General features: G+C 41.6%; 5 protein-coding genes and 1 pseudogene across 7 annotated transcripts; 3 read left to right on the forward strand and 3 right to left on the reverse strand.

The window, feature by feature from the left end:
• Window positions 1–4,311: 4,311 nt before the first annotated feature.
• nvl (nuclear VCP like) lies at window positions 4,312–21,736 on the forward strand. 2 transcript variants are annotated; one of them, XM_079473840.1, is made up of 23 exons: window positions 4,312–4,451; window positions 6,190–6,260; window positions 6,336–6,388; window positions 6,459–6,546; window positions 8,302–8,362; window positions 8,456–8,629; window positions 8,708–8,810; window positions 8,987–9,063; window positions 9,134–9,268; window positions 9,680–9,781; window positions 9,884–10,001; window positions 10,083–10,227; window positions 11,223–11,406; window positions 15,061–15,285; window positions 15,380–15,484; window positions 15,621–15,683; window positions 15,874–15,993; window positions 16,068–16,167; window positions 16,238–16,344; window positions 16,423–16,499; window positions 16,585–16,664; window positions 16,748–16,821; window positions 20,543–21,736. In XM_079473840.1, the coding sequence occupies exons 1-23, from the start codon at window positions 4,395–4,397 to the stop codon at window positions 20,585–20,587; spliced, it is 2,364 nt and encodes a 787-aa protein (XP_079329966.1). In that variant the 5' UTR covers window positions 4,312–4,394; the 3' UTR covers window positions 20,588–21,736. The 2 variants fall into 2 exon arrangements, with proteins under 2 accessions (XP_079329966.1, XP_079329967.1); XM_079473841.1 differs by having other exon boundaries at window positions 15,064–15,285.
• A 9,443-nt stretch (window positions 21,737–31,179) lies between these two features.
• degs1 (delta(4)-desaturase, sphingolipid 1) lies at window positions 31,180–42,267 on the reverse strand. Its single transcript, XM_079472896.1, has 3 exons — window positions 42,046–42,267; window positions 36,299–37,041; window positions 31,180–32,086 (listed from the first exon to the last, which is right to left on the reverse strand). The coding sequence occupies exons 1-3, from the start codon at window positions 42,125–42,127 to the stop codon at window positions 31,940–31,942; spliced, it is 972 nt and encodes a 323-aa protein (XP_079329022.1). The 5' UTR covers window positions 42,128–42,267; the 3' UTR covers window positions 31,180–31,939.
• An 8,056-nt stretch (window positions 42,268–50,323) lies between these two features.
• Window positions 50,324–59,769, reverse strand: fbxo28 (F-box protein 28). Its single transcript, XM_079472897.1, has 5 exons — window positions 59,339–59,769; window positions 55,929–56,038; window positions 55,649–55,787; window positions 54,997–55,192; window positions 50,324–51,680 (listed from the first exon to the last, which is right to left on the reverse strand). Exons 1-5 carry the CDS (start codon window positions 59,525–59,527, stop codon window positions 51,277–51,279), a joined length of 1,038 nt encoding a protein of 345 aa, XP_079329023.1. The 5' UTR covers window positions 59,528–59,769; the 3' UTR covers window positions 50,324–51,276.
• Window positions 59,770–60,767: 998 nt separating this feature from the next.
• heatr5b (HEAT repeat containing 5B) lies at window positions 60,768–105,970 on the forward strand. Its single transcript, XM_079472698.1, has 36 exons — window positions 60,768–60,903; window positions 61,957–62,084; window positions 63,368–63,579; window positions 68,231–68,339; window positions 69,444–69,593; window positions 70,210–70,381; window positions 70,600–70,754; window positions 71,014–71,263; window positions 71,449–71,604; window positions 71,722–71,972; window positions 73,653–73,764; window positions 74,673–74,825; window positions 74,916–75,015; window positions 75,134–75,243; window positions 75,784–75,947; window positions 76,026–76,201; window positions 87,152–87,257; window positions 88,210–88,400; window positions 89,177–89,336; window positions 89,436–89,625; window positions 89,786–89,955; window positions 90,053–90,200; window positions 90,290–90,469; window positions 90,739–90,999; window positions 91,973–92,154; window positions 92,315–92,383; window positions 93,005–93,184; window positions 93,254–93,497; window positions 93,607–93,834; window positions 93,921–94,048; window positions 94,143–94,278; window positions 96,933–97,190; window positions 97,566–97,790; window positions 97,864–98,015; window positions 102,016–102,229; window positions 105,126–105,970. The coding sequence occupies exons 2-36, from the start codon at window positions 61,959–61,961 to the stop codon at window positions 105,431–105,433; spliced, it is 6,126 nt and encodes a 2,041-aa protein (XP_079328824.1). The 5' UTR covers window positions 60,768–60,903; window positions 61,957–61,958; the 3' UTR covers window positions 105,434–105,970.
• An 11,603-nt stretch (window positions 105,971–117,573) lies between these two features.
• On the reverse strand, window positions 117,574–118,569 carry LOC306904045 (trace amine-associated receptor 13c-like; the record flags this gene model as incomplete). Its single annotated transcript, XM_079473667.1, has 1 exon — window positions 117,574–118,569. One exon carries the CDS (start codon window positions 118,567–118,569, stop codon window positions 117,574–117,576), a length of 996 nt encoding a protein of 331 aa, XP_079329793.1.
• A 22,091-nt stretch (window positions 118,570–140,660) lies between these two features.
• Window positions 140,661–141,655, forward strand: LOC306904170 (trace amine-associated receptor 13c-like; annotated as a pseudogene). The gene has a single exon. The product of its transcript is annotated as a trace amine-associated receptor 13c-like (transcript).
• The last annotated feature ends 2,524 nt before the right edge of the window (window positions 141,656–144,179 follow it).

Genomic DNA, 144,179 nt, shown 5'->3' on the forward strand with positions numbered 1-144,179 from the left:
TCAGTGTTTTTCCCCCATCGTGGGTGTTTGCTTTGTGTTTATTATATTAAATTGTGTTAACCCCTTCATGGCTGCCTGCAATTGGGTTCTTCCTTCCACGTTCATGACAAAAATTGTTCTGTCCTCCACACCTTTTCGACACACCTCCACCAACATTCTTGCGCATGTTATCTGCTTTGTTACATAGATTTGAGTGAACTAACATGTGGCCAATCACAAGTGAGTGTTATGAGGCGAGTCGTCTTTCGTGTATCGGCGACTAAAAATGGGGGGGGATTAGCACTGATTATACAAAGGTAAAAGGTATACATGGCATGCGTCAGAAAATAAGCTGGTATAGTGCCGATAATGTATGCTAGTTCGTGAAGGTTAGGTCACTATTTTAGGTCCAAACCTGCGTTTTAAAGTGAAAGTGAGGAACTGTCATCACTAGCTATCAATTCATATGTGTTACAGTTACTTTCTAGTGGAGTAGGCCTACACGTTTATCGCAGTACTTATGTGATCGTTTAGGAGTCTGTAAGAAGAATATACACATACTGTGCCTAAAAATAGCGTTTAAATAACTGTATGTGCAACGAAACCCGTCTGTTTAGTGCGTCTCTCCAGCAGTTAAAATAGCAATAATAAAGTTTCATTTTATTATTATAAATAACCTTGCCATACATTGTAATCTGTTGAATGCCTCTCTGAGAATTAAGGTCCCAATGTCCTGAAAATCTGTACATTGTTCGATTGTCCCCCTAATGTGAATACATACATTTAAACTATACGCAGGTTTTAAATACACTATATATATATATATATATGTCCCTGTACCCCCGCCTTGTGGCACGCACAACATTTACACCTGTATATAATTTTCAAAACAAGAAATGTAACATACTATCCTCAGTTAAAGATTGGACTGTTTTCAATATGTAGCAATAAACAATGATGTGTCACGCAAATCGCAAGTCCAGTAAGGTGTACCACAGGGCTCAGTCTTAGGGCCTATGCTCTTCGCATTATACATGCTACCTCTAGGAGATATAATAAAGCAACACAGAGTAAGCTTTCACTGTTATGCTGATGATACGTGACTTTATATTTCCTCGAAGCCTCATGAAACACAGCTATTCAACCAAATAGTGGAATGCATAGTCGATATAAAAAAGTGGATGAGTAACAATTTCTTATTACTGAACTGAAAACCACCCTATGTAACAACCAAGAATACTGCTTAACTATTGATGGATGTTCCATAAAACTCGTCTTCAGCAAAGAATCTTGGCGTTTTATTTGATAGTACTCTGTCATTTGAGAACTAGGTCGCCAACACCTGTAAAATTGTGTTTTTCCATCTTAAAAATATATCTAAACTACGTCATATGCTGTCACCATCAGATGCAGAGAAGCTAATTCATGCCTTTATGACTGTTAAGGTTGTGTGGACAGAACCCAAGCGCAGGCAGCAGAGTTAAATAACAAAACTTTATTTAAACAAAGACCCTCGATGGGGAAAACATTAACTAAAACAAGACAAGAATGTAAACTAAAACTTCCCACAAGGGGGACAAAACAACAGGGTAATAAGAATAATAAATAAACTAGAAGTCCACAAACTTAGAACAGGAACAAGATAATCCACGAACAGGTACAATCCAACAAGGTGACTTCAACAGGGATGACGATAACATATAATGACAATGAACCGACAAGGGACAGAGGGAAACTGGGGCTTGATAAAGGGAAACACTAACAAGGACTGATGACACAGGGAGAGTGGCCACAGGTGACAAGGATGAAACACTAAGGGAAAGCTAACAGGAGGATTGCACGAGGCAGGTGAGGGGACTGAAACACTAAGGGAAAGATGGACCAGGGCTGGAGACAAGACTAACACTAATGGACCGCTAACCGGGGAAACAAGGGGGCGGGACTAAAGGACGTGACACCGGAGAGAGAGCATAGCTTCTTAAACCAAAACAATGCTCTTTCTCCACACAAAACACATGGGACTGACATGATCCTGCCACAAGACTCGAAAACCAAGACAAGGAGAGGCAGGATCATGACAATGACATGTATTTTTTGTTCCAAGGTTACCGGAGCGGGCAGGGCGCAATCCATACCCAGACCTGACAAATGCTTTGATGATAAAGCTGGACGAAGGACGTGGCGACTCTACAAAACTTTTGGATAGTTATTAGATTATTAATGATCATTTTAAATGTAATTTTATTTATTTGGCCTTGTTGTGTAAGCACTGTCGAGCTTGTGCAGAGGCTGCAGTTTTTGCCAGAGGGGAACTGGAATCCCCTGGTTAGGCCTGGTTTCCCTCTGAGGTTTTTTTCTCCTCCAATGGAGTTTTGGGTTCCTCGCCACCGTTTGCATACTGTTTGCCTGGCCGGGGGTGGCTGTTAGAACTTGATAGTCTTATTTAATTAACACTGCATATAGGAATTTATTGTGAGTCTGATATTTGACCTGTGTTTTGACTTTCATAACCTTTTATGGTTTACTTATAGTCATTTTTTCTTGTACAGCTGCTTTGTAACAATGAAAATTGTAAAAAGCGCTATATAAATAAAGCTGACTTGACTTGACTTAAACAAGGAAGCATTAGTCAGGGTTTTTTCGATGTTGACAAGGCATATGATATGATGTGGAAAGACAGACTTTTAATTAAACTAGAAAATATGGACATAAAAGGAAGAATGTATAACTGGATTAGGAATTCTTATTCTATAGAACCAGACAAGAAAGAGTGGGTACAGCATTTTCTCAGATATACTGTATACAGTAAAATTGAGAATTAAACACTTCAAGGTAGCGTAAGTAGTCCTATAATGTTATATCTAATGATTAATGACATTTTGACACTGGTTGATATAAGGTAATTGTATGCTGATGAAGGTGCATTGTGGAAAAGTAGGCGTAATAATGCATATGTAGAAAGAGGTTTGCAGAGTACAAAAGGACACTCGGACAGTCATCCAGTTAAAATGGTGTTGAAGGACTGTTGGGAATATGAGTATAAAAAGTTATCGTGCTTTGGTTGGAAATGCTCATAAGGAAGTGGGGCTTAAGTGGCATACATATTGCCGTCACTGTGGCTAAGTCTGCAATTCCTCCTTGGCTTTTACCAATCCAATGCCTTTAGGTGACACTCAGTTTCATAAAGTAAAACATAGTAATGACACATATGAGTTAGAAAGTTAAGGTATACAGCAATATATTGACCACACTTTTGATGGAGCAGTACAGATATGCATGGACGGCTCAAAGGATCCAAACTATGGGATAACTGCAGCAGAACTATATATACCCCTTTTTCAAATAAAAATATTGAAAAGAACAGCAGATCTTATTTCTGTATTTACTGCAGAATTAATAGCAATACTTCTAGCGCTTCAATGGATAAAATAAATAAAGTCCAATAAAGTCAGTAGGTCTATGCTCAGATTCCCTGTCAGCACTAAACAGTTTGTTAAGTGGAACATCTTTAGCACGACAAGACATCATTTATGAAGCAATGAGCAGTCTCTTCAGAATAAGAGATTATGGTATTTTGGTAAACTTCCTGTGGATTCTCACATGCGTCTGAAAGGAAACGAGGAGGCTAATCATCTGGCTGAATCACTCACAAATAGACATTGAAGTTGCATTAAGTAAATCAGAAATAAAAGCGTTGATAGCGAATGAAATAAAGTAATTATGGCTGAAGGAATGGGACGAAGGAAGAAAAGGTAGGCTTTTTCGATGCATGCATTTACATTTACATTAAGGCATTTGGCTTTTATCCAAAGCGATTTACAATGCATTATCCTATACATTTATACATATGTGCAATCCCCTGGGATCCAAAACACAACCTTGTGTTGATAACGCCATGCTCTTACCACTGAGATACAGGAAAGATAGCGGCAAGAAAGAAAAGATTGGTTCAGAGAGGAAATAATGTTTTAATCACAATAAAATTTCTGTTTATATAGAATAGGAAAACATGAAAATGGAAATTGTGGATTATAAGAAACAGTAGAGCATGTGCATTTAAAATGTGAAGCTATGAAAGAGCAAGGTTTCATTTTAGTCAAGCCTTAACATGTGTGTAAATAAATGAAGTGTTACTCGATATGCTGTTGGGAGATTATTTAAAAGAAACAGGTTGGATCATCATTAAGATTTAGAATATATATATATATACATTTACACTCTTTGTTCGTGAACAGCAGACGCTGCACACACACTCCATACCAGTAGGTGGCGGGAACGCCATTAAACCCTCAAAGATGAAGAATAAGACGCCTTCTTCTGACGCGAGTCTCCAGTGCGCTAGATGGCGCTCTTTTGCGCGTGCACATGTTTGAAAGCTCGTGAGTGTTGAATTCAGCGTCCATGTGCGATCAATCATGAAGAACCGCGCTGGATGTAATATCGATCAAAAACTCAAGCACAGAGTCCAGCAGGTAAATAACCTTACACGTGTTTAATCCAATGTATGGAACTATCAGCTGTAGTCATGTTATATAAGCTATACATGTCCTCAATGATCGTTGAATGTAAGTGTTTATTTTGTTATGATATGTGTGTTTATTACACTGGAACATGATCATATTATTACTGTGAACACTGCGAGCTTCCGCTGGTCTTCAGTCATACACACACACACACACTCTTGCAATGCGAATTCACACACTGAAACTTTTCATTTGTCATTTTATTCAGTTATAATGACATTATAGTTATATAATGGGTATGAAATCATGTGACACAGATATGAACTGTCACTCTGTCCTCTTTCCTAACAAAAAAAGCGCTAATTGTTCCACTGGCCTGCATTGACTTGATGGTTATTTTGACATGAAATATTAATTTTCACCACTTTAAATTGAATTAAATTAGCAGCTAGATAACAACCTCTCTTCTCTCTAAATTGAATGATTTTATAACATTGTCATAAACATAAACTGTAAATAGCAGGGCTGCACGATTATGAAAACAAATCGTCAATTAATGATTGTGAGTATTATTTTCCTTTAACTTATTTTATATAGAAGCTTTGAAGTGTTTTATAACCTTTTGTCATTCTTTAACCATCCAAAAGTAAATATAATGTAAAATAATAACTAGCTCCAGGAGTTTTGTTTGTAAAACACTTAAAGGGATAAATCGTGTCATCATTAACTCCTCCCTCAGATTGTTGACACAAATGTCTTTGATCTTCTAAACACAAAGGAAGATATTTGTAAGAATGTCAGTAACCGAGAAGCTCTCGTCCCTCATTGACTTCTGGAGTATTTCTTTTAAAAACAATGGCAGTAAATGGGGAAGAGATTTGTTTGGCGACAAATATCTTGCTTTGTGTTTAGAAGATTAAAGACATTTATACAGGTTTGGAACGATGTGAGGGGAGGAAATGATGACCGATCTTTATTAAAAGCCTCCGTTCCATCACTGTTCTTGATGCCGTACAGAAATGAAGGCAAATGGACCGCTGATACTGAGGCTTTTGGCGATTATGTTATTGTAAGCATGATTAGTTTTTTGATGATTTGTGCAGCCCCAGTAAATACTGTGGATTAAATCTTCTGAAGCATTCTTGTTAAATGGCCTAAACACACAGTAGGAGTTCAGTGTTTGACAAATCAGTTGTTTCAAGCTACGATGAATTGCCTTTAAGAAGAACATGTTCAAAACTGCTGTTAGGACACTGCAAAAGATAGAAGATAACACGGAAAACACCTCACGCTGGATAGGATTAGTTTACTTTATGTCAGTTGTGTTAGTGGAACCCTTTTAAACCTGTTTTTTTAAAACCGTTCATCCTGCGGTTTTTCAGGTAAATATTCATTGCGCAATAAATCACATTCAGTGGGCAAATAAAGCAAAAATTGGTGTTTGTGGCTGCCAAAAAAAAGAAATTTTTGTGTCAGGATGCTTCATAAGAGACATTTCTGCCTTCCTCACCATTAGAGAAACACAACATGGAGACAAAAACTGAGATAATGGAAACATTTTATTGCAAATGACAGCACCTTGTTATTACATTTTGCACAAAGAAAATCCAGGCCTGTTTTAAAATGAGCTTTGGCTATTAAACAAGCCTTCTTGCTCCTCAAAGTGGGCTTATTATTATAGTCTTGAAGACATCGGGATGAAATGAGTGCAGCTTGTTTGGATGACGTTTTCTGATCTCTCTTGCAGTATCTGAAAGAACACAATGACCCATATGTGGATCTGTCATCCATGGCCTTTGACCTTCAACAGCAGTTCAGGTAAGATGAGTTTGACCTTTTGCAGAAACACCAACAGAAGTGCTTGAGATTGATGTGTGTCTGTGATCTGAGCAGGATAGAGTATGGCAGGAGGAACCGGACGGCTTTCAGGATTCAAGTGGAGAAAGGTTGGTTTTACTCACTGTTTTTTGCTGTTTGTGTAGAGGCGATGTTTTTAAAACCTGTTCTTTAATGTAGTGCATGCAGCGATACCCAGCAGGTCTGACATCTCTGTCCTGGAAAACAAACATTTGGTGAAAAGAGCAAGACTTAGCCGAGAGGATGGGTAAGACACTTCTTCCATAGAGAGACAGAGAACCACGTATCATAATCTGATCCATCTTCAGATGTTGTTTACTAGCGATTGTTTTGTTTTACTACGGCTCTCAACTTGCTTTTGCGTACAGTGGTGTGAAGAGAATTGGAAGTGGTGGAAAATATGGATAAATCAAGTCAATCTGAACAACATTGAACTGAACCCACTAGCAGAAAAGAGCCGTTTCCACCTACAAATATGTCCGCGACACCCAGCATGCAACACAGCGTGACGTCAGCGTCACATTCTGTATTGGGGGAAGCTGTCTCCTTGTTATTTCTGTCTTGTAACAAAAACAGAACAATGTTTAAAAACTGCTAGTTGACAAGGTGTACAGTAAAACCCAGACATTTTCATAAGCTGTTGACCCCCAAAAATCAAATGTTTAATATATTGTCCTTTTTTAACTAAAACTATGGTGGAACAAGCTGTTGGAAAGCTATATTAGCACTCACCAGAGATGTTCACAAGTCTTTCAGCTAGAGTACGAGTCAAGTCTGAAGTCTTTCATGCCTTATTGAAAAAAGTCTCATACTTAAAAATCATATGAAGTTTGGTAACCCAGGGACGCTACTAAGATTCTAGCTGAACGTGTCTGCCTTTCACAGGTCTACATGTGAAGAAATATGAAAACATGATGTTAACTGTTAACAGAATAATAAAAGTTCAGAGGGTTTAGACATTGAGTAAAGGTCTCCTGAATAGTGACTACTGGAAAGCAGAATTGCACTTCAAAAATATCCAATGTCTTTCTTCTATCTAACTCACTAAGAAAAAGCCACATTCACATTCTACGAAAATATTGATTAAAACATTTTTATATCCTAAGTACCCTTGCCGTCACATTACAGTATAATAGCTTGCTATACGTGACTAACCTTTGTGTATGCATTCTTAGATGCCTAATAAAGTTTGACGTTGTCGTTCTGGTTTCTTAAATTATCTTCCCACATTCTTTGCATTGGGCCGATCTTCCCGAAGCTCCTGATTCTGACACATTAATAAAACCGAACGTGAGAACATATGGTTTACACGGAATACGCAGTGAAACGTTCATAATGCAATTCTATGATAAATGTTATATTTAACGCTATACACATTCTTTCCCTATGATATCAGTAAGTCAAGGATAAAATACTGTATTCAATATTCACAAGTCATTTCACGTCAAGTCTGAAGTCTTTTAAAATGCAGCTTGAGTGCGACTCAAGTCTGAGTCACTAACTCTGAGTGCCCATCTCTGGCACTCACAAACATAACTTTCTGCTTTATCCACATTAGTTGCGTACTGTCAAAATGCTACCGCTCCGAGCTTAGCTTACAAGCATACAATATAAACAATTAAAATAGTTAAAAAAGGATCTTTGACTTACCAGTGATGAAATGTTTTCTGCACAAGTAACGTGAGACACTGAGTGTGTAAGGATCCGGCATTGACCTATTCTTCCTGCTGATGCTTCACGTCTTATTGCACTGTATCCACGTCTCCTTAAAGTCTGGCTTTTAGAGTTCCCAGCTTATAAAAACGTAGTTCTGTGTCTTTCAGCCCGTTTACTGTACACCGTGTCAGAAATGACAAAAGAAAGGCCACAAAGAGGCTTGCATTGTTTTCCCCTCCGGTGTGGGTGTGACAATAACATTACAGACCATTACTGTTCCAGTTTCCTTATTATTGAAATGTATTCTCTGGTATTCTACCTGGTCTGTGATGAAATTGTGTTTTAGGGATGACAGTCACTTCACAGAAGATACCACCGACAGTGAGGAGGATATTTGCGAAAACGAAGTATTTCATCTTTCTCTTCCTGTTTGGTTACATAGTCAAGATGCATAGCAGTATGTTTTCAATGATCCCCTTTGTCTTTGACTCTTTCAACAGCAGACGAATCACATGAACAGCTCACTGGTGTCGCTCTATCAGAAAGGGAATCCAGCGAGCGGCTCGACCCCGCTCAAGAGTAACAGCGGTGGCTGGTTCATTGATAAGTCTGGAATCAGCGAGCCGGAGAACATCTTCATAGATCTGCGTGAGGAGGACTCCACCGGCACTGAGGTAAATATCAGCAGGTTCAACGGGTTATCGCCTTTTATGCTTACGTTTGGATGTCATCGCAATGTGGTGTGTTTACAGAAACCAATCGAAAAGAGATCAAAGAAAAGAGTGAAGAAGCCCAAACATGGGGAAATCCGTGAGGAAAACGCGGAAATGAACGCTGCCATACAGGCGAAAAAGAGTAAGTGAGGAGGTTCCACCAATGGGACTAAATGAATAGCATATAAGAAAAAAACACTCTCTACAGCACGCACTTGTTATCATGCCTCCATGTTTCATTACACCTGAACGGCTATCGTCTTTGTGAGAATTCAATTAGTCAGACATACTGAAATAAACGTGTCGACTTCATTGCAGGCAAAAAGAAGTTCACTGAACTTCAGTACTCCACGGTGAAGTTTGAGGATTTCGGTGGCAGCGAGCACACTTTAGCGGTACGAAGATAAACTACACATTTATTCCTTTATTCTGTCCACATATGAATGTGTCATTCTGCTTTTTTAGGAGGTGTGTAAACTGCTCATTCACATGAGACACCCAGAGGTGTACCAGCAGCTTGGAATCGTACCTCCGCGTGGATTCCTCCTACACGGTCCGCCTGGATGTGGGAAGACGCTGTTAGCTCAGGCTGTGGCTGGGGTGAGTTGAGTTGAGCCACGTGAATAACATTACTTATACATACGTACACTACCGGCAAAAAGGGTTCTGAACATTTCAAACAAAATCATGTATGCTTACATTTTCATAACAAAACTAATCTATTTACTATCAAATGTTTTTGAAATGGATGACTTTGCCTGAATAATGAAGAAAGAGTATCCAATAAAAGCGCAGAATAAAGGTTATTGTTTTAAAAGCATCTCGGGGTAAATCCACAAGAAGCTGCTTGATAAAATGACAAGAACACAAATTCTAATCATAACATTGCCTTTTTCTTATTTAAAAATGTGTAGAAAATATAAAGACATAGGTGAGTAAGTGTCCAAAAGCTTTTGACCGGTAGTGTATCATCTGTACACGGAGGATACTGATGAGCATGTGTGGCCGTAGGAAACGGGTCTGCCGTTGCTGAAGGTCTCTGCACCAGAGCTGGTGTCTGGAGTCTCTGGAGAATCAGAACAGAAAATGCGGGAGCTGTTTGAGCAGGCCATAGTGAGAAATACGCCACTTATTAAATGCATCCGATTATTCATTTTGTTATTTAAGATGGACGTCTCTGTGTGGCTCATGTGTGCTGTGTTGTTGTTCCACCAGAGCAGCGCTCCCTGTATCCTCTTCATGGATGAGATCGATGCCATCACTCCCAAAAGAGAGATGGCCTCAAAAGATATGGAGAGACGGATCGTTGCGCAGTTACTCACCTGCATGGATGGTGTGTGTTAATGGTTACATCAGTCACATCATCTTCATTACTTAGACTGTGTGTCGTTCATCATTATTGTATTTGTTTCAGACCTGAATTCATTACAGGAGCCCGCTCAGGTGTTGGTTATTGGAGCCACCAACCGTCCGGACTCTTTGGATCCAGCCCTGCGCAGAGCAGGCAGATTTGATCGAGAGATCTGTCTGGGGATTCCCGATGAGAACGCACGACTCATGTATGTTTTTTACCAGCTCATTATCTGATGTATAACAGGGTTGCATCAGGGTCTTAAAAAGTCTTCAATTACTAAATCCTAATTTTAAGCCTTGAAAAGTAGTGTGTTTTCACGCAGGCATCAAATTTAGGCTCTAGCCCGGCCGTTGTCTGACAGCTTATCAGAATTCTCAGCCCGAGTTTTTTATTGTACCTCCGCATCACACAGGTTGTTGCTGCCCTTAAAATAGTTTGTTTGTGGTTCAGCACAGATTTAAATGAATGATGTGAACGAGACTGTTAAAACTGTTGCAGCCATTAAAAAGTTTACTTTTGTTTGTAATGGTTCATTATAATTAGTTTCTTTAGAAAAAAGTCTAAGTATATATTGACACACTTTTTTTGTCTGTTTATTTGAGATTTTTGTTGTTGTTGCACAGACCTATTGGCTTGCACTGCGGGAGAAAATGCCTTCTGTTAATTGCTCATAAAGCATAATAAAACACAAACTTAAAATGATGCTTTACCTACTGTTTAATTGAAAACACTCGCATCATAACAATGAATGCATGCTCTAGTCTGGATAGTAAAGTGGGGGAGTTGAGCATGGCACCGTGAAAAATGCCCGATGCCCATCTCACGTTTTAACAAACTGTCCTGAAGCCCAGTCCTATTTGTCAGGCTCAGGCTGGAATCGACACGACATCTGTTTGTGGCGGCCAGCGTTGATATTGTGGTGGTCCGCAACAATCACCGACATTTATTCCCATCCAGAGTTGCATAGATTTTTCGCCAAGATCTTATATTGATGATGGGAGGGTCGGACCTGCTGCGTAAAGTCTTCTCCAGCACATCCCAAAGATTCTCAACAGGGTTCAGGTGTGGACTGTGTGGTGGCCTAACCATGTGTGAAAATGATGTCTCGGGCTCCCTGAACCACTCTTTCACAAATGAACCCGATGAATCCTGGCAATGTTATACTTGGAACATTTACCTTGAGTTTGTGCTTTATCTCAGGATTCTGAAGACGCTGTGTAGAAAAATCCAGCTGTCAGAGGATTTTGACTTCAGGCAGTTGGCGCGTCTCACGCCAGGTTACGTGGGTGCTGATTTAATGGCTCTGTGCCGAGAGGCGGCCATGTTGGCAGTCAACAGAATCCTGCTGGAGCAGAACGCCTGCAACATCGAGCATTCAGCACAGGTACATTCACCACACCTCTACACAAATACATCGCTGTAGCCTTCAGTCTACTTCTTTACATTAGTTTCACATTTTTTATAATATTTCTCTTTAGTTATTATTGTGTAATGAGCGTAAACAATGTCTGCAAAATTACTGACGTCATGAACCTTGAGAATTTGAATAATCTCCGCCTCCTTAAACATGCACAATGGGGTGAGGCCATGTTGAGCTGCTTTAGAGAAGACGACGAGCCGCTGCTGCACGCTTACTTTTCCTTTTATCACAGTCTGTCTTTACTGCTGTTAGCTCTGATGATAAACATTAAGTAGCTACACACTTCATACAAGATAAACAATACCGTAGTGTACTATCATATTTGCAATAGCGAATTGTAGTATTTTAGCAAATTGTAAGGGTTAAAAACACTGTAGTATTAGGAAATTTTCTGCTGTTTACTATAGTAAGTGCTATAGTAAACTACAATACTTGTATGTGGACAAAAATATTAACTTTACACCTCTAGCGCCAGTGCTATGTGCACAAAAAGTAAACATACATTCAATAGAGAATTTCCCATGGTAAACAGGGGTTTTCTGCGTTCAAAAATGGTCATCAACACTTAAATATACCGACCAACATACACGCAAAGAAACATTTTATTTGTCCTGTTATGTTGTTGTTTAGTTTTAAACCCCTTTCAAGTTTTATATTGGGTATGAAATTATCTCTCACAGATATTCCCTGTCATTCTCACTCTCCTTTCATTTGCCAGACCTGATCATTATTTTGATATAATCATAACATTTTTCTGACATTTAATGTGCTTCTTTTTAAGCCACTCGTTGGTTGTTTTGGGTCTTTGTCATGTTAAAGGTACATCCACGACCCATCTTCAGTGATCTAGTTAAGGGGAGGAGGTTCTTGCCCAATATGTTACGGTACATGGACCCGTCCCACAGCTCCTCAATGAGGTGAAGTCATCCTGTACCCTAGCAGAGAAAAAGCCCAGAAGCATAATGTTTCCAATACTGAGCTTCTCTGTAGAGATGCTGTTCTTCATAGTCAGCATTTCTCTCCCTCCAAAAACAGGAGTAAATTTTGGTCTCACAGCACTTTCTCCAAAGCCTTTTCTGAATCATTTGATGTTCATTGTCAAACTTCAGACGAGCCATGCGAGACTTCTTGAGCAGGAGGACCTTGTGGGTGCTTCAGGATTTCAGTCTATTCTGGCATAGCGTGTTCACGCGCCTCTTCGTTCTGTGTATGAATGTGACGAAATGACTGATAGACGAAAGACACCAAATAAGGATCTCTGGGAAAGACGACCCGACAGGGCAAAATACAAACCATTATTACAAGCCTTCCGTGGTGAATCCAGCAAGAGGACTGACACAGTTTTAAACACCGTTCTTTCATGTACTTGCTCAATAATTGGTTTTGGCTAATTTTTACTCAAAATAACTTTAAGACTGCTACATTAAATAACCGTTCTTATTTTTACCACATAAAATGTAATTAAAGGTCCAGTGTGTAAATGATCTATTGATGTAAATGCAATATTATATACTCCGGGATCGGTGCTTGGACCGCTGCTTTTTTCCATCTACATGACATCCTTAGGACCCATCATACAGGCACACAGCTTCTCGTATCACTGTTATGCTGATGACACCCAGATCTACATCTTGTTTCACCCAGACGATACCACTGTAGCAGCTCGCAAAACAGCCTGCATAGATGACATCTCAGCTTGGATGAAAGAGCATCACCTCCAGCTGAACCCGGCCAAGACAGAACTACTTGTGTTTCCAGCACACCCCACGGTCCAACACGATCTCAACATCTAGCTTGGCAATTCCACTATCACTCCCTCTGAATCAGCCAGGAACCTCTGAGTCATTTTCGATGAACAGCTGTCCTTAAAATGATCACATTGCAAAGACAACGTGATCATGCCGATATGCCTTATTTAACATTTGCGAGGTTAGACCCTATCTCACTGACCATGCATTACAACTCCTTGTCCAGGCCCTGGTCATTTCAAGGTTGGACTACTGCAATGTTCTCCTTGCTAGTCGTCCTGCAAAGGCTATCAAACCACTTCAGCTGGTTCAAAACGCAGCAGCACGCCTCGTCTTCCAACAGACCAAAAGAGCTCATGTGACACCCCTTTTCATCTCTCTCCACTGGCTACCGGTTGAAGCCCGGATCAGATTCAAGTCACTGATGTTTGCATACAGGACTATCACTGGATCTGCGCCGGGATACTTCGTCTGGCTTTTGTTGAAACTAGTAACTTTGTATTAGCACTTATTGTATTATTGCTCTTGTATGACATATCGCTTATTGCTCCCTGAACTCTCTGTGAGTCGCTTTGGATGAAAGCGTCTGCTAAATGACTAAATGTAAATATACATATGTAGAAAGAGCTTATACAGTGAAGCCTTATGTTTTTATTACTTTAGAATGAGATATTTCTGTCTACATACACCACAGGTCTCATTAAATAATTTGCCATGTTCTGTCAGCCGTCGTAGTGTTTCTAAAGGGATGGCGAGGGTGGAGTGAGCGGTTGGTTGGTTGGTTGGTTGCAATTCGAATGTTGCCGCTAGATATGACTGACCGGACCTTTAAATCAGCAGGTAACTAACAGCAACTTGTGACTTGTTGTGGTTTCAGAACTGGTTTCTGTTTATAGTAGTAATTTACTACACAATGTCATATAATTAGTTTTAGACTTAATTTGTCTTGTCAGAGAATAGGAAACCAGTTTTTAAGAGCGGTTCAACCAGCATTAATTCATTGCTTTTGATTAATACGCAGGAGAGAGACCGGTCAGAGACTAGCATGTTCAACTTCATTTGGCACTGCGCAAACCAATCAACTTTCTGCGAGTGTGTTTTTGAAAGCATATGGAACAGTCTGTTGCCACAGTACTTCACGCTATATGCAGATCGGTCTGCGCAACACAGAATGAAAATGTTTGCTCTTTCCAGCAGTCATCACAAGCGAGTCATATATCACTTCTAAATCCCATTCAATGATCAAATAAATCTTTTTTAAATTATTAATTTAGGAACAACCCTGGTAATAGATCAGACTTTGTAAAATAACTTGATTTCAGGATTGTCTCTAGATGCTATGGGTTTTCCTGTATCTCAGTGTTAAGAGCATTGCATTAACAACTCAAGGTTGTGTGCAGATACCTATGTGTAAATCTATAGGGTAATGCTATGTACGTCGCTTTGGGTAAAATTAGCGTCTGCCAAATGCATTAATGTAAATGTATGTACCAAATTGTGTTCAGAACGGAGATCTTTTTTTTTCAAAATGGCGGATAACATTTTTATGATGGAAAATGACATCATAAGGTGTTTCGCCTTGACCCAAGGATTGCTTTTTTTGGACAGTTGAGAAGTTATAAGCAAAATTGTATGTGTAACTTTGAACTGGTGGTGGCGCTAGAGGTTTTGCGTCAGCCTCCAAATTTGCCATGGTAACCCGAGACAAAAAATGCTGCTAAATTTCATAACTTTCCTATGTAGGGTTCTATGGGCTACAGATAAATTAGGGGCCTTCATACAGTCTAATGGTGGCACTGTCTCAAATGCATTCAGTATTGATGCTAAATAAATGAGGATTTTGTCGGTATAATTCAGTGTATTTCTTTAGCAGGAGAGCGAGCTGGAGCAGCTGTTATCTTTGTTAAAGAACACAGAGTCTCTGACTGAAGAGCAGCTAGCTAGACTTCGTGTCCTCATGTCAGACTTCAGGGCGGCATTAACAACAGTCCAGCCTTCTGCCAAACGTGAAGGCTTTGCCACTGTACCAGGCGTCACCTGGGATGATGTGGGAGCTCTGCTGGACATCCGCGAGGAGCTCAATATGGCCATCATGGTAAAACCTCAGCTTCTGAAATATCACTGTACAGTTGTTCTGTCACAGGTGATGGATAAGATCGTGTTTGACTCTTCTGTTGGATTCTTCCCAGGCCCCCATCCATAATCCTGAACATTTCCGAGCTCTGGGTCTCAACACCCCCGCTGGAGTTCTGCTCGCTGGGCCTCCAGGATGTGGCAAGACGCTGTTAGCAAAAGTAGGTTTGTGTTTTAAAGAGAATTCTCTCTTTAGATCCGAGTGATCTACAACGATGTTTAGCTTCATTCTGTTATTGTGGCATTTCTAGCTTTATTTCTGTGTTGACATCTGAAAGGATCTTTGTCTCTTTACAGGCTGTGGCCAATGAGTCTGGTTTAAACTTCATCTCGGTCAAGGGTCCAGAACTGTTAAATATGGTAAGTTTCTCCACATGAACCACCAAACCAATGTGAGGCCATGAAAGCAGAGTTTGTACACGGCATCAACGTCTTAATTCATGTGTACATGTGAAAGATTCAAACACGTCGTGTGCCCATGATGGCGAGCACCCTGTCCTTTCAGCTGAACTGCAGAAGGTCGATGATGCTGTTTGTGTATTTGTTGTAGTATGTGGGTGAGAGCGAGAGGGCTGTTCGTCAGGTCTTCCAGAGGGCTCGTAACTCTGCTCCATGTGTCATCTTTTTCGATGAGATCGATGCGCTTTGCCCTCGCCGCTCACAACACGAGGTGAGGGATGTGTTTAAATATCAAATGCAGTAATACTGTAACGCTGCGGGGAGATTTTGACATCTTTCTGTCAGTCTGGGGCCAGCGTTCGAGTGGTGAATCAACTGCTCACAGAGATGGACGGTCTGGAGAATCGCCAGCAGGTTTTCATCCTGGCCGCCACTAACAGACCAGGTGAGGAAAGAGTTTTCTTAATGTTTTGCCTCGGTTGTGTGTCTCTAAAGGACTTTCTTGGTGTCTTTAGATATAATTGACCCTGCTGTGCTCAGACCTGGACGCTTGGACAAAACTCTTTATGTGGGTTTACCACCCGCTGCAGACAGACATGCCATTTTAGTCACTATTACAAAGGTAACCGTCAAACCTTTTAGCAATGGTGTTATAGCAGGTGTCATTTGTTTAATATAAACTCTGATTCTTTTGTGTTAGGGTGGCACTAAACCCTGTCTGGACTCAGATGTCGATCTAGAGGAAATTGCTCATAACGCGCGATGTGACAGCTTCACGTAAGAATGCTTTATTGACAACAGTTGTGGTGTGTGTGATTTAAAAGAACTTGTTGATCTCACGAGGTTGAATTGTGTGTTTTAGAGGAGCAGATCTGTCGGCTTTGGTACGAGAAGCATGTGTTAATGCTCTAAGAGTTCATTTATCCTCTCAAACAGACACAGGTAAGCATGTGTTACCCATTACAATCAGAGCAACATTACAGCTGCAAAGTGCATTCAAGAAAACCATGTTTTGTTTGTTACAGCCTCACCTGTTAGGGTCAGCAAAGTTCACTTTGAAGACGCTTTCAAGAAGGTGCGACCATCAGTATCTAAGAAGGTCAGTGACAAGAAGAGAATCAGAACGTAGTAATCCTTCACCTTTAATGTCCACATACAAATAACCATAATCATGATTTCAGTCTAAATCTGTAGTTGAATTGTTTCCTCATAAGATATTTTCCGGTCAGTGATTTTAATGCCCATCTGAATCCAGAATGTGTTTTTGAAAAACTAAAATCCTAGCCAGTTTTGTTGACAAAGGCCAAGAGTATGTGGCAATTTAATTGCAGTCTATATTCACATCTGTGAGGTGTATCTGATACAGGTGATCTGTAAAAAATATGCTTGGTAAATCCGTTTTGAACCCTTAACATAGGGGTCAGCAACCTGTGTCTGTTCTGCCCCCTGCTGCGGCTCCCTGCAGTCTTTATAAGGCTCTCTTTAGGTCTGGTATTAAGATGAGTTTCGGTCGATCGGGTCACAAGTAGAAGAAAGACGCACATAACTGTTTACACCTGCTGCTGTAATCCGTCTATTTTGACCACTTGTGTCCTGATTTCTTCAAGAAATGTTTGAAAAAGCAAACACACATTTACCCAACCATACACCCTTGCTGGGTAAATGTATTTGCTTTTTCACATATTTCATTTGATTAGATGAAATAAGTGCATGCGATGTACATATGAGCACGACCGGAGATGAGCAGCGGTTTTATTTCTGCTTTGACAGACGTGAGACACGCCGAACACTGTATGCGTGTGTTAGAACTGGAAGGATGAGAAAACATTGTGCTTTGTATGTTTTTCGACTTCAAACTAAGTGTTTAGGTCATTAGCAGCATAGTTTAAATCCTGTCTGGCTAGCATGAGGTTGTATGTGGAGACTAGACGGTCTCTTGAGGCTGTTCATCAAACGCTGCAAAAACAAACGTTCACAGAAATAAGCTGAAGTCTAACTAAAGCAGCGCATGCAACCCTGCAACGCTACTCTTTTGTCTTGAAGGTTGCCGACCCACCTTAACAGCACCATACAGTTAGTTTTAAATTGAATAAATAAATATTTGTGCAAATAACAACATAAACTCCAGACCTGCCAACCTTGGAAAAGTGTCATGAGTACCATCAGAGTGTGACTGTTAACAGGCTTAACAAACAGATTCATGACGTCATTACGTTGTATTTTGTGTTGGCACTTGAAATCCATTTATTTGCGCTCTTCTGTATGTTACTGCTTATTGCCCATTAAAGCAGTTCACACGTTTCTATTTCTGATTTGTTGTCAGTCTTGGTTTTAACCACAAGAAGAATCACCATGCATATACCATATACTGTAAAGAGTGGTGATTTTCATATTTACAGATGAACTGTAAGAAGTGCAGCACACATTAGCGCAGTGTTTTTCAGACATGCTTTTTTTGGCGTTAAATACAGCCGCACATACCAGTACAATGACCAGCACAAAACCTACAGTCGCAATAACTATTTCACTGCGTGTGTTTAGTAAATACCCACAGTAGGTCTTTTACGCCCAGAGGCATTTGCGCTGCTGTAAGTAAATCTAAGCCTTTGTACTCTTTCCAAACATTTTTTACTTGCTGCATTTACTTCATTGCAGCATCGTTTAGAATATAAACAAATCCGATTGCAAGTGAGCTTTTTCCCATGACCAATGGACCACAACTCTACTTAAAAGTCATGTAATCATACTAAGAACCCCCAAAACACCCAAATATAGTATTGATGCTTGCTTGCAAATGTATTGTTTGGGGTCATGAGACGTGTAATAACCCTGAACATGTATACCTGGAGCTGCGTGGATTACTTTTATGACTGATATATGCGCTCTTTGCTGTGGGTCACTGGGTCTCTATTCACTTGCATTACAAAGCCTGATCTTGGTGCTCTTATCGCATACACATGTTTGCACCAGAGGTCTTGTTAACCAAAGATTCTCCATCATTGACAGATTTTTTTACCAGTTACTTCAAAATCTGAAGGACCTCCGTCATTTTGACAGATTACAGTGAGGGCAATTTGTAATTCCCCTTTACGTCACGTCAAGTTGGTAGCATCCAATAATTTCCTTTCATCAGACATGATTGATTGAAGTACGCATGTTTCCCATTTATTACTCATAAACGCCTTGACATGGCCTTGTTTCGCCATAGTTTCAAAACCACCTGAAAATCTTTTGACACTTTTCATAACAACACAGCGATAACGTTGTTTGAGGTGTTGTTTCTGAATCTGATTCTGCAATGCATGTATCTGTCACGTGATCAGACCCCCGGGGTCGCGTCCTCACATACACACAGGCGCACACAGACATTCATCAAATTAGTAAATGAACTTTTGCACACTCAACAGTTGATAAGGAACGGGCCAAAGCTTAGACATGGACCTGGTGGCCAAGATGCTATGTTGCAAACAGGGAATCTCAAACAATGTTGCCATGGTGATGTAGCAAGTTTATGGCCAAAAAGGAAGCAGGAGGTGTCTCGTATCTACAGCATACATGAGTGATTTGGATCAAACATGTGGATTGTTTTCTGAGAGCCACCTTGTAGCAATGGTGCGTTGGTGCTTGGGCAGTCATTGCTGCTTGCAGCTATAGTATCTCACAGAAGTGAGTACACCCATCACATTTTAGTAAACTTTTTATTAAATCTTTTCATGTGACGACACTCAAGATATGACACTACTTTAATGCTGTGTGCAGCGAATGGTCTGAGCACTGACAGGCAGAGCCCCCACCCCTTCAACCTGTGCATGGATGCTGGCAGCACTCATACGTCTATTTCCCAAAGACAAACTCTAGATATGACGCCGAGCATGTGTCCTCAACTTCTTTGGTAGCTCAGTTTCAGGGTCTTGGCAATCTTCTTACAGCCCATGCCATCTTTATGTAGAGCAACAATTCTTTATTTCAGATCCTCAGAGATCTCTTTGCCATGAGGTGCCATGTTGAACATCCCCTGACCAGTATGAGAGAGTGAGAGCGATTACACCATATTAAACACACCTGCTCCCCATTCACACCTGAGACCTTGTTACACTGATGAATCACATGACACCGGGAGGGGAAATGGCTTGTACTCACTTTTGTTCCCAGCGGTTTAGACATTAATGGCTGTGTGTTGAGGGAACAGCAAACTTACACAGTTACACAAGCTGTACACTCACTACTTTACACTGGAGTAAAGTGTCATTTCTTCAGTGTTGTCACATGAAAAGATATTTACAAACATGTGAGGGGTGTACTTACATTATATATAATCTGACTCACCTGGTCATGGTGAAGTGATGAAGGGAAGCTGTTAGCTCCAGACAGGAGAAGCATCAATGATAGAAGTGAAATGTGCAGAAAGTCTATAAGTACATTACTTGAGATTGTTTAGTGACCCTGTCAGCAACGGCTTTGAGGAGATATTATTAATGAATCCAGACCCTCCAGATAACCTGAAGAGATTTCGTCTGCTTACACTATTCTGTTGAATAATTCTTTCTAAATAAATATTGCATTTACCACTACACTGGTTTCCAGGGATTATAGTCCATAATACAGTCAAAACGCTCATATAATGAACTCTGTGTTGTGTTCAGTGTCAGTGCTTAACGGTTTGTTAAGTATCCATGTATGAAGCGAGTCATTATAACTAAAAATGAGAACCTTATAAAACACGTTTTATTACACTTGAATTTCCGTCCCTATGGATGGGACCGTTCTTTAAACCTGAAGATGAAGAGCCTGTACATAAATTGTGTATTTTTTCTTTGCAGGACCAGTTAATGTATGAAAAACTGAAAGAGTCCCTCACAAGATGATGACTGCTGATAAAACATCATATCCACTGTAGATATCGTTTTATTTTGACATCTTGATCTGTGCGGAGCATCATTGATAACATTGTGCTGTTTTTCTGCATTGCCCTGCACCGTGAGTTAGGATTTAAACTGGATTGGTAGTATATGCAATAAAACATCTGTAAGACTTCTGCACAAGAGATGATTGCTGGTTACTGTTATATAAACACATGACTTATAACACACTCGTGCTTTTAGAACTAAATGTTTTTACAGCCCATTCTCAGCAACTAGTTATTCAGTCATGAGTGATCTTAAATGATTCTGCAGTTAACACTGGTTGGTAAAGCAAGTGAACATTATTCAAATCAGTCTGTTTTATGACCATTTTCTGTTTGGACATTTTTGCTTTTGTTAAATTAGCACGATGCATCCTGATAAGAAATAAATGATAATGCAGAAATATTCCGCATAATGGGACCCATCCTGCCAACTACACCAGAAACTAGAAGCCTCTGCTATGAACACTAAATGGAAAAACGTATTCTCACTGCCCGTGAATATTTGGTGTGAACAAAAAGAATAGATTCTTATGAAGCCATCCACGTTCCACATTACATTAGACCTGACGAAGAAATGGGCCGACTAATTCCATTTGACATCACAAGCCACTGCTGTTACACAAACGGGCCATACGGTGATGCTGAAGCATGGAAAACCATCACAAACAATAAACACACAGAAGAGTCAGGACACAGACTCCGACCAGGGTTATATTACTATCAGGCCTAAATACTTATCTTTATTATTTGTTTCTTTTTCTTGATTATTGATTTAGAAGATTTGTCACATGTTTTGGTGTTGGTGTTGACCATATTTTCATATGCATCACAATGTAATGTTTTTATTTATTAATATTCATAAGGACTCTTGTTTGAATTCTTCCATGCGCTGCAGTATAAACCACAATAAATAGATGTTCAGTATATAAAATTCTAGTTTTTATTTTTTTACTGCGTACAATGGAACTTTTCTGATGAAATCCAGATCAGTTTCTCAAGTGCCAATGTTAAATGATGGCATTTGTAATAACTTAAGATCTACACATGTTTTCCTCAGTGTTCATTTAAATAAATCAAGTAAACTGCACTAAACTTTTGTGATAATGCGGCTCTGCAGACCAATTTTATTTATGTCCTCACCAATGTCAAAATCTAAATTTGGCCCTTACACCCCATCAAGAACCCTGCGTTCAGCTAACCAGCGGCGTCTTGTAATGTCTTCTCATAAGGGCATTAAATCCCTTTCCAGCTCATTCTCCTTCACAACTCTTCTTCTTCTTCTTAACTCGGTCCGGTCAACCACATCTCTCACAACCTTCAAAAAACGACTTAAAACTCATCTCTTCTGTGAATACTGGACAGATAAATGAGAAAGAAAAGTACACCGACCCTCTCTCTCTTCTCTCAGCAGGTAGTGGTCAAGCTTTTGTTGAAACTAGTATCTTTGTATTAGCACCTATTGTATTATTGCTCTTTTATGACATATCGCTTATTGCTCCCTGAGCTCTCCGTAAGTCACTTTGGATAAAAGCATCTGCTAAATGTGTGTCGTTCATATGCAGGCGAGTGTCAGTGGCCATGAATAATATAAATACTAACAATGCCAATGCATAACAAAAGACACCACTTTTCTTGTTAAGTCACACAGGCACATATATGCAGAGCTGAGTAGTAACACATCATTTACATTTATGCATTTAGCAGAGGCTTTTATCCAAAGCGACTTGCATTGCTTTATAACCTCTACATTTGTTTCTAAGTATGTGTAATCCTCTGGAATCAAACCCACGACCTTGGCATTGTTAACACCTGCTCTTACCACTGAGCTACAGGAAATCTTATACATTGATTATATGTAATGTGTATTACCAAATCAGACTCCAACAATCAATCAAGTACTTGTAAACTAGCATCTACATACTCGTTATCAGATTACAGTTACTTATTATGCATTACATGATTTTAAACTTCCCGAGTATCTGGGGTCTGATTCACAAAACATTCTTAAGAAGAATCTAAAGCTCTCGTAAATATCATTTTCAAATGAATGTAGCCTCACGCTTCAGAGCTCCAGACTTTGACTGAATATTCTAGGAGCACAAGCAGTAAATGTAGGGGCACATCTTAAATCAGCCTGCCATGCAATTATTGATTATTTTCCTCAAAAAGCTGTATTACTGACCAATACTTTGACTTAACTCACAGAAATTACAATGTGGAGTATTCATTTCAGAGGGATAATACATTACTTAATAGCAGGGACAGATGGAATCTAACATTTGTACAGAAATGGTAATAAGTGTAAATGTGCTAGAATAGTTTGTATTGTATATCACTGCAGGTGACGGTGGTTTGGTTCTGCTCATCATTTAAAAAGATGCGGAGCCTTAGGAGAAGCTTTAAAGGGCTCAGTAAAGAGACCGAACCAAACAAGAACTCAATTCATTTCAACCAACAGAAAATGTGCACGTCATTTGTATTAAATATTTTATTGTTTAAAGTGTTAAAGCAAAACAAAAAGGCTCATCTTAATTCGTTCTTCTCATGATTTTATTGTGTATTCCCACTGAGCAAAAGTACGTCGAAAGAGCCAGAATGAACGTCTTATTGACGTCTCTAGAAAGTTCAAATATAGTCGACATTATTTATACTGGCCAAATAAAGAGGCACACAAGTTGGCATTCAATTCAAACTTTATTAATTGTGAAGTCTCATGTGGTTGTGCTTGTGTTGCAAGACATGAAGGGTTGTGGATCTAAATGCAGCCAGACAGAATGAATGAAAACAAGGGGTTTAAATAGACCAGTAGTGCCCAATCCAATGCGTGTTTAATAATCAGTGTGTATTAATGTGTATTCATATGTAAAAGGTAACATTAAAAACAAAAAATAAAAATATATTAATATTTATTATGTGTCTCCCCTCCATTTCTTGTGCATGATGGTCTAAAGTATGTTTTCTTATCTCCTCTGTTGTATCTTTACTCCATTTCATTACTGCAGCTGTAAGATTGGAAAGACAAAAAAAAGAGTTTAACAATAGCATTATAAAATCATTTCTGATGCATCTTGGTTTCCAAATATTTTGTTAATATCTCTATATTTTAGTTTTTATTTACCAGCAATACTCTAAAATTACTAACCTTGAAACAAGAGACGTCAGGAAAAGAATTCTGGAGGCAGTGGCGAAAATCGAATAAATATAAAGAAAGAATATTAATGATTCTTACAATTGTTGACATTACACAATATTACAGTCCAGTCCTTACCAAATGTTGAGAATTATGTTAATATGAATATCTAAGATAAAACCGAGAATGTGCCTGGCAGCTAAAAAATGCAAATGGTCTGTTTGCAGACAGCTAAAGGGGTTAGATTTATTACATATGTGTTTATTGATATATATATTTGTGTGTGTGTGTGTGTGTTCAGAATAACTTTAACTAGAATAATTATTTATTCATCAGAGTTTCCAATTCCATAAGTAGACTGCTTCACACCACAGTCTAGTCTGAGAGTTTTCAAACCCCTTAACAACTTTTCTGTCTCTATTAGTGCATGGAAACAGGAAATTTCTAATCTAGGGCAAGATTAAAAGCTTTAAGATTAAGCAGTTAATGTATGACTACTTGGAAGACAAATAAAATAACTGTATTTTGAAGACTAATAAATCAACTGAATTTTATGACTAGTTCGAAGAGTAATAAAACTGTTTTATTCGAACACGATCAGCCCAAAGGAACTTCACTCCTGCACCGGCACACCCATGGAGAAAGCTGCAAGCCAGGACCGGTGCGATGACTCAACTGCCGCCACCGGTCTTGGAGATCCTGACCAGTAACTGCTTTGTCACCCTCTACGAGACAGAAAGCAACGCTGTGATCATCAGAGACTCAATTGTCCGGAACGTACGTGTTTCCTCCACTAAAGGTAAGGTGCGCACTCATTGTTTTCCTGGCGCTCGTGTTCTTGATGTGTCTGCGCAGGTACCTGCGATCCTGAAGGATGACGCTAACACCGGAGCTGTCGTGCTGCACGAGGGGCTGAATGACGTCAGGATGTGGCAGTTGGAGATCCTGAAGGATGACGCTAACACCGGAGCTGTCGTGCTGCACGAGGGGCTGAATGACGTCAGGATGTGGCAGTTGGAGATCCTGAAGGATGACGCTAACGTGGGAGCTGTCGTGCTGCACGAGGGGCTGAATGACGTCAGGATGTGGTAGTTGGAGATCCTGAAGGATGACGCTAACGTCGGAGCTGTCGTGCTGAACGAGGGGCTGAATGACGTCAGGTTGTGGCAGTTGGAGATCCTGAAGGATGACGCCAACGTCGGAGCTGTCGTGCTGCACGAGGGGCTGAATGACGTCAGGATGTGGCAGTTGGAGATCCTGAAGGATGACGCTAACGTCGGAGCTGTCGTGCTGCACGAGGGGCTGAATGACGTCAGGATGTGGCAGTTGGAGATCCTGAAGGATGACGCTAACGTCGGAGCTGTCGTGCTGCACGAGGGGCTGAATGACGTCAGGATGTGGCAGTTGGAGATCCTGAAGGATGACGCTAACACCGGAGCTGTCGTGCTGCACGAGGGGCTGAATGACGTCAGGATGTGGCAGTTGGAGATCCTGAAGGATGACGCTAACGTCGGAGCTGTCGTGCTGAACGAGGGGCTGAATGACGTCAGGTTGTGGCAGTTGGAGATCCTGAAGGATGACGCCAACGTCGGAGCTGTCGTGCTGCACGAGGGGCTGAATGACGTCAGGATGTGGCAGTTGGAGATCCTGAAGGATGACGCTAACGTCGGAGCTGTCGTGCTGCACGAGGGGCTGAATGACGTCAGGATGTGGCAGTTGGAGATCCTGAAGGATGACGCTAACGTCGGAGCTGTCGTGCTGCACGAGGGGCTGAATGACGTCAGGATGTGGCAGTTGGAGATCCTGAAGGATGACGCTAACGTGGGAGCTGTCGTGCTGCACGAGGGGCTGAATGACGTCAGGATGTGGCAGTTGGAGATCCTGAAGGATGACGCTAACGTCGGAGCTGTCGTGCTGCACGAGGGGCTGAATGACGTCAGGATGTGGCAGTTGGAGATCCTGAAGGATGACGCTAACGTCGGAGCTGTCGTGCTGCACGAGGGGCTGAATGACGTCAGGATGTGGCAGTTGGAGATCCTGAAGGATGACGCTAACGTCGGAGCTGTCGTGCTGCACGAGGGGCTGAATGACGTCAGGATGTGGCAGTTGGAGATCCTGAAGGATGACGCTAACGTCGGAGCTGTCGTGCTGCACGAGGGGCTGAATGACGTCAGGATGTGGCAGTTGGAGATCCTGAAGGATGACGCTAACGTGGGAGCTGTCGTGCTGCACGAGGGGCTGAATGACGTCAGGATGTGGCAGTTGGAGATCCCGAAGGATGACGCTAACGTCGGAGCTGTCGTGCTGCACGAGGGGCTGAATGACGTCATGATGTGGCAGTTGGAGATCCCCAAGGATGACGCTAACGTCAGAGCTGTCGTGCTGCACGAGGGGCTGATGACGTCAGGATGTGGCAGTTGGAGATCCTGAAGGATGACGCTAACGTCGGAGCTGTCGTGCTGCACGAGGGGCTGATGACGTCAGGATGTGGCAGTTGGAGATCCTGAAGAGAGACTTCAGGAGTCTGATTGAGACTGTACGCAACGCATCGCCCACAGCGAAGATCTTCGTATCAGGGCCGCTTCCTACCTACCGACGAGGAAAGAAAAGTTCAGTAGACTATTTTCGCTTTATCAATGGTTGATGTCATGGTGTATTGAACAGAAGCTGCTCTTTGTTAATAATTTTGATCTGTTCTGGGAGTGACCTAGGCTCTTCTGCCCCGAGCACCTGCACCCCAGCAGCATCGGAGCGGATCTCCTGTCTGACAAAATCTCAAAGGAGCTAAGCACCGCTTGACTACGCCTCCCACCGGTAAATCAAAACTAATGCTTACTAATGTAGATAATGCTAACAATGCACTGGCAGTGGCATTTACAGAACTACTACATTCTTTTGGAGTAACACAAATCATCAATGGACCCACTCAATCGATTGAATCATACACGAGACTTGATAATATCTCATGGAGCCGATCTAACCAATAGATATTTTACCTCAAAGTGACGATGTCACCGATCACTATATTGTAACTTGACAAAAGTTTGGGCACCCATTAGGAAAATCACTGCATCAGTTTGTCACTTGCTGAGCTTTTGAAGCCTCGACTTCATTTTAACATATGTTATACCTTATGGAAACAGAAACATCTCCATAGTGAAATCATTTTTATTGGTCCGACAGAAACATTTTTATAATCATAGGCATGTGCATTAATTTGGGCACCCCAAAGAAATAACTCCATTAATATTGAGTAGAGCCTCCTTTTGCTGCAATAACAGCCTGTAGACGCCTCCTATATCCACAGACAAGTCCCTGAAGTCTGGCAGGTGGTATTTTGGCAAATTCCTCCATTCAAATGCCTCCAGTTCAGTCAGGTTTCTTGGCTTCCGTGCGTAGACAGCCTGCTTCAAATCAATCCATACATTTTCAGTGAAGTTAAGGTCGGCGACTGGGATGGCCATTCCAGAACATTGTACTTGTGCTTCTGCATGAATTCCTTGGTGGATTTGGAACAGTGCTTAGGATCATTGTCCTGCTGAAAATCCAACCCCTGCATCAAGAATCTGCTGAAACTGAGAGGAATTCATGTGGCCCTCAACTTAGACAAGGTTTCCAGTACCTGTGCTAGCCATGCAGCCCCATAACATGATGGAGCCTCCACCAAATTTCACGGTGGGCAATAAGTTCTTCTCAGGGAATTGAGTGTGTTTTTTCGGCACACATACCTCCTCTTGTTCTGACCAAATAAATCTATCTTAGTCTCATCTGACCACAGTATTTTAGGTGGTCTGTGGCTTATCTGTGACCATTCTAACCATCCTTGGCCGTTGTTTTTCCTGAATTTTTTTCAGCCTACCACATCTTTCCTTCACAAGGACTGTTCTTGTGGCCTTCCATTTCTGCACTACATTTCTGACTGTGGAGACAGACAGTCCAAACCTTCCAGATAATTTCTTGTACCCTTCTCCTAATTCATAATAATTGATTTTAGTTTTCAGGTCAGTGGAGAGTTGTTTAGAGGCCCCACATGTTGCCACACTCTTAAGAAAGAACCGAGGACAAGCACAGCCTTTTTCATGATTGGTTCCACCTGTCAATTTTGTGCTGTAACCTGTCAGCTATAAATCCCTACAGGTATTTAAATGAATACGATTAAAAGGGTGCCCAAACTTTTCCACATCCCATTTTTTACATTTTATTTTATTATAATAAAACTATACAATGCTAATTTCGGTCTGGAAAACACTCAAATGTCTACCTCTCTGTAGGAAAACAAATCTTGTTGCTGTGATCTTCTCTTATAAAGGTAGAGCAAATTATCATGAAATCTCAGAGGTGCCCAAACTTTTGCATACAACTGTACACTGCAGAAATCAGCCGTTTAATTCGTTTTTGACAGGGTAGAACCATTACTACTAAAGATAGTTTAGCAAAGATCTTGCCAGATCTGACTCCGTTAATAACCATACTAATAAATACAGAATCACTCAATGACATGCCCAGCAAATTGGGCACAACTTACTTTAATGCATTAGAAGCTGTCGCACCTATGGCGCCCATAAAAGAGAAACACGCAAACGGAAACAAACCCAATTAGAGGTCTTTTAAACTGCGTGGAAAGAGACTGCAAACTGTTATAAAAAGGCACTTAAAGCAGCAAAGGCTGAGCACCTTCGTAACCTGATAGAAATGAACAAAAACAATCCAAGGTTTTTATTTAGTACACTTGCTAAATTAACAAATAAACAGACATCACCTGACCTGGTTTTTCCACCGCACCTCGGTAGCAATGAATTCATGACATTTTTTACAGAGAAAATCGAAAACACGAGACAAAATAGTAAAAACTCAACCTCCAAATCTGTCCTAAGAATTAGCACCAACCATCGCTCCAAAACAAAGGCTCCAGTGTTTTTCACCTATAAAACAGGAGGATCTAATTGAATCATCTAAACCTACAACTTGCTTATTAGACCCCATACCAAATAAATTATTAAAAGAGCTACTACCTGTTGTAATTGAGCCCATTTATAACATTATCAACTCATCAATTAATCTAGGCCATGTCCCAGGACCCTTTAAGATGGCCGTCATTAAGCCTCTAATCAAGAAACCTAACTTGGACCCAAACGAACTAGGAAACTATAGACCGATTTCAAATATCCCATACCTGTCTAAAATACTAGAAAAAGTAGTGTGTACTCAGTTATGCTCTTTCTTTCTTAATGACACACATGAGAAATTTCAGTCAGGCTTTAGATCGCATCATAGCACTGAAACCGCGCTCGTTAAAATTACAAACGACCTGATTATAGCATCAGATAAAGGTCACATCTCACTCCTGATCCTGCTTGACCTTAGTGCTGCGTTTGATACCGTAGACCATAACATACTTCTAGATCGCTTACACAATTATACCGGTATTGAGGGACAGGCACTACAGTGGTTCAGATCTTACTTGTCAGACAGACATCAATTTGTACATTTAAATGGAGAATCATCCAATCTAACGCAAGTAAACTATGGATTACCTCAGGGATCGGTTCTGGGACCCCTGCTGTTCTCCATATACATGCTGCTCCTGGGAAACATTATTAGAAAACATGGAATTAGCTTCCATTGCTATGCAGATGATACTCAGCTATATATCTAATCAAGACCAGATGATTCCTCCCAGCTATCCAAATTGGCAGAGTGCATTAAAGATATAAAACATTGGATGACCTGTAATTTCCTTCTTTTAAATTATAATAAAACAGAAATATTACTTATCGGACCAAAGACACGCAAACCAAATATTTTGGATTTTAATCTGCAAATTGAAGGCTGCACTGTTACTCCAACAAATACAGTAAAAGATCTAGACGTTATATTAGACAGAAACCTGTCATTTAGAAATCACATCTCAAATGGCACAGAAACAGCCTTTTTCTACCTAAGAAATGTTGCCAAGTTACGAAATATTCTGTGTGTTGCTGATGAGGAGAAGCTTATTCATGCATTTATAACCTCAAGACTTGACTACTGTAATGCGCTACTTAGTGGATATGGTTTAGCCCCTACCTACCTAACAGAGCTTCTATCACACTACAACCCATCACGCTCTCTAAGATCTCAAAACTAAGGACTTTTGATAACAGCTAGAATAACTAAATCCACTGACCATCCCAGCAATTCAACTTCCAGCCAATGGAATCCCCTGTTTTTTTTATTTAATCCTGTAAAGCTTTGCACAATGCACATTGTGAAAAGCGCTATATAAATAAAATTGGATTGAATGTTAAAGCCCCAAAAATCTGATATACTAATTTTTTTTTAAAGGATTTGTAACATAGCATAATACAATATAAAATATAGATTTTCATATTTACTGAGCTTGGGCACCCCTGTGCTACAGTGCGATAAGAAGCATGTGCTGTCTTCTTCTTCTTCTTAAAGTTTTGGCCTCTGCCCCTCAACATGTCTGTGCATGGCCCTGGACAGCTGTACTAACTTAATTGTCATGTGCAGATAAACAGATGTTGCCACTCGATGTGATTATCCAATGATGGCTTTTAAGATAAATACAATATATTTTCAAACTGTTGTTGTAACTTGTTATGACACATTTATTCAACAGAAATGTGTATTTTAGTTTTAAGTTAAATCATAAAGATGATCTTGCAATGTTACAAAGAAAATTTCTAAGTTTTCCTAACAATACAATGACATGTTTCCGTGGCTGCTGGCTTATCTGAATGGACAACGGCAAGAGGTTTTAAAACATTGCCATTATGGATTTCAGTCACCAGAACATTTGAAAAGCTACTGACACTACTGGAACTTCAAAAGGGACGGGTTCTTTGGTGAGATGAAACTAAAAAAAAGAGTTTTTTAGCAACAAACTAAAAAAATGTGGCGCACACAGGGATAAAAAGTACCCCATGTGTTAAGTTAAATCTACTGCAGTATCTTTAATGTTCTTTAAGTTCCCAGACCGCTAAAGAATGAGTGAAGGAGAAGCACTTAACATCATAGTGATAGTGTGTGTATTTTGCACTTGAAAAGTGTCCTCTGCATTTAACCCATCCGTGGTGAAGAGTGAACACACACACAGTCGTTTCCTGCGACCTTCGGGTTAAACGTCCAGCTCTTAAACCATTAGGCCATGACTGCCTTTTCCAGTAAAACAGGTTTTATTCCCCCCTCATTATTCATGACCATTGATTCCACTGCCTTTTATTTCAGCAAAAGATTGTGTGCCTTTGCTCCGGTTCCAGTTTGGACTATGTGTGTGCATCCGCTAAAACCATCAAGTCTATAGTCTTGAAAACGTTTTTTTTTTTAAATGTGGATAAACTGGCAATATAGCTTCTTTTGTTATGTTCAGGGTAACACTTTAAAAAGAAAAACTAAATTGACAACAACCCAAAATCACAACAACATTCATTAAACCATTTCTAATTTAATAAGGCATTTTTGTTCATACATGTGACATACAAAATTCATACTCCGTCCTTAACTTCATTGTTAACCAAAGTATGCCGTTTATTAATGAAATAAAGTGATATAGTGAAGCCATAAAAAACTTTATGCCAAACAATTGGACTTCACTGTGTCTGATTATTAGGACATAAAATGAAAAGTTTTAGACAATTGCATGTGGCAAAATCATGTAACAGTTGCAATGTGATATTGCAGTTCTTCAAAATTTGTAATAGTTTACAACAAAATAATTTGGTTTGTGGATTAAAGTCTTTAGGATTAAAATGCAAATTAAAATTAGCAGACAACAGAATTAGACACACCTGCTTTATAGCACTTTATACTCTCTCTCTCTCTCTCTCTGCATGGCAGGAGAGCAGACAGATTACCCCGACTCGCTTTTACGCCAAAAACAAGATGAGTATGAACTTCTCCAATCTTTACATTTGTCATTTTAAAGACTCCAGAATTAGGCAAATAGTATCATAGAATCTATAAAAGCGTTAAAACATGAGCACAAAAATGAATTGAAGAAATGAAGAATCAGATCTTTAGTTTGGACCCGTGTGAAATGGAACAAAATATCTTCAACATTTTGGTTTAGAATTCCAATTCATCAGCAAATTTGCTAAAAACTGAAGTGGATGTGTATATGCTTTCACACTCAAGTGAGCACATAAAACCATCAGCTGTTTGGTGTGGGTGATAAGTGTGTTACTCTTGCTTCACATCTCCGGTGAGACTTCTCTTCACACGTGAATACGGGCTAAGGTCTTCGTCCATGATGAAGTCATACAGAACCTTCACCCATGATGTGTAACACGGAAGATCTGTGTAGTATTCTGCTGCTATTTTCTTCACCTGGTGAAAAGAACAGGGTACAACATCTTAGAAAATAGGCCGATGACCATGAAAAAAAACAATCACCATAAGAAAAACGGCAGATTTTACAATCAGACAACTATCATCACTACAACATGTGGCGAGCGTGCCAATGGCCAATCAGCGTCGCCATGGAAACGGCTCATAAAGCCACAGCACCTGAGATTTTTAAAACTAGAAAAAAAATGTGCTGAATACAAGTGAATTAAGCAAAACAGGTGGAATTAACATTTGTTAGAAACGTGGAGCCAGGCGTGAGTTGACAGGTTGCATTCATGCGTCAAGCCTCCTTCATATTGCCAGATGCACCTGTGGAGACTTGCGGTGTAGAGACGACTGCAGTCTAAACCAACATTATGAAACAGACTGTGTATGCGAGACAGGTTTAAACGGGCGAGGATGACACAGACTGTGTGACACGGTTGGCTAGGCCAGTGCTGATTGGTCAAAACAGAGGTTGTTTAACTTATCAGTTTCCTCACCCTCGAGTTGATCCATTCTGATGAACACAGAGATGCTTATAACCAAACAGATCTTTGACTCCATTGACTCATTTTGAAGAATGTAGGACAGCAAACAGTTCTGAGGAACTTTTGACTACAATTGTCAGTTTTTCTACTATGGGAGTCAATGGGGTCCAAGAAATGTTTGGTTTCAAGCATTCGTCCAAAAATCTTTCTCTCTGTTCAACTAAGAAAAAAAGTATTCATACAGATTTGGAACAACAAGAGACTGAGTAATTTATGACAGAATTTTTGGATATCTCTTTAAACTAGAAAAATGTTAAGTTATATATTAACCAGAATGAATGTAAATATCTTTTAATAATCTTATGGAGAATGACAATATCAGTCATGGACACTTCTTTTCCCCCCGATTGTCATTTGAGAATCTAGTAGAACGTCCAACAGAACATCAAAATTTTGTCTCAGACAAAGCGGGACGCAGACAAAATAAAATGATGCTTTGTACGAGGCAGATGATACAATGATGCTTATTATGATACTTTTTGTATTACCAGTTATATGTTTTATAATTCAAATCTTTACTGCCATGTTTCAGTGGTTTCGTGAGATGGACCCAAGCAGTGTGTACCGCTGACAACAGCTAGATGTAAAACAGGTGTCAAATCTGTGACCGAACTTGCAACTAAACATTATATGTGTTAGTGATTCTTCTAGTTATTTCAGAGAGGGATAGGGTTAAGAAGCACACACAGAGGTCAGCATCTGACCGTTGCATGTATCAACACTAGGGGTGTGATGGGACAGTAACCCCACAAGTTCCTTCATGAAAAGGAAACTTTTACACTTAATAAAACAATAAAACCTTTTTATCCAACTTAAAATCCCAAAAGCAGATGTAATCTCAGTTCCCTGATAAAGGGAACGAGACGTTGTGTTGAGACTGACAGAATGGGCCTACCATTACCTTAGGGGCGCCCCGCCCCGCCCCGCCCCTCCAACAGCACCCCGCCTCCCTTGAAGATCAAGTCCTTTAAGGTAACCTTTCCTATAGAACATGTCTTTACCTTGTTCTTCTATTAAACAAACTAAATAGCATTATGGTATTTATTTATTTTACACGGCAGCATGTCATTTCTGGCTCGCGCATTTACAATTCTCTGCTCTGCGCATTGAGTTCTGCCCGATGCATGTGCGCGCCCCTGCACAGGAAAGCACACTCCCACCAGCGGACAGAGACACGTGTGGGAAAGTATGTTGTGTCAACCACCTTAAAAGCAAACAGATACAAATATTTGCGTTTTTAGTAAAAATTGCTCCGAGTCAAAGTACAGCGCGTCTACATAACTGAGACGTTCACATCACACGCTCTCATTTATATGGATTGTGTTTTTCCGCTATATCTTCTAATATCTTTATTTAGCGCCAAACATGCTCCATTGGGACTCTTTCCGCTCCGCGAGCGCTGCTTCTCCTGTCAAAGATGCGTCTCATATAAAGACCTGCAGAGGTCAATATGTGGTGAGCAGGGCGGGACGAGAGCCGTGAGGGATAGATGCGAGACCGGTGCATGCACAGCTGACACTCACGTGACCGGTCCATCACGGCTCCCGTCCCGCCCTGCTCACCACAGACTATTTTACTGTGATGTTTAAGTAAACGATAATACATTAGTAGCCTAATAAAGTCTTTTTAGCGCTCAGTCAGTTTACTGTTTGCTATCTAGGTTTGTGACAGATTATAAACCTTAACGTCTTGCATCTACATTTAGGATTTAAGATCTTAATCATATTAATAGCATTAATAATCAGCATGTAATGAGCATTTCATAAGAAATCATGTTTTAATGAGAGATTATTGTAGTATGAATGGCATTAAGGCTTCTTGTAAGTACTTCTGCTCATGATAAATTCATTTCACTCGTGACATTTTGTTGTCAGTAGTTTTTTAAATATGAAAATATGTCACTAGGACTTCACTTTAGCACCAGAGCCTTCAACACATTTCCTCAGTTACCAGGCCTTCTATTATTCACACATACTGTGGGTATAGAATATGAAATAAATGGTCTGATAAAACATAAGATATATTTTTTTATAAACAGATTGGACTGGGCTCAACCGATTAAATATCATTTATTCAGAAAGTGTTGTCTGGACCTCCGGCACAAATATAGAGACCCCCTCCCAAAGCTGTAGACCTAGGAGAAACACTGATCGGTTCATGTGATCATGATGAGAGGCTCTTACTAGAGGTCTGCACAGGTCCAAAAATGTGGATCCGAACCCGAAGGGATTGTGCTACAAAGACCCGACCCGACCCGTCCAATTATTTGAAAGTTGAACCAAAACCGTTATAAAGCTCCTCACTACTTGAGTGAAATTTAATCAATCAGACGACGACCTCCAACGTGCTGAAGTGTTTCCAAAAAAAGTGTGCCAAATGCATCAGACGTTCAGCCAATGGAGAATAGCTGCTTTGTAACAATGAAAATTGTAAAAAGCGTTTTATAAATAATATTTGTCTGTGTAAATTCTAAATTAAATACAGAAGAATTGTCATTAAAGTTACATTAAACACATTGAATTCCTCATTTCTCCATGTTTGATTAACATTAGTGACAGCAGTCACACAGCAGGTTTAAGAATGCTGCCCCTTTAAGAGCGGTCTCTCTACGCTCTCTTCTCCTATTCTCATAACTCTATGCATTCATTTAGGATTTTATTTAACACGTTGTGTTAATCGGTTAAAGAAAATGCATGTAAATAATATATTTTTTATATTTTTTCTCTTTATATTTGTCAAAAAAGACAAAATGACCCTGCTTGAATATATGTGACATCAAGTGAGATTTAAATGAAATGTAATATAAATGTAAGTAGTCAGATAACGTTGCTTTTACGTCTGTTCAATCTGGAGAGATGTCATATTCGCATAAGACATAGACAGTTATTGGGTAGTCAAATAAATGCGGAACAGGTATGTTTTGAGTTGTGACCTTAATGTTATTATCTGTTCATATCCACCTGTACATTAATGTTCATAGTATATAGTCATCTGTATATATTGTTCATAGTATATACCTACTGTCATATTTTCATAGAACACACCTACTGCAAAATATTTTTATAGTCCATGCCCACTGTATTATATTCTCTCATTGTACTCTGTATTTATTCTAACTGTATATCCTGCACTTGCTAACTGCACTTCTGGTTAGACCTAAACTACATTTAGTTACACTGTACTTGTATATGTGTTATGACAATAAAGTTTAATCTAATCTAATCTAATGTAACTCTACAGCCTTGCTTCATTTAGTATACGTGGAATCATGAATACGCAAATGAGTCCCCGCCTCCTGGCGATCACGTGAGCTCAGACCGTTGATTATAGCTACATAGATGCTTGATTAGACGTGTAAACAGCACATGCACATGTTGCCGAAGCAGATCTAAAACAGCAGCGATCTTCTCACTGCCGAGTCTTTGCTCCATCCTTACGTATCTATGGCTTACAGGGTTATGATGTAAACAGAGGCCTTCCTAAACGGTCTTTGAAAACAATACTCTGCAATGATTTAAAATGTTGATGTTTAATGAATACATTAAAAACTTGAAATTTCACCTCAGGGGGGCTTCAATTATCAGTGGATTATGTATGGCAAAATATTAGCGCGACTGTTTTCTGTTTTATATATATATCAAATGAAAACTGGAAATCTTACCATTGGTAGTCGGCATCCTGGAATGCTGGGGAAATCATGGTGCTCATTGTGGTAGCCAACATTAAAAGTGAGCAGGTTGAGTGATCCATAATAGGAATATGTCTCATGGCCTTTGAGGAACATATAGTGCTCTGCAATGAAGTGTCCTGAAATGGGATGAAGACCCATCCCTAACATTGACCCCATCATCATGTAGACCACAGGCTTAACTCCCCAGATCCAATAGAGGAGGGCATTAAAGGTGAACTGTATAGCCACATTAACCAGCTCCAGTTGACTTATGGGTTTGGGGTTGATGCACAACGGACGGATGGCATAGAACATTGGCTGAAACATTATCCAGATAAGCTTGCGCAAACGAGTGCAAAAGAACCAGCCCTCAAAATCGGTGGGTATGTCAACATCCACACCATCCCCACCCAAGTAGCGATGGTGGTCCAGATGGTAGCGCTTAAAGGATGCAGAGTAGGGCAACCCGATAGGAAGATTGGCGAAAATGGCAAACCAGCGGTTCCATTTCGCATGGTTGTTACCAAAAGCGGCGTTGTGAGTGATTTCGTGAATAGCTAGAGTCATTGAATGGTTTATGCAACTTCCAAATACATATGTCCAGAAAAACACCCATTTCCAGGGCAAGTCTTTCACCAAGTAGAAGGCCAAAAACTGGACAGCAACCATCGTACAGACTATCCATTTCAGCCTGGTGTCAGGCCCCATCAGGGACTTGATCTCTGGATATTTAGCTGTTGAAACATAAAAGTAAAAACACATTGGTTAACTATCTTGATGAGACTTTTTTAAAGAAATCCTCAATGAAATATATAGGGGAAAATAGTCTTTTATTCACCTTAACACAAAAGACGTAGGCATTATAAAATCAACTTGTACTTTATGAAACACATAAAACTTCTATTTGAATCAATAATTAATTGTAATATTCAGTAATAAACAATATGTAAACAAAACATTTTAAAATGATGTCATTTTAGTTATCCTGTTTATGTACATTTTACTCTCATAGGTTTTGCTCACATAAAGTTTTTTCCCCAAGTTGTTTTTCCTCATTATCAAGGCCATACAGAATCTGGAGACTTCATGTTAATTCTGCACTACAATTAGGAAAAAGATGTCTTTATATTTGTCCACAAATATAATTGTTTGGTGAAATCGTCTTAAACTGCTGCCTGTGTATTCTGTATATTTGAATGCAGTTGATTTAAAAAGAGACAGAGAAGGTTTGTTAATGATTGATGTCAACACAACGGTTTCAACTCTGAACACACCAGACCACACATGTACTCTCAATTCATTCTCTAGTCTCTCATTCGCTAGAGCACATCATGGGGTCGGGAAGGGACAGCTCTCTCTCTCTCTCTCTCTCTCGTTGGCATTCCATACACTGGATTGTTTTTTTAAAGTGTGGCGCTTCCATCGGAAATCATTTAAAACGAGTACATTTGCATGGTTGACAATGGCAATCTCTGCAAAAATATCACTGTCAAATGCAACGGTTTGAGTTGCAGTCTGGAGCCCTGGTGGCACAGCATTTCACAACAGATCTTTGTGCAACTGTAAACCAGTCTATTTCGTTCATTCTGTTTCTCACTTCATTCCCAACATCTGAATTTTGCACTCGGGAAACACCACTAAAACCTTTTATCTCATTGGTTAGTTCCAGAGGAAAAAATGTGCCTACTCTCCATAAAAAACCAACACAAACAAAGAAATGGTCTGCATGTAAATGCTTGTCGCTGGTTTGAAAAGGACCTTAGTTGAACGCGATGCTCAATTGACATGACAAAGAAACATGTCCATACGGGTATATCTACTGTAACAGACAAACATGAGTAAGCTTGAAGACAGAAATTGCTCAACATTTGTACAATTATCCTGAAGCGTTAAAGTGTTGTTTAAGCAGTACCCAATGGTATTTTACGTCAAGTGTAAATCTAATGTTTTATTCTCTGTTAAAGTGTTGTTTTAATACACAGTATCTCACAGCAGTAAGTACACCCCTCACATGTTTGTAAATATCTTTTCATGTGACAACACTGAAGAAATGACACTTTACTCCAGTGTAAAGTAGTGAGTGTACAGCTTGTGTAACTGTGTAAGTTTGCTGTTCCCTCAACACACAGCCATTAATGTCTAAACCGCTGGGAACAAAAGTGAGTACAAGCCTAAGTGAAAATGTCCAAATATTTTGTGTGGCCGCCATTATTTCACAGCACTGCCTTTGCCCTCTGTGCCATGGGGTTCACCAGAGCTTCACAGGTTGCCATTGGAGTCGTCTTCCATGACGACATCACGGAGCTGGTGGATGTTAGAGACCTTGCGCTCCTTCACCTTCCGTTTGAGAATACCCCACAGATGCTCAATAGGCAACAAACTGTTTAAACCTACCTTGGCTTTCCAATTCAGATTGCCATGACGCATTTCTCTAAACGGCCACAAGATGGTGGAGCTTATCGGTAAATCAGATAAATACAGATACCCAATGATGGGAAATTGATTCTACGATTTGAGCCGGAGGACAAATTATTTGATATGCGAGACATTTCAAGTGAAAGCAACTTGAAAGTCTCCCAAAACGGGAGGTAGCAGCGCATAACGTCAAAAGCGTGAAAAGTGTCCAGTTAATACCCAATAAAATAAAATAGGACCTTTCATTTTGCTTTAATGGGTAACACTGTTAACAATTAAATATATACTTTTTCGACAAGCATAATTTCTGTTGGTTCAAATGAATTGAGATTTCAGTCTCTCTATTTAGCACCAATCAATAACAAAGCTCGGCCTCTTTTTTAATAAGCAGAACCAAATCTGCCGTCATCAAATCACTTCATACCCGTCAACATTTGGACACCCAAATCCAGGACACCAGCTGAGGCACCCTCCGTTATAAATCTTGAATTACTTTATATCTAACTGAACATAACTTTCATGTCAAATTCTTAAAGCGGCTGTTTTCAAAGCTTTGATTATGTTTTTTGGGTGTTTAACAAAGGATGTTAATGTGTCTTGTTTATATTTCACATATTTGAAGTCTGTTGTTGACCGTCTTCTCATAAAACTCTGAGTTTTTTCTGGTTTGTATAAAGTCCCTCCTCACAAAACACTCTGATTGGTAAAACTGAACCAGTCTGTCGTGATCGGTTCCCCCCTTACAGCGTGTGTCTGAAGATGTCCCGACCATACCATGCGATTGGTCGGTCCCCCTCGCAGGGCACGTGTTGGCTTTTAGCAATAAATAGTAACAGTGGTGTCAACTTCACTTTATCAGGTAAAAACATGCGGATCGATCGATCTGCTAGGGCATGTGCAAAGTCATTCTTTGTTAGATATTGTGATTGTTTTCCTACTATGGTGAGGGAAAAACCACCGGAACCAATTGGTGTCAGACCGGTTCTATTAACACTAATAACAGAAGCGTTAGCTTTGCGTTTTCATAGTGGACCCAATTTGGATTATAAAACAAGCAGATTGACCAGAAGACATGTGCAAGCCGGACTTTTAAGAACGTTTCATAGAAGTGTTTAGTGGTATGAGCGCACACACACAATATCAGTGTATTACACAGCCGATGTTAAAGTCATGGAAGCTGTTATTTGACCGTTGGTTATTGAATGTGTGGAGCTGAATTCTTATCACCAGCTGTAGGACTGTGATGAAAGTGAAAGTAGTTTAGCGTGTAGCTCAGTCAAATGGTTATAATCTCTTGAGAACCAAACACTACTCCAGCGGCTCTTCCTCTTCTCCAAGAAAGGCCTTGCCCTTTTTTTGGCATATTCCTTTGGACGGAGGTTATCCAGAAAATTTGAAATAGTGAAATCATGACCCGGGAAGTAAAGGGCCGTAGCCCGATTCCAGCCGTTCTCTGTAGTCCTTGAAAAGCTAATTCTGTTAAAGACAGCTTGGCATTGAACTTTGAGCTTGATCATTTCGCAGATATTATTTATGCTCCAACAGCAACATTACACAATGACGAAAGGTTGAAAATTGGCATCACAGGGAATGGCGCCTTTAAATGTAAATCAATATGTTTATTCAAATAAATAAGACAGACTGTTTAATGCAGCTTACAGGGTCATGAATCCATAAATGCAGGGCTTCAGACAGCGACTAAATGGTCGCATTTTGTGACCAGTTTTTGAGACAGCGTAAGCGTTTTTTCTAAGTACTCGAGCATGTGCGATGTTTTCGTCCATTTGTTATATGTCATGTGAAAAGATGAGTAGATTGCCAAGATCTTACAGCAGTCTGATGGTGAATGAAGCCACAAAACCTCTGCATCCCACTTCAACCGGATAGACTTGAGCTTTCCATCCTCGTTGTTGAGCGTCTGTTGCCAGTTCTATGTAGCTGTGCAGTTTCTTACGCTCATAGGCCTCTTCTGTTGAATTCTCCCATGGGACTGTGAGCTCTATGATGTAAGCAGACTTCAATGAAGGGGACCAGAGTACCAAGTCTGGCCTAAGGGTGATAGCTGCAATCTCAGGTGGAAAGATTAGTTGCTGGCCAATATCGACTAGGATCTTCCAGTCGCGGGCCATGGCTAGTCTCCCGCATCAGCTCATTATGTGATCACATCCTCGCGAAGAGCGCTCCATTTCACATGATCCGCACAAGCCCCAACAAAACCACAAGATTCTTTTTCAAACAAAGAGGAAAGTTTTACATTCCGTTTAAAAAGAAATCACCACTCCGAAGAAAAGTGTTTGACTGCATCACGTGGAGCGCACTCTTTCTGTCCTTAGTGTTTACCATGGTGTTATAAACGTGTAGTAACCATGGTTTTTGGGCAAAGTTTTAGTCAGAGCTCTTGTTATTCTTAATTTTCAACATATTTTTCATGTTGACACCAGACATGTGTATATATATATATATATCAGTTATCGGTCTACTTGTTATAATGGATATCGACATCTGTGCTGAAAAACGCATATCGGTCGACCCCAGTTAAAAAGGATCCACGGAAGAATTCAGAATACACGATTATATCTGTTATTATCTTACATTCGGACTTTTCATTGCTGTGTAAATGAGTTTGGTTTAAATGAACCCCAGACTTTTGAAAACTTTTTATAATAATAAACTTTCCTTGACATACTGATTCAACAGCCCTAAAAATAAACCCATTGCATTTAATATCCAGTTTCAGTTACTCACACAAGGTTGATCTATATGAATAGCATGGTGTACGTTACTGTGTGAATAATAATCTGCAGTGAATCTCCTACACAATGTATGTGAACACAAGCTTTGTCATGTGACACCGTCTCTCCTCTTGCCCCACACACATCATTACATGTAGAGTCGCTAATAACTGTTTGGAGATCAGTGAGCTGTGTCCAGTGAATCGTCCTCACACTGGTCAGTGGTCGTCGGAGGCCGCGTCCAGTGTGCAGTGTAACTTCTCGTAGTCTAGATAGGGAACATGTCGGGGAGTGGCCCACATATAACGGTCATGCTCATTACATCTAGAATCTGACGAACACTGGACGTTTCGGTTACACACAAAGCATTTCACAACTTTAACGTTACAAGTGAACGCGATTAGAGAAAATAAGCAGCGCACGCTTGAGCTCTCATCGCGTAACTTATCTCAGTAACAGTTACGCAAACCAAAGCGACTAAACCAAGCCACGCTGCTGGTCTATGCGTGTTAATGTGACGTCATCTGGTTATATATGATGGGAGAAATATATATATATATATATATGAGCGTGAAGCGGAAAAAGACTCACCCAGTATCTCTTTCCTGCGATCCGCATGAGGCTGGTCTGAATAAACCCACTCAAAGTCCTCGCGAACTACTCGATTGCCCATCTCTCGCTGCGTGACTTCAACGGTTATATTCGTGTGGAAGTGTTTGGGAATAAAAGCGATAATTTCACGCGAATCTAAGTGCGACTGACGCACATCATCGCTCAGCGATCTTTCAGTTTCTGAAGAGAACGGACGGACGCGACGCTGAAGTGGGCGGAGCAACTGGGGTGGCGTCAGCGCGTACAACGCCAGCTGTTCGTGGCGTGCGTCACATCAGCCGCTGTCACAGTTTCAGAAATACATGAAAAAGTTCATTATTTTTTATTATTTAATTAAAGAAAATCCAACTTTCTTACATTAAGATTCATTTCACCCGAAGTGAATTATTTCAACAGTATTTTAATTTTATTTTTGATGGTTACAGTTCAGGTAAAAACATCTCAAAAGATCATTAATAAAAACACAACAGAAATGTTCAAGATCTCCAAAGTATTTGTAAAATTTCAGGTTCCTTTCGAACACTTTATGTGTTTTGGATCACAATTAAAATCTCAAATCATAAATAGGATGGATGTTGAGATCTTGGAGCACAAAAACAAGACACAGAGAGACATGGAGCTTTTGAACTCATTTCTTTTAGAAGGTACCAAAAGACATCTGTCAGGCTTCATATGTCCAGGGATTCACAGAATGACCAATAAGGTACAGCATTGTAAACCAAAGAATGTTTAGTTTAGAGGGGATCCCCTCCTCCACGACGACAGCCAGAAGGAAATCCCCTCCTCCAACTCTCAGGAATGAGTTTAACTTCAGGATTCATTATTTTAAGGGCTTGTATTCATTTAGGCAGAAATTAAATCTAACAGTATGTTCAATGGTCTCAGTCGGAAGCGATCTGCTTACGTATTTCTCAGGGGGGCGGAAAAGCTTCCGGGTCCATAGCAAATGTGCTTTACCAGCACTCGTTTGTGAGGGAATTAACGTGTAATATAGATGAGTGAAATACATCGTATTAGCTGTCCATGTATTTTTAAACGTATAGTTGAAAGTACTTCTCCATTTTACTAGACAAGGTGGAAGCTTACAGTCTCACAATGCTGACAGACATCGTTTATTATAATACGGCGAAATTTATGCAAGCATTATTATATAGTGTTCAGGGTTGACATATTCAAAGTTTCGTGCATGGTCTTGGACTTGACTGCAGCCCTGTGTCCATGTTTAAAACAGTCTATGATTGTTGCCCTTGTGTTGCTCTGATTGCTTCCATTGTTCTGCCTAATTTCAACAAAAAGTCTTTACTTACGATGATTGGCACAAACAAATGTGATAAACCACCAACAGGTACAATACAACAACAAACAAATTCGCAAAGCAAAACAAGTAACAGGCAGAGTTAAACAGGTAACGGGAATAAGAAAACAACATCAACGTCAAGACCAGACAGTGAATGCATAGCGAGAGTGAGTATTTAAAGAGTCCAGTTAGGAGTGATAGTTGATAAGATGGCTGACTGGTGCAAGGGATGTTGGGAAACGTAGCCCGTTTCGTACGTGTTGACAGGAATGGTGACAATAGCACAATCACAATCTTTTTTTACATTCAATTTAAACTCTGTCAAACTCGCTGGTGTGAAGCAAAATGTGACTTGACCTACACACAACCGTAATCATACTTCAGACTTTATTCTGTCATATGGTCTTTGGGACCGCAAACGTCTGCAGAGAGTGGTGAAGACTGCTGAGAAGATCATCAAGATTCCACAGAAGAGCTGCATCCATCATGAAAGACCCCCGACACAGACTGGTCACACTCCTACCCTCAGGACGGAGGTACAGGAGTGTCAATTGCAGGACTTTCAGATTAAGGTCTTCCCCTCAGCTAGTAGACTCTTAAACAGGTAGCTAGCTAGTGGACTTACCCATCTCAGAGAACAGTCGGTCCAGTTGTTTCATATTTGCTAATATTACTCACGTAGCCTCATCTCATTTGCACTTCTGTTACTCTTACTGCTGCTATTGTTGCACATGATACTGCACTATTGTTGTACTAAACATCTTAGAAAGAGAAGTTTCCTAAATCATAAACATGTCTATGTGATGTCTGACAGTTTGTCACTACTTTAAGCCACGTTCAGTCGTTTCTTGTCATGGTTTTCCAGGTGAAGATACTTGTCATGAAACTTAGCTTGTTGAATTAATGTTAAGGGGCTTATCAGATCACATGTACATGGAGTGCTTTGTGTAGTTAAATCTGTCTTTTAATATCACTACATTCATCCATTAAACCAAGTTAAGCTGTTTCCTTATAATGGACAACTATGGGGGAGAAAACATTTAACATACAATTATTTACTTTATCTGTAAATTAAATCTTTTGACAGCAGCTAGTGTTTATTACAAGGAAGGTTTGACAGAAATGTAGTTTTACTGGTCGTCTTTTAGGTATATTAAGTGTTTTTCGCATCAAGTGTTTTACTATGTCCCATGTGATGAGGTGTCAGCAGGTAAGTAAAGCCAACAGATAAGCATATTCAACGGTCAAAGTACATAAACAATTAACTTTATTTAACACGTATTGATATCCAACGGGTAAATACCTCACTTTTATCGCTTTCCCGCACACAACTCCTTCCTGGTGGAACATTCTTCCTAACTCGGTCCGGTCAACCACATCTCTTCTGTGAATACTTCACTGACAAATAAAAAATAAAAGTACACCAACCCTCTCTCTTCTCTCAACAGGTCTCTTGTTGAAACTAATATCTTTGTATGGGCACCTATTGTAGGCTACTATTGCTCTTGTGTGAGAGATCACTTATTGCTCCCTGAACTCTCTGTAAGTCGCTTTGGATAAATGTAAATCTGCTCTTGCAGGTGAGAATGACGGAAGGCAGACCGGAGCCGGGTAAGTATGTTCATAAGACACATGAGGTGTGTGTGAACTGCTTAAGAAGGAGTCCTTGATGTGTGTGTGCAGGTGGTAAACAGAGAGTTCATGGTAAGTGTAGTGCAAGTCCTGAGTTGTGTCCCAAATGACGTACTATTTTTGGTCCAGCGCTTCCATTTTTCAGGTCCGTTACCGCCCCCCACATAAAAATGGGCTAAATGTCTTCATTATAAAATAAATAATTTATTATAATAGCATTTAAAATGTATGTCACTGAATTGTAGGGATGCACCGATACCAGTATCATGGGCCCAATACTAAGCTCATGTACTCGTAAAAATGCACCTTTACCTCATGTGACAGAAATTTGCTTTAAAAGCTTGTGAAAAGCACATTAAATTGTTCCTTGTTTCATAATGTGTTTAAGCTATAGTTGTTTGTTATTATGGAGCTATTCTGTTTTTATTAGTCTCACTGTGTTGTGAAAAGGTACAGGCATCAGTTTCAGCGAGTACCAGAAAACAAATATCGGTACCCGTACTCTGCCTTTAAAAAATGTGTGCATCCCGACTAAATGGGATAATCAGTAATGTCAATAAATTTATATTTGTTTTTTCTTCTGAAATAACAATAAAAATAAATAAAAAGGATGTCACTGAAAGTCAAATAACAGATTTGCTTGGCCAGTCAATGCGAATATTGCTTTACTTTCCCAAAGAGCAAAAACGATGTGAAGTAGAATGTTTGAACTTAATTTCAATGCTCTCCTGAATGCATAATAAAAACCTGCTTAGATTCACCTCACTTAAGTATGGTTAACTATAATTGTGTGTAAGTTCAAAGGCCTAAATGTGTGAGCCAGTGTGTATAATACAAGGTTTGTGTCAGGATGTGTCGAAAATAAAATAGACTTTGTTTAAATAATAAACCCGCAATGGGGCAAATAATAAACTAACAAGACTCAAACATAAAACTTCCCTCGAGGGGGCAAAACAAACAAGGTCCGAGCTAAGAGACGCGACCGGAGGACACGTGGCACAAAGTCAAAACAAAGGCCAAGTGTCTCCCCACAAACATAACAAACACAAAAGGCATGATACTGTCCACAGAGCCAGGAAACTATTGACAAGAACGGCTCATGACAGTTTGTCATTAATCATTTGTGTTCATAATAAGGGAAAAGAAAATTGTCTGACAAGAATAAACACATATTACAATTGGATGTATTTATTTTACAGGCTTACAAATAAGTATTTCATGCAAAATCCTGTTCATGCAAACTCAACTGTCATATAATGTACAATGAAAGGTGCAGATGTTACCCACAGCAAATGGAGAAATTTGTAGAACTGTTTGGATTTCAGAACGTTTCAGAACAGATTACCCATTTCATTTCTTTGACTCTCCATGGCCTTTTAGTTCACTGTTTGAAGGGGGTTTTTGGTCCAAATGTTTTGTACAGTCAAGGTGGTGCTTGCATCTTGGGGAGAATAAGAACTTATTTCTGTATTTTTCAATAATTGATTAAAGCCGACGTGGCTGCTGTGAAGAGGCGAGCACTGTGCTCGCACCTCGTGGTGCTCACTGTCGCGCTCAACATGATGAACGTGTGTGTGGTCAAAAACATTAAACCTATTTCCTGCCCTATTCCTCCTGATGCAGAACGTAATCTTTAGCAGGTAAATGTTTATTCTTGACTGGATATTTGGTGTAAACTTGCGAAGGCCCCATTGAGAAACGCTGCTATGCACTTAAACCATGAACTCGACCATCTATGAATTTGCAAAAGGTAGTATCGTCCAAATGGAATACGGTTTTATACGGTCCTCAACAGATTAAGATATTTACTTATTATATTTACAGCACATTAGCAATGATTTTATGGACTTATTTTTTAACAAAATTGAGGCTTTTCTAACAACATTGCAGCTGTGTAGCCGACAAATGAAGCATGTTTTAATACACTAAATACAACCACATGCAAACAGCTTCAGTTATTCACAGTAATTATACAGGAAAAGCTCTCGGAAATGATACAAAAATCATGTTTTTCATTCTCTCCTTTGTTTACTTCAGCCTTAATCTTTCTAGTAACCTCAGTACTGTTGACGTGAGATAGAGTATCGTGTAGAGACCATGCCATATACGCCTATGCTATAGTTGGGTGTAAGCTAATTTCATATACCCCCCACCACACTGGAGGGTTGAACCTCAAGTCACTAAAAGCCAAGATTCTTTTCATGACTCCATCCTACAGCATTCAACAACATCAAATGCACTTCATCCTTACAATAACATCTGCCATTCTGGTCATGTTCTTAAATTGAGCAGATTCTCTCTTTTATTCATGACAAATTTTCATTTTTCAACTATCCCTTTGCTTTTATCCGTTGTTTGGTTGAACAGAGAAAGTTATTTGGAATAATGCTTATAACCAAACAGTTCTTCGACCCCATTGACTACGACAGTAGGAAAAAATGACAATGGTAGTCAAACATAGGTGTAATTTGCAGGTGGACCGGTGGGACATGTCCCCACCACTTATTGGAAGAAACAAATCGAGTGTCTATTTACTGGGCAAGCCCGTTCTGTAAGCAGAGGCTATTTATACTAACTCCGCCCATCAGTTTCAGATAGACAAAATGTGAGAAAGGCTCACGAATATCAACTGTTCCAGTGGCGTAGAGCGTAAAGCATGTGTTACCTACTTCATGTCGTCGTGGGTTCAGGATTGCTGTTTGCTCAACTTTTTCCCACATCACATATTTGAAAATATTTGAAAATGGTCAATTCGTAATATTCATATATATTTGTCCTTATTGTTCTCGACATGAGGTTGCTATCGTCTATTGAAAGATTAATTAAAGTTTTATACTTGAAAGAAAACTCCAATAAATGGAAAAAGTCACAACTTTGTAATTCCATGAGTTCAAAACAAAATTTTGAAAGTTGGTTGTATATTTGTAGCCTATCTGGCAATGCCCATAGTAATAAGTGAAAGATATCATTTTTTCATCTGTTTCCCCTGTATACTTGAATGTTTGTCCTTATTAGCAGGGGCTTTCCCAACATCTCAATCCTTGACCCACCGACAGGTAATCTGTGTCAAACACCACATTTTTAATATGGGATAACACACATTAGTTTCAGTAGTTTTTATTTGATCACAAATTTATAACGTACAGCAAAAGCCATCCTAACATATAATAAGTTAGTAAATTTAGTTTATTTATCCACTGACCGAAAGAAAGGTTGCAGTGAGCTCACACTGACATAATAAGTCACAATTGGCATACAAAAAATAAATACATAATTCAATTAACTAATTTGATAAATAGGATTTATCCAGACCAACTGACTTAAGCAATTAATATCAGAAGAAATAGATTTAAAAAATGTAATTGCTTGAGGGATAAAAGAACATTGTCTCACACACCGTGGGACACAGTATTCTACCGTCGACCGGATGGCTATAAAATGTCTCTTATCTTTCACAATATTGTAAGCTTTATTCAACACTAACCCTAACAATTTACCTGCCAAACTCACATCTTTCCTTAGAATTTTCTTCTGTGCTTCTGAAGCATTGCCATACCAGCAAATTAAACCAAATGCTATAACACACTCATAAAAAATCTGTAACATTCCACTGTGGACGTTGAACACATCCCATTAAAGCTTATTATCCAACACCATGCCAAGGTATTTATAGTTTGTAACTGATTGTATTGGCTCTCCATTAATTGATGTCTCTAAAATCAATAACCATCTCTTTTGTTTTTGAAGTATTCAATGGAAGAATAGATTTTTTACACCAATTTAGTCCAAAACAGGCCCATGCTCTTCCTCTCCATCATAAGACTCACTATTGCAGTATCATCTGCATATTTAATAATGTATATTCTTAAAGGAATTTGAATAAGAATAAGTGTATAAGATAAAACGTAAAGGAGATAAAACGCGTCCTTGGGGTGATCCAATCGAGGTTATCACTTTATCAGAAATAGATCCTCCTAACTTAACCTGCTGGGTTCTAAGAATGAAAATCGGTCACCCACATAATCAATTTGTTCTCAAGTAAGAGTTCTCTTGCCAGAATATCTGCTAATATAGAAGGAGAAATATAGTTAAATGCTGATGAAAAGTCCACAAATAAATCATAAATAATACATCTTCTACCCCCCTAGAGGCTTGATATGCAAATAGCAAGGGATCAATAAGACTCTTCATCAGTTAGGATGCAAGTGCTATTGGTCGAAAGTCGTTTAATCCTGAAGCTCTAGAAACTTTTGCCACTGGAACTATTGTAGATGTTTTCCATAGAGCAGCTATATTATAAGATGCTCTAAAACATATAAGACTGGCGCTAATCGAATAGCACAATATTTTAGAACGTTACCGCGTAATTTATCCGAGCCTGGACTTTTACGAGGATTACATTTCTTTGAGGTCTGACTGACCTCCAATTCATCAATATGAAACCCAGCAGAAGAGAGGAGAACGCCATCACTGGGTGCATTTTCAAACACGCCTGCAATGTTGTTATACCATCATTGTCCCACACATTTTTCGCGCTCTTGACGCCAATGAATATTCCCAACGAGTTATTGCAGAAACTATTTATTAAAGTATTGTTTGTGTCGTCTTTGTCCCCACAACTTTTCAAAACAAAGTTACGCCACTGTAGTCAAAAATATATAAATACATTTTTCCGACTATGGTAGTCAATGGGGTCCAAGAACTGTTTTGTTATAATCATTCTTCCAAATATCTTTCACGGTATTCATCAGAAAAAAATAAACAGATTTGGAACGGCTCTGGGGTGAGTAAATGATGACAAAGTTTAACCTCAGCTCTGTGTTTGGCTGTGACAATTAATTGTATATTTCATTTATATTAATATTTTATTGTATATTCATGGGTGTGGAGGGGAAGATGCTAAATTACGAAAATATTTTAACCATTAGCCATGGCGCTGGGACCCATACATGTCTCATATACACAGAGTGTATTTTGATCAAACCTGAGCACTCCAACCACTATGAATAGTTTTCTGGAAGCCACCATATAGTGATGGGATGGTGCTGCTTGACCTCTTCATCACTGCTTGCAGCTATATTGACAAACAGGTATATTTTAATATGTGATGTTTCTTCTAGTTCTTTTTTTACCAGGTATGTCAACAGGCTGTTGACCATAAAAAAAATAAAAAGTTGGCATTATAATAAAAAATAACTAGAAATTAGTTTTACGCGGTCCCTTTTATGCTGTTCACTCATATTCCACATTTCCCCTTAGGGACAAATGTATCAGGTTCTTGCGGGTTATGGCAGTACAGCTTATTCAAAGCTGCAGTCTTCAGATGATCGTAGTTCAATGCGATAAAAAAGATGTTTACAACATCTTCACACAGCAGATTGCCATTTGACCTGCTTTCATTGATGATGTCCTGGAGATGTTTTTGCAGGCCAGCCCTGTGAAAGCCATGATGACATTTCTTTGGCTATATGACCTTTGAAAGTCATTGCATTCATAAAAAGTGGATTAACAAAGATCAACAATTTACTTTCCTAGTAACAAGGTTTTCCACATTTTTTTATTGCACTGACACAATTCTATTTGCAGTAAATGAAACACCTACAAAGAGTGGCAGGTACAACATGGCAATGACACATACAAGACACATCTTCAGTGACTGATCAACATCAGACACACAATTACATCATTATCATGTATGCTACACCTGCAGACCCTTACTGTCGAGGCACATCATCTCGACCAAATTCTCAACCAAAATGATATTTTATGTTGATATGACCATATAACTTTGAAAGTCTAGCATCACACACCTCGCATTTCATATGTTGCATTGTTGCGACCAAATCTGCTTACGGTCACAGCACAGCGACTGCCAAGTGCCCAGAGAAGCTTTGTTTGTGTGCTGCGGTGCTCTTGTCATACTTGTGTTCACTGTCGATATGAAGTCCCAAGTTTCGGCAAATGTCTGGTAGCTGATTTACAAAAGCTCTGTACATACAGTGACCTTTGCAATGCATTCTTGGGTAACTTACTTGCTGGTAAACATTAATGGCGAATATCGCTCGAGGCCGAACATTAAAAATAAGCGATGGGGCTTCAAGCGTTAGTGTAATATTTGATATATGAAAAACTAACCCACCGATAAAAGAAAAAAACCTCTCATGTTCAATTGTCCTCTCATTTCTCGTCTTCACAGCTGGACACTGGCGAAAAAAGAAACCATATAGCTCAAAGGAGACGAAGGACAAACGTAAAAATATACACGTTTACTATATGTCCCTCTATTTTTTGCTACGCAGCCGTTTGGAGTGTCGCGGGCTGTCCACGCACTTGCGTTTGACGGAGTTGGCAGTTGTGCCCTCGTCCTCGGGGCCGTTGGACGCGCTGGTGGAGGTGGCCGCTGCCGTGCTGTCCATCAGTTCCCTGAGCTTGTGCTCCAGCTCGGCCAGTCGGGCGTTCTGCTCACCGATCACCTGTGACTGCTCCAGAAGTTTCTGCTCCTGATCCTGCAGCTGCTTCTGCTGCTCCAGCTGTTTGACGCGCACCTCCTGCATCTCCCGCCGCAGTGCCACCATAGACGCACCATTCACCTTCACCTGCTGCTGGACCTTGGTCATCTCGGAGCGCGACGGTGTGTTTTTGGCCAGCAGGGACATGGTGGTCAGAGAAGTAGAGGGACCGGCCACTGCGAGACACAGGGGTCAGATGGAGAGATGGGATTTGCTTAAAATAGGCACGAGTACCACTGAGATACTTTATCAAGAACAAAAATCTTCAATGTTTTACTTTACTTACAACAGCAAATAACCTTTCGGCTCAATGGACATTTATTAAGCCTCGGGAGTCACTTTGATTACTGTGACAGTCTAAAAGATGCAAATTCAATGCAAATAAATAAACTTCCAAATACTTCCATTCTATCTAGTAAGCGAAAATCATTATGATGCAAAACCGTAGGCGAGAAATACCCCGATGGTCTACAGTGTCTGTCAAGATTTGTGAACACTTCTCTATCCCATGATGCCACGTGAGGCGATTAACGGTTGAATTAAAAAATTTATTAAGTAAACATTGAGTAAAACTTTAAGCCGTGTGTCTGTTTTTCAAAGGCAAGTACAGATAAATGAATTTCTCGTGACTAAATTATGTTTTTACCAACGTCTATGTACAGATTGTTGTTAATACTAGGGATGTGATTTATTTTTAATGTGAGCCGGCAGCGAGTAGCGGCGGTCTTAGCCGTTGAGACATCGAAGACAGTTGAAATCAGGTCATGGTAATGAGCCATGACACGGTTCGGTGCCAACCAATCGAAATTTAGAAGTCCACCGCTTGAGAGGATTCCGGAGAACGCAGGCCAGTAAACTTTGATTCCAACCACATATGTCAGAGCTTCCACAAATCTTTCTACAGTGTTGTTAGCAGGGCGGCCAGAGCGATTGTTGACACTCGACGGCAGCAATATGAACGTAAAGTAAGGATGGCACAAGGTGGTCTAACAACTTTGAGTAGATGTAATACATTTTAAGACTTAGTTTATTAAATTAAATATTTAAAGTAGCTAAAACAGGCATATGTGTTCCACTTTCCTTGCGGACAATTTACAAATTTCTGCATTTGCTGACGAGCAAAAATCCTGATGGGATTGTTTTAGCAGCTCCAAGTGGAAGTGACGGGATGAGCATTTGTTTGCTTTGGCTGGTCTGTACCTGCCCTTAAAATATGTAGCCTAACCTCTAGTCTCTCATATCCCTAGTTAATACATCATAGGTCAAAGAGCATACAGGTTACATGAAGTAAAACAGTATGTCGTAAATGTATTCATACCAGGGTTGGGCAGTCCTGGGGCTGGTTGCACCAGCTGTGCATAAGTTACAACTTCGCCTAGTCTTGATTGAAATGGGCAATGAGTTACAATTTACATACCACTTAAATATTTTTGAGAAGCACTATTGAACTTCGTTGAAGCGCAATATTTCGTATAAACTAAAAATGTATGGAAGCCTCCTGTCAAGAGTAACTTTAGGAATAAAGTGGCAGAACTATAAAATAGTGAACTAACTGAATAAACTGTAGTTACACTTAAAATTCTTCAATACTCGTGAGCACGCTTTGCAGAACAGAGCAAGGCGAGCATTTGTGTTTATAAAGCATAAGCATCTAAATATTTTTTTTGAAAATGACGCTAGATTAGACCCTTATTCATCTCCTGTACCTTTTAAAGCCCTTTAAAACGGCACTGAAACTGTAATTTTGACCTTCAACCATTTGAAGTCCATTGAAGTCCACTATATGGAGAATCATCCTGGAATGTTTTCATCAAAAACCTTAATTTCTTTTGGACTAAAGACAAAAAAATGCATAAGCATGACAAAAGGATGAGTACATTATCATGAAAATGTATGATCTTGAAAGTGATCAATTCCTTTAAAAATAATTTGTACGATTGCTTTTGCTTGATTATTTATGTAATTTTGTATTGTTTTTTGTATAAATGTTATATTTCAAAAATGTAAAGGCTGCTATTGGACTGAAAGTAAACGTCAGGTGCGACTGCACATTACTTTACGAAGAGCTTACAAACTACTAGCTACCTTCTGCCTTTATACCAAATTGTGCGATTGAAAAATGTGCAGAGTTAGTTACAAACAAGCTAGTAGTCACTAATCCTCTAGTGGGGATGTTACATTCACATTTAAGAAAACTTACGAATGGCTGGTGCAACCCTTCCCAGGATGAGTATGAGTGGGTGTAGTATGATTCAGGGTTGGGAATTTCTGGACAGTCACTGTCCTGTAGGGTTTAGCTCCAGAACACCTGCCTCGAAGTTTTCTTGTCGTCCTGAAAGTCTAGATAACGTGCTTCAAATGTGCATAATTAGAGTTGAAGCTAAACTCACCAGGACAGTGGCCGTTTCTCAATATGCGTTCTTCAGCAGTCTTTTGGCTTCGTGTTCTCACTCTACGTCATCAATAACCGTCAAAGTCCATTCCAATACTTAAAGGCGGGATAACATGCTATGTCACGCATTCTGACTTCTTCAGTGTTGAACGTGCTGGCTTCTCACGCTAAACATGGTTAACTTGTTAAAAACGTGTTTGACGTATGACATTGTATTTCTGTGCTTGATACACTACCCCAGCACTCCAAATTGTTTCAGAAAGTTTTGTATAAGTCTGAATCCCTGTTTCGTAACAGGGATCCTATTCCTTTTATTAGGCAATTCTCCCGTTAAAAAGAACGACAAGGCGAAAGAAAGAGCCCGCCCACTCTACAGCTGACGAGCCAGACCCGCTTACCATCAGGATTGTCTGCACTGCATCAAGATAGTCTGCGCAGTGGGCCTGCAGCTCTTTACTGTTGCAATAGTGAAGTTAAGATGTGTGTTTGTTCACCGCATTTCAGTGATGGGTGTTATATAAACGGTGTTTATAACGCTGGATTTGGAAATAATTTGAAACTGAAAGATAGCGTGGTCCCAGTGCATAAAGACATCGGACATGAAGCGCATACGACAAGTCAAACTAAGTCATATGTTTGTTCTTTGTTGGCATTGGGAGTGTACGTACATAATATAAAATACACAAAGCAATTAATGCGATGATGTGTTGTGCTCGTACTGTAGTTCCGTCCCACTGCCCGCCTCCAGCAGCTCTTGTTTTTCCAGAAATAATCTTGCAGCTGTATTACGCTGTGTAATCTTACAGCGATCTATTATACATTTGCTCAAACTAAATACTGTTCAAAGCTACAACGTATGTAATACTTCTGTATAGGCATTCAAGATTAATATAAGATTGGCAGAAACTGAGTGCGTTACCCGATCTTCAAGAACAGCGAATGCATGGAAATACATGGATGTGTTCTCAATATCAAGGATGCATCGTACTTACTGAAAGTACTCAGTAAATCTGTCACAGTAAGGGATTTCGGACGCAGCTATAGTCTATCATCCTATTAAAAGTGGGTACTTTTATAAATGGAAGAGCGAGCAGTTTTACCAGGAGCAGATCCTATGAGACGTCCAGAGAGATCAGCTCCGGGAAGTCTCTTCTTCAGGATGGGGACAATCTTCTCATCGAAGTACTCCATGGCCATGGAAGAGATGTCTCGCAGTTCCTGAAGAACCTCATGAGCTCTCTGAGGAGCACGCGTAGAGTTCACGTAACGCAAAACCCGATAAATTTCATCTATCACCTACAGGTGCCACAAAACACAGAAGAAATGACAAGCTATGAAAAAAAATATTTTTTGGGCAAAAATGTAAAATCAAGGCGTCTTGGGCCACAGAAAATACCAGATAGTAAATAGGATTGTAAATATGATTGAACAAAATTCCAGATTTAAAAAAACAATATTACTTTACTCGGCAAGTATAATAATATTTGAATTCACTACAGTAACATTTGACTGCTTAACATGTACCCGGGTTAGGGTTGGGCGATGTCTACCAAATTGGCATTGGACGATGCCTATAGTGAAGACATTTGTCTTGGGATTGTGCTATCGGACAGGATTTACGGACGAGAATTGCGTCATGCAGGGGAATCACGATGTCGGCTCAACATCGTATTGGCTGCCAGCCCGAACCCAGGTGTTAAATCATTTCTTCTCACGCTCTGTGTGATATTTCTGATAGGAGTGAAGAGGTACCTTTCCAGGAATGAAGCAACACAAATTGGAATCCACATATTTCATGAAGGTCATGTTGAGCAATGACAGACGCGTTTCCACAGCAGCTAGAATATCGGCATGACGAGCCAATGAGTGATTCCTGCGCTCTGATTCCCTCCTAACACATACAATACCAGTCATGACATTACAAAACTGAGAAATCCAAAAATGAGGCAGACAGCACATCTAACAGCTAATATTATGATGTTTCCTGTGCATCTTAAGAAAATAAATCAGAGGTTCAAAGGTCATGCGTCACCTGGGCAGTTGGGCTTTCACTTGTCTCTGGCACAAGCTGTGATAGCGTTCCACTTTCAGAAAGCCTTGATTCAGCATGCGTTGACAGATCACATCCATGCGTTTACACACCTGCCATACATAATCAAAATGTATTAGTTTGAAGTGTTAAGAAATGTCTGTTTAAAACAGTATAGAGCACTCTGGAAACTCACAAATCATGATTCACTACAATACACAACACCAGAACCATGGTACTTTAAACAACATTTCCACAACAAAATAGTTTTAAATAATATGTTGATGCTCATAATGATCATATTCATGGAGAATGCAGTGGTCAATATGGCCGCTCTAGCGAAGAAAGCCCCACCTCCCATAAAAAGGTCAATCGCTAAAGACTTATCAATTCTCTGGGGCGGGGCTTTCGTGAGCCACTTGCTAGCCTGTGCCCATGCGCAGTAGCTGAAACAACCTTGGATTTTTAACCTCGGAAATATGCCATTTAATTGTGATGTTTGCCGGCCAAATAAATCTTATAATATCTGCCTCCCACCATTCAAGGAGATTGAACTGTGCATTTGCTATGACGTTAATAACCGCCCAGGGCTGCAGGTGTATTGTAACCTTAAGTTGATCTTAGAACCACTGTCATCAATGGAGAAACAATTAACATGGGCTTACGATGCTTTTGGGAAACGCAGCCCAGAGGAGTTTAAAACATGGCCGCCGAGTGTCAACAGACTGTAAACAGACTTTGGTTTAGATTTCTTATTCCTTTCTGTCTGTGTAAAACAGATGCAGAAATTGACTTTAGTCATGTGACTTGCGCAGATGAACGGTTTACCATACTGGTAATGTGAGACAACAGTTAATACGTTTGATTTCTGAAAAACTGTATCCTGTCCAAAAATGGTTTTTTCTTTCACAAATATAACATTATATCCACCTTCTAATGCATAAGCTGGGATCTTTGCAGACTTCAGATATTGCCATACAATACACAATGGTCCTCGTTTATCAATTTAACATAGAAATGTGTGAAGAAATCGTCTTACAACAGGGTTCACGAGTGATTCTAATCTCATCGTATGAATGATCGTACCTTGATAAACACGGCGTCTGAAATCGTAATTTACATACCACACCCCAATAAATTCAGGGTGTAGGCACCAGGCCCTAAGCAAACATCTCACAAAAAATCATGCGTCTGTTTTCATTAGAATGGATAGGCAAAGAAGCTTTCATCTTGCAAGTATGTAAACTTACCCAATGCTTAGAAATAAATTGATTAGGCCTGTTAGGTAGCCAAAACTGTCATTAAAGATTTGTACACCAAAGCACCCGTTTAACCTTGTAATTCCAAGCATTTAAATGATCATATAATTAGGCTAGAAAAGTAAATACTTATTAATGTAATGAAAATAAGAAAAACGCATTGTCATCTATTTTTAAATTGTCATACTAAACGATCGCAGTGTTGCCCATCAGTGCACTAGTGAGCACACAGCACATCTAGACATCACAGCCTCTGCTGCAGATCTGGACATGGCAGCAAACAGGCTTTTGCCACTCACTTATAACTGCTGGGCAGTATAACGGTTCATCCCGAATACCGGTGTGTATTTTTGTTATGATATGAATTTTAAATATACCGCGTGACCCCTCGTTCACATTACAAGCAACATGATCCCTTTCGTTCCTAAGGATAGCTGGCGACTTTCGGCGACACAAGCAGTCGCAACCGGATGGGCGTGTTTAGCGACGTGACAAAATTGAGAAATCTATAATGTTGAGAAATCAAATAATGAGCGACGTTCAGAAGCGACAGCCAATAGGAAGATGGTAGAGCTAACGTGATCAGTAGATGATGTCACTCAGGCAAAGACTTGTGGGAACACCCATTGGCGACTTGCAGTGACACAGCAGTGCAATTCCGTGAAAATGACATGAAGATAACATTTTTACCAACTGTTTTACTATGGTAACAGCACAGATATTAACATTTGGTGGTTCCAATACCCATGTGAGATCTCTCTTGAAATTGCAAAGCATTTGTTTTATTTTTAGTGCATGATTTTTCAGGCAAGTGCCCTTTTCAGGATTGTCACAGACATAACGCTGCATATTCTTTAAAAATGAACACATGAAAATAAAATAAAGTAACTATTTTATGTTCTATTAAGAGGCATCTCCATTATTTTGGTATTATTGCTTCAGGATTGTGCATTTTATTTCACAGAAATCACATCTATAATGTATGTTTATTTCCCTTTTTTAAAATAGAAGATTTGTTCAAAGACTGAAATTTTTTATGTTTAGACTCTATCGACAAGGGTTTAGTAAAATATAAACAGATGGTTAAATATATTCATAACAAATTCATTCTCTTGAGTATTTTTATGTCATCTCCATAATGCAAAATGTCACTTCCATAACGAATTGCCCAGCCGGTTATAATCTAAATATTATTTTGAATCTCAAAACAGCTACATTCACCGGGCATTACTGGCCACATATGTAGTATGCGGCATTACCGTGAATGTAGCTTTAAGGAATTGTTAACTTTCAACATACATTTTCATGATCATTTTCTCACCCCTGTTGTCATCCAAGATGTTTATATATTTTTTTCTTTAGTGGTAAAGAAATGAAGGTTTTTGATCAAAACATTCCAGGATTATTCTCCATATAGTGGACTTAAATGGACTCCAAAGGGTTGAAGGTCAAAATGACAGTTTCTGTGCCGCTTCAAAGGGGCTTTAAACGATCGGTCATTTTCTCCAAAAAAATAAAATGCTTATGCTTTATAAACACAAATGCTCGCATTGCTCTGTTCTGCACAGCGCTCTCACGACTTCACATTATACGTAACTACATGGAAAAGGTCAAGCTCGACGTAGGTGGAAGTACCGAGTCAGTGTTTACAAGTTGAACGTGCAAATACGAAGTAAAAAGGCGTTTACCAAAAAAAAGGGAGTTAAAAGGTAAAACAACGATCTCTGATCATTTGGCTAGAATCGCTGAAACTGTTATTTTGACCTTCAACCGTTTGGAGTCCATTGAAGTCCACTATATGGAGTATAATCCTGGCACCTCTGAAGATGGTGGTGCCGCCCCAGCATGCAACGCGCCGTGACATGGATTGACAAGCTCTATAATACTAGTGTGAAATATTTCTACAATATTCACTCACCATGACAGTTTAAAAAGGCATTTTAGGTCAATCAACTGCAGTATTTCCTCTCTCAATCAGCAGAAAATGTGCTTTTAAAATACCGCCATGTACCCGAAACCGATATAAACCTGGAAAATACCGTTACATTCATTTATGGTCATACCGATCTGCCGTTTTCATTTTACTACCGTTTCGCACGACGTGGAATATAAAGTGATCTCGCAGCTGTTTGTCTGCAGTCGTTGTTTTCTCACCGGTCTAAGCAGACTGATCTCGTCGTAAGACAGGAAGTTGAGAATAGTGTCGATGGCCACAATCGGGAGCGACAGCAGCGCATTGTTCTGATGCGGCTGATCCGGTGACGGTGACGGTAACCGCGGAGAAACTGAACCCGAGTCCAGCGATGCGACTCCTCCATCAGCGTTCACTACAACAGCCGCCATCTTCTCCTGCGCAACACGACCACAGGAAGTGACGACACAGCGCAAGACACGTGATACGGAAGTGACGAAAGCGGAGAGTTAGAGACCTGGTAGGGTGCTGCATTGTATTTGATACAACCCCTGCAGGCTTTTAAGGCCGTTTCTCAAAATGCGTACTTGTCTGTGTGTGAATTCGCCCCCTATCTCCTATACAGTGCAGTGCACTATATCGGGTGTCCGCCATTTTACAGTGTTCTCCGAATTCTGAGTAAACAACCCATTCCCTACATGTGTTCACTACGTTTTACCCACAATCCATTCCGATTTTGAGTGTACATCATATGTCCCATGATACAGCGCGAATCGACCGTCTTAACCAGCTGGCGGAGAGTGACGAATGTACGTGTGTTTGTTCTTGTTTAATAGCGTAATGGACTTAAGCTCAATGTGATTCGTAATGTATGTTCCTGAAAGTGCTGTAATGTTTTAGATCCTCATGTCCTTTGTGTAGTGTGGCGAGATGAAGTGTTCATTTCATTTGCTCACAAAACCACCTGGTGGCCAAAGAGTGTGAAACAAGCAGATACAGATGTTCCAGATGTGGTCTGTGATACACTGTATTTCGCGCCAGTTAAGGCTTAAGTTCCGGTGAATCAATTTCCACAAATCGACTATTTATATGACTATAACGCGTATTTTCTGGTGGTATATAATGACTGTATACACGGCTGTATCTTTCACTCAAACCCGGTGATGCAAAGCTGTATGCCTGCCTTCAAGTGGCTCATGAATAACTTCTTGACACTAAATGAAGCTAAAACTGAAGGGATTTAGTTTCTGTCATCATTTACTCACATTCGAGTTGTTCCAAATCTGTATAAATGTTTATAACCTAACAGGTTTTGCCCTCCATAGACTGCCATAGTAGGAAAATACACCGGTAGTTAATATTGCACCAGAACTGTTTGCATGTAAGCATAAATCACTGTGGTCAACTTCTATTGGTTTTAAAATGTGATATTTAAATATCAAGTGTTGTCTTGGTAATTGTTAAAGACACATCAACATTAAAGTGTGTATTTACATAGATATCCACTGTACTCGCTAACACGTGTGTTACTTTTCACCGCGCTAGACAACATCGTCAAATCGCAGTGGATTGTGGTTACTGGTCCAGACATTTTATTACATGGAGACTGCTGGACGGATTCTGTTAGCATAGCAGTCGAGCTAAATCCGTCCACGACACAGATGTCTGATGGGGAAGGTTATAGAGATATTTATGGTGCAAAATGCTTCTAATAAGAATTAAGGAAGCGGATGCTTCGCTCATTGGCTGTGATAGCGGAAGTGACGTAACCCTCAGCGAAACAGCTGAGCTGACGTTACGAGAGCAGGTAAGATAACATTTCATTTATTTTATCGGCAAAAACTAGTTTACTGAGACAGACCACAGCGAGATTTCATTGTTAATGTGCTTTAATAGATTCACGACTGAACGTGTTTTTCTTCTGTACGTCATTAAACGAGTCTGTTAGCTGCTGCTGTGTCGTTCGCGTATGACTAGCATGATGGATGTTTCTGTCATTCCTTTAGTAACATGAAAGCATTTTGAGGAGATCTCCTGCTCTGTACTGGTTCTGTTAACAGCGGACGGTCCATAAACCTGCCAAGCTGTTTACTTACTGCTAGGCAACACACAGAGAGAGAGAGAGAGAGAGAGAGAGAGAGAGAGAGAGAGACACAGAGAGAGAGAGAGAGAGAGAGAGAGAGAGAGAGAGAGACACAGAGAGAGAGACACAGAGAGAGAGAGACACAGAGAGAGAGAGAGAGAGAGAGAGACACAGAGAGAGAGACACAGAGAGAGAGAGACAGAGAGAGAGAGAGAGAGAGGGAGAGAGAGAGAGAGAGAGAGAGAGAGAGAGAGAGAGAGAGACACAGAGAGAGAGACACACACAGAGAGAGAGAGACACAGAGAGAGAGAGAGAGAGACACAGAGAGAGAGACACACAGAGAGAGACACACAGAGAGAGAGAGAGAGACACACAGAGAGAGAGACACACAGAGAGAGAGACACAGAGAGAGAGAGACAGAGAGAGAGAGAGAGAGAGAGAGAGAGAGAGAGACACAGAGAGAGAGAGAGAGAGACACACAGAGAGAGAGAGAGAGAGAGAGAGAGAGAGAGAGAGAGAGAGAGAGAGACACAGAGAGAGAGAGAGAGAGACACAGAGAGAGAGACACAGAGAGAGAGAGAGAGAGAGAGAGAGAGAGAGAGAGAGAGAGAGACACAGAGAGAGAGAGAGAGAGACACAGAGAGAGAGACACAGAGAGAGAGAGAGAGAGAGAGAGAGAGAGAGCTGCCTACCTAGACAAGACTTTCTAAAGTAAGGCAGCCTGCTTAGGGATGTGTAAGTAAACCCTGCCGTGTGTGTGTGTGTGTGTATGTTCAGGAATGGAGTTGGCACACAGTCTATTGCTGAATGAAGAAGCCCTGGCTCACATCACTGAAGCTAAGAGAGCCGTCTTCATATTCGAGTGGCTCAGGTTTCTGGACAAAGTTATTGTTGCAGCTAATAAGGTAAAACACCACACGTGACCATTCAAATGCTGCTGAATGTGTTCATGAGCTGCTTGTCATGTTTGCATGTTACTGTATGATGTGTAGTGCTGTGTCACTACAGAGTAATCATGAAGTTGATGATGATGATGACGATGATGGTGGTGATTTTTTTTCACTGAAATAGTACATTGGATTGTGAATTTGTGACTAAATAGTTTGTCCTTTTTGAGAAAAGATGCAACCGATCGAAATGGCCAGTTTTTCCCAGTAGCTCCTCACTGCAGAACACATCCACATTGGATCCAGTCTCCTCCCACTGCGTCTTATTTGATCGATTGGTGGATACATTTTACATTTAGTCACTTAGCAGATGCTTTTATCCAAAGTGACTTACGGAGAGCTCAGGGAGCAATAAGCGATATGTCATAAAAGAGCAATAATACAATAGGTGCTAATACAAAGATACTAGTTTCAACAAAAGCTTGTCCACTACCTGCTGAGAGAAGAGAGAGAGGGTCGGTGTACTTTTCTTTCTCATTTATCTGTCCAGTATTCACAGAAGAGATGAGTTTTAAGTCGTTTTTTGAAGGTTGTGAGAGATGTGGTTGACCGGACCGAGTTAAGAAGAAGAAGAAGAGTTGTGAAGGAGAATGAGCTGGAAAGGGATTTAATGCCCTTATGAGAAGACATTACGCCGCTGGTTTGCTGAACGCAGGGTTCTTGATGGGGTGTTTGGGGTTTGGGTTAACATATTAACTGATCATTACTTACAGGCGTACACTAAATTATCATTACATTGATAAGATCAAACGTTGGCGACCACGATTTGCAACTCTCCAAATTGCGGCCAAGAATATAAAATTCTGTGAAATGGATTTTTGGTCATTCCGCCCACCCCTGATGTTAACTTTTGACACGTTTGTGAATGTCCACCGGTTTGTTACTGCGGGGACATTTCCACACCTCTAAACATGATGTGGCACAAAACTAAATGGGATTGGTTGCTTTACCTGTCAGTCATGTGGCCAGCCTCTTGGGCGGGACCATATCAGAGCTGACTTTAATAATAGAGCTAGCGTAGAGACATTTCAGCTTTTTCATATGTCACCATGTCATGAACATTTACCTTCAGGTACTGGCAGATGAGGACACACAACAACAATAGTTTGACTTGATCTAATCAAATCAAAAGGCCTTTATTATTCATTTATTCATTGGGCAGATGCTTTTATCTAAAGCGCTTTACAAGTAGGAGAGAATAAAAACATTATTCATGATGTGTGTTCTCATATTGTGTTAAGGTTGATGTGAAGGAGAAACAGAAGAAGTTGGTGGAACAGCTGACGGGTTTGATCAGCAGCTCTCCTGGCCCTCCCACCAGAAAACTGCTGGCCAAGAACCTGGCTGTGCTCTACAGCATCGGAGACACCTTCACCGTCTTCCAGACGCTCGACAAGTGTAATGACATCATCAAGAATAAAGACGACACGCCAGCGTATCTACCCACCAAACTGTGAGTGCTTTCAGCCAGAGCAACAGAAGACACGCTGTACCTGTTAGGGATGCTCCGATCAGGGTGCAATGTGCCTTCATTATGGGGCTTAACATAACACTATGCATATAAAGGATACTTAATATAAGATAAAAAAAATCTAAATTAAGTGGAGCAGGCTCATGAAACTCAAAGCGCTTAATTAATGTAAGACTGAGGAGGAACAAATAAACTGAATGAATTCCTGAAAGAACATTCAAGGTTATTTTTCTCACCCCGTGGGCAATTATTCTGCTTGTTTAACTGTAAATTTACTTCATTCTTATATTATTTTTCATAAAACAAGACTTAATATCTTTGGTCACTTTTCTTGTTTATTAATTGTATATTGATTTAAGAAGTTTTAGATATTATTACTAAAAACAAGACAAAAGTGTAGTGTGAAAGCTTGCAGGACACCGGCACGAACCTGGGGACCCCTGCTCTACATCATCTCAGTTCAAGTTCATATTTATTTCCATGTAGATTTATATTTAAACTGAGTGATATGAAAAAGTTTGCACGGACAAACTTTTAAAACGGAACCAACTGAAGGAGTTCAGGAGAGTCATTTACCTGTTGATTACTTGAGACAACGCTGGATCATTTCAAATCAGTTCAAAGCAAGAACGAACAAATGCACTTGTTATGTTTTATTTGACGTTATATTCACATGTGTTGTGTAACAAATCATTGTAAGAACGTAATAACACAAGGCATTTCATTTAGCTCGAATGGGTAACCGTGTTAACAGTTAAATATGTACTTTTTGACAAACACAAATTCTGTTGGTTCAAATGAATCTCACTTCTCTGTAGACTCACTCTTTTAAAATAAGCGGAACCAAATCTGCGGTCATCAAGTAACTTTTCAGTATCAGTAATACATTTATTTTGGGGAAAATAATTGCTTTGCAGGCTGATTTAAGGTGAGCCCCTACATTGTTTTGTTTGCGCTCCTATACATTTCAGTCAGTGGCTACAGTGCTCCTGGGAAAAAGAGTTGATTATATCTGATAAGACACAACAGTGCTTCCTGGCATTTCCCTTTTTAAAACATGATTACGTGATTCAGGGAACATATGCCTACTACGATTGTCCTAACAGTTTTTTAATAAAATGAAATATGATATAAAACACAATCCTTTATTAAACGTTTAAGATGTTTGTTCTATATGAAATTTAATAGCAAATACTTAAGTCAAAAGTAGAAGGCTGTGCTCCAGTACAAAGTTAAATCAAAAATAATATGTTATGAAATTTAACTTTGTCCTCAGTCAAAACCGATTTGACAAGGTACAAATAACAGGATTACAGTGGCGAGAAGAAGTTTGTGAATCATTGTAATTTTCCTGCTTTTCTGCTTGAATTGGTCATGAAATATGATCTTCACCAAAGTCACAAATATCAACAAACACAATATTTCTATGCTGATAATACTCAAAACAGTCATGATCTTTCAAACCCATTAAACATAAGTGACGGTGGAAAAAGTGAGTGAACCAGCACTATAATCACTGGTTGAACCACATTTTGCAGCAATAACTTGAAGCAAGCGCTTCCTGTGGTCCTGTAATTTTGGACCATTCGTCTTTACAGAACTGCTTCAGCTCTTCCATATTCTAAGGACGTCTGGTGTGAATGACGCTCTTGAGGTTATTCCACATCATCTGTCTGTGCCACTTCAAAAGGTGGATTTTGTGTGTCTGAAACCATTCTGTTGTAGGTTTTGCCTCAATGTTCAGGGTCATTATCCTGCTGCATCACCCATCTTATTCTGAGCTTCAGCTTGCGGACAGCCACCTTGAGATTATCCTGTAGGATTTACTTATAAACTTGGGATCTCATTTTCTCCACCACAATGGGAAGTGGTCCAGGTCTGGAGGCAGCAAAGCAGCCCCACATCATGATGCTTTGGAGTCACCAGAAATGAGCTATTTATGAATTTATCAGCTAATGCCGCTTGTGAACACTGACACTGTCTGGGTGTTTATATAAGCCAATTTAGCTCTAATCCAAATCTTTATTCTCCTTTCATTGACTCCTGGTTTGCTAACACCTGACTCCAACTGACATTTAGTGACACCAGAGGCCTAGTGGTTCACTTATTTTTCCACCATCACTTTCTATGTTTAATGGGTTGCTACATAAAGACATGAAAGATAAAGATCAGATCATATTTCATTACCAATTCAAGCAGAAAATGACAATGGTTCACATACTTTTTCTGTATATGACCAAATCTGACCGTTGACATCCACCCGAAATGAGTCTCATCTCATTGTTAACTGCTACAGACATCAGAGCAAGCGGTGAGTTTTAAAAGGACTCGCCAAGATGAGGCTGCGTTCAGCAGGATACATGAGCGCAGAGAAATCGGTGGTTGCCTGGAGCTCACATCTCTGAAAACATCCAAGCTAATTTTTTAAATAGACAACTTCTTTATTAACCGACCACAGATTTTAACTTTAAACACATTCATTTTCGCCCAAATAATTCTTAAAAAATACATTTAGTAACAACATTTCCTGCTCTATCTTCCTTACTGCGCAATGGCGCCTTGAAAACTGCAGACTCCAGAGGAAGCTCCGCCTACTGACGTAGGAGGTTCCCTAGTTCAAGACCAGCAAGGTTTCTGGGCTGGTTCGGAACCAGAATCTTAGCACTGGCTCAGGATATTATTGAGTGGAAAAGCTCAGCCCGGTTCCCGCACCACCCTCAGTGGAAAAGTGTTATCTGCCAGCCAATCGTAAGTTGTGAACATCAAATTGTACAACGGCATAACGTACAGAGTTAAGTTTGTGTTAAGGCAGAAGATAGCTAGTAGTTAGTAAGCTCCCTGTACAGTAATGCGCAGTCGCATTATATAACATTTACCATCAACAGTCCAATAACAACCTTTACATTTGTGAGTAAATGTTCTGTTGAAATGTTGTGAATTTCAAAACGTTATTTATTTAAATTTATCATTAAATATTTCAAATTAAACAAGATTAATAAACAAATGCTGATTAAAAACAAACCAACATAATAAAAGCATAATAAATGATTCATTTCATTCAAGAAATTTCATTTGACTGGCAACCGCCAATGAAAAAAAAAGTTGATTTCTTTTGACGTGCACAACACAGGCAGTTATACTCAAACACATGGAAGGTCACGGTCATGTTAGAAACACTAATAAACTAAGGTCATCACATAATATTGTCTGTTTTAAAAGGTGTGTGACCGTAAATGTCAGCCTTATCATATATGTTTAATCTTAATCACTTTTTAATGTCCCCCTTAGAGGCAATTTGTTCTGCCGCATGGACTCAACACATACCATATACAAGGACAAATACACAAAAACTTCACAAAGAATAAATATAATAAAAACATATATATATATATATATATATAAAACTACCTTTTTCTATTTGCTGTGATCAAGCTTATGGCACAAGGTACAATAGAGAATTTGAATCCGTTGGTCTTGGCTCTATGAACACTAAATATATAATGTTTTATAATGATATAATGTTATAACACTTTCTTAAGTCCCTGCCTGTTTCACAATTCAGACAGCCCCGTCCTTTTCACACCCACTACTTTACTACAGTTTAACCAGTGCGTTCTTTAGCTTGAATTAGTGAAAAAGTTCAAATCTATTCAATATGTGCTTTATATAAAACAGTCATCAATGTCCTGTCGATATTAAACTTGGCCCGCTTCCGTAGACAATAAAGCGTCTCTTGGCCTATTTTACACAGTTTATCAGTATTCTCTGCCCAAATTAATTTGTTGTATATTATTGTGCGGAGGTATTTATAACTATCAACAAACTCAATTTAATGATTGTCTATAACTGTAACCGTGCGAGACACTGCAGTCTGATTATGACGAAAATCGATACACATGTCTTTAGTTTTCTCAGCATTCAAAAGTAGTCCAGCATCCTGGCACCATCCTGCAAAATAATCAATAATAGGCCCGTGATCCCCTTCCTCTCCGACTAACAAACTAACCATCACTTCCAAGGTTTCGGTACATACGGAAGTACCAAAGACCAATTAAAGATGTAAGTGAAAACTGGACCCAGTTGATCTCTGTTTTAACACGATAACGCTGATTCCATCAGGGCCTGTACTTCACTTTAGTTCTCAGTGTGTTACCCAGGCAGCGCATCACATGTTTGTGTTCATATAAAAAAAATGTACGTTGGTGGAAAATGAAACCATTACGTGGCATGGATCGGCATGGAGTGGAACGATTAAGCAACGAGAACGATTCTTCACGATGGTGGAAAAAAGCGTTCAAAGTTACGTCTCAAGAACATTGTTTGGTTTGATGCTGGAACGAATATATGTTCCAGTCCAGATACATCCTCAGAACATAACCAACAGATTAATAACATAACCTCCTGACTGACTGAATTTTGTGAGAATGGTGAAATGTGACAGAGGCAACCACCTCCAAATTCTCAATATAGGAAAAACCCAGATTTCAAATGTAGAGCAACTCTTTTGGTACAACAACATGAATGTATGAAGAAGATAAGCACATTTCATGTTGTCCCTAAACATTGCTAGTATTAATAGATGCCAAGCGGCGCTGATAATGAAAGTGTGTGATTTGTGTTTTTGTGACCTCAGTGCTGCAGTGGCCTGTGTCGGGGCGTTCTACGAGCGAATGGGCCGAATGTTGGGCAGCTCTTTTCCTGAAACCATCAATAACCTCCTCAAGGCTCTGAAGAACTCAGAGGTGCACACATCATTTGATCATCCCATTCTTTCTGTATCCAAAAGCTTACAGGCAGTATTCATCCTCTCTGTAGTGTAACTGTATGTTAATATGCCAGAGGAGAATGGGCCCTCCCAGTTGAGTCTGGTTTCTTCCAAGGTTTTTTTTCCACATAGTGTAGCTTTCTTGCCACTTTGGCCTGTGGCTTTCTTGCTGGTAAATTATTGGGGTGTTTTATACTTGATGAACATCTTACATTTAACTTCACCTTAATAGACATATACATTGTATTTGCATGTTATGTTGTTATTTTCCAGATTTACTGTAATTTAAAGTTTCCTGTACTGATGTTTACTAGTTTCCCCTAGAATGACAGTTTTGCTGTCATAATTTGTGTACATGTCTTCCTGTCTTCTGGCGAACACATTTAGAGTAATATCACCGACGTCCAGGCTGTTCCTGGCTTTGTCCACACAGCTCCAGGGTTAAATGTCAACGGGTAAAAAATGTCTTAGGTGTGAACTGATACATTTCTGACCCCAAGTAAGTCATATTTTTAGCTTGTTTGGGTGTAAACAAGACTATCACTGTTCTCACTCACAAATCTCTTCTTTTGAATGCAACGAGATTGTGTTGAGAACAATGTTGCTAATCTCAAGGTTTTCTTCTTTGATTGTCGCATGTCTTGTAACCACTAAAACCAATCAGATTCAAAAGATGAGATTCGTTGAGCATGCGTGGGGCAACTTTGAGTGAGGAGAGTGATAATCTTGTTTACTTTAGATCCAAACGTGACTAAATTAGCTCAGAATATGAGTCGTTTTTACTGTATCGGTTTGTGTCATGAGACCTGGATATGTAACCCTGGAGTCAAATGTATTGCTTTTATGATGAATATATGCTCCCATTGTGATTCGTTAAAAGAAAGCTTAGGGGAGAGTAAAGTAAAGGCCAATTGTATGTTTTGGGTGAACATTTTCTTTAAGGATGATCTGATATCGTGTCAATACAATAGGCTGCATACTGTAATACTACTTGTAAACAGCTTTTGGTTTCAGTATTTCGCTTTATACTAAAAATGGTAATTGATGAAATTGAAACCCGTGTGTGTGTGCTTTAATACAGTCTCAGGGTCGAGGTGAGATCCTGCTCAGCTTGCAGAAGGTTCTTCACGGTCTGGGTGGGGCGGCCTCCTCCTGTCACAGAGATATTTACAAGAACACTCGATCCCTGTTGACTGACAGATCCATGGCCGTCCGCTGCGCTGTTGCAAAGGTGAGCTTCACGTGTGGCAGCAGCATTACATTCAGTTTCTCACAGTTGAAGTTGCTTGAGATGTTCTCAGGCATGATAAACATCACTTACACACTCTCCATTGGTTTATTACTCTACTCAGAAATGCTTCATTACACCTGAGTAGATATTCAAGTAGAGTTTTATAGCTGAATGTGTCATTTACGTTCATGTGATCATAAACACTTAAAACCTTTTTAATATGAAATGTTTTAAAAGAGGTATTTAAAGGATTCGAGATGAAATTCGAAATGAAAGTGTCTGAAGTATTTAGTTTGAAATCAACTGTTATATTTTTGAGGGGTCCTTGGAAAACTCTCACCTTTAAGATGAGAGCATCTCTTACACTTTTTAAAGGCTCTCTTGCACTGCAATTAAGCACCTTTTGGATGTGGTGGAACGGGAGATTGTCATCAATGAAGTTACTAGCTGTCATTATGGACCAAGAGGATCTCAGAGGAATGTTTCTAAAACTTGTTCAGTCTATGCCATGACAAATTAAGGCAGTTCTGAAGGCAACCCTGAACTAGCTAATACCTAATAAAGAGGTTGGTGAGTGTATAATGGTGTGATGGTCATTGATCTTTGTCTTTAACAGTGTTTATTAGAGCTTCAGAACGAGGCGGTGTTCATCTGGACCAGCGAGCTGGAGAATGTGGCCACGCTGTGTTTTAAAGCTCTTGAAGGCTCTACGTATGGTGTACGTGTTGCTGTCTCCACACTGCTGGGAACGGCCATGGCCACAGCGCTGATGCCCAAACAGGCCACAGGTGACGTTCACAAGCTCTCACAGTTTTAAGAGTAGCGTTGAACGCTCTCTTCTTTCTTCATGTCTCTTATATCATAGATATGTTTTGAATAGAATGCTATCATACTTTTCCGTTGTTGTACAATTAGCATGTTACAACCAGAAAGTGTTTTTTTGTCATCCACACACAACTTGTAGATCTGAAGTGATATCTGAGGGTCTCTGTTGCGCTTTGTTTAGTAATGCGTCAGAATGTGAAGCGAGCGACTCTGGAGGAGGTTCTGGAGCTGATGGCCACAGGTTTCCTCCGTGGTGGATCTGGCTTTCTGAAGAGCGGAGGAGAGATGCTGAAGGGAGCGTCCGTCAGTCGGGAGGTGCGGGTTGGTGTCACGCAGGTAAGACTGCAAACACACTAAAGCATCTCTTACACATCAACATGAAAGTCAAATGATTTAGGAAGAAGGATTTGGTCTAGAAGTCGCAATCGTCTGTGAGTGTATTATACTTGTATATATGATCTTATAAGTGCTTCATTAGGTGTCAATTGTTAATGTTAGCAAAATAAGTTGATGTTTTTAGCTTTTTTTATTATTCTTTAAAGAATATGAATTGGAAAGATCTATCAGTTTTTAACACATTTATCTTTTCACACAGGCATACGTTGTGTTCGTTACCACACTGGGAGGTCAGTGGTTGGAACGTAACTTTGCTGCATTTTTATCTCATTTACTGGAGCTGGTGGCTCACCCGCGGGCCACACAGACACACGTCGAGGCCGTGTATTCACGCCGCTGCGTCTCCTTCGCCTTGCGTGCGACTCTGGGCGGTCTTCTGGGTGAGAAGGCTCAAATCGCGGCTGCCAAGGAAATCTGTATGGCCATCAGCAAACAGATGAAAACCGTGGGTAAGATGAAAATCAGTCTCACCATCCGTTCTGACAGGAGTGGGTTCATTTCACACATATCATCAGGCTATGGACACCCAGTATGCAGTGGCCCACTCCTGATTAACTAAAAATCACTTTATTAGCTCTGACGTATGCTGCAGATACCTGGGCATGTGGGACAGTGAAGACTTTCTCTTTCACAGAGGCTGTAGTGAATGACCCCAGTAGTGAGAACCGGACCGGAGCTGCAGACGTGTCAGCTAGTCAGCATGTGATGGTGTGCGCTCTTAAAGAACTGGGCAGTCTAGTGCAGAGTCTGAGCGCTACTGCGTCCCCTCTCATCCAGGAACCATCTGTCGGTATGATGCCTGAACATGGCACGGCATATCGTGATTATAGGCATACAACATGCAAAACCACACTAAAAAGAAAAAACAAATAGCAACAGCTGGATTGTCGGTTCATGTCTCACACAGGTTTTTTGGAGACTGTAACGTCAGTGCTGTTGCACCCGAGCATGGCGGCTCGTCTGGCAGCGGCCTGGTGCCTGCGCTGTGTTGCCGTGGCCGTGCCGCACCAGCTGACGCCTCTGCTGGAGCGCTGTGCTGAATGCATCAATAACCTGAAGAACTCACCAGAGGCCGTCAGCGGCTACAGCTTTGCCATGGCTGCTCTTCTGGGTGGAGTCTATCAGTGTCCACTGGGCATCCCACACTCCAAGGGCAAGGTCTGTTTGACAGGTTACAGATCAGTGATACCTTCACATTGCGTCACTGGGTTTACTCCAGAGATTGTTTTATATACAGTGAGGAAAATTATTATTTGATCCCCTGCTGATTTTGTAAGTTTGCCTGCTTACAAAGAATGGGTCAAACATATGTTTATTTGAACTGATAGAGACGGAATATTAGTATTTTCTTTTATAAAGGTTATAAATTGATTTGCATTTCAGTCAGTGAAATAGGTATTTGGTCCCCTAGCTAGATACCGAACATAACTTTGTACTTACTGGAGAAACCCTTGTGGGCAAGCACAGAGGTTTTTGATAGTTGGTCACCAGGTTTACACTTGAGTCTACTCCTCTGTGAGTCATTAAGGTTTCTTGGCTGTCGCTCAGTAGTTTGGAGTTTTAGCCTCCTTCACAGATGTTCTATAGGACGAGGGTCTAGAGACTGGCTCGGACATTTAATGTGCTTCTTCTTAAGCCACTCGTTGGTTGTCTTGGCAATATGTTTTGGGTCTTTGTCATGTTAAAGGTACATCCAAGATACATCTTCAGTGATCTAGTTAAGGGGAGGAGGTTCTCGCCCAGTATGTTACGGTAAGCACTTTGAATTACCATTGTCTACGAACTGTGCTATATAAATAAACTTGCCTTGCCTTGCCTACATGGGCCCGTCCCACAGCCCCTCAATGCGGTGAAGTCATCCTGTACCCTAGCAGAGAAAAGCCCTGAAGCATAATGTTTCCAGCGTAATGTTTGGGGTCATAGTCACTATTTCTCTCCCTCCAAAAACAGGAGTACATTTTGGTCTCGCAGCACTTTTTCCAAAGCCTTTTCGTAATTTGATGTTCATTGTCAAACTTCAGACGAGCCAGGCGACCCTTCTTGAGCAGGAGGACCTTGCGGGTGCTTCAGGATTTCAATAAATTGTGGCATAGTGTGTTACCAATGGTTTGCTTGTTAACTGTTGTCCCAACGGTCTTGAACTCATTACCAAGGTTCTTCCGTGTAGTTCTGGGCTGAGCTTTAACCTTTCTCATGATCATCTTTACCCCATTGGGGAAATCTTGCAGGGAGTTCCAGACCAAAGACAATAGATAGTTATTTTGTATTTCTTCTATTTCCAAATAATAATAATAAATAATGGCACCAACAGTTGTCTCCTTCTCACCAAGCATCTGTCTGTAGCCCATTAAGGGTTTGTGTGGGTCTACAGTCTTGTCCCTGACATCCTATGAAACCTATTTGGTCTTGACCGTGATGTTGGAGAGGTTGAAATGGAAGATACAGATTCTGTTGGCAGGCATCTTTTATATACATAACAAGCTGATTTAGGAGTACTTTCTTAAAGTGACAGGACTAATCTGTGGTCCATATAGGCACGTAAACAATCTGTGGAGCAAGAATTCTTGCTGGTTGGTAGGGGATCAAATACTTATTTCACTGACTGAAATGTAAATCAATTTATAACCTTTTTTTAAATCAGTTAAAATAAACCTACCATTAAGAGAAGATAAGATAAGGCCTTTCGTTTCTTAGTAAGCAGGCAAACTTACAAAATCAGCAGGGGATCAAATAAATATTTTCACTGTATGAAAGAGGCTGATATCTAGGAAATTGGCTTTTCCCAATGTGTTTTTACTGCAGAAATGTGAGAGTAATGTGTAGAGTGATTTCTTTCAGATGGTGGTGGGTATAGCTGAAGATCTCCTGCGTTCTGCATCTCAGAACAGCCGTCTGTCTCTGCAGAGGACTCAAGCAGGCTGGCTGCTCCTAGGTGCTCTCATGACTCTAGGTGAGTCCAGAAAACAAGGAAAACCAAAGAAAGCTGTTTTCACATGTTCTGCCCTGATTTGTTGGGGAAATCTGCAGATCTGAACAGAATGAACTTCAAGAGAATTGTGCTCACCCTCAGGTCATCCGAGACTTTGTTCAACGGTAAAGAAGATTATAAATCTGAAAACGTGGTCCTCTGTGATTCATAAGACACGCTAAAAAACACACGAAACAAAAATATGTGTGGCCATAAACAACAACAAGGGAGTCTTCTAATCACTCCAGCAGAGAACTTGCACACAGGTTTAAACATTGACTGTGCTTATCCTACATGACACAAAACATTACATTATCAAATATGTTAAGTTCATGGTTTCCTTTTTATCCAAAGCCACGTACAAATAAGATAAATTGTCTAAAGGCTAAGCAATAAGTGCCATGTTTTCAGGTTGGATTAAAGCTGTAACAAGAGAAAGAACAACCACATACTGTAAAAGATAAAGACATAGAAGAGGTCTTATTTAAAGTCACCTTGAAATCAAACAGGAAAATTCTGAGTGTTTTACAGAGTGTTGCAGTGATTATTATAAATCATTTATCTGTGCACACCACAATTTGTTCCAAATAAATTTGCAATTGTAATCTTTAATCAAAAACATTAAGCTCAACTGCCCCTCTTAACAACAAAGAAAGGGAGGATTATACTCACGGTCCAATGGCCAGGCATTTTTAGTCCTCCCCTGCTGGCCCAACTTACAACAAACCAATCAAAAAGGGAAGGGCAAAATAATGCCCCGCTTCTTTTAAATTTCAAAAGCCGTTTCACTCGGAATTACTCAGAGTCTGTTTCATGGTGACTTTAAATGAATATGCTTTTGAAGCTCAGGGTCTCATGCAACTAATAAACCCTCATTACATTCTCATCAGGACCCTCTCTAGTGCGATACCACCTGCCCAAGATGTTGCTGCTGTGGCGTAACGTGTTTCCTCGCTCGCAGAAAGAGCTGGAGGCAGAGAAAGCACGAGGAGACTCCTTTAGCTGGCAGGTGATGCTGGAGGGACGTGCCGGCGCTCTGTGTGGTAAACACCTCAGATGATTTCTCTACGACTTTTCTTAAGCTTCTTTTTAAACGTGCTTGTGAGTAAACGTGATGCTGTGTTTTTTTACAGCCATGCGCAGCTTTGTGGCTCATTGTCCAGAGCTTTTGACTGAGGATGTGATCCGTAGGCTGATGACACCCGTCGAGTGCGCCATGACCATGATGTCTCAGTGAGTTTCACGTCTTTCACACGTTTGTGTTCTCTAGTGTGTGTCTGCGATGCAATGGCCCTTTCACACAAACATCAGCAGGGTTGGGAGTTGTTGAAGTGTTTCTGTTGTTTGTTAGTGTTCCTGCAGTGATAAAGGTTCACGGTGCTCATCTGAAGGCTAGTGCTGCTATGGTCCGACTGCGACTCTATGACATACTAGCTCTACTGCCGCCCAAAACATATGAAGGTAAGTCAATTTAGACTAGGGTGACCAAATGTGCCACTTCCTGGGGACACCTCCGGCAATGATTTGTCTGCGTCATCTCGCGTTTTTGGGGAAGCAGGAATTCAAAATATGTGTTTGGCGCATCATGTGATCCTATGTGCATCGCACACCATGTCAAAATACGTGCCTGCTACAGATGCGTGGAAGGGGTTAATGATAAAAGAGACACTTGCAACACTTAACTCTTATTCCATGTGAGACTAAGCGAGTGTCTTGTGAATGTGAGCATCTCTTTTATCATAACCCCTTCAGCGCGTCTGCAGCAGGCATGTATTTTGACATAACACTGCACACACATGACATGACATGCCAAACTCCCACGAAAATGCGACAGAGCCACACATACCTTGAAGTTTCTTGAAGATCTAGATTAGCTGAATCAGGTGTGTTTAGTTAGGGTTGGAGCAAAACTGTGCAGGATTTGACACCAGTGGTTTACACCCACTGTACATTACCGAAAGACTAAACAAAAGCTAATGATGGTTTGATGATGATTGACAGGCAGTTTCAACGCTTTGCTGAGGGAGTTGGTGGCAGAGTTCACGCTGACAGACAACTCGGCCAACACCACAACCTCTCTTCTGCGCTCGCTCTGTCATTATGACGACAGTGTATTGATGGGCTCGTGGCTCCAGGAAACAGATCACAAGTCCATTGAAGATCAGGTAATAGTGCTGATCGCCGTTTTAAGCCAGCAATTGATTGTTGGCTTCCATTTTAAATGATCCGTTTGTCTCGATCAGCTGCAGCCCAACAGCGCTTCGGGCAGTGGAGCTCTGGAACACGACCCGTCCTCCATTTACCTGCGGGTACCTGTAGGCGAAGCCGTGCCCGGACCGCTGCCGCTGGGAGTATCTGTCATCGATGCATCCGTCGCTCTTTTTGGAGTGGTCTTTCCACACGTCTCGTTTAAACACAGGTCAGTGAGCAGAGATTATGTTCATTTTGTCCTACTTTCAGAAGTAAAAAAAACTAATAGTTGAGAAAACTTGATGCAAGAGGATTTTTGAGTTTACTCAACGATTGTTTTAACATTTCATTCAAAAAATGAACAAGATACATGACAAGACTCAAACACTTGATATTTACCCCTTGGTAAATATGAGCTAAGATTTAATTTCTCCTTTTGATATTTTATTAAAAAAAATGTACTAAAATCAAATGCTTCATTAAAATAAAACAATTGAAAGTGGGCGAAAGTCCAGTCCCCACAGGATTTTGCTGAAATATCTAATGATATCTGCTGCCAAAAAGGCTTAAATGCCTAACCTGTGAAAACATTATTTATGCAGCAGTTTCATACTGAAGGTCTGGAAACCTTGGCCGCTTTAAGTTTAAGCCCCGCCAAAGAGGCCATTTTGACTGACAGGTCAAGAAACAAATCACGTTTAATTTCTTGCCACTTGCCCGCTTCACGTTTTTGGTTGTGGAAATGTCTCTGCAAAGTTTATGAGTTTATGCCATGAAACACGCATACTTTTTTTAGAAATCAGCGTTTAGTTGATTGTGATGAATGTTCATTGACACTGAAATATACATGTCGGCTTTCTTCATAGATTAGATGGCTTTATGTTGTTTCCATGTGTGTTGTTTAAGAACGTGACACACACATCGGTGAGGCCACTGCAACCTTTAGCCAAAAATGCTTTATGGCTAATGCTTGCGCCTTCAGCGGAACTAAGGAAAGGAGACCAAAGGCTAGTTTTTTGTAAATATATGGCAATGGATGTTGTTAGCAAATTGTAAGTGTTGCAGACGCTTCCATAGTATCCCTGCAGGTTGTGACGAAATGCGCGATCTGATGACATCACATGGCGCATCTTCGGCCAAATTATTCAGAAAATATGCGTCAATCTCTATATTTTTCATCTAAATGTTGCAGCAAATTTCGCTGAATTTATTTGACTTTTGCAGGACCTTGGATTTGTGCTCAGTGCGTCATTTTTGTGTGGATTTTTGTTTTGAACCAATGTGCTGATGGAAGATGTAACCACAGCCCATTATAGGATTTCTATCAGAGATAGTCAGGTTTTGATTTTGAAGACAATATAGATACACATCCTCTTTCAGGCAGATTTTCAACATCTCCAGTCCATAAAAACTTCTTGATCATCGCCCTGATGTTGAAAATCTGAATTTCTATTGTTTTAACTGTTTCCTTTAAGCCACTTTTTATTTTGTGTAGCTCAACAATCTTTTGCTGCACATCAGAACTGTATTCTTGGGTTTTACCCATTGTGATGATGAATAAGGGGATTTGGGCTTTGAGTTCATTAATATGTATTCTCCTGCGCAACAAGTCATGACTTGACAATATATCTTTTAGTCAATTTTTGGGGGGCTAATAATTGAGGCAAGTGTGTATTGGAGAAAAACATTTATTTCATATTGTGATTTTTTTTCCCCACTTTCAATTGTTTTACTTCAATGAAACCTCAGATTTTTTTAAACAAAAGCAGAGTCTTAAAAAGTATTTAAAGTTGATAAATAGATTTAGAGAAAAGCCTTAAAGATGGGATAACACATGTGGTTTCTGCCAATCTCATATTAATCTTGAGTGCCCATACAGTTGTATTGCATACGTCGTATCGTCGAAGAGAATTTAGTTTGAAAAAATTATAAAAGAGAGATAAAACACGAGCTGCTGAAGGCAGGCAGGGGGGGTCTTTGAAAAAATCAAAAGGAGATTTATTTTCCTTCATTTCCTAGCATGCTTTGCTCTTATTTACCAAGACATAGGCATCTACACACATATACAGTTATGTACTGCACATACATGCATGTGTGTGTGTGTGTATATATATATATATATATATAGTTATATAAGCCAGACAATTTTTCCTTCTTTTTTAAGCCATGAGTTTCTATATCACCTCTCAATGTAAGATAAATCTAAGATATGAACACAAACTACAAGTTTAGGCACTTCTAGGCTTTTTCTTAATATTTTATATTTATTGTATGTCTAACACTGCAATACAAATCTAAGTATTAGCTTAACTAATCACTGTATTTGGTTGTCTCATCCACGACTACAATTAAGGTAAGAAAATGATATAAAGATTTGATTTACGGTCATAATTAATATATCCAGTGTTTACATGGGGTTACCTTTAAAGGAGAAATCTGCCTTTGCTAACGAGCATGCGTTGTTGACCCCGGATTCACTTTGAACGCACGTTGGCTGTCAGGAAGATAGTTGATAGTTGGGTTTTACAAAGATGGTGTACTTGATAGCAACGTAGTTGAACTATTAGCAAAGTTTTTTTTTGTGTTTTTAGACATCTCCATAACCATTATTTAACAAATTAGTTGCTTCGTCATCTAAGGATGGCGGGCAGAGGGAGAAAAGTTGAAGAAAAGGCTGTGGTCAGTGACAGAAATGATCATGATTATGCTAACATGATGGAAGTATGCGTTGAAGCTAATAAGCGTCTTTTGGAGGATTGTAGTGCTGATAATCGACCTGTGACCTCTTGCAAGATCCACAATTTGAAGAAAGCGCGTCCTGATTATGAGAAAGACATATCTAATGGGGTTATCCTCGAGGCAATTTACTCCCTCTGTAAAAGATTTGACAAGTAGGAAGAAAAATGGAGGAGTTCACGAGAAAAATGGAAGAGAACTGAAGTTGATTAGTTTCCGAGGTTAAGGAAGAGTTGAAAGTTCACAAGTAGAAATCAACTGAAATGGAACTGGTTCTCTCTGCTCTCAAAAAAGAGAATAAAGAGCTGAGATCTAGGATTGGAAAATTGGATCGATGCAAAAGAGAAACAGTATGAGAACATCAGAGTGGAGGTGATGTCCTTGCTTTCCAAGATTGCTCCTGGTGTCTCCTGGGAAATTGAAGACGCGGTTGACACGGTTCATCGAATTGACAGAAAAGATGGAAGTTGCACGCACCAGATCATCATGCTATTTAAAAAAAAGAATCCACGGAGACCAGATTTGGTCACCATCGAAGGGATCAATCATGTGCAAGGAAGCAGGCTGTCATTTGGCAGAGGACTTAAAAAAAGAGGACAGAGAGGCAAGGCAAGTGCTTTGGCCACACATTAAACAAGCTCGAGCAGAAGGAAACGTCTCGGTTACGTCTGTAACCTCGGTTCCCTGATGGAGGGAACGAGACGTTGTGAGAGACTGACTGGGGTTTGATCTTGAGAACCTACCTTCTCCGAGATAATTAATTATAAAACGCCAATGGGCTTGGCGAATGGCACGCGCACGCCAGTCTCCGCCCCGTGCATACGGGTATAAAGGAAGATGGCGGCGGTCATTCACTTACCCTTTGTACTGAGGAACTTGGAACGTTCACTGCAGTGATTCGGTGCAGCGTTGTGGCATGAAGTCACAACGTCTCGTTCCCTCCATCAGGGAACCGAGGTTACAGACGTAACCGAGACGTTCCCCTTCAGTCGGTCTCTCGACGTTGTGAGAGACTGACTGGGGATCAATCTTAAACGCCACAGCGCTTACACCGACATCACGACCTCTAGCAGAGCGACCCTGACTGGGCTAGCGAGTCACAAGAGTGCTACCGCGAGACGTAATCTTCCAGCCACATAGTATTGGTCATACTGAGAAGCCTCTACTGACGGCCTCACGGACAGTGGCGTACGCCTCTAGTAGCGAGGAGCTGTCCGGAGCCGAACACTGGGGAAACACTGCTCTCCTCTCAGAAGAGTGTGTTACGGAGGCCACATCCTACCTGGAGGGGAGGTTACATGTGGAGATACTAACATGGTCTCCCCGGCGGGGAGAACATCATGCGGAAAGGTGTAAGCCCGAAAAGGGGGACAATCCAGGTGGGATTACCACCGGCGGGGAGGTCACAGATTCACCAATCAGGAAATCCTGAGTGAGGAATTCAACACACGGGACGACCCAGAGGGGAGTCACTACGTATGGGGCACTAGTCCTAATACAGGGGTCTGCCTGAGCAGGGAAGACTCTACCTATAATGGACCTGGTTCTAACAGACGGCTCCGCTCAGTCTGTTACCAAGTGCAATGCTTAGTGATGGATGGAATGCCTATACTTCGCCCGAGAGGGGAAAGTAGGGAGGCTAAATAACGCACTAGTCTCACCTGGACAGGGGTCAAGGCGCTTTCGCAGGCGTACGCCCAGAACAGGAGTCCGTCCTACACGCCGGGGGCGTTGAGGACATGGGCTGCTACTGGTTCCACGCGAAGATTGTAAAACCTTGCGAAGGTACTGGGCGTAGCCCAACCCGCAGCACTGCAGATGTCTGCCAGAGAGGCGCCTTGTGCCAGTGCCCACGAGGAGGCCACACTCCGAGTGGAGTGGGCCCTCACTGCAAGCGGGCACGGGCGATCTTGGGACTGGTATGCCACCGTGATGGCATCCACAATCCAGTGCGCCAATCTCTGTTTGGAGACAGCCTCCCCCGGGTGCTGTCCTCCGTAACAGACAAAGAGCTGCTCGGAGCTTCTTAGGCTCCATGTGCGGTCCAGATAGAGGCGCAGCGCGCGTACTGGACACAACACATTAGAGGTTGGGTCTTCCTCCCCTGCGGGGAGCGCCTGCAGGTTCACCACCTGGTCCCGGAAGGGAGTGGTGGGAACCTTGGGCACGTAACCGGGCCGGGGTCTCAAGACAACGTGAGAATCGCCGGGCCCGAACTCTAGGCACCCTTGGGACACGGAAAATGCCTGTAGGTCCCCCACCCTCTTGATAGAGGCGAGCGCCGTCAGGAGTGCAGCTTTCATCGACAGATGAGGGAGACTGGTAACTCCGAGGGGCTCAAACGGGGCCGTACCAAGGCCCTGTAGGACCACGTTAAGGTCCCAAGAGGGTACAGAGCGCGGTCGAGGTGGATTCACCCTTCTCGCGCCCTTGAGGAACCTGGTGACCAGGTCGTGCTGACCGAGAGACTTACCCTCCACGAGATTGTGATGTACGGCAATGGCCGCAACATACACTCTCAGTGTGGAAGGGGAGAGATTACTCTCAAGTCTCTGCTGTAAAAAGGCCAGCACCGACCCGATCGGGCAATTCCGTGGTTTCTCCTCCCGGGGAGAACACCAGGACGAAAAGAGGCGCCACTTATAGGCGTACAACCGCCTAGTGGCAGGGGCTCTAGCCTGCAGAACAGTCTCCCGGACCGCTACCGACAAGCCCCTTAGGGTCTCCTCGTCCCGTCCAGGGGCCAGGCATGGAGTTTCCAGAGGCCTGGGTTGGGGTGCCAAACCGTGCCCTTCCCCTGCGACAACAGGTCCTTCGACAGGGGAATGGGCCAGGGGGGGGCCGTCGTCAGATCTACCAGATCCGAGAGCCAGGTCTGGTTGGGCCAGTATGGCGCCACTACCAGAACCTGATGCCCCTCTTCCCTGACCTTGCACAGGACCTGTGCAAGGAGGCTCACTGGGGGGAAGGCGTACTTCCGCTTGTCCCGCGGCCAGCTGTGTGCTAGGGCATCTGTGCCGAGGGGACCCTCGGTCAGGGAGTACCAGAGCGGGCAATGGGTGGAGTACGGGCAGGCAAACACCGGGGAGTGCCTTGACGAGAGAGCGCATCGGCTGTCTGGATCAGGTAGCCCGGGAGAAACGTGGCCCGCAGGGACTTCGTCACCTGCTGACTCCAGAGGAGGAGGCGTCGGGCGAGTTGCGACAACTGCCGTGAGCGTATGCCGCCCTGGTGATTGATGTACGCCACAGCAGTCGTGCTGTCCGACCGGACTAGCATGTGTTTGTCCTGCACGAGGGGCTGGAGCCTCCTCAGTGCCAGATGTACTGCTAGCAACTCTAGGCAGTTGATATGCCACCGCAGTCGGGGACCCGTCCAGTGACCTGATACTGCGTGCCCGTTGCACACCGCACCCCACCCTTGCAGGGAGGCGTCTGTCGTTACTACGACACGCCTCGAAACCTGTCCGAGCGGGACCAGGGTAAGAGAGAGCGAAGGCACTGCGGCGTTACCGTAATCCGCCTGGTGCCGGCGTGCCACGCCGTGCAGGGAACCCGACTCTGTAGCCAGTGCTGAAGCGGCCGCATGTGCATCAACCCGAGAGGGATTACCCCCGTCGAGGACGCCATGTGCCCCAGGAGCCTCTGAAAGTTCTTCAGCGATGTCGAGGGATGCTGACTGATCAACCTCAGACAGCGCAGCACTGACTGTGCACGCTCGTTGGTGAGACGTGCTGTCATACGGACAGAGTCTAGTTCCAGCCCCAGGTAAGAGGTGCTCTGCGCGGGGGAGAGCTTGCTCTTCTCCTGGTTGACCCGGAGGCCTAGACGGTCTAAGTGCCGAAGCACAAGGTCCCTGTGCGTGCACAACACATCTCGCGAGTGTGCCAAGATAAGCCAGTCGTCGAGATAGTTTAGCACTCGCACGCCTTGCTCCCTGACAGGAGCTAAGGCAGCCTCCACTAGTTTGGAAAAAACCCGTGGAGACAGGGCCAGACCGAATGGCAGGACCCTGTACTGATACGCCCTTCCCTCGAACGCGAACCGTAGGAACGGCCGGTGTCGGGGGAGAATAGAGACGTGAAAGTACGCGTCCTTCAGGTCGATTGCCACGAACCAATCCTGGTGACGTACCGAGCCCCAGATGCGTCTCTGCGTCAGCATTCTGAACGGCAGCCTGTGCAGGTGCTTGTTCAGGGGACGCAGATCCAAAATGGGCCGCAGCCCCCCGCCCTTTTTGGGCACGATGAAGTACGGGCTGTAAAATCCGGACGACATCTCGGTTATAGGGACGGGTTCGACCGCACCCTTCGCCAGAAGGGCGGCTACCACCTCCCGAAGCACGGAAGCATTCTCTCCTCGCACCGAGGTGTACAGAATGCCCCGAAACTTGGGGGGCGCCTGGCGAATTGGATCGAGTAACCGAGACGGACTGTCCTCTCTATCGAGTGTGACGGGCTGGTGCGCTGCCAAGCGCCCAAGAACCGCAACATCGGGATCAGAGGGACAATCTGCTTCACCGTGCCGGGGAAGGCTGGTTCGGTGGCTGACAGTGCGGTCACCTCGCACAGGGGGGACCCCCCGGGAGGATGACGGCTCTGTATGTTTACCTGCTTCAGGCGGCCTGAGGCAACATCCGGGGGAGATTGCGGTCGGCGGCCCGGTCCATCCAAGACACCATCTGGACGAGAGTGCCGTGGAGGAAAACCCAGGGGAAATATCTCTTTTCGTGAGTAAGTGGGTGCCGGGCCCTGAAAAGGGCCCGGACTTGATGGAGACGCGGCAGGCAGCGTCCTTCCCCGATCCAGCGTTGGAAAGGCCGGGATCGGACCCAATGAAACTTCCCCCAGGTTCGTCCCGTCAGGGCCGCTTAGCAGAGCTCTTGGTGGACTGCTGACGGGGGATGCCTTCTTCCGCGGGGCTCGACGTCTCTGGCGGGTCGTCCTATGGGAGGGTCCTGGAACCGGAGGTGCCACCACGGAAGGGCGGGGCTGTTGGGAAACAGACTGCGGCCGAGAACTTGACGACATGCTGGTGGCCACGTCGCGGCGCGGCAGGATCTGCTTGATCGCCTCGGTCTGCTTCTGAACCGCGGAGAACTGCTGCGCTATGTCCTCCACGGTATCACCAAACAGCCCGGCTTGCGAGATGGGCGCGTCTAGAAGACGAGCCTTCTGGGCGTCGCTCATCTGCGCAAGGTTGAGCCACAGATGCCTTTCCTGGACCACCATTGTGGACATCGACCGACCCAGGGCGCCCGCCGTGGCCTTCGTCGCCCGTAGCGCGAGGTCTGTGGCAGTGCGCAACTCACTCATGCGAGTTGGGTCGGGCTTCCCGCCATCCAAATCCTTCAGGACTTTCGCCTGAAAGACCTGGAGGATTGCCATAGCATGGAGAGCAGAAGCGGCTTGTCCAGCAGCACTGTAAGCCTTCGACACGAGTGTCGAAGAGAGCTTACATGCTCTGGACGGGAGTCAAGGTCGACCCCTCCAAGTGGCAGCTGTCTGCGGGCACAAGTGGCCCGCGACCGCACACTCCACCCGGGGAAAGCGACGTAGCCTCTAGCCGCTCCTCCATCCAGGGAAGCCACAGCCGCCAAACCCTCCTGCCTGATACGCGCCGAAAAGGGCGCATGCCAGGACTTGGAGAGCTCTTCATGCACTTCTGGGAAGAACGGCACCGGGGCGGGGCGCGGCTTTTGACCACGCCCCGACCCCAGAAACCATGCATCCAGCCGCGAGCGTTTCGGGGAGGGTGGAGCCACACACTGCAACCCGATGCACGCGGCTGCCCGAGAGAGCATGGCCGACATCTCTGCGTCCGTCTCCTCTGGCACTCGACTGCCTGACGACAGGAGATCAGAGGAGTCTTCCGCATCAGATGCAAGCAGGCAGCTGTCCGATGCAGCGACAGAAATGGAGTCATCATCCCTATACGCAGTCTTTCCACTATGAGACGGCTGTCTGCCGCTCATAGGGGACAAACCAGGTGAGCGTGCCGGGGTATGGATGGTCCGCGAGCATGTAACTGACGGAGCGACATCCATAGGAATCCCCGAATCACCCCCGCCGCTCGCCAAAGCGATCAACCGTGCCGAAACAGCGGCTGAAGACGCCTGGGAAGCAGACGGGGTGGTGGCAGCGCTCGAAAAGAACGTAGCCAACCGTGACCGCAACACCCTGATTGCCATGTCCGCACACGCTGGACATGCCGAATCAGTGAAACCTACCTCAGCATGCTTGAGCCCCAAGCAAGTGACGCAGGTATCATGGCCGTCTGACTCCGGGATGAGTCTGCCGCATCCGAGGACACAGCTACGAGACATATTCGTAGCCGGAGGGACTTACCTCTAAGGGTCTGTAGCCTTCTGCCGAAACGCCCAGGGGAAGTCCACGAGAGGAGAAGTCCGCTGCTCCGCGTCGTAAATCCAGCAGGAAAAGTTTCTCGAAGTCGAGTAAGGTGCGTTGCATATACAAAGCACACAGGTTCCGAAGAACAAAAAGGGTAAGTGAATGACCGCCGCCATCTTCCTTTATACCCGTATGCACGGGGCGGAGACTGGCGTGCGCTTGCCATTCGCCAAGCCCATTGGCGTTTTATAATTAATTATCTCGGAGAAGGTAGGTTCTCAAGATCAAACCCCAGTCAGTCTCTCACAACGTCGAGAGACCGACTGAAGGGGAAAGTGGCATACTCTCGGGGTCCCTTTGCTTTTATTGAGGGAATTTCTTTTTTAAATTGTATTTATATAGCACTTTGCATTGTTCCAAAGCAGCTTTACAGGGGAAAATAGAAACCTTAAACCACAAAACAGGTAAAACGCAGTACATGGTGTTTTATATAATAAGTTAAATTATTCTAGTAAATAATATCTAATGTCAGCTTCTCCTGGTGGTTTATTTAGCATATTTTGAATTAAGTAAATGCTTTGCTAAACAGATGCGTCTTTAATCTAGATTTAAATTGGGCGAGTGTGTCTGATCCTGGAATAATATCAGGAAGGTTATTCCAGAGTTTACGTGCTACGTATGAGAAAGCTCGACCCCCTTTGGTGGATTTAGTTATTCTAGGTGTTATCAAAAGAGTTTTGTGATCTTAGAGAGCGTGATGGGTTGTAGTGTGATAGAAGCTCTGTTAGGTAGGTAGGGGCTAAACCCTTTAAGGCTTTATAAGTGATTAAAAGAACTTTAAAGTCAATACGATACTTAATGTGTAGCCAGTGAAGGGTTGATAACATTGGGGTTTAAAGTTCTTTAATTGATGAAGTTCTTTAGGATGATGAAAATTCTGAAAAAGGGAAATGCAGTTATTTGAGAGACTGTTTTTGTGTAGCAAGCTAATTCTCCAGTTCTCATCACTGACTGTTCAGTGATATTTTCGCCGTATTCACTGTGAGTTCCAGTGAAGTATTGCCTTCTAGTTATACAAACCACCATTTCAATAAATGTATTCAGGAGTTTTGCCATTTAAATTCCCAGAGGAGTCAATGGAGGGTCAAGCATCCTAACACAAGTCTGTTTTCAAGGGGCAAACCTAATGGATCCTCTAATTCTCAAATAGATTTTTGGCTCATCACTGAGGAATTTGCTGAGCTTATTACTGATGTTGCAATTCAGTAATAAAGCCGATCAGTGAGGGAGGGTTGAACGTAATGGAATTGGATGTTATGAATGGTACCCTTAAGTTGAGGTGGCTCCAAGCTTTCCTTGGAAATGAGCACTCTGTTTGTTTTTGCCTTTCTTCTACATCCTTTAGATTTTTGGGGGGCATTGATTTTCTTTTAAGGTGTGATTTTGAGCCATCAAAGTTAAAGTGTAAATTTTCATAGACGTGTATTATTATATTGGACTTTATCCACACAGTTAGGAATAATAAGTGAATCCTTATTGAGGGGAAATCTGTGTTTTTTCAAGCCCTGATGGACAATGGTGTCTGGTCCATTGTGCATATTATGGATTGGGTTGGAAAATTCCTTATGTATTACCATTTTTGTGTAAAATATAATATCATTTGTACTCCGAAATTGTATGTTTTGATGTTGAAATCTGTTCCTGCTGGCTTGATTCATTTGCGGGTAATCGAATGACCTTGGGTGTTAATTTCACAGAGCAGAGATGTAAAATATGGTTTAAGAACATTAGTAAACATTTGTTTTATTTATGCAAATTTTCTATAAAACTCTGGGATGACCTCTTTGCTTGGTTGAAATTTGCCAAGTATTAATAGTTCTTCTTGGTTTCTTTTGATTGTCATCAGAAATTATATTTTTGTTTGTTTTTGTTGTAAACATGCAAGAAATGGCATCTAGTCTTGTACAAATGTTGTACCCAGAAGCCCATGGATGGCAGGATTACTTATGTTATTACAGATAATAGTTACAAAGTTACATATAGTTACATAATTTGTAACCTGGACATTTCTTCATTCTCTTTTGTGTGTTCAAGATTGCAAATGCTGGATCACTTTGCTGAGTGCATTAAACAAGCTAAAGGAGTCCGTCAACAGGCTGTCCAGCTGAACATTTTCACCGCTGTGCTGAGCGCCCTCAAGGTTTCATACACACCTTCAGATCACACATCTGTCACTGCATGTTCGCAGGGTTTTTCCTGGGTTAAATATGGTATTGACGTTGGCTGAAAAACATGGTCATCCACAGTTAAAAGTATACTCTACTCTTGAACTGCAAGCCCAATACTGACAATAATTCCAAAATAAAATAAACATTTTATAACCTTTTCCAAGTTCTATATTGGCTATAAAATAATGTGACTATCCTCTTTCCTCTGTCATTTTTCCACAGGCCTTCATTGATTTTCATTTGCCAGACTTGATGATTATTTTGATATATAATCGTGTCAGTATCACAGGGCACTAAAAGGCATACTGTTAATTCCCATCCCATACTTTTAATAGCTGTTCTTATTTTCAAAATCAGCAGCTAGCTAACAGCAACTTGTGATTTGTTCTTGTTTCACCTCTCTTCTGTCCAAACTAAATTATTTTATAGGTAATTTACTGAACATTTTCATATAAATAAACAGTAAATATTTTGGATTATTTCAACTAAATCTTACAAAGTACTCTTGCTTAATGGCCTAAACACACTTGTGTTTTGAGTGACTGATTTGATGGATTCAGACAGTTGGCCTCTTGAGTTCAGTGTTTGATACGTTTTTACCGTTTATTAAAATTAATTGTTGTGTTAGGAAAAGATTGAAGTTCACACGGAAAACACTTCAGCGCTGCATTTTTCTGTTGAATAAAAGTGTGGTTCATGTAATGTGCATGTGCAGAACCTTTTATCGGGGAAAAAAGGCAACGTTTTGTTTTGCACCTTAGTTTGGAGATGGAGAGAGTGCACAGACTCTGCTCACTCTTTCCTGCTGCCATCGAAAGCACGGCGGTCTCATAAATCCCACCCCAATCATATAAAGCTTTGGTTGTACAAAAACCCTGCCCGCGTTTCATCTTGATCACTTTTTTGTTTGCTGTGTGTGTACAGGGTCTGGCTGAAAACAAGAGCAGCCTCGGCCCAGAGGAGGTACGGAAGTCTGCACTGGCGCTGGTGATGGGAGCCTTGGACAACCCAAACCCGATCCTGCGCTGTGCTGCTGGAGAAGCTCTGGGAAGAATGGCTCAGGTCGTAGGAGAAGCTTCTTTCATCGCCAGGATGGCACAGCACAGCTTTGACAAGTAACATCAGTTGTCATTCCTGAACACTGCCTACTAATCAAGTGTGACATCACATCTCTTCCATGTGTGTTGTTCGTAGTTAAATGACGTTATTTATCACACGAATGATCACCCACGAAACAAGCAAGTGTGGTTTGGGATGATGATTCTGGTTTATTAATTTCAGACTGTTTAACAGAACGTTTTTAACGTTGTCCAGCATTATATTTGATTGTGATGTATCGCTTGAATGAATTGAGACTGTTTGTTCTAAAACCGTTAAAACATTTCTATTCACATGTGATTCAAGTGATGAATGGAGATTATGCATTGCCGTTACTTTCCCACGTGAACTCTCCTGGACACGCTCCTTTGAGTGGCAAAAGGGAAATTACGAGACCAGGACTAAAATGCAATTATTTGCTGAAATTAAAAGCAGTTTGACTCTGCAGTGATCCCTACGAGGAACCAGGTGTCCTTGGACCCTGAAATGTTGCACAGAATCGGGTTTGCTGATATTGTAATAGTGTTTTTTGCCACTCAAGGGGGCATTTTTCGTTGTGTTCACGTGGGGAAATTATGTGGCGTTCATACCCTCTTTTGCGCTTTTGGAATTACTCCTAAAATGTTTGCTCCATTATAACATGTAAAATTCTTGAAAAAACCCAGCTCCTAAAGACTACAGCAACAGTTATTTATCATTGGAGGATAACTTATGCCTGACACAGCAACAGAGCAAAGGCTTGCATGTCTGCGTGATATTATCTTATTTAATCTAATCATGTTAATGTGCACAGGCTGAAGTCGGCACGTGACGTGGTGTCCAGGACGGGTCACTCTCTGGCTTTAGGCTGTCTGCACCGGTACGTGGGTGGCATCGGCTCGGGTCAGCACCTGAAGACCAGCGTGAGCATCCTGCTGGCCCTGGCTCAAGATGCTACGTGTCACGAGGTGCAGGTGAGTGGTCGGCAGGAGGATCGTGAGGCTCAGCACAAATGGTCATTTAGTCATTTAGCAGACACTTTTATCCTAAGCATTCATGCCTTCTTCTTTCAGACGTGGGCCCTGCACTCTCTGGCTCTCATTGTGGACTCCAGCGGGCCCATGTATCGGGGTTATGTGGAGCCCACCCTGTCTCTGGTGCTGACTCTGCTGCTGACCGTCCCTCCGTCACACACCGAGGTGCATCAGTGTCTGGGCCGCTGTCTCGGGGCGCTCATCACCACTGTGGGCCCAGAACTGCAGGGTAACCTGCACTGCCTGATATTCCACATTCTCTCAGAGGAAGACCAGCATCATTGTGTCATTACTTTCAGCATCCCTGTCATCCTCAGAGAAACATCATTGGTTCTTGATTTAGTTCAGCAGTGAGAGCTGTGCTCAGTCTGGTTTGCTTTGTTCCCCAGGTAACAGTGGCAGTACTTCTACCATTCGTTCCTCATGTCTGGTGGGCTGTGCCATCATGCAGGATCACTCTGATTCGCTGGTTCAGGCAGCTGCCATTTCCTGTCTGCAGCAGCTGCATATGTTCGCCCCACGTCACGTCAACCTATCCAGCCTGGTGCCCAGTCTCTGTGTATGACGTTACATTCGTATCACTGCGTATCTCTTTCTGCTCTACTTTTGTCAATGAATACGCTGGTCTTGACTGCTGGACATGTGTGTTTGTGCAGGTGCACCTGTGCAGCTCTCATCTGCTGCTACGACGTGCTGCTGTGGCGTGTCTCAGGCAGTTAGCGCAGCGAGAGGCGGCAGAGGTCTGCGAATACGCCATGAGTCTGGCCAGAAGAGCTGGTGACGGCAAAGACAACACAAACATCAGTACGTAACTGTGGCTTGTGTACTGTTACTCCCCCAGCAACAGTGTTAGCAACACTGTAGTGCTAAGTTGTTCGTGATTTTCCTTTCAGATCTGAACATCACAGAGACAGGCTTAGAAGGGGTTCTGTTTGGAATGCTGGACCGTGAGACGGACAAGAAGTTGTGTTCAGACATTCATGACACGCTGGGTCACATGCTCTCCTCTCTGGCTGTGGAGAAACTTCCTCACTGGCTAAAACTCTGCAAAGATGTGCTGGCGGCTACCACAGGTGACACAATCCGTCCGCTGTGTAAGGAGGTCAACACCTCATGTTCATGACTAAAGAGATTATATTTAGTTTTATACTCTGTGTCCTGTCTGTGAGAGGATGGCCAGACGTCTGAAAGACCTCAAGGATCACGCACACAACTGTCTCTTTCAATGCTGCAGTTGACACAGTCTTTAAAATCTGGAGATCCACAGCGTACTCCCAATAAAAGTGTCCCAGTCAGCAGTGAGAGTTGGTCATGTTCTGAAGTTGTTTCTGTGTTGTCACAGAGGTTGGTGGAACTGTTGCGTCTGATGGCAGACGTAAGGAGGAGGATGAAGACTCTGAGAAGAAGGGCGAGATGGATGATGACATCATGTTCACAACACTGGGTCAAGATGACAAATCCAAACCCTCCGTAGCCCCTCGCTGGGTGACACGTGTATTTGCTGCCGACTGTTTGTGTCGAATCATTCATCTGTGTGAAAATGCAGACAAAGCTCACTTCGACCTGTTGGCCGCCCGCGTTGCCAAGGCTAAGAACCCTGCAGGTAAAAATCACTGTAAATCTTGATAATGCTTTCTTTGTGTGCTGCATATGGGTAGGTGCCAAATATACCGTACATCACATAACTATTAATGATATATTATTTTTTATGATTAATATTTATATTTAGCCTATAAAATAAAACAGCGTAAGAGAGATTTATCTTCATTGTTATTTCCTTCCTCAATTTTTGCTGTCACACCATTGGACACATTTATTTATTCAGACAATATAGACCACAGATGATGCTTAGGACTGTCAGATACTTTTCAGATTCTGAGCCTGTTATATAGGTTATCTTGGTTTTGGTGTCTGTCAAATGAAAGTTAATAACGAAAAGGAGTGATGTACTGTATATTTGAAAATGAAAAGTGACATGAACTAAATTTGTTTTTGAGGTCGTCTTAGCTTTAAGTAATGTCATAATTTTGCAGTGGTATTCTGTTTTCTATCTTGGTATAGACAGTTTCAGTGGCAGCAAAATAAACACACTGTATGTGGCCCAAACTTAACTTCCAGTAGACTTCAATATCTATCAAGTAGTTTACATTTTATTTAATAGAATTAATCTAAAATAAAATATAAATATTCAATATAGCTACAAGCAGCAATTACGTGGTCAAGCCCAAAAAGGCACAAAGGAAATATATATGGACATTTTCTGAATTTTTGTAAAGTAGATCTAAAAACATAGGTAAAGAACACAATATAAGTGCAAAAATGTGTTTGTACAATACCGAATTTAGGTATATACTTCTAAATAGGTGACGCCCACAATAGGCGTCCAAGGACAATTGGGTATGCTTCAAAGTAAAGTATAAATCCATATTTATATCTCTAGATCATTTGGTGGTGCTGTTCTGAAACCGTATGTAACCTCATGGACATGCTATGATGCCATATACCAAGTTTTGCGCCAATCCCTGAAAGTTTGGCTAAGATACAGAAAACCTATTTGTGTGCTGTTTGGTCTCCAGGTGATTTTCTGGTGCTGCACCTGTGTGATTTGATTCGCATGGCTTTCATGGCTGCGACGGATCACAGTAACCAGCTGCGTATGGCCGGTCTGCAGGCTCTGGAGGTCATCATTAAGAAGTTTGCAGCTGTGCCTGAACCAGAGTTCCCCGGTCATGTCATACTGGAGCAGTACCAGGCCAACGTTAGTCTTGATACGCTCACTCATTCCAATGAATTCGCTCCTTTTATATGTGAAATCGTCTTTTTTCATATTCTTGATACTTGTTGGTATGTTGATAAAGAGTCTCTATCATTAGATTTAAGATTCTGTGCATTTGTAATAATGTTGTTTTTGTTCCCAGGTCGGTGCGGCACTGCGGCCAGCATTTTCTCCTGATACACCCTCGGACATCACAGCCAAAGCCTGTCAGGTGAACTTTCATACCAGCCTGTCCTACTCCTGTCCAACATGATCGCGACATGTGTTTATTCACAAAGCTTCAAACACAATCATTCCGATATATTCCACCAACGTCCAGTTTGCTGTTTTGTGTTAACTTAAACATGAGTGTTTGTTCTTAGATGAAATATGAAATGCTCTCTTATTTGTCAATAAAACTGTAAATAAGGCAAATAAATAAATCCAAAGCTTTGTTTTCTCCTGGTGCACTTCCACTCATCTAAATGCACTTTTACTATCTCAATCTCTTTGCGTGCCAATGCAAGAAACGGGATACGTTAAAGGAATAAAATTACTTACACTCCATCTTGTCATTTCTTTCTTCTGAAGAACACAAAAGAAGAAAACCGTTGATGCCCATTGACTTGCATTGGTTTCGTGTTCATACAATAAAAGTCAATGGGGACCAACAGTTTTGAAATGTCGTCTTTTGTGTTATGCAGAAGAATGAAAATCGCACAGGTATAAAATGACAACAGGGTGAGTAAATGATGACAACATTTTCATTTTGAAGGTGAATAAAGTCATTTTATTTCGATATTATTCATTGAAAAGAAATGCGGTGCTTGAAATGACTCTTATCTGTGTGCAGGTATGCAGTGCGTGGATTGGAAGTGGTGTTGTCAGCGATCTCAACGACTTGCGTCGTGTCCACAACTTATTGGTCTCCTCTCTGGACAAAGTTCAGACCGGCAAGGGTCCGTCCAGCCAGCTGTACAGCGAGAGTGCCACCACCATGGAGAAGCTTGCCGTCCTGAAAGCGTGGGCCGAGGTAAGATCCGGGAAACTGGCCACATTTGTAATGCTCTTCTTTTATTTATTTGCCGTTCTCCTCTGTCAGGTGTTTGTAGTGGCTATGAATATAAAGAAAGAGTGTCAGTCCAGAACGGCTCATGAAGATGATGATGTGGAAGAGGAGGAGGAGGAGGAGGAGAGAGATGAAAGAGACATTCTGCCTCCGGACAGTCTGATGACGTTAGTTCAGCCAGAGCTGCCGGCTCTCAGTCGTCTCTGGCTGGCGGGGTTGAGGGATTATGCGCTGTTAACTCTGCCTGCTGAATTCTCCAGCCAGCTGCCACCAGAGGGTAAACCATTACCAACCTAACCCAGACCTAATTTATCATATCACATCGCAAGTTTCTGTGAGAATTACTTGGGGAAGAGTTACCAATTGTTGTTGGGTTTTAATCTCAGGAGGGGCTTTCTACACACCAGAGACTATAGACACAGCACGTCTTCACTATCGTAACTCGTGGGCATCTATCCTGCATGCCGAGGCTCTTTGGCTCAGCAGCACGGGCTTCGGGACGCGTGAGGACGCTACAGAGGGCAGGGCTGGCCCCTTCAAAGGGCCCAGCGTGGCTCCTGTCCCCAGCCAAAACCCAGAGGATCTAGTGAAGGACCGACTGCACCTTCTTCTGGGTAATTCTGGGACTGCGCTGCTGGGTTTTCTGGCCTTGTTTTTGTTTCAGACGTGTAATCACCAGCGCTCTATAACTATTTTACAGGCATCAGCATTGAATTCTTGTGTTTTCCTCGTGCCGAGGAGCCCATCGAGGATGTGATGTCATGTCTGCATGCTCTCTGCACGCTGCTCGACTCGTCTGCTGCCCGCACACACATCGCTGAGGACCAGGTCAGTGCTATTGACACATGCATTTATTCTGGATGTATAAATGAATGTTAAAGCACTACAGAAGACTACATGTTGGTGACCATTTGAATGGCAGTTGCTGGCTGTGGAGCTGCTGAATGTGCTTCATCGGCTCTTATTAACACGAGATCCGCCGAGTGTACAGCTGCAGGTGATTGCCGTTGTGCAGAAAAGCATCCGTGCCGCCCAAGAGCACCTGGAGCGCATGAGGGGTGAGTACATTCACCTGAACCCATCACGGTCTCTCCAATATTTTGAATTGAGACTGTGATACCAAGCTCATCCGCTAGACCGTACGGTTTCTTTATATGAGACCTCTTTATAACTACAGGACACATTCAACAAATTGTTTATTTAATAAAATGAACATACAACAAAATTTAACAAGTTTAAAAAAAGTTTAGTACTATTTAATAGAATCATTATGCAATAATATATATTAACATAAAAATGTATTCAAATAGTTTATGTACAGGTACAAAAATTTGAAGATTGGATTCAATTTATTGTCATTACACACATACAAGTACAGTGCAACGAAATGTATTTTTAGAAGAAGATAAAGCATAACATGGGGAAGGAGGAGAAAAACATGTGCACAATACACCATAGACAAGACTTGCAACAGGGATAAGTAATCCAGTTCCGACAAGCAGCCATCTGATCCTGCTGCCATGGTGGCGCCGTATACAGACCCGCTTGTCAGGCTGGCGGGTCAAAGCGACGGAGGCGATGGATCTGGGGATGGGTGACCACCCTCGAGTGCGGCCTATGTTTGTGTGTGTGTGTGAGAGTCTGTGTGATAGTCTGTGTAGGTGTTTCTGTAGAATGGGGGAGGGACGCAAGAGCGACTCGTTAAATTCCAGCAGCAGCCTTGGCCAAGGCTGATACAGGGGAGTCGAAAAAGATAAGATTGATTGTTTAGTCTTGGGGCGAGCAACCGCATTTCATTTCCACGGCTACTCTCTTTGTCCATTTTATCCATTTTGGCCTCCAACAACATCAATTTTCCTTTGCAAAGTCGTGAGCTTCTCGGTGATAGAATCCATATTGCGGTTATTAGTCTCATTTCCAGAGCCGACCGCTCTTCCCACGACTTCCATCATATTGGGCAGCCTTGTGAGACTTTTGAGAGCTGTTACCGTTTTCTTAATTTCTCGATAACTAAGGGCACAGCCTAATCCAATCAGCATAATACCTGTAATCATGGTTCTGTATAGGTAGATATCTTCAATGTCCACCACGGAAAGAGGAGCCAGACACACGATCCGCCATCTCTCCCAGGCGTCCATCGTGTAGCCAGCTGCGAACGTTCCGTCAGGGCAGACAGGTTCCCCCGAACCCAAGCTTCTCATCGAGAAGATTGTGTCAATAGCGTTGAGAGACCAGTTGATCAGATCCATAATTTCAGTTGTAGAGCAGTGCAGAGAGAGTCTATCAATAGATGAGACGAGACTCCTTTTGCATGAATCACTGCATGAATGTGGCGTGGCATGGAGGCAAACAGTCTGTGGCACTGCTCAGGTGTGATGGAAGCACAGGTCTTTTTTTCTTCAGGTCATCTGCATTGTTGGGTCTGCTGTCTCTCATCTTCCTCTCATAGATTCTCTGTGGGGTTCAGGTCAGGCGGGTTTGTTGGCCAATCAAGTTCAGTACACTCAGAAATCATTGAAGCAGCTTTTGGTACCTTTGGCACTGTGGGCAGGTGCAAAGTCCTGCTGGAAAATGAAATCAGCATCTCCATAAAGATTGTCAGCAGAAGAAAGCATGACGTGCTATAAATGTCCTTGTCTCTTTAGGGCTGTGTTGAATCAGAAAACACAGTGGACCAACACCAGCAGATGACATGGCAGCCCAAATGACTATGAGAACTTTACACTGGATTTCAAGCAACATGGATTCTGTGCCTCTCCACTCTTCCTCCAGACTCTGGGACCTTGATTTCCAAATTAAATGCAAAATATACTTTCATCTGAAAAGAGGACTTTGGTCCAATGTGTTTTCTGAAGTCCACAGTCAACACAGCCATCTACCAGGACATTTTAGAGCACTTCATGCTTCCTTCTGTTTAATATAGTTTTTATTAAAATGATCCAAGTACAATCTTGCAGACTTCACCTTTTCCTATTGTAACGAGCAATTCGAGACGAGAGTAGAGCACAGTCTCGTGGGTACCCCCGGCCTGTGAGGGGCGATGGGGGTTTGTAACGAGCAAAGCTGGACGAGAGCCATGAGGGAACGGCCGGTGACGCGACTGATAATGAGTGTTAGCTGCGCGTTGCACCGGTCTCGTATCTCTCACGGAGGAGCTCTGGGAGCATAAAAGGACGAGCGACAGGAGGGTATGACGAGAGAGGACCAGGCCTGGACTTTATGTTGTGTTTTAGTGTGTTTGTGTGGTTTTAACGAATTTTAAGTTTGTTTTGTTGTTTATTTATTTAATTAAAAGCTTGTTTTACTTTCGCCAGTTCCCGCCTACTTCCTTCCTTTTATTGAACGTAGTTACACCTATTATTGCACATTTTCTATGCACGTTACACTCTTGTTTTATGGTATTCATGCAAATGATTTATGTTAATGTGTGTTCTGATGTGAGGACCATTTCCATGTAAGCTGTTATCTAACTGACGGAATGTTTCATACTCCGTTTCATTAATATACTATTTTAGTAGATTACTACTGAATGTACTATATAGATCAACTGCATTCATGTTTTTTTGGATTCTTTGTGTTCTTGTAAACCTGCTTTGAGACAATCCAACATTGGGGGAAAAAAGCACTACATTAGTACATTTGAATGGAGTGGTATGATTTAAACACAATGCATGTGGAATGGATTCAGTGTGTGCCTTGTTTGTTATGACAGCTGTAGAGGACAGTGGAGATCCGGGGACGGTGCTCGGGGAAGGGGGCGACACCGGGGAGCTTCTTCCAGGAAACTCTCTGGTGTTTGCTGCGATGGAGCTGCTGGTTTTTATCTTGGTGCGTCACTTGCCCCAGCTGAAAGAGAAGGATAGCGATGCTGTCAGACATTCAGCTCGACATCTGTCAGACGACAGCAGCCGTCTGGTGGCCGCCACGGTCACAGCCCTGGCAGAGCTGGCGTCTCTCTGCTCGCCTGCAGGTACACACACACCTGATTTACCTGTGGGCTCCACAGCACATTTCAGCCGCAATGTCCTAACATCCCATCGTGCCAAATTACTGCAAACAAATGATGCTAACAATTGTATGCTTTCAATAATCCAAAGCTACCCACAGGTATGCAACAGCTGAGACAAAGCTACCAAACAGTCTAGAACAGTCTGTATGTGACAAAAGCATCATCCATCCATCCATCACATCCACCCAAACAACTTTCTTGGATTAATACATAATTTCTTTCGAAAAGTGATGGATGTGTGCCAGAACAACATTCAGATTTCCACCTTTTGTTAGCTGTATGCGATAAGAGAAATGTGACTTCTGGTTTTAATTAAACCTGTTTTCATTGCTGTAGGAAGTATGACCATCCTGCCCACGGTTCTGTTTCTCATCACCGGGGTTCTTAGAGAGTCTGCGGTAAAAACATCTGACAACTCTGTCCCGACGCTCGTGTCTGCGGCTCTGCAGGGCATCAAAACCCTCCTCAGCTCCCCTCCGGCAAGAGTTCAGCAGACTCAGACGCAGTGGAGTGCTTTGGTCCGGAGCAGTTTGGCCACAGTACTGGAGTACTCACAGCCTGGTAAGAGGATGTCATGCATCTGCTTTTATCTCAAAGGCTTTGCTCTCTCTCTGACGTGATTCTTCTGCTCTAGACGTGTCTGGATCCAGCGTGGATGAAGTCAGTTTGCTGACAGCCATCACATTGTTTTTGCTGTCTGCCAGCGGCGAGCTGGTCGGTGTCTCCGTTCTGGAGAAAGGCTGCTTCGACCGTTTCAGACACGGACTCAATTCAACTGAACCCTGGGTGAGTTACACAACACAAAACACTTTATGTAGACTGGAAATACAGTACATTGGGATGCATATTGAGAAGCTGGTCTCAGCAGAAGTAAGGGAGTAAGATTTGTGACATATAATTGAATTAAATTAATTGCCTTTTATTTTGATTCATTGACATAAAGTAGGAATGCACCGATACCACTTTTTAAGGATCAAGTACGATACCGATACTTTTTCCCTGGAACTCGCCGATACCGACACCGATGCTAGGTTTTTTTTGTTTGTGGCAATTTTCTAAGAACAACACAATGAGACTAATGAACATATCAGCATCTTTATTTTTAACAACTTCAACTCATATTATGAAAAAATAAATAAATCTTATGTGCTTATCAAAAATTTTCATGTTAAGTCAATGCAAAGACGCGATAGACCTGCTTGCGGTGCGATTCACGTAAATGAGGCGGCACGAATTGAGCGTTCGCGTTATTCGCGCGAGTTGAAAAATCTGAACTTTGGCGCAAATTTTCGCTTGCGTTAACCAATCAGGAGCCTGCTCTAGTAGTGACGTGATTATGACATAGAGAGCGGAGGCAGAAATCTGAAACAACAATGAAGGACTGCGCCTCTGGACTCAGACACGGCGCCGAACGAGTCCACGTCTATCTTCAGACTTCCATAAAACATAATGCGCAGCTACCTGCTCAACAAAATCCATGTCCGCCATTTCACAACAAGACTGGAGCCGCCTGCCAGAAGCCACTCCCATGATGCGAATTTCACTCGCGATTGAAGCGAATTCCATGCGCGAATGAAGCGAGTAAACTCAAAATGTTCAAGCGTCCCACTACACACGAATAGCGCGATTTAGGTGTGAACACTCTATGACATTGTGTCTGCTATGGCAGATGTCTCTATGTGCACTGGAACGTTCTGTCAATTACGTCACGTGAGGTATCGGTCTTTGGTATCGGGGAATTTCTACGAGTACGAGTACATGAGCTTGGTATCGGGCCTGATACTGGTATCGGTGCATCCCTAACATAAAGTATGATATGTTTTCTTTTGACCTCCATTTTTTAATTTCTTAAAATAGTACAATGAATATCAATAAAACAGACCTATGACTGGATCCCTCCACTGATCTTTATACATGACCTGACCAGAAGTCGACTGCGCATTATACATTTATGCATTTGGCAGACACATTTATCCAAAGCAATTTACGTTGCATTATACTATACATTGTATCTGAGTATGTCCCCTCGGATACACCAGCATCAAAGTCACTGCAAGATCTGCAAAGCAGGTTACAAAGATGAGAGGACTAGATCTAAACAAAAAGTTAAATCAAAATAAAACACAAAACCTTAAATGTTATCAATTACATATCACATACCAGGTGTCATGAATCAGACCTCTGTGGCTCTCTCTGATGGCCACCGGAGGGCACCCTCTCCTGAGTATTGACTTGCCCGGACTACATTTCCCATGCACCACGCATAGAGACTAATCACCTGCACAGGTGTTCTCCATGATCTGCTCTACTTAAGCAGCATTTACACTCTTACTCATTGCGAAGTCTTGTTTTGTCCCGGCTAACATTTCTGAGCGTTAACCTTGATATTCTGTGACCCTTCTGCGTATTATCCTGGATTGTTTGACTACTGTTGATTCTCTGCCGCCTGCCCTTGTGACCTTGCTCTCTGGAACGTCGACTGCTTTGCTGCCAACCCTGACTCTTGCCTGGTATCGTTTCTGTTTCTGCTCAGCCTCTGATATTCCTGCCACTGTTGTTTGATCACTGCCTGTTTGACCCTGATCTTGATTATTAAAGTTAATCTGCAAATGGATCCACATGCTTCCGACCCCTCAGTACACCAGGATTATGGGCATGCTTTTAGAAATCAGGGGCACATATTTTGTTTCACATTTCAAACAAAAGCAAACAATTGGTTAGAAAGACAAAATGTAATTAATATATTTAAACAGTATAAATAAAATATTAAAATAATAAAACTTAAGTATAAACAATAAGCTAAAATTTATGTATAATGAAATGTTTTCAGATATACAGAACTTTTGAAATGACAAACTTATTTAATTTGATAACATACATTGTTTGATATGACGTGAACACAATCTACAGGTGCTGGTCATCAAAAAGTTGATTTATTTCACTAATTCCATTCAAAAACTGAAACTTGTATATTATATTCATTCATTACACACAGACTGATATATTTCAAATGTTTATTTCTTTTAATTTTGATGATTATAGCTGACAACTAAGGAAAATCCCCAAGTACCAGTATCTCAGAAAAGTAGAATATTACTTAAGACCATTACAAAGAAAGGATTTTTTGAAATCTTGGCCAACTGAAAAGTATGAACATTAAAAGTATGAGCATGTACAGCACTCAATGCTTAGTTGGGGCTCCCTTTGCCTGAATAACTGCATGAATGCGGCGTGGCATGGACTCGATCAGTCTGTGGCACTGCTCAGGTGTTATGAGAGCCCAGGTTGCTCTGATAGTGGCCTTCAGCTCTTCTGCATTGTAGGGTCTGGCATATCGCATCTTCCTCTTCACAATAGCCCATAGAAAATCTATGGGGTTAAGGTCAGGCGAGTTTGCTGGCTAATTAAGAACAGTGATACCATGGTCCCTAAACCAGGTACTGGACTGGTTGCTTTAGCACTGTGTGCAGGTGCCAAGTCCTGTTGGAAAATGAAATCTGCATCTCCATAAAGTTGGTCAGCAGCAAGAAGCATGAAGTGCTCTAAAACTTCCTGGTATACGGCTGCGTTGACCTTGGACTTTAGAAAACACAGTGGACCAACACCAGAAGATGACATGGCACCCCAAACCATCACTGACTGTGGAAACTTTACACTGGACCTCAAGCAACATGGATTGTGTGCCTCTCTTCCCCCAGACTGTGGGACCCTGATTTCCAAATTGAAATGCTAAATTTACTTTCATCAGAGAACAGCAGTCCAGTCCCTTTTTTTGTCTTTAGCCCAGGTGAGACGCTTCTGATGCTGTCTGTTGTTCAAGAGTGGCTTGACACAAGGAATGCGACAGCTTAAACCCATGTCTTGCATACATCTGTGCGTAGTGGTTCTTGAAGAACTGACTGCAGCTGCAGTTCACTCTTTGTGAATCTCCCCCACATTTTTGAATGGGTTTTGTTTCACAATCATCTCCAGGGTGCGGTTATCTCTATTGCTTGTACACTTTTTTTCTACCAAATATTTTCCTTCCCTTCGCCTCTCTATTAATGTGCTTGGACACAGAGCTCTGTGAACAGCCAGCCTCTTTTGCAATGACCTTTTGTGTCTTCACCTCCTTGTGCAAGGTGTCAATTTGGTCAAGTCAGCAGTCTTCCCCATGATTGTGTAGCCTACAGAACTAGACTGAGAGACCATTAAAAGGCCTTTGCAGATGTTATGAGTTAATTAGCTGATTAAAGTGTGGCACCAGGTGTCTTTAATATTGAACCTTTTCACAATATTCTACTTTTCTGAGATACTGAATTTGGGATTTTCCTTAGTTGTCAGTTATAATCATCAAAATTAAAAGAAATAAACATTTAAACATATCAGTCTGTGTGTTATGGATGAAAATAACATAAAAGTTTCAGTTTTTGAATAGAATTAGTTAAATAAATCAACTTTTTGATTATCTTCTAATTATATGACCAGCACATTTACTAAGGTGTGACCGTGTGAGCTAGGGTCCTACCAGTGCCCTACGGGAGCCCTCCTGCTTGACTCCACCAAGCAGCGACACAGACGAGGCACTAAAGGGTCACATTACTTTTATTTTCCTCCAGTTCCTCAGAAACAACAAGACACAGCAACATACAGTGGTGCAGTGATGCCTATGGAATGTGGTCAGCTGTAGGTTTTTAGGAGTTGTACAACGGCTCAGAACACGGCACAACCAATCCGAATCAAGGACCAGAACAAACTGTTTTATAATGTTTTTCTTGATGATATGTTTCTCTGGGCATGGTTGCAGATTCAGGCTCGCTGTTATCAGCTGCTGCTGTCCATCTTCCAGCATTCCTGCCGCAGTCTGTCCGTGCCGTACATCCACACGTTAGCACCAGTGCTGGTGGAGAAGCTCAAGGCCGTCGAGCACAGGCGACCATCCACACCTGCTGAGCTTCAGGCCGTGCAGGAAGGGGTTAAAGTGTTGGAGGGCCTTGTGGCCATGGGAGAGGAACAAAACCGTAAGTCTTGCTATTTTTTTCTCTTTGTATCTGTCAAAACTATCCTGCTTCAATATACACTGAACAAAATTATGAATGCACCACTTTTGTTTTTGCTCCCATTTTTCATGAGCTGAACTCAAAGATCTAAGACTTTTTCAATGTAAACAAAAGGCCTATTTCTCTCAAATATTGTTCACAAATCTGTGTTAGTGAGCACTTCTTCTTTGCCGAGATAATCCATCCACCTCACAGGTGTGGCATATAAAGATGCTGACATCTTGCACAGGTGTGCCTTAGGCTGGCCACAATTAAAGTCCACTCTGAAATGTGCATGTGGTGAGGAAGGCGGGACGAGAGTTGTGAGGCTGGGCCGGTGGCGTGAGTGATAGTCGCAATCAGCTGTGCGTGCACCGGTCCCGGTATATTTTACGGAGAAGATCGGGAGCTTAAGAGGACGAGCGGCAGGACTGTTGACGAGAGAGGACCGGGCCCGGACATATGTTAAGTTTGTGTTTATGTTTTATGGCCGGCAGTCGACCGTGAGGTGGTTGTTTAAATGTCCACCGGTTCCCGCCTCCTTCCTTTCTTTCTATGGAACTTCATTACAGTGCAGTTTTACTGTGTTTGGGGTCCGAAAACCGGTCAGTATCTGGTGTGACCACCATTTGCCTCACGCAGTGCAACACATCTCCTTCTCATAGAGGTGATCAAGTTGTTGATTGTGGCCTGTGGAATGTTGGTCCACTCCTCTTCTGCTGGATAATGGCAGGAACTGGAACACGCTGTCGTATACGCAAATCCAGAGCATCTCAAACATGCCCAATGGGTGACAGGTGAGTATACTACATGCAAGAACTGAGATGTTTTCAGCTTCCAGGAATTGTGTACAGATCCTTGCCACATGGGGCCGTGCAAACCGCTTACCCACACAACACCATACATGCTGTCTGCTATCTGCTCTGTTCAGTGAAAACCGGGTTACATCCGTGAAGAGAACACCTCTCCAAAGTGCCAGATGCCATCGAATGTGAGCATTTGTCCACTCAGGTCGAGACCCCGATGAGGACGACTAGCATGCAGATGAGCTTCCCTGAGACGGTTTGTGAAGAAATTCTTTGGTTATGCAAACTGATTGTTGCAGCAGCTGTCCGGGTGGCTCGTCTCAGATGATCTTGGAGGTGAAGATGCTGGATGTGGACGTCCTTGGCTGGTGTCGCTGCACATGGTCTGCGGTTGTGAGACCGGTTGGATGTACTGCCAAATTCTCTGAAGGGCCTTTGGAGACGGCTTATTGTAGAGAAATGAACATTCAATTCACAGGCAACAGCTCTGGTAGACATTCCTGCATCAGCATGCCAAATGCACGCTCCCTCAAAACTTGCGACATCTGTGATAAAACTGCACATTTTATAGTGGTCTTTTATTGTTGCAGCCTAAGGCAGGTGTGCTGCTGTCTAATCGCATCTTGATATGCCAAACCTGAGATGTGGATGGATTATCTCCATGTCCAGGACAATTGGAGATGGATTTGTTGTGTTTTAGCATTGAAGAGGACTGTTTATATAATTTCAGTGTACTTGTATGATGACAAAATAAACAAATTAACAAAATAAACAATAATAGTGGAGAAATGCTCACTAACACAGATTTAGACAGATTTGTGAACAATATTTGAGAGAAAATGTTTTTTTATGTACATAGAGTTCAGCTCATGAAAAAGGTGTCAAAAACAAAAGTGTTTCGTTTATAATTTTGTTTAGTGTATGTGACATCAAATAAGATTCGCGTCAAGTCATCTAAATGAAATGCAAAAGTTGTCAGGTTATGTTTCAGAAATTGTGTAATCTAAGAGATTAGATTGCTGACTACAAATGTTGTCATGTGATTCGTAACCAGCAACTGATTACCCAGCTCTGTTTAAAGGCTTATAACTGACACTAGAATCATCTTTTAAAGGTGTTCTGAACTGGCCGTTTTGATTATGTTATACTGTTGTCTGAGGTCAATTTATGACGTTTGCGTGGTTTTTAAATTAGAAATCATGAAAATCAATAAGCAATTGGCAATTTTCTACCCGGGATTTGAGGCCGGCTCAAGAAAAAGGCCGGATAACCATTCCAAAGACATCAATGTGCCTAAGTGATGTACATCTCTCTGTCTTTTTGACAAGCTACATGCTTAGTTGGAGACTTCTGTAAACTTGGTTAGAAATGTAAGTTACACATAATCAGGGCATCTCAAAAAAGCGATCTCAAACAAAACAATAGTGACACATCGTACATATATTTTTACTCGCATTAGATTCCGGTCGGATTCAGTATTGACGGCACAACATTGCTTTTTAATCTCACTCTCTATGCAAATCCAGCATTGACATGTGCCTTGTTTACATAGAAATCCACGGGGAAAGAAAGCGAACAAACGCTCTGTGTTTTACCCACGTGAGCTCGTCTTTAAAAATAAACTTCAACCACTCATTCCTAATATCAGAATCTGAAGGAAGTGATAATAGAGGTTTAGTTTAAACTGATGGATAAAATGAATCTTTAGCTGAAAAATATGTCACTATTATTGTTACCAGTTTGACAATCATCACAAATGCTGGTGTGTATACTATGTGTGGTTTAAGTCATTTGCGAACCAGTGGGCGGCGCTAGAGAAGTAGTAATTTGATAGGTTGAACACCGCCTCCACAGAAGACTATCTGTTACGTCATTAATAGGTACATTCCAGGACCTGGCATTCGCTGGACCTGGTGTCAATTAAAGTTGTCATTTCATTAACAAGGAGGTCTTCAGTTCTGACACTTACAAGATGTTCGTTTGAATACGATGAGCTATTATATAACAAAAGCTAAAAATGTATTTGTCCACCAGCTTCCTCTTCTTAGACTGTTTTTTTATTTTTCAACCAGGAGTTCAGTTATTGGCTCTATTGGTCCCGACCCTTGTGTCATACCTTTTGGATGAGGCGGCATTCTCCTTAGCTCCCACAAACTCGAAGGGCTTGCACGAGTTTGCTCTTCAGAACCTCATGCACATTGGACCTCTGTACCCAGTTGCTTTCAAGACTGTTATTGGAGCGGCACCGGAGCTGAAGACCCGTCTTGAGAGTGCCATCAGATCCAGACAAGCCAACAGTAAAGCCAAGGATGCGGCCAGACAGCCCCAGCAGATGGTGCAGGCCACGCCCACCATCAAACTTAAGACCAGCTTCTTCTAGACCCTCTCAATGCCTCTGCAGTTATATGCATGTTATTTCAAGGTTCCAGTCAAATTGTGATGAGCTTTAGGATCTAGTTACAAGCTGTTGTTGTTGAACATAATGTGTATTGTTTGCTTTATGCCTTCGGGTAGTTTTAGTCTATGAAAAACACCTGTCACATGAAGTTAAATACTCCCAAGTTTCTCAACTGTTCTTATGTGATCTATTATTAAGATCGAGCTGTCTTACTGTCATCTAGTTTTAAAAAGCTTTTTTATTTTTCATGATTCCTCTACTTTTGATTGACATTTGTTCATAAACGTGTTGTCTTGTAAATGTAAGCGGTAAATTTGCCTAGTAAAATGTAGTTGCAGTCTCGGAGTATTTATATTTGGACATTTTAAAGCAAATCATTGTGAGGACCAGCACATTTGTTGTTTTGTTGTCTATGCTATTAATAATCTGATTGTAACGTTTGCCTTTGGAAGTAATCTCCATAACAATGTGTAATAAACTAATAATAAAACAAGCAGACGTGTATGAAGACTTCACACAAGCTTTTTTCTTTGTGTGCTTTATTACTGAATTAGTATTTACAAACGATAGTCAGATTTTACAGCCTTGATGACCAAAATGTCTAATATTGAAATTGTTTCATCACTCGAATAACATTGTTTATCCAGCTGTTTTTAAGAAAATGTCTTCTGCCTTTTTTGTCATAGGCTGGATTTATAAGTTTGATCAAAAATACAGGCTGCACATTTTGGCTTGTGAAGCCCGTAGTGGGCAATTCTGGTGAGATTCTAGTGTTTTTTTACTTCCATGAACATAACTTACATTTCTTTTATGGATTTAAAAAAGGTTTGAAATGTTTAAAAGCATTAATATCAAAATGTATGTAAGACCAGGGCTGGGACCCACTGTTATAAGAGCTACTGTTAAGTCTCTTTTGGAGCTGGAGTTGGAGCATATGAAATTGCCAGCTGACTCTGAGTCGATGAGGGCTTTGACAGTAACGCACTGAGTAAGCATAGTTAGCTGTACATCAGTAGTGAGGGATGTGATTTAGTAGTAGAGGCAGAAACCCAACTCACAGTGAAGAGGAGGACGAATGGGACAACCATTTATGAAATGTCACTTCAGGCATCAGTGTAAGCAGATCCCCTGGGTCAGCCAGCTGTTGCTGTCTGCTGAGGACCGACGGCTGTAGTCGATCTGCATGGGTTTGGTGTCTGGTTCTGGAGGTCTAGGATCAGACGGACTGAGCGGGAAAGTGTCCCTGTTGGCCTTCCGTACAACCCTTCATGCACTTGGCTACTAGAAACAGTGAACGCTCGAACCCCATGGTGTCATCATAGGCTGAGAGATGCAACCGTAATGGCAAAGACAATCCCAGACGATAGGTGGTCAGCAGGACGTGTTTAAAGGTAAAATGATAGGATAACATTGTGAAAGTGTATGTGACATGGCAAGCATGTGACGGTGACACAATACAAGATGAGGTAGCTTAATAACATGCTTCATTAAAACAATATCCATGTCGTCGGAATTCCCGAAGGCAAAGAAGGACAGGAAATGGTGAGGTTTCTGGTTGCTCTTATCTCAAACTTGTTTGATTTGATGGGCCGGCAATTTGATCTGGAGCCTCACATAGAACACAGAGTCAACATCGTAATTCAACAGAGAGACCCCAGCCGATACTGGCACGATTCTTATGCTAGATCTACACAACTGAAACGAGATTGTTTCAAGGAATGTAAGAAACTGCTTGATGCGAAGAAGGTGAGCTTTACAATTCTTTATCCGGCTGAATATAGAATTGAAGTTAAAGACGGTCGTAAGACTTTCTCTTGCCCACAACAGGTCATGGCTTTTATTGAAAAGATTTAGTAATTTTGGACATTGTTTTCTCTTTCTCCCCCTTTCTCCTTTTTGAATGTGCGATTATTTATAAATCTTCGGTGGGCGGATGCGTTGCGGGACACCTTTTGAACGCGTCATAGGTAGAATGGCTGTGTGCCTCATTTATGTTTATATGCATACTGTTCATGGTTGGGGGGAGGGCTTACAGCCACATTATGACTTTAATATGATTTAGAGAAACTGGGTTTGGTTGCATTTTATTGTGTATATGAAGAATGTCATGTTTCGATTTCCGACAATCTTGATGATCATAATTTCTTTATAAATTTGGAAGTAAAGTTGCAAATATTAAATTGTGAAAATGGGGGGATTTTTATTTATTGATGGACCCACTCTTTGATCATAGTGGTTCAAGAGTATATAAAATTCATCGAAAACACAAATGATACTATTAAGGATGTGTCAACATTCTTGTCTGATAGATATTGGGCGACTATTTGGCGGCTCTTGAACCCACAAGGGAGGGATTTCACTTTCTTTTCGAATGCCCACAAAATCTTTTCTAGAATTTCTTTTTTATCAAGAACACTCATTTCCTCTGTTATTACATACAATATTGGAAATATTATGGTTTCAGATCATGCTTGGGTTTGTTTGCAGTTAAGACCCCATATGGAACTGAGAAAATCACATAGAATGCCGTCTTAATATATCTCTTTCACACAATCCAGTATTACAACAATGAATTAAAACAGATATGATAAATTATAGAGAAATTAATTGGTTATCTGTATCTTCAGTGGGAAAGGTGTGGGATGCCTTTAAGGTGGTTTTTGGAGGATTTATTATTCAAATAGCTTCATTCTCTAAAAAGATTAAAGACCGTGAAATGTTTGAGCTAAAAAATATAAAAATGAACTGAAGCAAAGATGAAATGTTACATGACACCTAGTGGTCTCAGGGAGAAAAATAGATATAATACTATTCTGTCTCAGAAAATAGAGTTTATGCTTCTTAGATCAAGACTGAGTCAGGGGATAAAGCGGGGGAATCTCCTAGCTAACTATATTGAGAATTAAAAGGGTTCTCCTATTATACCAGCTATTAGATCTAGTAGGGGAGAGGTACTCACTGTAGTTACAGATATAAATATGGCATTTAAAGAATTTGACATGGATCTTTATAAATCCAATTTTTCTTCTTCTGATGAGGAAATAGTAATTTATTAGATTTATTTCAGACGAATTTAAGCAATCCCTTGAGAATGATATAATTCTGAAGGAAGTGATAGAGGTGATTAAAGCACTACTTAAGCTCCTGGACCAGATGGATTTGCTGCAGAGTCTTTCAAAAATAAGTCACAGAACTTGCCTTGTTATTGCTAGAGGTCTATATGGAGGGATTTCAGAGGGGTAATTTGTCACCACCAATGTAACAGACCCTCATCAGTTTAATACTTAAAAAGGATAAAGACCCAAGTGACCACCTTATATCCCTGATACAACTTGACATAAAAATGTTGCCAAAGATTTTAGCCAATCGTCTAAATAAAGTTTTACCTTCACTAATACACATGGATCAAGTAGGCTTTATCATGGGTCGAAGTTTCTCTGACAATATTCAACTGTTTATTGATATTTGGTGGTGAGTTAAAGAGAAACAGCCCCCGATTGCAGCCATTTTGTTAGACGCCGAGAAGGCTTTTGACATGGTGGAGTGGAGGTCTCTATTCAAATTTTTGGGAATACTTTTATTAGATGGTGTGGTTTAGCGAGGTCCGCAGAGGGACAGAGCCGGGAGATGAGCGGTGAGTGAGTGGGGCACATGCAAACAATCAACACCTGTATCTCGTTCCAGTAAAGGCGCCAAGAGACTGGATATAAGGGCAAAGTGGCCCACACCTGGGGAGAGAGACGGACTGACGACGGCCCGAAGGGTTTTGGACATCCTGAGAGAGACTTGGGAGGACGGACCCTCCAACAGCATGAAATTCAATATGTCTTGGACCTGAGAACAAAACTCCATACATTGGGGCGGCTATCTATGGAGAATTTGTTAGAGGCTCAGGACAAGCAAAGCCAGCTGTATAACAGGGCAACCAATTCACGGAAATATACACAGGGAGACAAAGTAATTGTATTACTTTCAACATCGAGTTCCAAATTGCGAAGTGGCAAGGGATCATTATTCCAGTTATTTTTTCCAACCCTACATCAGAATAGCTGTTACGTGTGGTGATGTCAGGGGCCAACCTTGATGTGTTGCTGTTTTCCACAAAACACCTGCTCTGGGCTAGTCATGTACCTTTGTGTCCTTGAAGGGCCATTGAACATGTGTTTTTGTGTGACTGTTAGGCCTCTTAGGAGGTCTCTAAAATAACCATTTGTGTGCTGTTGTGAATGGAACATTTTTGGATGGATCACGGGGCCTCTTCTCATATGTGTCTTTAGACTTTGGTCAGAGCCATGTTGCACTGGTGTTTGCAACCCCCCTTTGTTCTGGTCGTGCTGTTGGTGTAGACCAGCTCTAAGGTGATGGTTAATTGACCCAGCTTCCAGATGGAACTCCTTTCAGTGAGATTGAGTCAGGCATGTGGTAAAGCACAGGTGCAATTTGGGGTGTGTTCATGAGACCATCTTTGAGCACTCATTTACATGACTGGGCAGTTATTTCAACAAGGAAGCTAAGGCTGTTGCAGTCGTTCCTGGTAAACTGTTGTGTGCAGTTATGCACGACAGCAGAGGGAATGTCCGGTTCCTGATGCTGTTGATGTGAGCGTGTAAGCAGTGTGAGGTTGATGTCTGAGTTGTCAGCCCATAGTTCCAATGTGGTGTTGTTTGACATGTCATTGGAGGACATGTTGGAGGAAGAGGGTCATCTACTATTTTAATTCTGAGACTGGGTCTTCGCGACCAGCTGAGATTTCATGCTTGACCTTGTGACCTGGCCCTGCACTTCAGATGGGTTGGCTTGCTTGAAAGGTGGTACTTGAGCCAAATTCTACGCCATGCTTAAGATCCATCAGGAGCTTAAAACAGTTAAGCAGGTCTGTGCTGGTAAAGAACGGGTATGTGTACATTTCTGGTATGAAATGTACACAAGTTGAACAGATTTATGGAGCTAATAGGCAGATGCATGGGAGTTTTTTATTCCAGTCATATCTCTGCTTCGACCGTGTATGTGTCTTCGTGTTCTAGCTGGTCAGCCATTTGATGAGATGCTGTAAGGGTGCCATGGTCGTCTGGTGTTAGGATGATGGTCTCTGTGGACGACGGGCAGATTGCAGAAATTTTTGTTTGAGAGTTTTAGGGTTTAAAACCTGCTGGTGAGGCCTTTCGTGGGATCAGATCCTTTAATGTCCTTAGGACAGGTCTTGATCAGAGTTTTGCAAAGTTCCTCTGGTGACTGTTTGGGCTTTGTGCCCTGGCCGTTGCGGGTCAGCTTATTCTAGGGTTATGCCGTTGAAGTCTACCTCCCTTTGGCCCTGTTCTGTTATCTGGCCTAGGCTCAGATGCTGGTTGTAGAAGGTGCTTTGTAGCTGCTGTAATCTGCTTTGAAAGTTTGTTACAGGATGCTACTGTATGTTCCTTTAGGCGAGGGATCTCCATCCCTGCTTCTGGTGAGCTACCGTCCTACAAACTGTTGCTCCAACCCCGTTTCAACATACCTGTCTGTAATTACCAAGCAACCCTGAACACCTTGATTAGACGGTTGAGTTATTTGATTGGGGTTGGAGCTGAAATCTTCAGGGTTGGATACCCCTGCTCGAGGCTCAAAAGAACAGCAGGTTCTTCTGAAAGGTCCCTGCCCCCACCCCTCTGTGGTTGATGGCTGGTCAGGTGTTGGCTGGTCATGCCCCCCCTTGCAGCACTGGACTCTTGGCTGGGTATATTCTGTGTTGTAATTTCCCCTGTCTACACATTGCATTGTGGTGCTGATCATGCTGTGAAGCATGTTTTAAAGGCATATTTAAGCTTTTTCGTCTCCTATAGCTCCTAGTGCTTTTTATCTGCTGTCACTTGAAGGTCCAGCTGGTCTAGGCGGTTCTGTGTGTGCTTCTGGTTCCTCCTGGCTCCCTTGTGGGAGACACATCCTTCGTTCTAGCTGGTTGTGGCAGTGGTCACGATGATCCTGGCTGGTCTCTCTGTAGCTATAGCTCTTAGTTGGAACATAGTCCATCTGCCAGTTCACACCGCCATCTAGTAGAGCTGCACGATTAATTGTTAAAAGATTGTAATCTCGATTCGACCCCCAAACGATCTTAATCAAGCATTTCTCTGGCTTATTATGTTTTCAAGGAGAGGTAAGATGCATCTCAAGATAACACGCAATCACTCACAGTAGCTGTGATGACGTCTTGACGTCACATCGGGTATTGGACAAGTTAGATAGATGTGCTCATGTTAGCGCCACCGGTACAGTGGATGCTTTCGCTAAGAAGTTAGAAAGAAACAGAAAATAAAGAGAATGAGTTTGGCAGATCAATGTGCAAGTACGTCTGACAAGAACCATGACATTGTTTTAGTACCAAAAAGTGGATCTTATTCTGGAATGTGGGCTTTTTGGATTCAAACCATATGATACTACTCAGCAAACCATATACTGTAAGCAATGTTTAGCCATTGTTTCTGTACCAACGAGAAACACCAACAATCTGCTAAATCACCTCAAATGTCATAATACACTACAGTATGATGAGATGGTACAGAAATAAAATCATGGATAATCGCAAAGTACCAGCAAGCAGTCAAAACAAACATTATTCAATGCAACTCCATACCCATTAACCTCTTCGAGGCACAAATAAATAACAGACACAATCGCATTCCACTTGGCTAAAGATATGGCTCCTGTGACCACTGTTGAAGAAGACGGGTTTAAAAGACTGATACAAACACTTGATAAGCGCTATTGCATGCTCTCTCATTATTATTTTTCACACGTAGCAATCGCTGCTCTGTACAATAAATTTTGTGAAACAGTTGAAACGGAGCACTCATAAACTGGAAATTGGAGGAGGAAAATCTTGTATGTATTACAACTGACAATTGGACCAGCATTGTAAAGGCCAAGAGGGAGAAGGTAGATAATGAACAAAAGTGGTCCAAGGACAGAGCCTTGGGGAACACCAGAGGAAAGGGGGGCAGAGTACGGCCAGAGAGATATGATTTAAACCAGTGCAGGGGTGTATCAGATAATCCAAGGGAAACTAATCGGTCGATTAGGATGGTGTGGGAAATGGTGTCAAAAGTCGCACTCAGGTCCAGGAGGATGAGGATTGTCAGTAGATTAGATTAGATTCAACTTTATTGTCATTACACATATACAAGTTCCATGTAACGAAATGTAGTAAATCAGCAATCCAGAATCCGCAGCTGTGAGGAGGTCATTCGTGATTTTTAGAAGAGCTGTTTCGGTGCTATGGAGGGGACGGAAACCTGATTGGAACTGTTCAAAGAGACTATTGTGGGTGAGGCGGTCATTAATCTGAGAAGCAACTGTATTTTCAAGAATTTTAGAAAGGAAGGGGACGTTGGAAATTGGACAGAAATTGTTCAAGTTGCTGGGGTCAGCTCCAGGTTTCTTAAGAATGGGGTTATTGCCGCTGTTTTGAGGGGTGATGGAACAATACCAGTGACAAGCAAGGAATGGATAATTGCAGTTATAAAAGGGGTCAGGGAGTGAATGCATGTTTTAACCAATGTAATCGGGAAAGGGTCAAGTTGGCAAGTTGATGATTTAGATTTGCGAACAGAATTAGTTATTTCAGCAGCAGAGGGGAGTGTGAAAGCAGATAAAAGATGACAAGAAGATATTTGAAAATCAGAGGATAGTTTGAGGGTTGCGATCTGAGGAGATATTTGTTGATGTGAAAAAGTGCTTGAGAATTACCAGAGCCTGAACTGAATAAATCTGCATAGTAGTTAGACTTTGCAGTGGAAGGATAATCTTTATAAAAAAGTAAAAGGGTTTAAAACATTTGTTTGTGCATGGGCAAACCAGTTTTTCTATTGAGGCTTTCCAGTTGGCGACTTCTAGCTTTCAGTTGTCGATGTTCATAAGTAAACAGATGCAGATTGGGAAAAGGAGACAAACTGTGTTTTATTGGAGCCAGGGTATCGAGGAGATTGGCAATACCAGAATTTAAAGCTGCTGGGTCAATGGACTTGATGTTACGGAAAGAGATTTTACGTAACAGTTTCGTTTTGAACAGTGACATCTTAGCATTAAATATGAAATATGTTTATGATCAGAAATGGGAAGGTCAGATGCAATACAATCAAAAGGAGTGACAACAAAGCAGCAAAGTAGAGCCAAGATATGGCCCTTTGAATGGGTGGGAAAATTAATAAACTCATCAAGGCATGATTTAAAGTCTTTTGTGAGGTAGTTATTGTCATTATCAATATGGATGTAAGGAGAATAATATTAGGGGAAAGAGGTGATATAAATGCAAAAAAGCTGAAAATGAATTAATGAATTCTGAATTTGGTTTAGGTGGACGATACATGGTGGCTACAATGATAGGGGATGGACCATTTAGTTTAATGACAAGAGACTGAAATGACTGATAGAGTGGCATAGAGACAGGCGAGACTTTCCAGCTCTCGCGATTATAATATTGCGAGACCTCCCCCGCGACCTGTAACGCAGGATTTCAACTGTAAACAAACCCGGGGGGAGTTGCTTCGTTCAACCGGGAAAAGTCATTTGGTTGCTGCCAAGTCTCTGTCAGACTAAAGTCATATTTGCGGTTATTAATGAAATCCTGGAGAAAAGGTCCTTTGCCCGAAAGTGATCGGATGTTGTATAATCCAAAGTGGAGATCATTAAGGTTGTTCTTGTGGGAAACAGAGCTAGCATTAGCAGACATGGGTAGACTAGCTAGCACACACTGGTCCACCTTTCTGCTGGATGATCTCGGTTGACGGGGAGATGAAGACCAGAAGGAGTTGATTGAGGTGGAAGCATCGATGTTGAAACTCTGTCGGGACCCACGATGAAGATATCTCCGACGAGGTAAGCGAGCGTTTTCCGAGCCAGGGTGCAGCGTCAATTTTAAAACTGCTGAGGCAGTCGGATTGAAGCAGAGTTTGAGAAGCTCAGCAGTCGAGTATTGAAACAGAGCCGACGAGGAACTTGTGAGGAGAAGCGCAGCCATCCACATGAGTATCGCTGACTTGCTGAGCCACATTTTGGATCACACAGTCAGCGACACAGAAAGTCAGGAAGAGAAGCAAAGGAGCCAGATGTTGCTGGTATAAACGCAGTAATCGGTGACAGTATATCAGCAGGGCAATAAACAATTAAAAATTCAATAAAAACTGAAGTTAAAAAGCCCAAAATTAAACAAACAATCTGAGAGCAGTGGTAGCAAGTTGCGCAAGCGTTCACTTCCGGTCTCATGAGGAGTCAATTATATACTATTAATATAGTTTTTTTTACTTAAATCCTTACTAAAATGTTTGAGTGTGTTTTGATTTTAATCTTAATTCTTTAGGCTCTTAATAAGATTAATAGTTCATAAAAAGATTGTTTTCAATCTTTTTGCAATGAAGGACTCACGAATTGAGCATGCTATGGGATTGTGCAAAAAGCTTGTAGGGGGTTTTAGCTACAGTTGGAAAAGGAAGAGGGAACTTTCTGAGGTTAAAAACAACTCGGTTTACTGGACCACAAGCTCAAGACAGAGTATCCGACAAGGTGGGGATTTAGACAGGCTATGGTAAGGAGAATACTTGATCAGCAAGCGGGCATCTCCCATATCGTCTCTTTAGACCACAAAGCTAGGCATCTCTTGCCGACATGGCAAGACCTAGAGGTCCTGGAGGCTGTGGACAAGACTAAAACCCCAGTTGCAGTTCACAGATGCTCTTTCAGGAGAGCTGTCAGTGTGTCTTCTGTTAAACCATCTCTCCACCTTTTTCAGTCTTCTGTTTTGGTTAAGGAAAATGACACTGATCTTATTCGAAGAATTAAATCAAAGATTGTGGTTTATCTGGAGGAAAAATACAATGATCAAAAAACACAAAACCTCCTTGACATAGCCACAACCCTCGATTAAAATGACATACGTCCACAAGGATAACAAAACAGCTGTCCAGAACAATGTCACAGCTACCCACAGTTAATGTATATCTATCTATACATCTAATGTGTATTAAGATGCACAAACTATTTAAATTGTTTAAAAAGTTTTATTTTTTGTGGTTAAATAAACCTGACTTCACAGGAAAGTGTCCCTCCAACTAGTGGCAGTCCTGCAAAGAAGACTCGAAAGACCTTAGGTAGCCTCTTCAAAGCAGCACAAAGAAATGATGGGCCACCAGATTCATCCTCGCAGCAAGAACAATCAGCTTGGAGCTAAAGTCTTACCTTTAGTTAAGCAACACAGACAGCGAAGATGACCCCCTAGTCTGGTAGAAGGCTCACAAGGAGCAGTTTCCGAGATTGTCTGCACTATCTAGGAAATACTTTTGCATTTATTGTATCTTTCAATCTTTTTGGTTTGAATGTTTAATGGGAATTCTTTTATTTACTTACATATTAATACATTTTTGTTTATTACATTGTGGTGAGGAAGGCGGGACGAGAGCCGTGAGTGATAGTTGCAATCAGCTGTGCGTGCACCACTCCCGCATATCTTACGGAGGAGATCGGGAGCTTAAAAGGATGACCGGCAGGTCACTTTGCTTCCATGTTTTTTGTTTGTTTAATTAAAGTTTTATTGTTTAAATGTCCGCCGGTTCCCACCTCCTTCCGTCCCTTCAATTGAACCTTATTACATACATGTGGTGAGGAAGGCGGGACAAGAGCCGTGACACGGGGCCGGTGGCGTGAGTGATAAGTGCAAGCAGCTGTGCGCACACCGGTCCCGCATCTTATCACGGAGAAGATCGGGAGCTTACAAGCACGATCGGCAGGACTGTTGACGAGAGAGGACCGGGCCCGAACATTTGTTTAGTTTGTGTATGTGTTATGGCCGGCAGTCGACCGTGAGGTGGCTGCTGGTCAGTTACTTCCGTGTTTATTTAATTAAAGTTTTATTGTTTGAACGTCCGCCGGTTCCCGCCTCCTTCCTTCCCTTCTAACGAACTTTATTACAATACATTTATTTAAATGTGATTGAAGCCAAGAACATTATTATGTCTTATTTTATTGCCATCTTGTTTGATAACCTAATGTTCAGGGGTTTTAAATCTTTAAATTAAAAAGTCTCTTGAGAATTGTGAGAGAATCGGGATCTTTATTTTAAGCTAGAAAATCAGCATTCTGATTTTATACAGAATCCTGCAACTTTACTGTCTAGCTGCTCACAGCTCAGGTTCTGCATGTCACTGTTGGTTCCGAGCAGCAGGTTGTCCCTCACAGTCCTTGGCCTGGTCTCTGGCTGGTCTAGTGGGTGGCAGAACTGGACATGTTGAGACAGGTGACGTGAGACAAGTACAAAGAGCAAATGCAAGTCCATACAGATCTACTGAGCTAAATATGTGGGCTGTGTGTTGCACGATTAACTGGTGTTATAATTAGGAATCAGAATAAAAAGGAGCTTTAGTACCAAATATGTACACACACAAGGAATCCACCACAGTAGCTTCCAGTGCAAAAGTATGGACACACATAGTGCAAACAAACATTGAATTACACAGTATAGATGAAAATGTTTTGATGCAAACTAAACTTTTTAGTTTATAAGCTTAAAAGCTCCTACCTGTGACAGGGTGCAGATAATGGTGTAGGTGAACACACAGAAAAACAATGAGTAAAAACTTTATTTTTATAACATAGGGAGCCATTTGAAAATTTTGTTCATTCAGTTCATCAATGTAGTTAACAATAATTTCCCTAATGTTCAGACAGGTCCAGTCTCTAATAGAAAAAACGAAATCAAAATAACTGAAAAGAGAGAGGTATAAAAGGAATAAAGAAGGCAAACATCACCCAGCAACATCATCAACATTCTGCAATAGATGTGAAGATTCAGCCCTCACCAGAGATTAAATGTCCTTAAAAAACGACCTTTAACATTTTTTCGAAACACTACAATCTTCACATTTTAACACAATTTCCTACATTGTATACAGTGTTTTCCTATACGATTTAAATAACTAGTATGTACTACATGAATGGAGACCTAAACAATGATTTTTATAGAATAAAAGAAACAGGCTAGATTGTTACAGAAATTTATATTTTATCATTTTACTTTACAATACTTTACTATCATAGTTCTTTCCACATAGATCGGACAGTCATCTAACAGTTCAACAAAATGATAACTTATACATAATTGTTCACTTCTCCTCTGGAAACAGATTAAAGTATTCTGAAGACGGTTCAAATATTTTCAAAGTCAAAATGTATTTTGTTGATATTCTGAACCATGGATAAAACATTGCATAGATGAGTGGATTCATGCAGGAATTCATACACATAATCCAGTACATGACATTAATGATGAGAGCATCATTTTCATCATGCCCAAGAGACAGAGTTATCAAGTAATACGGCAGCCAGCAGAGAAGATAGACCATTACTACAATCCCTAAGGTTCTTGCCGCCTTTTTTTCCGATTTGGCCTTTTTAGCTGTGACTGAATTCAGATGCTCAGCTTGATGTTTTGCTACGATGCAAATTTTCACATATAAAGAAATGATAACAAAACATGGTGCCACTAAACAAACAATGGCATCTATAATCAAATTCTCCACCGTGACAACAAGTACACATTCGCCAAGGCATTTGTGATTTCTCTCTGGATACAGCAAAAAGTCATACAAGAGATAAAAAGAATAAAATGCAGAAAACAACCAGTTTGCAACAATTGAGAAAACAACTCTGTTATGAGTGACCCTCACAGGGTATCGCAAAGGGTCGTTCACAGCAATGAAACGATCCACAGAAATAATAATCATATTACCAAGAGATGCTACAACAACCACATAGAGAACCAGAGGAAAACATGAACAAAATATTTCTCCAAAGTACCAGCATGACTCAATGAGTTTTATGCCCTGCACTGGCAGAAGAATGAGTCCTGACATCAGATCCGCTACTGCCAGAGAGAGAACCAGCACATTGGTTGCAGTGTGAAGCTGTTTGAAGTGAGAGATGGAGATGATCACCAGCAGGTTCAAAATCACAGTGAGCACTGACATTGCAGAAACTACAATATATACAATAATGTACTCAAATTCAGGTCGGCTGTTTCTGGTACATGACAGATTGTGGTTTGGGAAGCAGTAATGGATCGTTTGATTTTCCGTGTTAGTCAATCCCCAGTCAGACATCTCCATGAGAGCTAGATGTTGAAAGGTGAACTCCAGGCTTCATCAGAGATGAATTCTTGATCGGTGTGAGGATGCTTCTCAGCTTGCTTTCCTGGTCCTCGACATTGACATTTATACCTAGGTCATGCAGAGTGACAACCCCATTTAACACAAGTTTTTTTTTTGTCGAGCGTGAAACCCTCCCACTAGTTGAACATTCATTAGTCTGATTGATACAGTCGTGAAACTAGGCTGTTTATTTTCAAATGATTTGAAAGCATTCTAAATGTTTTGTCATTTCCCTGAAGTAGCACATCACACAGATCATGGGTTCCATCCCAGGGAACGCACATGATGAAAAGGATTCCTTTAACTTGCACTGTGGGTTGCTAATCAAAAGTATCTGCCAAATCTAAAAGGTTTGTCAAAGAAAAAAATACATATAATAAATGAAATAAAACTTAGGACATTAGAATGTATCCTGTTAAAGTGAGCAAAAAATTTAATTGTCTGTCATACCTTTTACCCACAATTTACAAAAGATGCCCACAAAACTGTCATTCAGTGTACCAGTTGCATATTCAAATCTTGTCAGGCATATTTAAAACGACAATCATTTGAAGACATATTAAAGACTCACAGTGAAACCCCTACTGTATATACTAATTCATTGTCATTTTAAATCCTTATTCTTTGTCTTCATACCACTAAGTTTAACTTATTTGCCGCAAGAAGCTTTTATAAGGCAGTGAATCAATTCATTTGAAATATATACAAGTAGGATGGCTAAATATGCTCTTACATATTTTAACAAGTGCTGGATGGAATCCACCATTCCAACTAATCACCATTGGCCCACCTTAAGAGACCTCCAGTCCTGCAGTCAGATTTTGGAGTAAAGACAGAGCCTACATTTACATTTATTCATTTGGCAGACGCTTTTATCCAAAGCGACTTACAAGTAGTTTTTTTACAGTGGCACATTACTGCAGAGCAATCAGGGGTAAGGTGTCTTGCTCAAGGACCCTTCAGTCATGACCTGCTGACACTGAGATTTGAACCTGCAACCTTCTGATCACAAGCCCAACGCTCTAACCACCAGGCCACATCTGGCTTCAGAGTTGGGTTCTTTGGAGACTGTGGCACAGCCACACATGGCACATTGCCATCTTGCCGGATGGTCCTTGGTCAGAACTGGGGCTCTGTATACGTAGGCTGGGGGTTTGATATACGAATGTTCATTAATGCCACATATGCAATTGTCTATATGAACCAGAACGTGATTGTCGTGTATGAGATGTTGAAACCATCTCAGGGCAAGCCAGGCAGCCAGAAACTCCAGGCAGTTGGAGTGCCATTACAGGCGGGGCCCCATCTATCATCCTGACACCACATGTCTGTTGCACACAACACCCCACCTGAATGTCAATGGGCTGGTGGGTGGTGTTTGTGTTGACCGTGTTAAGCTTGAGAAAGCCAGCACGTTGAATAGTGTAAAGAAGTCAGAATCCATGAAATGGCATGTTACCTCCGCTTTAAGCAAATCTATTATTATATTAAGACCGATTACTGATATCGTGTTAATACTATGGAAGACAATCTAACACAGTTAATATTTCAGTTAAGTTTCAACAGTGTACAACATATTCAGAAACATTTCAATATTTCTATGTGTTCTAGTACCATATATTGTGAAATTGTTGTTAGTTATTTAATTTATAAAAAAAACTCTTCACTAGAGTAACCACTGTCTAATGAATGTAAAGTTGCTTTGCCACTGTGAAAAGGGCTATAGAATGAAAATTGAATTGAATTGTTATTTTTAGAGAGAAGATTGGCAAACATTTTAAACAAGCCACAGGTTAAGACATTTGTGCCACTTATGAAAGTGACATTAAAAGTGTAGTAACTTTACTATTTTCGCTGTAATGAGTCCAAGGGGAATCTCTGCAACACCTTTGGTTGCATCAGTCTGTTTATCTCACACCTTTTATTGTGTGGCTAGAAGAGAGCGCTTAACGAGATGTCATTGCCAACAACAAATGTGCTAATAAACTCTCATCTGAGTTAAAAAAGTTTCTCAAATAAACAACTTAATTTAGTGAAGGTGCAGTTTATTACATTTACTAGTAGGCATTTAGGAGACGCTTTTATCCAAAGTGATGAAGACAATAATGTGTATCATTACACCGAGGCAATAATATGTTAAGTATTATTCCATGTATGTTTTATTAGCTATCAAGCTTAGCTAGCAAGTCAATAGCACAGTCCCATGGCCGATGTGGAGGGAGTGTAGTCACCATTTGCTTGTTAAAGACATTCTGAAAGGTATTTAGGAGGATATGTAGAGTGATCGGGTTCTCAGGGCTTTCGACGGAAGTGGAGCAAAGACTGAGAGTGGTTTTGCAAAAAGGTTTCAAAGGACTCCAGCAGACTTGACGGTGTTTATTACTCCACGAAAGTACCTCTCCACTGTTCCATTTGATGCTGGGATTGTGCTGAAGCATTCAGGGCCCCCTCTAATACCCAGAAAGAGAGTCGTTCGGTGTGCAGAGTTTCAACCTGTAAGGTGATAGTGGGAGAGTGGTAGCATATCCGCCCCGTCCCAGAGGTTTGCTCAGTATAGTATGGACTTGAAGTGGTGAAGGGGCATGTAAGCGAGGTACTCGCAACTTTGAGAGGAACTCTTGGGAGATGAAGTTCCCCGCTACCCCGGTTTAGACTAAGGCTTTTGCTGAAAGAGACTGATTACCAGCAGTCGCTTTTACATTAGTGGGAGGTAGGGTAGACATCATATCAGGTAATTGAATGGTACTCACCATGGGTCAGGCGGCATAACAGGACAGGAAGCAAGGGCCCATCTCCTTCACAATACATGCTGAGTCTCAGGGTTTAGCTGCGTTTCCGCTAAATGACAGTGATCCACTTCCATTGGTTGGGGTGCAGATGTTACCGCGGATGATGACAGGGTAGTATTGGGTGTGGGTAGCTAGAGAGCTATGCGGTGACATGCAGAAAGTTGCTGGGAAATTGGAACTGACAGTTTAATGAAGGCCTCCAAGCCAACTAAATCGTTGTATATCGCCATTTGCGTCCACATTTCTGGACTTTGCCCTTGGCGGTAAGCGGAGAATAAAGCTACCTCATTCCATCCATAGTTAGCTGCAAGGGTGAGAAATTGGAACGGTAGAGTGTCCCTGCCGTAGGCACAGCAGCTGATCATGTACGGATAACTTGCTTGAGCTCTGTCCAAAGACTTCCTTGAAATGGGCTACAAACGCCATAAGAGATGCCGTTGCAGGGCGGTTCGCCTCCCAGATACTTCCTGCCCACAGTAGAGCCTTGCCATTCAGTAATTAAATGATATAGGAGATCTTGGTTTTATCCAATGGGAATTGGTTGGGTTGCATGTCGAAGAAAAGCGAAAAATGAAGTAAGAATCCCCAACATTCTTCCGGGGTTGCAGAGAAACGTTCATTAGTGGCCATGGGACTGGCGTGAATGGTGACTAGCAAGATGTTTTCGGTCGCTACCGATTTAAGTTATTCAATCAGAAGAGTTTGCACCAGATCAGCGAAAGGTTCACTAGGCATAGAAGCCACATCCATACAAAGGAGTTGTGTCGGTCGGGTCTTCTGTTCTTACAACAAAGCGAGACCACAGAGTAAATCTGGCATTGCGGCGGACTCGGTGACACTCTTGACCTTGAATCATTCATTTGTTTTATGACACATGTTAGTAGCTGAAGATGTCCAAATCAAGGTCTTCGAAAACTATTTTTTGAACATTTATAGTTTAAGTTGGCATCACCATCATGAACTGCCAAGTTGTAAACTATTCCATAATACAGAGATCTTCAACCCTGCTCCTGGAGGCCCACTGTCCTGCAGAGTTAAGCTTCAACCATAACCAAACACACCTGAACCATCTTATCAATGGATTATTAGTTATTTCAATCTTTTCAGTTTTCCATTTTGTTGAAACTGAAGCAATTTTTTCTCAATACCATATTTGTGTGCTAAGGCAGCCTATTGAATAAATAAACTTGTTATCTAGAAACAAAAGATGAAAAGGAATAGATTAATTCCTTTATAGAATAATTCCTTTATCTTGCCATAACGCAAAATTAATGGGTTTATTTTGGAGCAGAAAATCAGGTTTGTACCATAATGAGGTATATTCACAAGGTGTCAGTGATGATTTGGTGATCGTATTCATTTTCCACCAGACATTCAGAGTTGTAATAGTATATACAGTAATTTTAAGTGATTAATTTTCTTAATTTTATTGGGAAAGGAATACATGATCTGCAATTTATGTATTTTTTACGTCTTTTGTTCCAATTCTATCCAGGTGTATTTATTTAATTCCATCCTTTTTACCAAAAATGAAGTAACTAGGTATATGTCAGATCGGGGTGGTAAGACAAGGACAGAGGACCCAGGTGCAGACAGTGGGTAAGGGGTTAACAGAAGACTTTATAAATACAAAACAAAACCCAAGAGGGGGTAACTTAACAAAACAGGGGGATATGATAACAAGACAAGACAGGACAAATACTAACGTCTCGGTTACGTATGTAACCTCTGTTCCCTGATGGAGGGAACGAGACGTTGTGTCGAACCGACAGATGGGGTTCGCCCCTGAGAACCTATCATCTTCTGACTATTTTGAAAAGGCCAATGAAATTGGCGAATGAAATTTGCATGCCGGGCTCCGCCCCCGGATATCCGGGTATAAAAGGGGAGCCGGCGTGCTCATTCATTCACCTTTTGTGCTGAGGAGCCTGAGAGCATCTCACGATCGCTGCAGCGGACGGCTAATGTTGTGGCATGAGGGACACAACGTCTCGTTCCCTCCATCAGGGAACAGAGGTCACATACGTAACCGAGATGTTCCCTTTCTGTCTGTCTCTCGACGTTGTGTCGAACCGACAGATGGGGTTCCTATTGAAAACGCCACAGCACTAAGCCGCGTCACAATCTCTAGCGAAGCGACGTTGACCGGCCTGGGCGAGCCACACGTGAGCGCTATCGCGAAATTTGTAACCTTCCAGTGGGCAGGCAGGGGCTCCCAGAGCTTTTGGCAAAGATGAGTAGCCCCTGCCCTCGGCCACCACAGACGGAGGCCTTGTTCTCTGTGATGTAATCCCCACATCACCCTCGCTGCTCGCCGCCGCAGGGTCGTAGCCGCTGTGGTCACAGAACGGGAAGCAAACGAGGTGTTGGCTGGATCTTACAGAACACAGCCACCGTGACGCAACGTCTGAATAGCCATCCGCCCGCAGTGACGCAACGTCTGAATAACCATCCGCTCGCAGTGCGGGCAGGACGAATCCACGAGGCTGCCACAGTGGTCGGACCCCCGAACACCTGCGGCAACCACCGTGTCCGTCCCCGTCCTCGATGAGTGTACTGCACCCAAGAGATCAGCGGGCAATGCCACGCTGAGGAAATTGCTCTTTTAGAAAAATACCTCTGGAACTGCCAGGACGCCTAGGGGAATCTCCGCTGCACCGCGTCGTAGAATTCGCCAATTCGAAGAATGTCATCAGATGCGAAGGCTCCGGAGAACAAAAGGTGAATGAATGAGCACGCCGGCTCCCCTTTTATACCCGGATATTCGGGGGCGGAGCCCGGCATGCAAATTTCATTCGCCAATTTCATTGGCCTTTTCAAAATAGTCAGAAGATGATAGGTTCTCAGGGGCGAACCCCATCTGTCGGTTCGACACAACGTCGAGAGACCGACAGAAAGGGAACTACACTTAAACAAGACTAAAATTAACTATTAGCATGAACATCAAAACTACACTAGACCAAACTAAATTAAATTAAATTAAACAAGACACAGGAACTCACCAAACAACCACACAATCACAATGTACTAGCACATGCCAGAAGACAAAGGGGCATTAAAAAAGGGACCAAATCAAGAGGTGAACAGGTGTAGGGCATGAATCAATAACGAGGAGACGAGAAGGCCAAAAGGCCTTGTTTTTGTTTGTTTCTATGATGTCACGAAAGTGCTCAGCCTTAACTGATTTAAGTGCCTTTTTATAACAGTTTGCACTCTCTTTCCATGCAATTTTAAAGACCTCTATTTGGGTTTGTTTCAATTTGCGCTCCAGTTTACGTGTGTCTCTTTTAAGGGCGTGAGTGGTGCTATTGTACTGTGCTGTATTTTTCTCATTCATTTTTTTTACTCCATAGGTGGGACAGCTTCTAATGTATTAGAGAAAATAGTGCCCAATTTGCTGGTCATGTCATCTAGCAATTCTATATTTATTGGTATGGTTATTAAAGGAGCAAGATCTGGTAAGATCTTTGCAAAAGCATCTTTAGTAGTGGATAAAGAATTAAACTGCTGATTTCTGCAGTGCACAGTGTACATGTTATAAGATAGTTATCAGTGACATCGTCATTTTGAGGTATAATATCTATATTGGTTAGATCGGCTCCATGAGATATTATCAGGTCTAGTGTATGATTAAAACGATGAGTCCATTGATGTTTGTGTTACTCCAAAAGAGTGTAGAAGCTCTGTAAACGCCACTGCTAATTCATTGTTAGCGCTATCTACATGGATATTAAAATCTCAGACAATTAGTACTTAACCAATAGGTCAGATAAGAAGTCTGTGAACTCTTTCAGATAATACGTGTAGGGTCCAGGCAGTCTACACACAGCAGCCAATGTAAAAGAAAGCAATGGTCTTTTACTTTTGGAACAATTATGTTCAACGCAAGCACTTCAAATGTAATTTGTACTAAGCTACTTTTTGATTGTAATTTGTAGTGTAGCTAACTACTTTTTCAGATGTGTAGCTAAGCACTAACTGAACTACTTTAACCTATGAGTAGATTATCTAACTACATTTTTCGAGCAATTTCCCCAACACTGCTAATCGCCAGCAGTTTCATCCGAGTAACACGCAGGATGAATCTGGAGCGATTCCAGAAAAATAACCCACAGTTGGATGAAATCAAGGGTGAATTAAACAAGGCAAATCAACGAATCAGACACACAGAGAATTGAATTTGAAGAAATTAAAACACAAATGTAAAACCTAGAAGAGACTATGCAAAAGATGATGAACTTCATGTCCCAGCTATAAAGTAAACAGATTGATCAAGAAGGCAGTGTCTTTACTTTATACCTTACAGATGTGAGAGTACACACATACTTTTTCATAATTCATATTTTTTAATTGGCGAATTTAAATGAACGGACCCTGATGTTTGTGAGTGTGACTGAAGAATCTTTTTAGTGTTGTATCTTAAAATGAACATCAAGCTAAACTTGTGGTAAGACAAGTATATAATGTTAAGCTTAAAGATAATGTTTATTCATCCCTGTCAATAAATACCTGCTCTGAATCCTCCTATTGTATTGAGGTCTTTGGTTATTTATGTCAATTACTTCAGTTTCTATATAAAATGTCTGATGCTGATGTAGAGTGCTGTGTTAAGTTTTATTAATCATAATACTTTGTATAATACATATTAAAATAGAAAATTAGGTAACGCCTTCAATGTACGGCATAATCAAACAAGATTTTAATGCGTAACGTATTGTAACAATATAGTACACCTGCAGTACACACTGAGAAACTTAGCAGAATTAGCTTTATAACTTTCTTCTTTCTTTTGTTGAAAATTTGTCAAGAGTCCACCCATTCATAAAGTGTCTGGTGGTGAGAATATAAGAATCTTGGCCTTTCCCAATATGTGTTATTGTCTGTTCTTAGCTGTGTCCCAATTCAGGAGTTGCAACCTTCTTAGGTCACGAACTTAAAAATGAGGACTTGTTCTTCAAAGCTCGCAGTCCCAAAAGTCCAAGAACTGAAATGAAATGAGACAGCCTATCAGTAGCCTCACAGAGGATATTTCCTGCAACATATATCAATCACAAAATAACTCATAAGAAAGTTTTGTGTCATGATCTGTCTCACAGATACTCTTCAGGTAAATGTGTGTACAGATTTCCCCCACAATGACAGTTAAAGTCTAAACCACTTGCATGTAGCCTACATTGTGGATAAAACATTTTTAGTAACAGAGAAGGAACCAAAATTGTTAGTTTTGTGATATGTCACTTAGACATTATTTATTTTTACAGAATTAAAATATTCTTGGGTGAATAAGAATTCTCAAAAATGCTTTAAAATGTCATAGTAAGAAGTAGAAGAACTTTTTTAGTAGAAAACTTTTATTAAGAGGCTAAAAGCAACTTTCAGTAAAGTCTAAGACTAATTCTTAAGTTCTGACCTGATAAACAGAGAAATATATTTGGAAGATGTAATATTCTGTGATAATGCCGAGCAAAAGCCATGCCTGTACGTGGAAACGTAGATACGTGGGTATGTGTTATGTGGAGCGCATGGCGGAATAAAGTTGTTACTAAGTTTCCATGCATCTCTGTCTAATGTTTACTTTCAATGCGAAGTGATAAACAAGAACCATTGCAGAAGAATGCTTATATCCAGACAGATTATGCCCTCCATTGACTCCCATAGTAAGAAATACTGGATATTTCTTATACAAAAGAAATCATTTTGGAGTGAAGTATCACTTAGTGTTGTAAATTAAGGACTACTGTTTTTAAATTTAATTATATATAGGCTACAGCTACAATCCATAACTTACAGTATTTGGGTAAAATAAACAAAAATGTAATTATTGGGCGAGTACATAAAAATCAGTGTTAAAACTGTCTGCCTACCTTCCCCTGATTTACAACGGTATGCTTATAATAGTGATTGATATATTGAACCGTAGGATTTTGTGGGAAATTTGATTTCGGTTGACAGAAATGGCGACAGATATGCAAAAGTTAAAAATTGCGGTTTCAAAAATGTATTTTGCATTATGCACAAAACAGTTTATTTAAATAAATAAGCTGATGAATCAATTCCTTCTTTGCACTTACAGCTGTATATAAAGAAAAGACCAAAGCTGCAAATCCTGTGTCATGAATCCTTTCTAAGACTGATACTTACGACTTAGTCCAACACTTCACTTAAATTACGACTGAGATGCTTGATAACTAATTAGCAGCTTTGAGCCAAGAATTTTTACATTCATTCTCAATGGCCTGATAAATACGGGCCCAGATGATAGAGTACAGGTAAATCTATTAGAAGCAGGGAAGTACAATTTCATCTCAGAAGTCACCATGGTCTTCTTGGACTGGGTAATGAGTTGGTTTTGTCATGCCACATTCTTTGCATCTCTGGACAAACCTTCTTATGCATATGGCCATTATTGATCACCAGAGCTTTTCCTGGACAACTAGAGGGTACATGGCATGTTAGAGGAAACTGTAGTGCAGATTGTGAGTTGGAATTTATTGCCTATTGGTTGAGACGAAGCAATGCATTGAAATTATAAAAAGGTTCATACTCCTTAGGAAGATGTAACAAGCTCTCCTCAACGGTCAGCCACACCACCTCCATCAGCACCGTCTCCCAGATTCACCAGTTCACTTTCCCCGAACTATTGACTGTCACGAACTCCATTTCCCATCATCCTTTGCACCCGCCATAATTGCACCGGCACCTGAATTGTGTAAGTGTATTTAAACCGTGTCTTGTTGAGTTTTAGTACTGTGTAAAACTGAGAAATCGCTTTGTATTTACTTCCACTCTGTCACTTGGTGAAACCGCGTGTAGTATTGTTCCCTCGTTCGTACTCGGGCTAGTTTAATTGGTTTGCTTTGTGTGCGTGTGTCATCTGAGGGTGGGGTCTGTTGAATTAAATTAATTAGACGGGTATTTAAAAAGTGCCTACCCACAGCGGTAGCCCTCATCGTGTGAAAACCGAAGAGAGTAAAGACATCGACTCTACTTGCGCGCGACTACACCGAGCCAGGAAACACCGACAGGGCACTTGAGTATTGCACTTCTTTTGTACCTATTTTGTTTTGTATTAACACTTGCACTTTTTGTCTTACTTGTTTGCACTTATACTTAATCCTTTATTGTCATCTTTAATTATCCCTATTTTCTATCTGCTTCTCTTAAATATGTGTTTTAAAATCCTTTCTGTTATCACAACACGTAAATCATCTGCCGCATGCCAAGGGCGACGCAATGCTAATAATCTTCACAATGTATCACTGCTAGCAACTGCGCCTTCTACTTTCCCAAAAGGCTTGTGGAACTGCCAATCTGCTCTGAACAAAGCTGATTTCATTACAGCTTTTGTAAAACATTCTGGTCTTTCCATTGTAGCACTTACAGAAACATGGAACAAACCAGAGGACTCTGCCACTCCCCCTGCCCTCTCCCATAACCACACTTTCTCCCACAGCCCTCGCATCGCAGGAAGGGGTGGAGGCACCGGTCTACTCATCCCCAAAGACTGGAAATTCAATCAGCTAACACCCTTGTGTGACAACAGCTACTTCGAGTTTCATGCTGTTACTATCACCCACCCTGTTAAAAGTAATTTTGTAGTTATATATCGTCCCCCAGGTCAGCTTGGACATTTCTTGGAGGAGCTGGATGTGCTTCTTTCATCCTTCCCTGAGGATGGTACTCCTCTGGTGGTACTAGGTGACTTCAACATCCACATCTGAAAGCCACAGGCTGCTGACTTCATCAACCTGACCGCATCATTTCTCCTCGACCAGGTTTCCACATCAGCAACCCACAAGTCTGGAAACCATCTAGATCTGATCTTCACAAGGTACTACTCCACTCATCACTCTCAGGTCACCCCGCTGCACATGTCTGATCACTTATTCGTCACCCTTGACCTCGACCTCACTGCTCCGGACATCGCAGATGTCTTACCGATGGTCACTTTCCGGCGCAACCTCCCTCCCTCCTGTTTCTCCTCTGCTGTCTTCTCTGCATCCCCCCCTCTAATGAGCTCTCTCTTTTGAATACAGACAATGCCACAGACACTCTGTGTTCCACGCTCACATCCTGCTTGGATAACCTATGCCCTCTTGCATCTGGACCAGCCCGTGTATCCCCGTCGGCTCCCTGGTTATCGGATGTACTGCGTGACTATCGCGCCATCCTCTGGTCTGCTGAGAGAAAATGGCGCAAGTCAAAAGACCCTGCAGACCTCTCTCTCTACCAGTCTCTTCTCTCTACTTTCTCTGTAGACGTCACCTCTGCAAAAACAGATTACTACCACTCGAGGATCTGCAACTCTCCGGACTCTCGAACGCTCTTCAAAACCTTCTCTGCTCTCCTCTGTCCGCCTGCTCCCACACCTTCATCGGAGTTAACAGCTGCTGATTTTGCATCGTTCTTCTTAAAGAAAATTACCGCCATCAGCACCCAGTTTTCTGCGCCACCACCTGTCGAACCCGCCCACATCCCTGACACGTGTGTGCTCCCCGCCTTTTCTACTCTGTCTGAAGCTGATGTCTTAAAGGTCATTGGCTCCAACCACCCTACCACCTGCCCACTGGATCCCATCCCCACCCATCTCTCCAACGGTTGTGCCTGCTCTGACCCACATTATCAACTCTTCACTCACCACTGGGACATTTCCCACAGCGTTCAAAGAGGCCCGCATCACACCGCTTCTAAAGAAACCCACCCTCAACCTTACACTGCTAGAAAACTACAGGCCTGTTTCCCTTCTTCCTTTCATTGCCAAAGCCCTGGAGCGAGTTGTGTTCAACCAGCTCTCCTCCTTTCTCATGCGAAACAACCTCCTGGACAGCAATCAGTCTGGGTTCAAGGCCGGTCATTCCACAGAGACTGCACTGCTCTCAGTCATTGAAGCCCTGAGACTGGCAAAAGCATCATCCATGTCATCTGTGCTCATTCTATTGGATCTGTCTGCTGTTTTTGACACTGTGAATCATCACATCCTCCTGGCTTCTCTCAGTGCTATGGGTGTCTCTGGAATGGCGTTGCAATGGTTTGAGTCCTACCTCTCGGGCAGGTCATTCAAAGTATCCTGGAGAGATGAGGTCTCCGCGTCCCAACAGCTCAACACGGTTGTGCCACAGGGCTCAGTGCTTGGACTGCTACTCTTCTTCATTTACATGACATCACTCAGCTCGCTCATTCAGAAGTATGGCTTCTCCTATCCATGCTATGGGGACGACACACAACTCTACTTGTCATTTCTACTGGACGGTCTCTGCTCGCATCGCGGCATGCCTGAGTGACATCTCGCTTTGGATGAAGGATCATCACCTGCAGCTGAACCTTGCAAAAATGGAACTGCTTGTGATCCCAGCCAACCCAAAGATTCACCACAACCTTGCCATTCAACTAGGCTCATCAACTATTACACCGTCCAGCACAGCCAGAAACCTGGGGGTGGTAATCGATGATCGGCTTAACCTCACAAGTCATGTTGCCAGCACCACCCGGTCCTGCAGATTCATCCTCTATAACATTAGGAACATTAGACCATTCCTATCGGAGCACTCTACGCAAGTCCTAGTCCAGGCTCTTGTTTTGTCCAGGCTGGACTTCCTGCTTGCACAATCAAACCTCTCCAGATGATTCAGAATGCGGCGGCAAGAGTGGTCTTCAATGAACCGAAGAGAGCGCATGTAACTCCGCTCTTCATCAGGTTACACTGGCTCCCTGTTGCCGCCCGCATAAAGTTCAAAGCTATGCTCCTGGCCTACAAGACCACCACCGGGTCCGCACCATCGTATCTCAACTCGCTAATGCAGATCTATGTTCTTGCCAGATCACTGCGGTCTGCAAAGGAACAACGACTAGTGGTACCATCCCAAAAAGGAAGAGTCACTCTCCCGTACCTTCTCTGGATCTGTTCCACATTGGTACAAGATCAGCAGACTCTGTTGCCATCTTTAAAAAAGGCCTAAAAATGCATCTCTTCTGTCAACACTTCGCTGATTCATTTATCCTAACTCTGTTCCCTTTCCTCTTTAAAAAAAATAACCTCACTATTCTTAGCTTTGTATACTGTGCTGGGCTTTAATGGACTAGTTTGATGCACTTATGTATTTTGTTGCCTATGTTGTTATAATTGCTTCCAATGTTTCCTCATATGTAAGTCGCTTTGGATAAAAGCGTCTGCTAAATGACTAAATTTAATGTATTAAGTTGATTGTCAGATCTAGTTGTATTTTGTTACCGGTCTAGTGCCTATACTTTGTTTTCCCCTGATTTACTGGTGTTTGCGTGTCTAGTTACTTTGTGGAATATACATTTTGTGTCTTGGATTATTAAACCCTCATCATCGCCAGTCTTGTTGTGGCATCATCCTTCTGTCCGCTGTGTAGTGTTACAGAAGTTATCTTTGAAAAATACTTTCATATTCTATTATAAAGAAAAATAGTAGTAGACAATAAACACACTCTTTTAAAAGAAATTATTTCCAACACTTTGCTATGTGGCAAAAGGGCTTTTGGTTGGAGACATTGGCATGGACCAATCGCTGAATAGATTCTTATTTAAGAATATCATCTGATACATTCACATTGAATGGTGAAATTCCTAAAACATTAAACGCATATATGACAATTAAGACAGCATAACGAGAACATGCAACGGTTCTGATGTTCCATACAGCATAACTCGAATGCACGCAGCATTAATGACATGTACGGACTGCATGCCTTTATCTTCCACACAAAGATGTATTTTAACTGTGCACATTTGATGATGAAAAATTATGTGTAGATGTTGTTTCATTAATAAATGCCTTTCGCAAATTCATACTTCGAAAAAGTGCCACTCGCAATTAGGCCTATGCAGGGGAGTACCTATATATGCATTTACTGTATAATGTGGAATGATACGATTCCCATGGCCAATGATTAATTCTCAGCACTTAAGAAGAAGCTTGATAAATAAGGTTTACACCTGGTCTCCAGTGTAATTTGCTCTTTACTTTTATTCCATGATCTACAGTATGTAGCAAACTCTGTTGACCATTCTGCATCTTCACTATATAAAGTTGTTGATGCAGAGAAACCTCTGTAACTCTCCATAGAGTTTATGAGCACATCTGTCGTTGGTAATGATCTCATTAAATGTGCTGTTGGAACCACATAATCAAAGGTGTGAGATAAACAGACTGATGCAACCAGGGCCGATATCTATCAAGCACTTTTTATCAAAAGTGCCATTTAAGTAGGAGTAAATTTCATCAATTCTCAGCACTTAAGTATAAAAACAAGTTATCAAATAGGTCTCTCAAGTGCTTAGGAGTAGCCACTAGGGGCTTGTGATGGCGCTGGGGAGACAGAGACATGTGGTGGACAGAGGGGTTGGACATGGGAACCGTTTGGAGCGATTTTAGTCTCATTAATTATTCACGCATAAAACAAGATACGCACATGTGTAAACAGTTTCGCATGCATAAAACCTAATTTACGTGAACATAGTATATATTTACATTTATGAAAAGCAATTCACGTGCGTAAAACAAAACTAGTTTCTCATAAAGTACGTTTCGCAAACATACAACTGCGCACAAAACTTTCGAAAAGTTAAAACATACACGTTTGTCTTGTTATGCGAATGTCCTAATCGTCACACACGTGTGAATCGCCTTGGACATGTGTGTGTGTTTTTTGAGACTCTCCTGGCAACGCAACCCCACCACTTGGGTTGTCGTACTCTTTAGCCAATCAGATTCAAGCTTACCATTCAACCAATCACAACCCACTGAGGGTGCAGGACTCAAGGAAAACGGCTCTGCGCAACTTTAGTGCAGTTTGGCTCAAATACAACGGAAATTACGCATCACCCTCACCGCACGTTAATCACGATCTGTTCCACGCTTGCGCAGCTTCGTGGGTACAATTTATTATATTTTTTTTCTTTTAAATAAAATACATTGCTCAATTTACTTAGCTGCTGTCCACCTGGTCTCATTTCACAATGCGTCCTGTCAAGTCAGTTTGAAATACTGTAATGTTTCCTCTGACTTTGTAGTTCTTTCTTCATGTAAATTAATATAGTCTAGTTAGACATACGTGTTATGTTCCGTATTCGCTTCTGTAAACGCCATTGAAGGGATTATTTTACCAATTTAGATTAAATGGAAAGATATATTAGACCCATACTAATAAATTACTACATTTAAAGTTAACTAGTATTATCAGATTTTAATAAAAACGACACAAACCGTCTTTGACAATACTACTGACCTCAGATCGAAACACGGTAAGGTAAATAGACATGCCATACAGCAATGAATCGCAAAATGGGAGGAAACTGAAGATTTGCAGTCGATAAAATTACTTTATTCCAAAATCATATATGTTCATGTAACAACTCTATTATTTTGGATTTGCAACCACATAAACACATATCGTAATGGTAACGTAAGCAACATTTAAAAACATAAAAACAGACTCGCTGTGAACGGTTAAACTGTGTAACGTTAGCCTACAAAACAAAAAATGTGCCGCCTGCACCAAAGGTGCGCAGAGCTGTTTTCTTTGAGTCCTGCACCCTCAGTGGGTTGTGATTGGTTGAATGGTAAGCTTAAATCTGATTGGCTAAAGAGTACGACAACCCAAGTGGTGGGGTTGCGTTGCCAGGAGAGTCTCAAAAAAACACACACATGTCCAAGGCGATTTACACGTGTGTGACGATTAGGACATTCGCATAACAAGACAAACGTGTACATTTGAACCTTTCGAAAGTTTTGTGCGCAGTTGTATGTTTGCGAAACGTACTTTATGAGAAACTAGTTTTGTTTTACGCACGTGAATTGCTTTTCGTAAATGGAAATGTATACTATGTGCACGTAAATTAGGTTTTATGCATGTGAAACTGTTTACGCATGTGTGTATCTTGTTTTACGCGTGAATACTTAATGAGACTAAAATCGCTCCATAGAACCGTGTCATTCCACATTATACAGTACATGCATACATTCGGTACACCCCTGCATAGGCCTAATTGCGAGTGGCACTTTTTCAAAGAATGAATTTGCAAAAGGCATTTATTAATGAAACAATTAATTTTTTCATCATCAAAACTTCTCAACCATAGCAAATAAAAACAAATTTCAGCACCGGTTTAAAATGGGTGATTAAGAAATGGTGGAAATGTGTTTATCTTTAATTTCCAATGTGTATATCATAATGTCTTGTCTTTAGTGTCAAATGGGTGTTAAAAAAAATCTTATCTTCGTATACTGTGGTAGGCTAACTGAGACCAGTTTTACTGCACCTGTGCATTTTTGTTCTTTTGTTAACAAAAATTGCTTCTATTGTTTTCCCCTACTTTGTATGTCACTTTGGATAAAAGCGTCTGCAAATTGACTAAATGTAAATGTTTAATGTTATCTCCTCTTAGGAATTTCACCATTCAACATGAATGTATCAAAGAACATTCTTAAATAAGGAAATCTATTCAGTGATGGGTCCATGGCAATGTCGTCATCCAAAATTCTGTTTGCATCACAGCAAAGTGTCATAAATCATATCCAAGCCGGAAACTTAAGATTTAGCCCAACAATTTATAAATTACTTTATAGCGCAGCTTTGAGTAGAGAATTTTTAGTGTTCTTGTAAGTAATTCTCAGAAGCTTGATAAATACAGGACCAGAGTTATAGCAGAGATTCTCCTTGAAAAGTCAGGAACACGTCAGCAATATGCTGTGCTTGTTTTTATATTTATTAATATTTAAATAACACAATATGCATTGTTTGCTTAAACAGCCTCACAATGCTGTATTTTTCGGACAGTTAAAAATTGAAAATTGAACACTCCCATAAAAGCTACTAAGAGTAGTCTTAAAATTTGACTTTCAGGTCAAAAATGGCCTTTATGAAGAAGCTAAAAGAACTTTTGAAAAGCCTAAGAAGACTTATTCTTAAAGGTGGATAAGTGGATAAGGTCACAGAACACGGCTTACTGCTTGCGGCAGGGGTTCTAACGGCAATATAGTCGGAATTGCCCCTCTTACTGAGTAGCTTGCACTGTACAGATGACACATGGCTGACTTGATAACTGTATACAAAAGACGACCACACCTTATAACGTCACGGCTTGTTTAAAGTAGACAACGATGTAATCGTCCATCGCAAAGTTTCACTGTAGACATCGTCCGATGCCAATTTGGTAGACATCGCCCAACCCTAGTTGCAATACCTGTAGAACTTCCGATGATTCAGCTGTGCACGTCCAGCTGGCCTAGAACATGGGCGGGTATATGCAACGTTCGGGGCGTACATGACGACTGTAAAGTCACAGTCGGTGTTATTTTGGTATTGGATTGGCACAAGATTTACATAAGAAGGAAGAAAACAATAGTGTTTAAGGCTCACGAAATGTAATTTCCATGTACAGACCTTTTATTATCCATCTATGTCTAGGTAAATACAGTTTCCATTCTTTTAAACCTTTAAAGGCAGACCATTTCATTATTTTACTTGCTTTAATATTTTATTTATTTTAAAGCTGCAAACCGTAACTTATTTACATTACATTTAGTCATTTAGCAGATGCTTTTATCCAAAGCAACTTACAAAGAGTTCAGGGAGCAATAAGCGATATGTCATAAAAGAGCAATAGTACAATAGGTGCTAATACAAAGTTACTCGTTTCAACAAAAGCTTGACCACTACCTGTTGAGAGAAAAGAGAGGGTTAGTGTACATTACATGTTTTTTTCTCATTTGTCTGTCAAGTATTCACAGAAGAGGTGTGTTTTAAGTAGTTTTTTGAAGGTTGTGAGAGATGTGGTTGACCGGATAGTTAGGAAGAATGTTCCACCAGGAAGGAGTTGTGAAGGAGAATTATATTTACATTTAGTCATTTGGCAGACGCTTTTATCCAAAGCGACTTACAGATGAGGAAACATTGGAAACAATTATAACAACATAGGCAACAAAATACATAAGTGCATCAAACTAGTCCATTAAAGCCCAGCACAGTATACAAAGCTCAGAATAGTGAGGTTAGTTTTTTTTTTAAGAATGAAAGGGAAAAGAATTCAATCAGAGACGTGTTGACCGAAGAGATGCGTTTTCAGGTCTTTTTTAAAGATGGCAAAAGAGTCTGCTGATCTTGTAGCAGCAGGTAGATCATTCCACCAATGTGGAGCAGATCCAGAGAAGGTACGGGTTTCCTTTTTGGGATGGTACCACTAGTCGTTGTTCCTTTGCAGACCGAAGTGATCTGGCAAGAACATATATCTGCATTAGCGAGTGGAGATACGATGGTGCAGACCCGGTGGTGGTCTTGTAGGCGAGGAGCATAGCTTTGAACTTTATGCGGGCGGCAACAGGGAGCCAGTGTAACCTGAGTACACTAAATGAGCGGGAAAGAGATTTACTGCCCTTATGAGAAGGCATTACAAAGCGCCGCATGTTTCCTGAACGCAGAGTTCCTGATGGGGTATAGTGGGTAGTAGGGTGTGAAGGTTCTTGATGGGGTGTAGTAGGGTGTGAAGGTTCTTGATGGGGTGAAGGAGTGTAGTAGGGTGTGAAGGTTCTTGATGGGGTGTAGGAGTGTAGTAGGGTGTGAAGGTTCTTGATGGGGTGTAGGAGTGTAGTAGGGTGTGAAGGTTCTTGATGGGGTGTAGGAGTGTAGGAGGATGTGATGGTTCTTGATGGGGTGTAGGAGTGTAGGAGGGTGTGAAGGTTCTTGATGGGGTGTAGGAGGGTGTGAAGGTTCTTGGTGGGTTGTAGGAGTGTAGTAGGGTGTGAGGGTTCTTGATGGGGTGTAGGAGTGAAGGAGGGTGTGAAGGTTCTTGATGGGGTGTTGGAGTGTAGTAGGGTAAGAAGGTTCTTGATGTGGTGTAGGAGTGTAGTAGGGTGTGAAGGTTCTTGATGGGGTGCAGGAGTGTAGTAGGGCGTGAAGCTTCTTGATGGGGTGTTGGAGTGTAGTAGGGTAAGAAGGTTCTTGATGTGGTGTAGGAGTGTAGTAGGGTGTGAAGGTTCTTGATGGGGTGTAGGAGTGTAGTAGGGTGTGAAGGTTCTTGATGGAGTGTAGGAGTGTAGTAGGGTGTGAAGCTTCTTGATGGGTTGTAGGAGTGTAGTAGGGTGTGAAGGTTCCTGGTGGGTTGTAGGAGTGTAGTAGGGTGTGAGGTTTCTTGATGGGGTGTAGGAGTGAAGGAGGGTGTGAAGGTTCTTGATGGGGTGTAGGAGTGTAGTAGGGTGTGAAGGTTCTTGATGGGATGTAGGAGTGTAGTAGGGCGTGAGGGTTCTTGATGGGGTGTAGGAGTGTAGTAGGGTGTGAAGGTTCTTGATGGGATGTAGGAGTGTAGGAGGGTGTGAAGGTTATAGATGGGGTGTAGGAGTGTAGAAGGGTGTGAAGGTTCTTGATGGGATGTAGGAGTGTAGGAGGGTGTGAAGGTTCTTGATGGGGTGTAGGAGTGTAGTAGGGTGTGAAGGTTATAGATGGGGTGTAGGAGTGTAGTAGTTTGTGAAGGTTCTTGATGGGGTGTAGGAGTGTAGTAGGGTGTGAAGGTTCTTGATGGGTTGTAGGAGTGTAGTAGGGTGTGAAGGTTCTTGATGGGTTGTAGGAGTGTAGTAGGGTGTGAAGGTTCTTGATGGGGTGTAGGAGTGTAGGAGGGTGTGAAGGTTCTTGATGGGGTGTAGGAGTGTAGTAGGGTGTGAAGGTTCTTGATGGGATGTAGGAGTGTAGTAGGGTGTGAAGGTTATAGATGGGGTGTAGGAGTGTAGGAGGGTGTGAAGGTTCTTGATGGGGTGTAGGAGTGTAGTAGGGTGTGAAGGTTCTTGATGGGATGTAGGAGTGTAGTAGGGCGTGAGGGTTCTTGATGGGGTGTAGGAGTGTAGGAGGGTGTGAAGGTTCTTGATGGGGTGTAGAAGTGAAGGAGGGTGTGAGGGTTCTTGATGGGGTGTAGGAGTGAAGGAGGGTGTGAAGGTTCTTGATGGGGTGTTGGAGTGTAGTAGGGTAAGAAGGTTCTTGATGTGGTGTAGGAGTGTAGTAGGGTGTGAAGGTTCATGATGGGGTGTAGGAGTGTAGGAGGGTGTGAAGGTTCTTGATGGGGTGTAGGAGTGTATAAGGGTGTGAAGGTTCTTGATGGGGTGTAGGAGTGTAGTAGGGTGTGAAGGTTCTTGATGGGGTGTTGGAGTGTAGTAGGGTTTGAGGGTTCTTGATGGGGTGTAGGAGGGTGTGAAGGTTCTTGATGGGATGTAGAAGTGAAGGAGGGTGTGAGGGTTCTTGATGGGGTGTAGGAGTGTAGTAGGGTGTGAAGGTTCATGATGGGGTGTAGGAGTGTAGGAGGGTGTGAAGGTTCTTGATGGGGTGTAGGAGTGTATAAGGGTGTGAAGGTTCTTGATGGGGTGTAGGAGTGTAGTAGGGTGTGAAGGTTCTTGATGGGGTGTAGGAGTGTATAAGGGTGTGAAGGTTCTTGATGGGGTGTAGGAGTGTATAAGGGTGTGAAGGTTCTTGATGGGGTGTAGGAGTGTAGTAGGGTGTGAAGGTTCTTGATGGGGTGTAGGAGTGTATAAGGGTGTGAAGGTTCTTGATGGGGTGTAGGAGTGTATAAGGGTGTGAAGGTTCTTGATGGGGTGTGGGAGTGTATAAGGGTGTGAAGGTTCTTGATGGGGTGTAGGAGTGTAGTAGGGTGTGAAGGTTCTTGATGGGGTGTAGGAGTGTATAAGGGTGTGAAGGTTCTTGATGGGGTGTAGGAGTGTATAAGGGTGTGAAGGTTCTTGATGGGGTGTAGGAGTGTAGGAGGGTGTGAAGGTTCTTGATGGGGTGTAGGAGTGTAGTAGGGAGTGAAGGTTCTTGATGGGGTGTTGGAGTGTAGTAGGGTGTGAAGGTTCTTGATGGGGTGTGGGAGGGTGTGAAGGTTCTTGATGGGGTGTAGGAGTGTAGTAGGGTGTGAAGGTTCTTGATGGGGTGTAGGAGTGTAGTAGGGTGTGAAGGTTCTTGATGGGGTGTAGGAGTGAAGGAGGGTGTGAAGGTTCTTGATGGGGTGTAGGAGTGTAGTAGGGTGTGAAGGTTCTTGATGGGGTGTAGGAGTGTAGTAGGGTGTGAAGGTTCTTGATGGGGTGTAGGAGTGTAGTAGGGTGTGAAAGTGATTGAGGTATTTCCAAATGGTATGGTAAGATTGTGTTGCACCGTGCTTTGGATTAAAACAAACAAAAATGCAGTTATTATGCAAGTACAGTACATAAAAATGTGAATTTACAATGGTAAACTCTTAGCAATGATTAATACATTGAGCTGTACGATTCACAGAAAGTTACAGTTTAAAGAGAAATGAAAATTCTGTCATGAATTACTCGCTCTCTAGTTGACCCAAATTCAACAGAACACAAATATATATAAAGTAATTTTTCCTACTATGGTAGTCAATTGTGGGCCAAGAACTGTTTGGTTATAAGCATTCTTCCAAATACATTGATTTTTGTTCATCTGAAAATAATGACAGATTTTTTAATTTTGGGAGAACTACCGCTTTAATATCAGTTGCCGTCAACCCACATGGTGCCCCTACACCCTTGTGCTCTTCAGCTCCACCACCAGGTTCACCCTAGTGCTCTACTGCTCCGCCACCAGCTCTGCCCTGGTGGTTTTCAGCTCTGGCTCCAGCCTGGTGCTCTGCTGCTCTGCCACCGGTTCCACCGGTTCCCCAAAGGAAAAATGTGTTGGAATCATATAATAAAAGGCAGTTAATGTAATAATGTAACAATATACGTATTTGGAACTTTGGTCTTTTGTACTGTACAGCTGTGCAAATCGTAAATTAAATCACTATTAAATGCGAACCATTGTAAATCAAGGGAAGGGTTGCAGACTGCCCAATTATTGAATTTAGCTACATTTTTGGTTATGAATGAATGAAGATAATTGCAACAAACTATAGCAAAAATCCAGCGTTGAGCTTTTGAGCAATAATCCCTTGCTCAGTATCTCAGAGACGTGCGATTGACATGGTGGGACCTTGGCTCAATTTTACATTGAAAACATACAGCTTGCCTTTGAATTTCATTGTATTAACAGTATTTTTTGTATACCAGATTCACTACTGTATCAAACAGACTAATGAATGTTCAACTAGTGGGAGGGTTTAAAGCTCAAAAAGAAAGCTTGTGTTGAATGGGGTTGTCACTGTGCATTACATAGGTATAAATATCAGTGTCGCGCATCCTCACACCGATTAAGAATTCATCTCTGATGAAGCCTGGAGTTCACCTTTCAACATCTAGCTCTCATGGAGATGTCTGACTGGGGATTGACTAACACGGAAAATCAAACGATCCATTACTGCTTCCCAAACCACAATCTGTCATGTACCAGAAACAGCCGACCTGAATTTGAGTACATTATTGTGTATATTGTAGTTTCTGCAATGTCAGTGCTCACTGTGATTTTGAACCTGCTGGTGATCATCTCCATCTCTCACTTCAAACAGCTTCACACTGCAACCAATGTGCTGGTTCTCTCTCTGGCAGTAGCGGATCTGATGTCAGGACTCATTCTTCTGCCAGTGCAGGGCATAAAACTCATTGAGTCATGCTGGTACTTTGGAGAAATATTTTGTTCATTTTTTCCTCTGGTTCTCTATGTGGTTGTTACAGTGTCTCTTGGTAATATGATTATTATTTCTGTGGATCGATTCATTGCTGTGAACGACCCTTTGCGATACCCTGTGAGGGTCACTCATAACAGAGTTGTTTTCTCAATTGTTGCAAACTGGTTGTTTTCTGCATTTTATTCTTTTTATCTCTTGTATGACTTTTTGCTGTATCCAGAGAGAAATCACAAATGCCTTGGCGAATGTGTACTAGCTGTCAAGTTGGAAAATTTGATATTGGATACCATTGTTTGTTTAGTGGCACCATGTTGTGTTATAATATCTTTATATGTGAAAATTTGCATCGTAGCAAAACATCAAGCTGAGCATCTGAATTCAGTCACAGCTAAACAGGCCAAATCGGAAAAAAAGGCTACAAGAACCTTAGGGATTGTAGTAATGGTCTATCTTTTCTGCTGGCTGCCGTATTACTTGATAACTCTGTCTCTTGGGCATGATGAAATGATGCTCTCATCATTAATGTCATGTACTGGATTATGTGTATGAATTCCTGCATGAATCCACTCATCTATGCAATGTTTTATCCATGGTTCAGAATATCAACAAAATACATTTTGACTTTGAAAATATTTGAACCGTCTTCAGAATACTTTAATCTGTTTCCAGAGGAGAAGTGAACAATTATAAATAATGTTCAAAAACAAATGTAATTCATGCATTTTTATTAAATGTTAGTTGACTGTCTGATCTCCTTCTAAGTAAAATTTGTAAAATGTTCAAATATAAAGTTCTGTAAAAAGCAAGCCTCTTTTCATCTGTTCTTTTGGGAGACAAAAATTACCGTACAAACACCAATTCATAAAATGTTCCTGTAGCTCAATGGTATTGCATTGCAATAGCAGCACAAAAGGTTATAGTCTTGTTATATCTTGAAGAATTGTGTCTTAAATTGTTTTTAAGCGAGGGTAAAACCTATCCTTAAGTATATCATAAACAAAAATCGTTGTTACACGTACTGATCAATTATTTTTATCGGATCCTTCTGTGTTAGCCCTAAGGCTCTTAGCATTACCAGCCCGCATACCTCTTAACTCGCTGTTCTCATTATTACATCACTAATGGCTAATGCTAATGCTTCAGACATGTTTGTACCTTTGAGTGCAGATGAGGAAACGTTCGCACTTCAGTCGGAATTGGAGGCTGTGGAGAAGCAGATCCAGGATTTACTTGAGAAGCAGACACGGCTGCGAGAACGTAAAATGGCACTGGAAACATCCCGTGCCGAAGCTCGTAAATCCGCGGTAAGTTTTAATCGTGATTATAATACTTCTTCCACTTCTACTCCACGTGTTTCTCTGCACAGAGCGCAGGCTTCGAGAACACGATCAGCCCGAATGAACTTCACTCCTGCACCGGCACACCCACGGCGAAAGGCGCAGGTAAGTCAAAACTTTAATAGTCTGTGCTCCTCAACTGCTATAAATGTTACTGTTTCCAAATATATAGAGACCGTATGTGTCCCCCGAATAATACTACAAAGTCAGAGAAAAAATCTGATCGTGATTAAACCTGAAGACAATGTAATAAACAACCAAAACCAATTCATAAAGTTCGGCCTACTTAATATTAGGTCACTATATTCAAAGTCAGTTATTGTAAATGAAATGATCACGGACAATAGTTTTGATATACTCTGTCTTACCGAGACCTGGCTTAAACCAAATTATTATTTCGGTCTAAATGAGTGTACCCCACCAAGTTACTGTTATATGCATGAGCCACGTCAGGTTGGTCGGGTTGGTGGCGTCGCTACAATATTTAGAAACTTTCTTACTGTAACTCAGAGAACAGAGCATAAATTTAAATCATTTGAAGTGCTTGCGTTGAACATAATTATTCCTTACAAAAGTAAAAAACCTTTGCTTTCTTTTACATTGGCTACGGTGTATAGGCCCCCTGGTCCCTATACTGATTTTCTGAAAGAGTTTGCGGACTTCCTATCGGACCTATTGGTTAACGTTGATAAAATACTCATTGTCGGAGATTTTAATATCCACGTAGATAGAGCTAACGATGCATTAGCTGTGGCATTTACAGAACTACTACACTCTTTTGGAGTAATACAACACATTATAGGACCCACTCATCGATTTAATCATACACTAGACCTGATTATATCTCACAGAGCCGATCTAACCAAGGCGCTCCGTACCCTCTTGGGACCTCAATGTGGTCCTAGTTGTGTGGTCCCCAGGTTAGAGAGCAACCTCTCACCCTCCACGCTAAAGGTGTATGTCGCCACCATCGCTGCACATCACACACTTGTGGCAGGTAAGTACTTACAGCACAAACTGTTCATCAGGTTCCTGAGGGGCACGGAGAGGGTGAATCCTCTTGGGACTTTAACATGCTCCTGGTAAGGCCCCATTTGAGCTCTACCTCGAAGGATGACGACATTTCTCCTAGTGGTCTCAGGGAAACAGGCATGATGAACTGAAACTTCTTATGCTTTGTTAGAGGATCATTGATGATTCTATACACAATGTCATTTAGCAAAGAGAGTTTGTCCCACTGCTTCAGGATCTTAAAAGCATGCAAATCCTCATTTGCACGCTCACGCCTGGAAGGTCTGCGCTTCCTGCTGACATAGAAAGGCACCCTTGAAATAACTGCATCGTCGTGCTGCTGAAACTGTAATTCGGACAATGAGAAGGCATGGAAGACATCTTGACAGGCAGGAATCAAAGAACTCATGTGATCAGCCAGGGAAACATCCATTTCAGAGTTTTGATCTGATTCACAGTCAAGTGTCTGCGGAAGGAACGTCAGACGGAATGTCTGCTGGACAGAGCCATCTTCAATATTGTGTATATGGTTCAGCAGTTCAGAGTAAGATTCGGACAGAAGTTGCTGACTCACTGGTTTGACGGGTCACGACTGAGTTACAACGTTCAATCTGCCAGGGCGTACTTGATCTGAAAGTTGAATGGGGCACGTTTTAAAACCCAGTGCTGTTCACACGCCTCTAACTTACGGATTATTATCAGTCCATACAGTAAACTCATGCCCTTTTATCCAGTGGCAAAACTTGTCACATACAGACCATTTCAGGGCCAAGAACTTGAGTCTGTGTGCAGGGTAATTGGCAAAGACTTACTGGCAAATGCTATAGGACGTGCTTTATCCTCACCAACGGGAACT

This window comes from Barbatula barbatula, assembly GCF_947034865.1.
Source record: "Barbatula barbatula genome assembly, chromosome: 14".
In the NCBI taxonomy this organism is placed as follows: domain Eukaryota; kingdom Metazoa; phylum Chordata; class Actinopteri; order Cypriniformes; family Nemacheilidae; genus Barbatula; species Barbatula barbatula.

What these genes read in the sequence shown, in the direction of transcription:
- nvl (XM_079473840.1), top strand. Translation starts at nt 4,395, where the DNA reads ATGAAGAACCGCGCTGGATGTAATATCGATCAAAAACTCAAGCACAGA. An exon ending in GATGAGAACGCACGACTCAT is followed by an intron (nt 10,228 to 11,222) that starts GTATGTTTTTTA and finishes GCTTTATCTCAG; the next exon opens with GATTCTGAAGACGCTGTGTA. An exon ending in TTTTAGTCACTATTACAAAG is followed by an intron (nt 16,345 to 16,422) that starts GTAACCGTCAAA and finishes CTTTTGTGTTAG; the next exon opens with GGTGGCACTAAACCCTGTCT.
- degs1 (XM_079472896.1), bottom strand. Translation starts at nt 42,127, where the DNA reads ATGGGCAATCGAGTAGTTCGCGAGGACTTTGAGTGGGTTTATTCAGAC. An exon ending in TCGCAGGAAAGAGATACTGG is followed by an intron (nt 37,042 to 42,045) that starts GTGAGTCTTTTT and finishes ATGTTTCAACAG; the next exon opens with CTAAATATCCAGAGATCAAG. An exon ending in CAGGATGCCGACTACCAATG is followed by an intron (nt 32,087 to 36,298) that starts GTAAGATTTCCA and finishes TCTTTTCACCAG; the next exon opens with GTGAAGAAAATAGCAGCAGA.
- fbxo28 (XM_079472897.1), bottom strand. Translation starts at nt 59,527, where the DNA reads ATGGCGGCTGTTGTAGTGAACGCTGATGGAGGAGTCGCATCGCTGGAC. An exon ending in AGATCAGTCTGCTTAGACCG is followed by an intron (nt 56,039 to 59,338) that starts GTGAGAAAACAA and finishes TATGTATGGCAG; the next exon opens with GTGTGTAAACGCATGGATGT. An exon ending in TCTCATAGGATCTGCTCCTG is followed by an intron (nt 51,681 to 54,996) that starts GTAAAACTGCTC and finishes TGTGTCTCGCAG; the next exon opens with TGGCCGGTCCCTCTACTTCT.
- heatr5b (XM_079472698.1), top strand. Translation starts at nt 61,959, where the DNA reads ATGGAGTTGGCACACAGTCTATTGCTGAATGAAGAAGCCCTGGCTCAC. An exon ending in TGGAGCAGTACCAGGCCAAC is followed by an intron (nt 92,155 to 92,314) that starts GTTAGTCTTGAT and finishes TTTTGTTCCCAG; the next exon opens with GTCGGTGCGGCACTGCGGCC. An exon ending in TCCTGAAAGCGTGGGCCGAG is followed by an intron (nt 93,185 to 93,253) that starts GTAAGATCCGGG and finishes CTCCTCTGTCAG; the next exon opens with GTGTTTGTAGTGGCTATGAA.